Below are 144,179 nucleotides of genomic sequence, written 5' to 3'. Positions count from 1 at the left end.
AGAATTGGAACATGAACTTCACAAAATCATTCACTATGTTTCCGTAATGCTGAAAATGAAATTGTGGGTTGTATTTAGTTTCTGTTATTCTTATGCACACTTTGAGATGAAATACTAAATCCAACATTAAGTCAAAACTGGGATTATATAAAAAATTATGCAAAAAACTCTTCCTGAACAGTTATATTATGCTAAGTTGATGTGACGGAACAAGTTACATAGGTAACAATGAGCCTAGGGAATTATCCAGCATTGTCATTTCAGGATGTTTCTGTAGTTTTCTGCTTATTTTATGTGCAGTAACTCTGATAAAATTATGCTATGCTGGGTGAGAGGGAGTGTATGATCAGGCCACCCAAGATGGCTGTTCTCTTGCCCTCCTCCTCCGTACATGCCCTGTTCGACCAGTACCTGCTTCACCTACACCCTCCTCACAAGACTGACCTTCCTACATACTTGCCCCAGGCCCCAGCTGGTGATTGTTCTAATCTTTAGATCAGAACATCCTCACCTTGAGAGCTTATCAAAGGGGCGGGTGAGGGGAGTGCCCTTCTGCTGGTTTCCCTGGTAACAGATGAGCCAAACTGACGTCATTTCCCCCTACTACTGGTAACCTCCCCCTCCTGCAAAGACTGTGGCCCTTGTGCCACACACAGTGGGGTGTCGCTCAGGACCTTGCTTCAGACATGTAAGATCCCCCCCGCCATCCATTAAACCACTGATGTCTCTGTTGCTGATTCCAGGCTCTTTCTTCAGTCTTGAAGCTGGGCAAGTACAGGGCTTGCAGGCCTGCTTGGAGTGCAGCCTGACAGGGAGTTAGTGGGAATAATTACATATTTCGGTGGTATTGGTTAATTTGGAGATTTGCAACAATCTAAGGACACACCTTTATAAAGGCCAGGGTGCTTTATCATTGATGAGGGAATATGGAGTAATGCCCTAAAATTGTTCAGGGAAGCTTGGGGGCCATACTGAGACATGTTGGGTGCCCCATCCCCATGTCAACCAAAGCAGTTCTGCTTTCATTGGCCTTAGTGAAACGTTGTACATGGTTGCTTCTTTTTTATTTTTAAATTTAAATGCTCACTACTAAAAATACTTGAAAACTACTTATCACCACCACCCCGACTCGCCTCTAAGATTTCACTTGAACTTAAAGACTCTCTGACGTATCAGTTAGTATCCCATTCTGAAGTCCAATTATAGATTTTATGATTATTATTAGTACATGCCTGAGTTAGATACTGTCTTTCAAATTCTTCATTCTGAATTCTTTTAGTTACCAGTTCTTTACACTAGGTAAATTATTGAGTTCCTTTCCTAAGAATTTATTTTTTAATTATAACCCTCTCCCTATTTGCCTCTTAATCTTCAGTTGTTCTTCACTGCTTGACAAATTATGGACAGTCTCTGTATTCTGACATTTAAAGTCCTCAATCACATGGCACCTGAGCTATCTACCACTGCACACCACCACACACCTTGGAGTGCAGCAGTGTTAAAGGGCCAGGGCAAGGTCTCACGCATGCAGGGTTGAATGAAATCTCATAGCAATAATATCAAGCAACCATATCTCTGTTATTGTCTCTGTTAATGCTTCCCGTTATTAGCCCCAAGTAACTAATCTTTTTAAAAAAACTCTAGTTGAGGGAGAAGAAAAATGTTTTATTTTTCTTCTCCCTCAAAAAAAAAATGCTTCTTAAGTTTATGACTAACCTATTTCTTAGTTCTGTATTTCTTCTGTCTTTGAAGAAATAGCCTATTTCCTCCCCATTTAAAAAAAATTTTAAGGATATACAAGCAATATATTTAACATTAAGTCTGATGCATCATTATAAGGTTAATAAATGCTTAATAAAATCACCAGTTTGTTTACTTTCTGAAATCACATAAGGACATAAAAATATAATTCCTTTTTTATGTGTATAAATGTAGTACTTCTGAAAGATGCCAAATGAAGGATTGAAATCCTTCATTTATGACCCAGATAAATAAAATAAAGGAATAAAACACAGAACTCTATCATAGTTATTTAAGCTATTAAGTATTTATGTTGTTAAGTTTTATTTTAGGAATAATTTAGAGGAGGCATTGTTCACATTTACAACCAGGAAATTTTAAATCAAAAGTTTAAAAACCATGTGGTACATTTTAATTTAATATTAACTACAATTACGCAAACAATTAGACTTACCTGTTTTCTGTTTACTTCTATTCCTAGAATACTTCTAATACAGTCTTAGTGACCAATTTTCTAGACATAGCTTGCAGTTTATCAGCTTGCTTCTATTTAGTAATCATTAGAGCATTCAGATGCATTAAATACAAATATGATGTATACCAGACTTTGATAATATATACAATTTATGTGGTGTGTGGTGATTGCCTAGTGACTGTATTTATGCATAATATATCTTTATATATATCATATATAAGTACATATATATTTTAGAAACTATATTATAGAATGAGTGAATGTTATATGTCTTCTATTATAATATATATTTTTCTTTTTCCTTGAATGGCTCTTTTCAGTTTATTGTATGAATCAGCTACTAATCACAGCTAAAAACTAGCATTGCTTTCACATTGCTTGTGTGTATGGGGGAAGTGGCAGAAGGGAGGGAGGTTGCAGGTTCTGGAAGCATACAGAATGGTGAGGAACCTCAGTGGCTGGGTCCAATAGTTTCTTTAGAAACCATAATCCAATCCAGTTCTCTTAGGCTTTGAATTTGCAATTATTGGAGGTTAGTAAATATTGTCTTTTGTTTAACATAGTAACTTCTTTTTCCCATGTTCATGTCCTCCTATGAATGTATTATCATAAAAAGAAATATATAAAAAGAAATAATTTGCTATTGCTGCTTTCTCTGGAGTACCATACCTAGAGTTGCCCATGTGGGAAGCAGCCAATTGCAAATCATCCACTGCTTGGAATCACTGTCTCTTAGAAACCATTGCTTATTTACTCCCTTCCATTTGCATCCTGTTGCCTGTGGCTTGTCTCTCCCATTGAATAGTCACATGGGCCCCTTATTGTGCTTCAGTTTCAGCTGCCCTGAGGGATTATCACATTTTCGAATCTTTAGTTTCACTCAAATCATCCCAAACATAATCTCAAATCTGGTGAAAATCAGTTCTTTTTTTTTTTTTTTAAATAAATTTATTTATTTTTGGCTGCATTGGGTCTTCGTTGCTGCACACGTGCTTTCTGCAGTTGCGGGGGCTACTCTTTGTTGTGGTGTGCGGGCTTCTCATGTTGTGGAGCACAGGCTCTAGGCACACGGGTTTCAGTAGTTGTGGCACGTGGGCTCAGTAGTTGTGGCACGCGGGCTCAGTAGTTGTGGCTCGCAGGCTGTAGAATGCAAGCTCAGTAGTAGTGGCACATGGGCTTAGTTGCTCCACGCCATGTGGGATCTTCCCGGACCAGGGCTCAAACCTGTGTCCCCTGCATTGGCAGGCAGATTCTTGACCACTGTGCCTCCAGGGAAGTCACGAAAATCAGTTCTTAAATGCTGTGCTATTTGTCACAAAATGGAAATGTTTTATTTATGTTACATCATTTTTATTTATTTATTTATTTATTTATTTATTTATTTATTTATGGCTGTGTTGGGTCTTCGTTTCTGTGCAAGGGCTTTCTCTAGTTGTGGTGAGCGGGGGCTACTCTTCATCACGGTGCGCGGGCCTCTCATTGCCGTGGCCTCTCTTGTTGCGGAGCACAGGCTCCAGACGCGCAGGCTCAGTAGTTGTGGGTCACGGGCCTAGTTGCTCCGCGGCATGTGGGATCTTCCCAGACCAGGGCTCGAACCTGTGTCCCCTGCATTGGCAGAAAGATTCTCAACCACTGAGCCACCAGGGAAGCCCTATGTTACATCATTTTATTTACTTTACTTATTCCTCAGTACAACCCTACGAGGAAGGTATTCTTGTTATTCCCATTTTACATATGAAGAAACTGAAGCTTACAGAGGTTAATAATTTGCTGAAGGCCACATGAATAAGAGAAGCTAGGAATCACACCTGCTATATCAACCTTCAGAGGTCAGGCTTTTAAGCAATGCATAATATTTATCCAGCCCTGGAGGTACTGAAAAATCTAATTAAGAGAGAAAGAAACAAAAAATGAGAGCATTTGGAACAAGTTAGTAAACAATTATACCCCATAGCACAAGACTGTTACATGGTAATAACTCGCTTTTCTAGTTCATAATCTGGACTATTATTTTAAAAAATTATGTACACTGGGGAAGTAGAGCACATCTAACTATATCTTAAGAGAAGAAAAGTAACTGTAACCTCTAAATGTGGGTTTCCTCTGTAACTGAATAGCTGAAAGTTACCTTGATGTCAATTAATTAACAATTTATTTTATTTTATTTTAAATTTGTATTTTATTTATTTATTTGGCTGCATTGGGTCTTAGTTGCAGCACACAGGATCTTTGTTGTGTCATGCGGGGTCTTTTGTTGTGGTGCGCGGGCTCTTCTTTGCAGTGCGTGGGCTTCTCTCTAGTTGTGGTGTGCGGGCTCCAGAGCGCACAGGCTCAGTAATTGCGGCATGCGGGCTTAGTTGCCGCATGGCATGTGGGATTTTAGTTCCCTGACCAGGGATTGAACCTGCGTCCCCTGCATTGGAAGGCGGCTTCTTAACCACTGGACCACCAGGGAAGTCCCAATAATTAATTTTAAATGCTACCATGAGTTTGCTCTCCTATATCCACTGAACCTTATTCTCTGTCTCCCCAGGGAATTGCCTTTCTCCTCCTAGTCTCACTGCTTTAGGTACCGCCCATCATTCAGATTAGCACTCATTCTCCTTCAGTTCATTAGAGATCCCATCCATTCAACTCTAATTACTAAGCAGATGATCCTCTATTAGATTCAATGTGACAGTCTTCAAGAGAGAACAAGAGTTGAAGTTACTACTCCTTCCTTAGTTTTTTTCTTCTTTCTCATTCTTTTTATCTTAAGCTGACCCCTGGTAAACTCTATCTCATAGACCTTTGCTATTCTACACTCCAGAGAAGGCTTATCTGGAGAGAAAATCTATGCTCAGTACAAGAGTCCATACTCTTATGCCTTTGGATATCATCTGGCAACTGCATAGTCCACTTTCCTTATTTCCATTCATCCAGTTCCTGAACTTGACTTGGAATGCCTTTTCACTGACCATCTGCAGGTTCTCACCTCAGACTGCTCTTAGGCCATTATATTCTCTGTGATCTGTTTTTCCCCTGAGTCTCTCAGTTTAGTTTTCCTGTGTTTGCCTGGTTACATTTTAAATCAACTGAAAAAGAACCATATTCTGCTTTACTTCTCTTCATAACCCTGCATTGGTTTTCAGATTGTTGAACTTGGATTCTAGCTAATGAGAGATGCTCCAGGGGGAATCACACCTTTAAAGGAAAGTGCTTCTTAATTTTGGTATCAGTTTTATAGTTTTGTATAGGGTTAACCACTGGAGGAAAAAGAGATATTTTGAACCAGTAATCCATTTTTACAAGAGAATTTATTTTATAATTTCCTAGGTAGGCAAAGTTACTTAAATAAAGTTAAGAATTGAAGACTAGACACATCCTGCTTCTCTTTTACTTTAAGGCAAATATCCCAGTTGCTGGATTCATTTTGGCATCACATCTGTGCAATAAGTATTGCATACACTGAACATGAAGTAGGGCATATGCTTAAAACAGGCTTTTTATACTTCAAACTGTAAAATTTGCAGCCAAAATAATGATAGAGAAAACAATGACAGGCATTAGTATCAAGCTTTGCTATTTTAAATATGTATCTACTTAAAATTACTATTCTGAGAAAGACCAATTAAAGTAAAATACAATCAAAAGAAAAGATAGTAGCATCTCTCTTTGAAGTGAAAATAATTCCCTTGGTCCAACTAGGAAGTGCTGATTTGGAAGAATTGGTAGTTTGACACTGTGAAAGAAATAAAATTGTCATGAACAAAGGTGAAAAGGGATTGTATTTGTCAAGAAGAGGCTCCTACTGGATGAACTCTCTGAGGGCTGTGGCATGTCATGTCTTGTCTTGGAGAGTTAATGACTGGTAATGTTGAAGGAATAGGTCTTTTGTCAGATCATTACAGCAGTCCTGGTTACAACTGCCTCAAGTGTAGTGACTGGTTCAAATAAGGGGCCAAAATACTTCATGTGAAACATGACTTAATCCAATCACCTTCTCCTGATTAGGAGAGGGAATCCAAGGCAGTTTTACCTAGAAAGCACTGAGGGTAAGTCCTAGGGCACGAACATAGGAGCTGCTTTTGGTCCTCAGGAAATGAGGGCTGAAGTTTGCTTGGTCTCTGATTCTGCCCATGTAGTACATTGCTACATGTACTACATGTGTAGTACATGTACTACATGTGTAGTACATGTACAATGTGCAATATATTGTTCAGCCTTGCTCTATTATGACTATACTCTCATTGCTTAAGCATTCTGAAAGAATGAGAAGAAAAAATTAAACTGGTAAATTGAATGAGGCTGGATGAAAGGTGTTATTGCTCCTGAATTAAATGAAACATTTTATTGCTCCTTAGAAGAAAAGACAAGATCCCACACAGTTTAGGTAACTCAAGAATATCAGGAAGACACAGGGATGTTGTCCCTTTCCAAGATTACCAGAGGTTAAATTTAATGCCTGGGGATATTGAAGGAGCATTGGTTTTTCTCACCCATACTGCATATCAGATATTGATGTGTATCTAGAGCTTGCTGACTAATGTTAACCTGGGCAGGACACAGAAAGGCTCCTACTGAAAAAGAAACAAACAACCAAGAGACATCATTATGATGAAAAATAAATATACTTTTAAACCACACTTTAACAGTTAACTAAAAAAATATTTTCCTCTGGTTTAAAAAATATCTAAAAAGTTTTAAATGGGACAGTGCCTAGTGCACTACCCAGCTCATGGTAGGTACTCAGCAGATGTTAGTGCTCTTTCATTCCCTTTAGTAAAAAAGAACTAATATCTTCATTTCAGTTATAAAGCAGTTCAATTACAGAGATTTGGAAAATTCTAAAAAAACGTGAAGGAGAAAACAAATCATCTTATAATTCCACTATCGAAAGGTGAACACTTAAAATATTGCTTATTCATTTTCTTACCAACATTCTAAATACTTCACAAACACAAAAATCACCTAGCAAGCTTTTCTTTATGATTCCACCAACAGTAGATTTCAGAGCTAGCAGTGATCCATTCATATGCCTCTACTAGTTAATTATTTCAGGAAGCCATAGCTACAAACTGGTGGATGTCACTTAAACACCTAGATTCATCAGACACTGTATAAGTGGGGGGCATTGTAACAGTTGTTATAAGCTTTAAAAATTTGCCTCCATCTCTGGCAAAAGGAGAGTATCTACTATTGAGCAAACTGTTCCACAGGTAACAGTGATAAAATATGGACAGTATCTCAAAAACAACTATCTAAAGGCATGGGAATATGACCAAAAGTAATAAAAAACAGGAGTGAATCAGAAAAATTAATTGATAAAGTGAATGACACTAAGTGAACTTCCTGTTTTTATGGGGGTTTTGGCCATCTGGTGCCATGCTGGGTGACTAAAAACCAGATAAAAACTTGCAATCTTATAGGCCTAAAGAACTAATGTTCAGTTTGCCTAAAAATTGTGGATAAATAGACAAAGAAGAGCAAAAAGCTAATGGGACAGTAAAGTGGTAAGAATAGAGACAGAATAATAGTTACATTAGATATACATTAGTTAAAAACTCCAGCTAAAAGGTAGAAAATTTCAGAATGGATAATAAAAAAGCAAGACTCAACTACATGTTCTGTAAAAAAAATAATTTACTTTAAATACATGGCTAGGTTGAAAGGAAAAAGATGGAACATTATATAAACCATGCAAACAATCAAAGAAGGCTGAAGTGGCTATGTTAATATCAGATGAAACAGACTTCAAGGCAAAGGAAATTAACAAAGATAGGGATAATTCATAATAACAAAAGGATCAATTCACTAAGAAGACATAATAAAAGACCTTTAAAGCACATGAAGTAAAAATTGACAATTAAGTGAAGAAATAGACAAATCTAATCATGGAATATTTAACACCCCTCTCCCAGCAATTCACAGAACAGCCAGAAAAAAATCAGTAAAGATGTAGATCTGAATACTACCAATTTCCTTGACCTAACTGACACTTATAGAATACTATATACAACGACTGATAGAATATCCATTCTTTTCATGTGCACATGGTATGCTCACTGAAATAGATCATATGCTGAGCATATGATAAAACAAGTCTTAATAAATTTTAAAAGACTGAAGTCTTGAAAAGTATCTTCTGTAATCACAATAAAATTAAATTAAAAATCAATAATAATAAGATATATTTCCCCAAATGCAAATATTTGAAATTCACATTACATGTTTAACTAGACCAGTGGGTTAAAAATGGAAATCGCAATGGAAATTAGAAAATATTTCAAACTGAATGATACTGAAAATATAACATATCAAAATTTATGAGATGCAGCTAAAACAGTGCTGGGAGAAAGTTACAGTTCTAACTGCATAAGTTAGAAAAGAAATTATAAAAGTGGTAACTTAAGTTTCCAAGTTAAAAAGTTAGACAAAGAAAAGCAAAGTAAACTCAAAATAAATGGGAAAAGAGAAATAATAAAAATAAGAACAGGAAGTAATGAAACAGGAAACTACAGAAAAAATTAACAAAGCCCAAAAAACAGCTCTTTGAAAAGATTAATAAAAGTGATAAATTCCTAGCTAGACTGATGAAGACAAAAAAAAAGAGAACACAAGTTATCAGTGTGAAGAATAAAAGAGGGTGTATCAGTACAGATCTTAAAGAATTAAATGGATAATAAGGAAATATGATGAATATCTTTATGCCAATGAATTCAACAATTTATATGACATAGACCAATTCTCTGAAAAATATAACTTACTCGACTGACAAACAATGAAACAGAAAATCTGAATAGCACTTTACTTGAAGAAATTGAATTTTTCACTGAAAAACCTTCTGGCAGAGAAAGCTCTAGGCCCAGATGATTTTATTGGTGAATGCTATCAAACGCTTAAACAAATAACCCTTGTCAGGTACAAACTCTTTTAGGAAATGTACCAGGAGGGAACACTTCCTAAAAAAGTAAAATAAATGGTAGGCATTTTTAAAGTAGAGCAATATAATTCTAAACTGAGAAAGCATTAAACATTTGAGCCTAAAACAAAGAAAGAAAATATCCATCTTAGTCCATTTGAGCTGCTACAACAAAATATCACAAACTGGAGAGCTATAAACAACACAAATTTATTTCTCACAGTTCTGGGGGCTGGGAAATCCAAAATCAAGGTGCCAGGATGGTCACATTCTGATGAAGGCCTTTTTTGGCTCATAGCTGGTGACTTCTCTCTGTGTCCTCACAGAAGAGGGTAAGCAGCTGCGTGGGGTCTCTTTTATAAAAACACTAATCCCATTCATGAGGATTCCACACTCATGACCTAAGCAACCTCCCCAAAACCCCATCTCCTAATACCATCATCTCTCGGCGTTAGAATTTCAACATACGGATTTCGGGGGGACCCGAATATTCAAACCATAGCAGTAACTTTTTCAGTTTACAGGTAAACAGCAGGAAAAGGTATAAGGAGAGTTAGCTGCATGGCTTAATGCTTTATGCTCTTGGTCCATCCATATTGTTGTAAATGACAAGATTTCATTTTTTATATGGTTGAGTAGTATTCCATTGTACAAATATACTACATCTTCTTTATCCATTCATCTATTGATGGGCACTTAGGTTGCTACAATATCTTGGCTATTGTAAATAATGCTCCAAAGAACATTGGGGTGCATGAATCTTTTCTAATTAGTGTTTTTGTTTTCTTCAGAAAAATACCCAGAAGTGGAATCACTAGATCGTATGGTAGTTCCATTTTTAATTTTTTGAGGAATTGCCATAGTGTTTTCCATAGTGGTCATACCAATATATTCCCGCCAATAGTGCATGAGGGTTCCCTTTTCTCCACATCCTTGCCAACGTTTGTTATTTGTTGTCTTTTTGATAATAGCCATTCTCACATGTGTGATGTGATAATTCATTGTGGTTTTGATTTGCATTTCCCTGATGGTTAGTGATGTTGAGCATCTTTTCATGTGTCTGTTGTCCATCTGCATGTCTTCTTTGGAAAAATGTCTACTCAGGTCCTCTGCCCATTTTTGAATTGGGTTGCTTGCTTTTTCGATGTTGAGTTGCATGAATTCTTTGTACATTTTGGATATTAACCCCTTATCAGATGTACTATTTGCAAATATCTTCTCCCATTCAGTAGGCTGCCTTTTTGTTTTGTTGATAGTTTCCTTCTCTGTGCAAATGCTTTTTAGTTTGATGTAGTCCCATTTGTTTTTTGCTTTAATTTCTCTTGCCTGAGAAGACAGATTAAAAAAACATTTTGCTATGCCTGATGTCAAAGAGAACTCTGCCAATGTTTTCTTCTAGAAGTTTTATGGTTTCAAGTCTTATATTTAAGCCTTTAATCTATTTGAGTTTATTTTTGTATATGGTGTGAGAAAGTAGTCCTGTTTGATTCTATTGCATGTAGCTGTCCTGTTTTCCCGACACCATTTATTGAAGAGGCTGTCTTTTCCCATTGTGTATTTGTGCCTCCTTTGTCAAAGATTAACTGATAATAAAAGTGTGGGTTTATTTCAAGGCTCTCTATTCTGTTCCATTGATCGATGGGCCTGTTTTTATGCTAGTACCATACTGCTTTGGTTACTGTAGCTTTGTAGTATAGCTTGAAATCAGGAAGCATAATATCTCCAGTTTTCTTCTTTCTCAAGATTGTTTTGGCTAGTCAGGTCTTTTGTGTTTCCATACAAATTTTAGAATTTTTTGTTCTAGTTCTGTGAAAAATGCCATTGGTATTTTGATAGGGATTGTATTGAATCTGTAGATTGCTGGGGAGTATGGTCATTTTAACAATATTAATTCTTCCAATCTATGAGTATGACACGTCTTTCCATTTGTTTGTGTCATCTTCAGTTTCCTTCATCAATGTCTTTTAGTTTCCAAGTACAAGTCTTTTAGGTCCTTGCTTAGATTTAGCCTAGGTATTTTATTCTTTTTGATGCAGTTGTAAATTGGATTGTTTTCTTAATCTCTCTTTCTGATAATTCATTGTTAGTGTATAGAAATGCAACAGATTTCTGTATATTAATTTTGTATCTTGCAACTTTATTGAATTCATTTATTAGTTCTAATAGTTTTTTGGTGGTATCTTTAGGATTTTCCATATATAGCATCACATCATGTCATCTGCAAACAACGACAGTTTTACTTCCTCTTTTCCAATTTGGATTCCTTTTATTTCTTTATCTTGTCTGATTGCTGTGACTATGACTTCCAATACTATATTGAATAATATGATGAGAGTGGGCATCCTTGTTTGTTCCTTATCTTAGAGAAAATACTTTCAGCTTTTCACTGTTGAGTATGATGTTAGTTGTGGGCTTATCATATATGACCTTTATTATGTGGATGTATGCTCCCTCTATACCCACTTTGTTGAGAGTTTTTATCCTTAATCGATGTTGGACTTTGTCAAAAGTTTTTTCTGCATCTATTAAAATGATCATATGATTTATATGCCTATCCTTTTAAAATCCTTAAAATATAAAATACTTGAAAATATTTAAGTATTTTATTTGCTAAAATAATCATTTGATCACTTCTTGTTTCTTCTCTCAGTTCCTCTCTGTTATACTTTTAAAGACAGATGGTATTGCATAGCTATGGATATTTGGGGGATTTGGACAGGGGGAGGTTGAGTTGAGAAAATCATTTAATTTGGATTTAGGGGAATATATTTAGGTGGTTCACTGTCAATTTGTGAACCGTTAACTTTTCTTCCATAGTGCCCCCAATGTAGGAAAGATCTTAGGAATCCTGCTTCCAACTTTGCTGACTCACTTGGCAAAGCTACAGAGCCTAGGGATGTATCATGATGTAAGTGTGTCCCATGGTACCCAGCACTGGAAGTTATGTAGACAGTGAGGGGGACAGAGGGACCAAGCATGAAAGATACACAGCTAGAATACAATTTGCTTCTATTAGCTTCCAATAATCGGAAATGCAAAATTATAAGAGAAAATGTAGGGGAAAAAGTATTATAGAAGTATCCCAGGCAGTTAATAAAAATATTGTTATTTTCTGGATTCTGTTATGTTTGTGGAACTATCATTTTTTAAAGATTTGTAAAATTTAAAAAATTATATTTTGTTCTGATTTCTTTTCTCATTCTAAATAAACATTCACTTTCTTACCCAATTTTTAAGTTTAGAATTTCAAATTATTTTAAAGAGGATCCCCCAAATTGTATAAGCTTTGGACTGTACAAAAATTGGATCTTCCCCTATTTGAGTTGTAGGAGAAAGTGGGGGAGAAGGGCAGGATCAGGGCAGGATACAGATGCTACTTAATTCTACACTTTAAGAGCAAATATATATAAAATGGAGGTTAAAATTTAAATATATAGGAGCAGAATACAAAATAAGATGTATACTTTCTAAACTACTAAAATAAGAAAAAAATCAAGCTTGATTAGTTCCACAAAAGGCAGAAAAGAAAAAAAAAGTAGTAAATAATATAAATAAAATGGCAGGAATAAATACAGTCACAATAAATATAAGTAACTTGAATCCCCCTAATAAAATAAAGTCTTAATCTAATTGGGCTTTAAAAAAAAAATCCAGTCATATGCTTTTTAAAAGAGTAAAGGAAAATAGACTTTTAAATTATGTTGGAACAAACTCGTATCAGAACCACCTAGAAACTTAATATCAGAATCACCTAGAGAAGTCATTATATTAGAATCAGGGGGTGGACTTTGGGATAAAGGGCTTTCTCTATTCAGGACCCTAGAAAGTTAAGCAGAGTAGTTGGCATATCTGGGCACTGACACTTGTCATTGCTTCTGGAGAAAGAAATAGAGTACAGACGAACAGAATAGAAGGTACATTTATTTCTGCTCTTCACCATTTGCATTTTTGTACCTTTTTACTTATTTATTTTTATTTACTTTTTTTTTTTGCGGTACGCGGGCCTCTCACTTGTGGCCTCTCCTGTTGCGGAGCACAGGCTCCAGACGCGCAGGCCCAGTGGCCATGGCTCATGGGCCCAGCCGTTCCGCGGCATGTGGGATCTTCCTGGACCGGGGCACGAACCCACGTCCCCTGCATCGGCAGGCAGACTCTCAACCACTGCGCCACCAGGGAAGCCCTTTTGTACCTTTTTAAATTTAGTTTCTTCATTAATTTGTTTTGATTTTCTTACCAATTGAATGTATTGTTCACTCAAATAATACATTTAATAGAATAGTTAGGGGAAATCATCACACATTAAGAATTATATGATTTATGACAAAGGTGCAAGTCAGTGGAGGAAAGGATAATCTTTTGAATAAACTGTTCTGGATCAATTGAATATTTATATGGAAAAATTTTAACCTGACCCCTTCCTCACATTATACATAATATTAACTCAAAATAGATCAAAGATCTAATGTAAAGGGTAAAACATTGAAACTTCTAGAAGAAAACATAGGGAAATACCTTCATGACCTTAAGATAGGCAATGTTTTCTTAAATACAAAAGCACAAACCATGAAAAAAGAGACTGATAAAATAGACTTCATTAAATTAAGAACTTTCACTTATCAAAAGACATTTTTAAGAGAATGAGATAACGATACACAGAGTAGGAAAAGAAAAATATAAAACGACTATTGACAAAAAACTTACATCCAAGATATATAAGGCACCATTATAAATCAATAAGACAAAGAACTCAATTTTGTGAAAAACGGGCAAAAGATTTGAATATGTATTTCATAAATCTAGATATCTAAATGATCAACAAGCATATGAAAAAAGATTCAGTATCATTATTTATGAGGGAAATGTAAATTAAAACCATAATCAGGTACCACTACATACTAAAATTTTCAGAATCAGATACTACTACTCTTGTACATTGCTGGTGGAGTGTAAATTGGGACAACTCCTTTGCTCCTACTGTTTCCATCTTCCCTATACCCACCAGCAAATTGTCATCCTGCCAAAAACTTCTTTGCTCATCACAAGGTGATAGATTTTTCTCATACATAGTTTTTCCTTTCCAGCTCAACTGGCAAATATTAAGCACATAATAATAGTTAATTGTATAAATCTGTACCAGCCTCCTTCCTTATCTATTCATCTTACCTTTACTTTTTGTATGTAACTTGGTTCCTTGTTGCAAGACAAAGGGACCTGTGTTTTCTCACTTTTTAGTGGATGGGGTCTCAATCTCTCACATTCAGTTTAATAGGTAAACAGTTTATGCATTGATGAGTGAATTACTGGAGAGAGGATATATGGAGAGCTTCTCAGAAACAGAAAACTTAAAAATTTTGTCTTACTCTCAAGATGCTCAATATATACTAATTACTCTACAAGTAGGGAATGAATTTAGCATGATTATGGTCATAAAAAAGCAAATGACCAGGATATTTAAGGAAGTTGAGTTGCTCTCACATTCTAGGCATGACTCTCCTGTTTTGTCTGTATCATTTTCATTGTATCTCATCATATAGTAATATATTTTCTTTCTTCTATTGTAGATGCCCAGAGCAACAAATCAAAAAAGAAATCCACTTCTTTTTTCTCTTTCTCCTCACAGTCATCACACATTATAATCACTGTTTTCTATGGCCACAGATTTCCCTCTAGCTTCTCTTCAAACGTAACCTGTACTCTTCCAACCTTTTCTCTCCATAGCAGTCCTACAGTCAAATCAGAGTTTTCAGGAGTTAGTGTTACCTCTTGGTCTCAGTGCTTTCAAAATTCACTTTCAGGAAAAATAATTGATAGAGAATTCACTTTTTTCCACAGGTAACTGCTTTAAGGAATTACTGTTTAAAATGCAAACAAATGAATTTCTAATGGTGGAATTTTAAGTTCTGACAAGGTGGTAGAGGACTGGGGGTTGGTTTTTTAGGTTAGTAACCCCTCTAACCTTTCCTCTGTTCCTTATAACTATAACACATAATCTCTTTTCCAGTAAAGCTAGCTCTGTTTTCAACAGACTACAAAGTATAGCTATCTGATCTGCCCTTAGCCCCATGTATCTTTGATCTATTTTCTTTCAGAGGTATCGCCTTCTCAAAAAGCGAGGAGGAACTGGCAAGGAGTTGAAAAGAATTCTTTTTTTTTTCCCTCCCAAACGAAAATGACCTAAGTTGCAAGGACTGGGTGATCTCAGTTTCTCTGGAAAGTACAGTGTTGTTTTTCATGGTTGGTAGTAAACAAAGAACAGAACACATCATTTGCAATACTTACCTAAAACAACCCTTCAGTTTATGACCTATTGTCCAAATTAATGGCAGCTTACAAGAGACCTATCTGTAGGTGGGGACCCTGAATATAATAAAGTGCAAGCATTCACAACTTCTATAAGAAGCATTAGCAGCTAAACAAGATCCAACCATTGCTGCCTTTGCACTAAGCATGAACACTTCCACTGTCAAGTAGGGAGACATCATTTCAACAGTCTATAACATATGGTGTTCAAAAGTTACAAACCTGTAGCTTTAACATTTTAAAGTCAGTGCCTCAAAGTATAGAAGGTCTATAATCCAAAGAGATCAATAGTATTACATATTATGTTAATATCTTGCCATTATTTGAACTACAAGTAGGTAACCAATGCAAAAAACTCAGAGAGATGGTGGGCTCAATTCTTTTTGGTGCGTGAACTGTGCCCTAGTAAAAGACAGCTATAGAACTCTTTGAAATTCTCATTTAAGCACTGCTTTGTCTTTTTGTATAAATAGGAAATTACCAAAGAAACACCAGTGATAAGGGGGTTAATATTAGTATCCTTATACCTAAGCCAAAACTGGACAGCTCAAAAAGATTTATAAGCTCTGCCCTCAGTTTGTGTCTTTTACATAGCTTCTTGTTTTTACATAGACACTTGGAATTTGTTATCTGTAAGAAAAGAATGAACTTATCCAGGGAACTGGTAGCCATGGCCTAAGGAACTAGCATGACAAAATGACTAAACATGTTAATAACAATAATAATAATAATTGCACTTGCCATACATAGCACTTAATGTGTTGGGAATGGCTTTAAGCCCTCAATGTATATTAACTCATTTATTCCCTGCAATACCCTATAAGGTAATTATTATTCCCAATTTACAGAGGACAAATCTAAAGATCAGTGAGGTAAAATCTTTTTAACATTACATAGTTAGGAACTGCCAGAATTTGAACGTAGGCACTCTGGCTCTGAAGCAACATTTATACCCACCTGAGTTCATTCAATTAGTTAATCAGTTATTAAGTCTTTAAACAAATATTTATCAAATATTCAGTATGTTCTTGGGCTCCAGGGCATACATAAATGAGTTAAACTATATATGGTACCTGCTCTTAGAGAATGTATAGCAGTAAACACAAACATTAATCAAATAATTACACAAACAAATGTAAAATTGCAATGTGACAGGTACACAAAGGAGGGAATGTATGATGGGAATGTATGAGAGTCAATCGGAGATTGGGGGAAGTTTTGCTGAAGAACTGACATATGCACTAGATATGAAGGATAGGCAGACTTGAACTAGACAAAGAGGAAAAGGAAGAGATTTCAAGGCAGAGGAAACACCACATACAAATTCTCTGTTGTGAGTAGGAACAGGAAAATTACTAGTAATTGAAGGAAGGCCAGTGACAGGCAATCAAAGAGAGCAAGAGTGAGAAGAGTTCAAGACAACACTCAAAGGGTTGGCAGGACCAGATCGGGCAGGAGTTTGGTAAGCTATGTTAGGTTATGTCTTTGCCTTATGATCTTCTCTGAGTCCTAAAAGGTTTTAAATAAGGGCAGGGATGGTGGTGGAATTACTTGAATAGATTTGTGTTTTAAAAGGATCACTTTAACTTTAATATTGACGGTGGGATGGAAGAGGATCAATGGGTATGACTAGATGAGTGAGAAGATTGTTATAGTGGTCCAGGGTGAGACATGAAGGTAGTCTGGACTGGACTGATGGTGGTGATAAAGAGAAATGGATAGAGCCAAGCTGTAGTACGCAGAAAAATCAATAGGCCTGTCTTGCAAAATTAGCTAAATCAATTTGGTCACGCACAACTATTTTGTTCTTTTTGACAGATAAAAGTAGCCGCCAATTTTTGACATAAGTGAAGGGGGTGGTTCCTCTGACATAGCTTTTTTACTAAGTCACAGTGCAAGCAAGTATTAGACCAAATTCCGTCATATAAACAGACATTTTAAAAAGTAATTAACAAGGAGGCTTACACGCAACAGTTCATACAATCTCTTCTATAAGTTCAATTAAGTTCCAGCTCTCTGTCCTTTTATGTACTATGATGTATTAGCTATCTATTGCTACATAACAAATTACCTCAAAACCTAGTGACTTAAAGTAACAATAAATATTTATTACCTCATAGTTTCTGTAGATTAGGGATAAATCAAATTGGCTGGGTAGTTTTTGTTCGGGGTCTCTCATGAGTCAAGATGTTGGCTGGGGCTGTTGTTACCCAAGGCTTGACTAGGCCTGGAGAATCTACTTCTAAGACGAGTCGCTCACAAAGCTGGCAAGTTAGTTGACTACCAGCAGGAGACCCGAGTTCCTCCCCACATGGATCTCTCCGTAACAGCTTCACAGCATGGTGGCTGACTTCCTCCAGAATAGATAATCCAAGAGAGAAAATGCAGGGTCTGCAATATCTTTTAAGACTTATCCTTGGATGGCCCTGCCTTCATTTCCAGAATATCTTATTCACACAGGTCATCTCTGTTCAGTGTGGGGGAACTACAGAAAGGGATAAATACTAAGAATCATTGGTATTAACGGCATTAAGGATCAGTTTGAAGACTGGCTACCATCTATGACTACAACATGCATGAAAGGTTCACTTAAGGTAGATGCAGTAATGTTTAGAGACAGGATTCAGGCAACCAGAGTCCAATGAAACAATAGCTGGGTACAGGACATTTTAGGGATCAAATATTGGTACCTTTCCTAAAGATACAGATTACGGTGCTTGCTAGATTTTTATACCCTATTCAGCAAAAGTGGAATGTCTAAAATATATTAGCCAATCCATATAACTTGAACACTAATTTCACCAATGAAAACTGATTGCTAATATTTATTATGCTAATTAGCAAAATTCTGGTGTTGGTCAAGATAAGGATGTCTAAAGCACTTGTCGTAGCTTCCTCTGGACTGTGGCCTTATGGCTAAATATCAGCTGACCATACCTGGGAGTGTGAGCTCCTAATTAGGGCAAGTAACAGCACTCATGATGTAGCCTAAATTAACACACATATATATTCCCATATAATATCACAATATCCACGCTCAATTTTTTTTTAAAGTAAATTAGAGACATCATAATGCCATCATGATTTAGAAGATGCAGCCCATGAAAAGAGTAACTATCTTGGCCAATGACAGTTACTGAATGGGACTGCTCATATTAGATAGAGTAACTTACAATGGAAATTACTGAATGGTCATTAGCAAAGCATTTCTGGGATTGGGGCATGTTGCAGAAAACACCTATATTGATTTTCATTTTTTTTTTGCGGTACGCGGGCCTCTCACTGCCGTGGCCTCTCCCGTTGCGGAGCACAGGCTCCGGACACGCAGGCTCAGCGGCCATGGCTCATGGGCCCAGCCGCTCCGTGGCATGTGGGATCTTCCCGGACTGGGGCACGAACCCGTGTCCCCTGCATCGGCAGGCGGACTCTCAACCACTGCGCCACCAGAGAAGCCCTGATTTTCATTTTTGAAGGCAGAGCATTTAAGATTATATTATAGGGTTATTTTGGGAATTACATGAGTTAATAGTTTCAGAGCACTTAAGACGTGCCTGGCACATAGTAAAATTGTCTGTAAATATGATAGTGATGATGGTGGTGGTGATCATCCAACAGACAGATAATGCCTCATCATGATTATCAGGTGTACTGGACACTGGGGTAGATTCCACTGACACCACATTCCTCTTCAGGACTTGTTTGTCCAGCTGCTGGGAATGCTGTGGCTCACAGCTGTCAAGATGTCAGCTCCATCCAGAAATTGCCTTACCCAAGGTCACACCTACTTCCTGGGAGCAGTCTTTATCCAATGACTGATCATTGAGGGGTATACAAGGGCCCAGTACCCTTGTCTCAACTTGGAACACTTCTGAAGGGCCACCCTAGCTTCAGAGCCACCCTTAGGGTAGGGTTGGTTTAGGCTTTGTTATAACTATTTCACAGCCCAGCTTCTCCTCTATCCAATCCTGCATTTCACCACAAGTATTAATTCCAAGACAACCCCCTAATAAGTTTTCCTGCATGCAAATCTCTATCTCAGGGTCTGCTTCCCAGGGAACATGACTAGAAACATCTATGGTTATTTAATGAATTAAAATACTGCATAAACAAATGTATCCTTCTTTACTGGTTGGTAATGATTGACAGGGTGTAAGTTTGAGATATAGGTATATACAATTTAAAATATTGTTCATTTAGATTCAAAATTTGAGATCTTAAGTTGGTGGTAGAGACTAATAGAATAGGTTATTAATTAAAATGCTAATTATATTAAATATTATTGGAAAAGGTGTACCATATAACTATCATCTGACTATGGAAAACACAAAAGGCCACAAAAACCTTTAACATAGGCAAAGTTAGTATACAGATTCTATTTGTCAGGTTAGGCTAGGGAATGCTGCAGTAATAAACTATGCCAAAATTTCAGAGGCTTATCACATAAAAGTTTCTTACTCAGGCAGATCTGCTAAGGTCCAGGAGTTTCTCCAGGGCAGCCCTTCATGTAGTGGCTCAACATTCCAGATTGCTTCCTTCTTCTGGTAACTCCATCTGAATGATACCTCAGGGTTCTTTGTGCCAGGAAAGACAGCATGGTGAATCATGCACAGACTTGTAAATGCTTTGGTCTGGAAGTAGCACATCACCTCGGGTCACTGTTCATTAGTAGAACTAGTTACACAGTGTTGCTTAACTTGTAGAGCTAAGAAATGTAAGCTTTTGCATATCCAGAGAAAAAAAGAGAATTGAAAATATTGAGCATTGGTAATGTTAGCCACAAGAACAGTATTATACTGTCTGAGAGACACTAATATTTTAGTATTTGTAAGGATCAACTTATAAGAGAAATTCACTTTTGGGACAAACTCTGTGTAGATCTTATCCTAGGATAGGAATTAATTTTAAGCTTCTGTGTTTATTATGCTATTTGATTGGACGTAAATTTAGTTCAGTATAAATAGAATCAGCAGCTAAAGTAGAACCTGGCAAGGTGTGGACAATCTCTTAAGTCATATGATAAATAAAATATAGATCACATTTGAGTGAGCTGTGAAAATTTATATAAAAATATTTTCCAGAGGCTTCCTTAAAAATGGGATAGTAAAATTTAAAAATAAGAATAAAATATCAATAAAAGTGAGCTTTACCTGAATTTACTTTCACATTTGACCATTTATTCCTTTAAAGAAAAAGAATAAAATTACTGTTAAGTAAATACACCTCACACCCTATTTCTACAGCACTCTTCAATAAAAAAGTTTCATATGAAAAACCTTCCATATTATTGATTATAAGACAGTCCAAAGCTAAACATAAAAAGTCAATGTAAACAAAAAAGTGAATAATGAAAATTTTCTTGCTTTCCAGAACCTTGAAGATAAATTTAATTTTTTTTTGGTGTATAGTTCTATAAAATTTTACCGCATGTAATAGATTAATGTAGTGATCACCACAATTAGGATATGAAATTATTAATTATTCCACTACCCCAAAGTAACTTCCTCATGTTACCCTTTTATAGTCATACCCTCCCCCCAACCCTAACTCCTTGCACCACTTATTTTTTCTCTATCACTATAATTTTGCCATTTTGAGAATGTTATGTAAATGGAATCATACCATATGTAACTTTTTGAGATTAGTTTCTCATCAACACAGTGGCCTTGAGACCCATGCAAATTGTTGCATGTATCAAATTCGTTCCTTTTTATTGCTGAGTAGTATTTCATGTTATGGATGTACTACAGTTTATTCATTCATCCATTGGAGGGTACTGGGTTGTTTCATTTTTGGCTATCACAGATAAAGCTGATTTGAACATTTATGTACAGATTTTTGAGTGAATGTAAGTTTTCATTTCTCTAGAGTAAATATCCAGTAGATAGATATCTGGGTTTTACGATAAGTATATATTTAACTTTATAAAAAACTACCAACTGTTTTCTAGAGTGGCTGTCCCATTTTACATTTTCCTCAGCAAAGTATGAGAGATACCATTGCTCCGTATCTTGTCAGCACTTGGTATTATCAGTATTTTTTTATTTTAGCCATTCTAATAGGTGTGTAGTGGTATTTCATTGTGGTGTTAATTTGCATTTTCCTAATGGCCAATGATGTTGAACTATAACAAAATCTTACATAAAGTTTTGCATTTTTACAAATACTTTTTTAAACATCTAAATTAATTCTCACAAGTATAGTGTGATGTATTTCAAGTGATAAGAGTCTGATATCAAGTAAATCTGGAAAAATCAGCCAAACGTAATTACACCAATGCAGAATCAAAACAATTTAAAACTCAAAAGGAACATGGAGGTAATTTAGTCAAACTTCCCCATTTTAGAGAACTGTGTCTCAGAAAGGTTAAATGACTTCTCACACAGCTGGAATCATACCAAAAGTCATACTTCTGATGCTTGAATCTCTTCTATGTCCAGTCAAGTAGGTGACAATTTATGCTTGAATTCTTCAAGTGACTGGAAATTCACTCATTCCTTGCCCCATTCCATTAGAAAGTGTTTCCTGACATTGAGCTGAAATGGCCTATAAACAAATAAACAAGTCTGTAAATGTTTTGACATTGAACTGAAATGGCTTACTATAGCTCTTGCCAGTGGGTCTAGTTTCATCCTCTGAGACTTTCCTGAGGAGGTATGGACCCTTTTCCATACGACAGTACTTCAGATACTTGAAGACAGCCATCATGCTCTCACACATATACTCCAGGCCAAACATTCACATTTTCCTCCAATCATTCTTAGATGAGCTTGTTTACCATCCTTCTTGCTTGTATGTAAACCGGTCCTAGGTTTCTTATGGTGAAAAATACCGAACAAAATATTTTTTGTAACACAACCAGAATTATATACATTCTCCAGTTATATGAATTCTCTACAGGAAATAATAAAATTTTCTTTTCCCTTAGTGTATTTCCTTACATCGTTAGACAATATTTGTAAGTGTATTTTTAAAATTTTATGCTGAATACTTTTATTTTTAAATTGCGTTTCTTTTTTGGATGTATTGCAATGCAAATGGCCCAAAACTCAAACCATTTAAGAAGGTTAACAGTGAAAAGTCGTGATCCCTAGACTTCTAGTTGAATAATAATATAATATAATAAATATAATATATATAATGCAATGTAATATAATATTACAGATACCCTCTTTTTAAGCACATAATTCTGATTATACATTCCATCATATGGTTGTACATTTAAAAAAATTATTCATCTTAATTTTTTATTAGTATTATTAAAACTGCTGTTATGGACTGCCTTATGTATATTTTAGATTATTTCTTAAAGTAGACTCCTAGAAGAAAATAGCTGCATTGCATAGTATGACTTATCTTACTATAACATTCCACAGTTACCATTTAATACACATAAAATGTTTATTAATATACACCGGCAGTTTATGCGTCCATTTCACCACACCTCTGCAAGCGTGGAATACTACTATTTATTGATTTTTTTTTCAAATTTGTTCTCCTGATTTGCTTATAATTGAGAATGAATTTTAAAATACGTTTTTATATCTCTATTGGTTATTTGTATTTCCTCCTTAGGGTGTTTAGTCCTTGTTAATTTTTAGAAGATCGATTTGTATGAGCTAGAATATCGGCCCACTCTCAATATTCTTAACAAATATTATTTTGTTCAGCTTATCAAACTCTTAAAGGTGTTTTACATATGCTAATGCCAGTCCATCCCAAACAATTAAATGTAGTTAATTTAAAATTTTTTTTGCTAAATATAAGGCCTTACAATGAACATTTATATTGTAATATATCTTATCTCTTTACAAGTCTGTTTCACCTACCATATTTTAAACTAGTGCAATTCAAGGACGATACCTTAATCATCTTTCTAAAGCTTAACATAGACATTTACAGAGAATAGATGTTCCCTAAATTTATGATATATAAATGCGTGAATAAACTTAAAAATCCCTATTAGTTTGTTGGATTCTGCTTGTATGGTTACAGATTCCCCAAATTTTTTGAATTCTAATTATGGCTATCTAGGATTTAGCCCAGAGTCAACATTAAGCTGTTCTAAGGTTTGCTAAACCCACTACCCTTTCCAACTTCGAATCAGGTAAAAATTTGATAAATATGGGTTTTCTCAAGTCAGTGAAATACAGTGTTGACCCATATAGGGACCGTTATTCTACCCTAAAAACCACTGGAGAGGCTGACTGCCCTCCAGAAGTCAGTACCCGTTGGGTATTAAGTCATTGCCTGAAGGTACTATCATCTAGCCTTTTTTCCTCCCCAATTTACTTGTAAGTAAATGATGAAAAGTGTCAATAATGCCTGTTGGGCACAGATAAATATTGTCTACTGCATTTTATTGGCATACTGGTCTAGTATCCCTGTCAGGAAGAAAATAAAATTAGACAGATTCTGGTTGGTAAACCCATACTGTATTTGATTGATTACTGCTTTCTCTTATAGATGCTCCCAGAGCATCCTTTTAATAATTCCTTTTAGATTCTTGCCTAAGATCAAAGTAGTCCTGGTGGAGGGTTAGAGGTGTAAGGGACTCTCAATTGAATGATTAAAGTCCCAATCAAGTAAAGATTGAAGGGAGGGTTTCCAAATGATATGGATTTCCATTCTATATCACTGGAACCCCTTTAGTTGTCCATGATCTTTTCTCTGTTTCTGAGTGTTTGAGACTGCCAGGGACTAATGAAAAAGTACCTTTTCCTATGGGTAGTTTGGATAGGATTGCAAAAGCTATTGGCATACAGACAGCTGTTACTCCTGCTACAGATCAAGGGAGCGGGGAGTGAAAAGCATTTGTCAGTGAAACAGAAACTGTTTTTGATGATATGAAATACTCTTTGAGGGAACTCTGAATATTAGATTGGCTGCCACATGGCTTTCTGGTTCTGGCAGTGCATGGTAACCCTGTCAGGTGTCTTCTAAACTCTAACAATCTCTGTCAAAGCAAAGACTGTGGGGTCTGTAATTTGCTAACTCCACCCTGGTTCACGTATTTCCTCCAAGGAGTCCCTCAGACCTTCTTCACCCTCCACCATCCATTTCACAATCCCCCATTCCCTCCAACCCAGGGAAGTCTAATCTTGAAATTCTCTTTAAAATCTGTGTATTAACTTCATAGGGCTGCTGTAACAAATTACCACAAACTGGTGGCTTAAAACAACAGAAATGTATTCTCTTACAGTTCTGAGACCAGAAGTCTGAAATTAAGGCGTTAGCAGGGCCGCAGTTTTGGAGGACCTAGGGGAGAATCTGATTTTTGTTTCCCCCAGCGTCTGGTAGAGCTGGTCAGTATTCCTTCACTTGTGGCTGTATTACTCCAATCTTAGCCTCGTTGTCACACTGCCTCCTCTTCTCTGTCTTCTCTTCAGTCCGTCACATAAAGATACTTGTCATTGGATTTATGGCCGAGCAGACAATCTAGGGTGGTTGATCTCTTCACCTCCAGATCCTTAACTTAATTACATTTGCAAAGACCCTTTTTCCAAATAAGGTAACATTCACACATTCCAGGGATTGAGACACAGACATATCTTTTTGGGTGCTACTATTCAACCCACTACATTTTGCTTACGGATACCATTTTTTCCTTCTTCTTTTAAGCTTTAACTCTTGAAGCTTTGGGGAAATTCAAGATACCTCTTCTTTCTTCATCACCTTAGCTTTCAAGACTGCATCTTCACATTGAATACTTTGGAAAATTCAATCTACTCCTTTGTTTCAGTTGCTTTTTTTTTTTCTGGAATTTCCCCTTCCCTGGGCAAATGAATATTACACCAGTGGGAGGAAACATCCCAAATAATTCCAGGTTTTATATTTCCACTTTTCACCTTGAAGGCAGACATTTGCCCATGTTTAGTGTTCTAGCACCTATTCTGTTTCCCATAATTCCTCAAAGATGGGAACAGCTATTCTCAGGTTTCATTTGTACTCCCTGCCCCTCCACCGCCAAAAGCCTGTGATATAAGCCATTCACATCAGATGATGGATTCTAAATTGGAACTGTTAGGTACTTCTTAGAATTCCTTCTTCTATTTGGGAAGAGTATTGTTTCTTGTCACTATTTATACTACTCTTTTGAGTAATATTAATAAGTTCCTATTTACTGAGTCACTACTATGAGCCTGGCTCAGCGTTTTGAATGTGTTACTTCCACTACTCAGAACAATCCTATGAGAAAGATATACTTATCTCCATTTTACAGATGGGGAAAAGGAGACCCAGGGTAATATAACTATTAAGTGTTGAAACAGAGAATTAAATCCAAGTTTGCCTGACCCCACAAATACACATAGTTCTTTCTACTATGTCAAGCTGCTTCTCAAGTTTCCTTTGTAGAGAATGAAGAAAATAATATTTAGGGACTCTGTTTTCTCTCTCAGATCTAACCTTATACCAGCAGCTGTAAGTGGGCTTTTCCCTTCCTTCATCATCTGCCTTTGAAGAGAATTTTAAAAAGCCCGTTCTTTGTTCTCTCAGCATTTTTTACAAGTCTCACCTCATTTGGGAGCTTCAGATTTCTTGACTATGCTTTAAGGCCCATGTTACCTTCTTATAATTATCCTTGGTATGTGGTTGTTTTCTCTCAAGGTTTCTGTCACTTCCAATTAGCCAAGCAATTCCTCCTTGTTGGTCAGAATTAGGTTCCCTAGTTGCTCTGCTGGGACATCAAATCATGAGAAAGGCAAATCAAAAACTTGTCAGATGTTTTGCTTTTAGCCCAATGAAACTTTTAGGAGGTGTCCAGCTATTTGAATTTTCTTTTTTGATTGTTGCATTGCTACATGTATTGACAAATAGTATACTGTAGGGTATTGTGGTATCAATAATGAATTCTTTTATGAATAATTGCATGTGACAGTACATGTTTGGAACCAGTTTTAAACCTCTTAAATAAAACACTCTAAAGCAGTTCCAAGCTTCCCATTGTCTGTGTGTACACCTAGTCATTCTAACACATTCCTGCTTCTCATTCCCCACTCAAGTCTATCACATGGAGAAATATTTTTTATTTCTAGTAAACTAGTTTGTGTATCTCATTTTGAGCATAATCCCAAACCAGAACGTGGAAGATAGGCTGGGGAATATGACCTCTCTGAAGTAAAACATATGTTAGGAAGTCTATGAATTAAGGTCACAAAACAGAGGGCTGTGAATTTCTATGAAAAAAATATTATAACCTAATTTTTGCTAACCTCTAAGTGAAATTTAGCATTTCTTTCAATTGTGAACATAGGCAACAAACCAGTGTTACTGAAGTACCGCTGACTTTTTTACCAATAAAAATCACAAATATTTTCCCATCACATTACTATAGTTGTAGAAATCTCAAGATATAATTAGTGTTCACTACTTTAAAATTATAGATATTATTCGACCCTCTGCTAGATTTTGTTTCTCAACGCATTAATAAAGAAGCACATGTACAGCACACTTTTGTTGAATAACTTGATTACTGTATTTTAGTATAATTGGTTTCATTCATGATCCTATGCATATTTTATGCATTTAAAAACATGATTCTAAAAAGGGCTTTATAGGCTTCACCAGACTGCCAAAGGGATCCGTAGCACAAAAAATGATTAAGAATATCTATTATGGATCTGGCATTGCGTTAAGAGCATGTAGTCTGGTGTCACATTGCTTAGGTTCAAATTCTGCTCTGTCATGGTATGACTTTGGCTACGTTACACATACATTTTGTGCCTCAGATTCTTCATGTGTAAAATGGAGATAATATTATAATACCTACCCAAAAATCTTGCTATGAAGATGAAGTAATATCTGTAAATGGCTTAACACAATGCCAGGCATACAGTATGTTATTTATCTCTACATATACCCAGATGATAAGGGTTTCATTCAAATCCTATTTACATTTATTCTACATACAGATTTTCTTTTTTTTAACCACGTTGTCACTGTCTAAAATTTAAAATTACATTATAAAATATTGGCTATTTGCAAATGGATATTTGTAAAATACATGTGTGATGTAAGGAAGAATTATACAGTGAAGATCCATAGGCCTTCCATCCTGTTAAAGGGAAAAAAGATACTTTAAAAAGGATGAACATATAATTTACTATCCAAACTAGGACACTTTTGAGAGTGAAAGAGAGTGCTATTAGTTATTACACCAGGGATATAGGCAAACCAGGACTGTTCTGACTAAATTAACACATATAATCACACTACTTTTATGTTTCTTGTATTCCCCTGCCTTAGTCCATTCCCTTCTTTCTGCAGCTAGAGAAGATCACTATCTTGATTTTGTGGTTATCATCCTGTTGCTTTATAGATTTGCTTCTTATGTTTGGTCTCTTAAACAAAATATTGTTTACTTTTACTGGTTCTTTAATTTATAGAAGTGAAATCCTACTGTACTGTTCTTTTGTGAATTGCTTTTCTGCTCAGTGTTGTTAGAGATTCATCCATGTCCATGGATTTGTGATTCATTTTTCCCACTGTTGTATTCTACTGTATGAGTATACGTAATATATTTAACCACTCTACTGTTGATAGACAGTTGGGTTGTTTCCAATTTTTACTGTTATGAATAATACTATTAGGAATTTTCTTTCTCATATATCCTGATACACATTTCTCCTGGGCCATAAGAGACATGCAACTTCAAGTTTACTAGATAATGCCAAATTGTTTTCCAAATGGATATATCAGTTTATACTCCAACCAGTAACATATAAGTGTTCTGGTGATATTGTCAGACTTAAAAATTTTTGCTTATGTGGTTGGTGTGAAATGATATTCAGCATGTGGTTGAACATCTCTTCGGGTTTCCTCCTTTATGAATTATGAATTACCTATGAATTACCTATTTATAGGTAATAGGTAATTATGAATTACCTATTTATAGTGTGGTAGTTAAGAGCATTATCTATTTTTAAAAATATTTAAATTGTAGTAATTCTTTACACAATTATTATTACAAGTATTAATCCCTTTGCCAATAATATGGGTTGTAAAGATCTCCCAGTTTGTATCTTGTCTTCTACTCTCCTTATGATGTCTTTTTTCTTTTTTTTACTTTTTATTATGGAAAATTTTAAACATACATTAAAGTATAAAAATATGAGAATAGAATAATGAGCTCTGATTTACCTATCACCCAGCTTCAGGATTATCAACACATAACCAATTCAGCTTCATTTATACTACCACTCACTTTCTCCATCTCTTAGTATTTTAAAGTATATCCCAGACATTATATCATTACCTCTCTAAATATTTCAATATGCATCTCTAAAAAATAGGGATCTTTAAAAATTACTATATAAACACACAAAAAAATTTACAATACTTCCCCAATATCATCAAATATTCAATAAGCATCCAAATTTCCAATCATCTTAAGCGTGTGTGTGTGTTTTAAAGTTTGAATCATGATCCAGATAAAGTCTTGTGGTAGCAGGCCTCCAAAATGGTACCCAATGATTCCTACTCCCTGGTATTTACACGCTTGTGTAATCTCCTATGTGTGATCAACCTGTGGGTCACACATCTGTGTAATGGTATGTCACCTTTTTTTTTAATGTTTTTTTTGATATTCACATTGTTGATAACAAATCATATCAAGCATTTTTTTAAACTTTTAATTTCATATTGGAGTATAGCTGATTAACAATGTTGTGATAGTTTCAGGTGCACAGCAAAGTGACTCAACCCTATATATACATGCACCCATTCTCCCCCAGACTCCCCTCCCATCCAGGCTGCCACATAACATTGAGCAGAGTTCCCTGTGCTATACAGTAGATCCTTGCTGGTTATCCTTTTTATTTTTTTTTCTTTATATATTTTTTGAATTGTTGAATTTTATTTATTTTTTTATACAGCAGGTTCTTATTAGTTTTCCATTTTATACATATTAGTGTATACATGTCAATCCCAATCTCCCAATTCATCCCACCACTACCACCACCCCTGCCACTTTCCCCCCTTTGTGTCCATACATTTGTTCTCTACATCTGTGTCTCTATTTCTGCCCTGCAAACTGGTTCATCTGTACCATTTTTCTAGGTTCCACATATATGTGTTAATATATGCTATTTGTTTATCTCTTTCCGACTTACTTTACTCTGTATGACAGTCTCTAGATCCATCCACGTCTCTACAAATGACCCAATTTCATTCCTTTTTATGGCTGAGTAATATTCCATTGTATATATGTACCACATCTTCTTTATCCGTTCGTCTGTTGATGGGCATTAAGGTTGCTTCCATGTCCTGGCTATTGTAAATAGTGCTGCAATGAACATTGGGGTGCATGTGTTTTTTTGAATTATGGTTTTCTCTGGGTATATGCCCAGTAGTGGGATTGCTGGGTCATATGGTAATTCTACTTTTAGCTTTTTAAGGAACCTCCATACTGTTCTCCATAGTGGCTATATCAATTTACATTCCCATCAACAGTGCAAGAGGGTTCCCTTTACTCCACACCCTCTCCAGCATTTGTTGTTTGTAGACTTTCTGATGATACCCATTCTAACTGGTGTGAGGTGATACCTCATTGTAGTTCTGATTTGCATTTCTCTAATAATTAGTTATGTTGAGCAGCTTCTCATGTGCTTCTTGCCCATCTGTATATCTTCTTTGGAGAAATGTCTATTAGGTCTTCTGCCCATTTTTGGATTGGGTTGTTTTTTTTTTTTTAGTTTTGAGCTGCATGAACTGTTTACATATTTTGGAGATTAATCCTTTGTCCATTGATTTGTTTGCAAATATTTTCTTCCATTCTGAGGGTTGTCTTTTCGTCTTGTTTGTAGTTTCCTTTGCTGTGCAAAAGCTTTTAAGTTTCATTAGGTCTCATTTGTTTATTTTTGTTTTTATTTCCATTTCTCTAGGAGGTGGATCAAAAAAGATCTTGCTGTGATTTATGTCAAACAGTGTTCTTCCTGTGTTAACCTCTAAGAGTTTGATAGTGTCTGGTCTTACATTTAGGTCTCTAATCCATTTTGAGTTTATTTTTGTGTATGGCGTTAGGGAGTGTTCTACTTTCATTCTTTTACATGTAGCTGTCCAGTTTTCCCAGCACCACTTATTGAAGAGACTGTCTTTTCTCCATTGTATATCCTTGCCTCCTTTGTCATAGATTAGTTGACCATATGTGTGTGGGTTTATCTCTGGGCTTTCTATCCTGTTCCATTGATCTATATTTCTGTTTGTGTGCCAGTACAATATTGTCTTGATTACTATGGCTTTGTAGTATAGTCTGAAGTCCAGGAACCTGATTCCTCCATCTCCGTTTTTTTCCCTCAAGACTGCTTTGGCTATTCGGGGTCTTTTGTGTCTCCATAGAAATTTTAAGAGTTTTTGTTCTAGTTCTGTAAAAAATGCCATTGGTAATTTGATAGGGATTGCATTGAATCTGTAGATTGCTTTGGGTAGTATAGTCATTTTCACAATATTGATTCTTCCAATCCAAGAACATAGTATATTTTTTCATCTGTTTGTATCATCTTTAATTTCTTTCATCAGTGTTTTAGAGTTTTCTGCATACAGGTCTTTTGTCTCCCTAGGTAGGGTTATCCCTAGGTATTTTATTCCTTTTGTTGCAGTGGTAAATGGGAGCGTTTTCTTAATTTCTCTTTCAGATTTTTCATCATTAGTGTATAGGAATGGAAGAGATTTCTGTGCATTAATTTTGTATCCTGCAACTTTACCCCATTCATTGATTAGCTCTAGTAGTTTTCTGGTGGTATCTTTAGGATTCTCTATGTATAGTATCATGTCATCTGCAAACAGTGACAGTTTTACTTCTTTTCCAATTTGTATTCCTTTTATTTCTTTTTCTTCTTGGATTGCCGTGGCCAGGACTTTGAAAACTATGTTGAATAATAGTGGTGAGAGTGGACATTCTTGTCTTGTTCCTGATCTTAGAGGAAATGCTTTCAGTTTTTCACCATTGAGAATGATGTTTGCTGTGGGTTTGTCATATATGGCCTTTAGGTAGTTTCCCTCTATGCCCACTTTCTGGAGAGTTTTTATCATAAATCGGTGTTGAATTTTGTCAAAAGCTTTTTCTGCCTCTATTGAGATGATCATATGGTTTTTATTCTTCAATTTGTTAATATGGTGTATCACATTGATTGATATGCATATACTGAAGAATCCTTGCGTCCCTGGGATAAATCCCACTTGATCATGGTGTATGATCCTTTTAATGTGTTGTTGGATTCTGTTTGCTAGTATTTTGTTGAGGAATTTTTTTTTTTTTTTTTTTTGGTACACAGGCCTCTCACTGTTGTGGCCTCTCCCATTGCGGAGCACAGGCTCTGGACACGCAGGCTCAGCGGCCATGGCTCATGGGCCTAGCAGCTCCGTGGCATGTGGGATCTTCCTGGACCGGGGCGCGAACCCGTGTCCCCTGCATCGGCAGGCGGGCTCTCAACCACTGTGCCACCAGGGAAGCCCTTGTTGAGGATATTTGCAACTATATTCATGAGTGATATTGGTCTGTAATTTTCTTTTTTTGTGATATCTTTGTCTGGTTTTAGTATCAGGGTGATGGTGGCCTCATAAAATGAGTTTGGGAGTGTTCCTTCCTCTGCAATTTTTTGGAAGAGTTTGAGAAGGATGGGTGTTAACTCTTCTCTAAATGTTTGATAGAATTCACCTGTGAAGCCATCTGGTCCTGGACTTTTGTTTGTTGGAAGATTTAACATCACAGTTTCAATTTCATTACTTGTGATTGGTCTGTTCTTATTTTCTATTTCTTCCTGGTTCAGTCTTGGTAAGAATTTGTCCATTTCTTCCAGGTTGTCCATTTTATTGGCATAGAGTTGCTTCTAGTAGTCTCTTAGGATGCTTTGTATTTCTGTGGTGTCTGTTGTAACTACTCCTTTTTCACTTCTAATTTTATTGATTTGAGTCCTCTCCCTCTTTTTCTTGATGAGTCTGGCTAATGTTTTATCAATATTGCTTATCGTCTCATAGAACCAGCTTTTAGTTTTATTGATCTTTGCAACTGTTTTCTTTGTTTCTATTTCATTTACATCTGCTCTGATCTTTATGATTTCTTTCATTCTACTAACTTTGGGTTTTGTGTTTTCTTCTTTCTCTGGTTCCTTTAGGTGTAAGTTTAGATTGTTTATTTGAGATTTTTCTTGTTTCTTGAGGTAGGATTGTACTGCTATAAACTTCCCTCTTAGAACTGCTTTTGCTGCATCCCATAGATTTTGGATCGTCGTGTTTTCATTATCATTTCTCTCTAGGTATTTTTTTATTTCCTCTTTGATTTCTTCAGTGATCTCTTCGTTATTTAGCAATGTATTGTTTAGCCTCCATGTGTTTGTGTTTTTTACATTTTTTTCCCTGTAATTGATTTCTAATCTCATAGCATTGTGGTCAGAAAAGATGCTTGATATGATTTCAATTTTCTTAAATTTACTGAGGCTTGATTTGTGACCCAAGATGTGATCTATCCTGGAGAATGTTCCCTGCACACTTGAGAAGAAAGTGTAATCTGCTGTTTTTGCATGGAATGTCCTATAAATATCAATTAAATCTATCTGGTCTATTGTGTCATTTAAAGCTTGTCTTTCCTTATTAATTTTCTGTTTGGATGATCTGTCCATTCATGTAAGTGAGGTGTTAAAGTCCCCCTCTATTATTGTGTTACTCTCGATTTCCTCTTTTAGAGCTGTTAGCATTTGCCTTATGTATTGAGGTGCTCCTATGTTGGGTGCATATATATTTATAATTGTTATATATTCTTCTTGGATTGATCTCTTTATCATTATTTAGTGTCCTTCCTTGTCTCTTGTAACATTCTTTATTTCAAAGTCTATTTTATCTGATTTGAGTATTGCTACTCAAGCTTTCTTTTGATTTCCATTTTCATGGTATATCTTTTTCCATCCCCTCACTTGCAGTGTGTATGTGTCCCTAGGTCTGAAGTGGGTCTCTTGTAGCAGCATATATATGGGTCTTGTTTCTGTGTCCATTCAGTGAGCCTGTGTCTTTTGGTTGGAGCATTTAATCCATTCACATTTAAGGTAATTATTGATATATATATGTTCTTATTACCATTTTCTTAATTGTTTTGGGTATGTTTTTGTAGGTCCTTTTCTTCTCTTGTGTTTCCCACTTAGAGAAGTTCCTTTAGCATCTGTTGTAGCACTGGTTTGGTGGTGCTGAATTCTCTTAGCTTTTGCTTGTCTGTAAAGCTTTTGATTTCACCATCAAATCTGAATGAGATCCTTGCCGGGTAGCATAATCTTGGTTGTAGCTTCTTCCCTTTCATCACTTTAAATATGTCATGCCACTCCTTTCTGGCTTGTAGTGTTTCTGCTGAGACATCAGCTGTTAACTTTATGGGAGTTCCCTTGTATGTTATTTGTCATTTTTCCCTTGCTGCTTTCAATAATTTTTTCTTTATCTTTAATTTTTCCCAATTTGATTACTATATGTCTTGGCGTGTTTCTCCTTGGGTGTATCCTGTATGGGACTCTTTGCTCTTCCTGGACTTGGGTGGCTATTTCGTTTCCCATGTTAGGGAAATTTTCAACTATAATCTCTTCAAATATTTTCTCTGGTCCTTTCTCTCTCTCCTCCTTCTGGGACCCCTATAATGCGAATGTTGTTGCGTTTAACGTTGTCCCAGAGGCCTCTTAGGCTGTCTTCAATTCTTTTCATTCTTTTTTATTTCTTCTGTTCCACAGCAGTGAATTCCACCATTCTGTCTTCTGGGTCACTTATCCGTTCTTCTGCCTCAGTTATTCTGCTATTGATTCCCTCTAGTGTATTTTTCATTTCAGTTATTTTATTGTTCATCTCTGCTTGTTTTTTCTTTAATTCTTCTAGGTCTTTGTTAAATATTTCTTGCATCTTCCCCATCTTTTCCTCCATTCTTTTTCTGAGGTCCTGGATCATCTTCACTGTCATTATTCTGAATTCTTTTTCTGGAAGCTTGCCTATCTCCCCTTCATTTAGTTGTTTTTCTGGGGTTTTATCTTGTTCCTTCATCTGGTATATAGCCCTCTCCCTTTCATCTTGTCTATCTTTCTGTGAATGTGGTTTTTGTTCCACAGGCTGCAGGATTGTAGTTCTTCTTGCTTCTGCTGTCTGCCCTGTGGTGGATGAGGCTATCTCTGGTTATCCTTTTTAAATATAGCAGTGTGTACACGTCAATCCCAAACTTCCTAACTATTACTTCTCTCTACCCTTCATACCCAGGTAACCATAAATCCATTCTCTAAGTCTGTGAGTCTGTTTCTGTTTTGTAAATAAGTTCATTTGTATTTCTTTTCAGATTCTGCACAGAAGCGATATCACATGATATTTCTCTTTATCTATCTGACTTAATTCACTCAGTATGACAATCTCTAGGTCCATCCATGTTGGTGAAAATGGCATTATTTCATTCTTTTGTATGGCTGAGTAATATCCCATTGTATATATATATACCACATCTTCTTTATCCATTCCTCTGTCAATGGACATTTAGGTTGCTTCCATGTCTTGGCTATTGTAAACAGTGCTGCAATGAACACTGGGGTGTATGTGTCCTCTCGGACCATGCTTTTCTCTGGATATACCTGTGATCAACCTGTGGGTCACATATCTGTGTAATGTATGCCACTTTTGAGGGGAGATCAAAAAAGACATAAAAGGCGTGGTAGCTTCTGTCTCTTTCTCTTGGATTACTTGCTTAAGGGGGAGGCAGGCAGCTCTCTGGAGAGGCATATGGTGAGAAACTGAGGTATTGTGCCAGATAGCTAATGAAGAACTGAGGCATCCTGCCAATGTGTATAAGCCATCTTGGAAGTGGATCCTCTAGCACTAGTTATGTCATTAAATTATTGTTGCCCCAGCTGACAGCTTTGACTGTTACTTCACAGGAGACCGTGAGCCAGAACTACTCAGCTAATCTACTCCTCGATTTCTGACCCTCAGATACTGCATGAGTTAGAAATGTTTGTTATTTTAAAAAATATGTTTTGGGGATAGTTATAAAGCAATATAAAACTAATAAAGATTTTGGCACCTGGAAGTGGGGTGCTGACATAACAAAAACCTAAAACTTAAGAGCGACTGGGACTTCCCTGGTGGTCCAGCAGTTAAGACTCGGCGTTTCTACTGTAAGCGGTGTGGGTTCAATCCCTGGTTGGGGGAGCGAAGATCCTGCATGCTGCACAGTGCCGCCAAAAAAAAAAAAAAAAAAAAAAAAGTGCAGTGGGCAGAAGCTGGAAGGACTTGGAGGAGAGTGTTTGTAGATGCATGATAACTTTGAGGAGGCTGCAGATGAGGTCTTACAGATTTAAAGTCTTATTGGAAATTAGAGGAAAGTGGCAATAGTTTAGCAAATTTGTCACCTGCAGTTATGTGCAAAGTAGAGAATATGCCTAATGAACTAACTGGGTGATCTAGTTAAGGCAATGTCCAGCCAGAATAATGTTAAAGATGTCACCTGGTTTCTCATTGTTGCTTATAGTAAAATGTGAGAGGGAAGAGATGTTAAAGCAAGAACTGTTAAACAAAAAGGAAACAGAACTTTTGGGATTTGAAGATTCCCAGTCTCTCTAGGTGACAGATGATGTTAAAATTAGTAAATGGCTCAGAACAAGAACAAATACAGGGACTTCACTGGTGGCGCAGTGGTTAAGAATCTGCCTGCCAATGCAGGGGACAGAGGTTTGAGCCCTGGTCTGGGAAGATCCCACATGCCGCGGAGCAAGTAAGCCCATGCGCCATAACTACTGAGCCTGTGCTCTAGAGCCCACGAGCCACAACTACTGAAGGCCGCACACCTAGAGCCCGTGCTCTGCAACAAGAGAAGCCACTGAAATGAGAAGCCCGTGCACCACAACAAAGAGTAGCCCCCGCTCACCGCAACTAGAGAAAGCCCATGCGTAGCAACAGACACAATGCAGCCAAAAATAAATAAATAAATAAATTTATTTTAAAAAGAAAGAACAAATGCAAAGCACTAACAGGAAAATATGAAGTTGAGGATGTAGTTTTAAAGCCCTTTAAGACCTCAGAAAGCTCTAGCATGGTGCTTCAGAGTATTTTTATTCAGACATAAAGGATGTACCTGATGAAACTTCTCAAGTGATAGGTTCTAAGAATTTTAAGGGTGTGCTGCATCAAAAGCCAATGTAGAGAAGGGTTTATATGGAAGATATTTATGGGTATTGCTTTGTCTAATGGCGTGAACTCAAATAAAATTCAGAGGAGATCCACAAAGTTTATAAAAGAATTATATGAGCAGAATATAATGTTTTAAAAGAGACTTTTAAAAGAGGATTATATTAGTTTGTTGTTTGCCCGCCAGAACTGAAAGGGACAGAGCACCAAATCAAAAGAGGCTTTTGGATATCTAAGCTTCTATAGGCAGAGACAAGTACCTAGCTGTAAATGTGGAAAATGAAGGATGACTCAGTGGGTGGATCCAAGTGACTAAAGTAGAGTTAGACCTGGAGATTTACTCTCAGGCCTTGAATCTTAATGAAGAAACTGCCAACCTGTTCCTAGGTGGATTTCAGAATTTCTGTGAACCTGTGTACCTCATTTCCCTCCTTTTAAACACACATCCATAGTGGTTGCCCTATTTTAAATTAAGTGTGTGGAGGCAGATACTGTGTGTCTTCAGTATACAGCTCTTCAGATCAAGAGGAACTCTATTTAAAGACCTGTTCTTAAGGAAGTACACACACAAGTCCTCATCTACACCTAGAATTGATTTACATTTCTAGACTTTGAGTTAATGCTGTAATGGCATGAAAGTTTGGGGGTGCTCAGGTGGAGGATGAGTATATTTGGCATACTGGAAGAATGTGACTCTTTGGAGGTCAAATTGTGGTAGCCAGGTTCCTGATATTCATGCTTTTGCATAATTTCCTCCCACACTCTTATCAGGGATGATCTGTGGGATTAAGAGAATACAGGACAAGTAATACATCACTTTGTGTAATTTTAGCTTGTCTCTTTCTTGGATCAATTTCTCTGGGGAAGGCCAGGTGCCATGTTGTGAGGACATGCAGGTAGCCCTGTGAATGAACCTCTTGGAGGTGAATCCTCTCTGACCAGGTCAAGTGTTCAGAAGACTGCAGTCCAGCCAATAGCTTGACTGCAAACTCATGAGACCCTGGGCCATGAGACCTAGCTGAACCACACCTGGATTCTGACCCTCAGGAACTGTAAGAGGTAAGTATTTTTAGTTTTAAGCTGTTAAATTAAGTCTTGGGGCAATTTCTTATACAGCAATAAATAACTAATACAAGTTCACACATTACTTCATGTGTCTTTTAGGTGAGTCTCTTTTTAATCTACATTTGTTTCCATTTTCTCTCCCTCCTGCAACATATTTGTTGAAGTTAATTTGTCCCATGATTCCCATAGATGAAAAATTTCTGATTGCACAGCCACTGTGTTTAACACATTCTCTGTATTTCCTAATATCAGGTTCCGTTTTTTTGGCACAAGTTTTTAATAGGTGATGGTGTGTTTATCCATTAAGAGGCATATAAAGTTTCCTTATTTGTCATGTTAGCAGCTGTTGATATACAATGAATAAACCTATTTATTCATTAGGAATCTTAAAATTTTCTAATTTTATCATTCATTCATTTATTAATACATTTATATAAAAAACTTCCCCTCATTTACTTACCTGTGGTACAGTTCATATAGGAAAGACAGGACAAATAATTACCTTTTTAAAAACTGGTTTTCAAAATAATGATTCCAGAACATCCTTCAGTGTTGACCAATTAGATGCTTTTTGTTAGTTTCATTATCATTAAGAACTCATGAATATAAGGACATTTGATAATTTCAGATGTTCCAATCCATTGCATTTGGTATGTCCCAGTTTGTGCTCAAGGGGATTTCAGAATTTCTGTGAACCTGTGTGTCCTTATTGATATTCAAAGTGTTCCATCTTTGGCCAGAGGAATGCTTTTCAGTTGGCTCCTGACTCCATTTGACATGATCCTAGTAGAGCCTATGACAGCTTCCTTGCTAAACTGCACAACAAAATGTTCCAGGCTCGTTGTGTACATTTCCTGTACCGAAATGAAATCAACTATTACTCCAAGGGCTTATGATATCTTTTGAACAGAGATTTAAAAAATGTATTTGAATGTAATTCTTTCTTTTTATAGGTTTTACCTACTATAAGAGCATAAAGATATCTCACTATCTTGTCTTCTGAAGTTTTAATAGGTTTTCCTTTCACATTTAAATCTTTAATTCACCTGGAACTGACTTTTCTGTATGGTGTTAACTAGGGAGGTCCAATTTAATTTTCTTCCATATGGATATCCAGTACCATTTATTGAAATGCTCTTGCTTTTCCCATTGGCCTACAACGTCATCTGTCTTAAATCAATATCCCTCATAAGAGTGAATCCATTTCTAAATCTGTATTTCAGTACAGACATACTTCATTTTATTGTGCTTCACTTTATTGTGCTTCACAGATACTGTGTTTTTTACAAATTGAAAGTTTGTGGCAATGCGGCATTGAGCAAGTCTATTGGCACCATTTTTTCCAAAAGCATTTGCTCACTTCATGTCTCTGTGTCACATTTGGTAATTCTCAAAGTATTTCAAACCCTCCACCAGATAAAAGATTACAACTCACTGAAGGCTCAGATGAAGGTTAGCATTTTTTAGCAATAGATTATTTTTAAATTAAGAAGTGTACTTTTTTTTAGACAATGCTATTTCACACTTAATAGAATACAGTACAGTGTAAACATAACTTTTAAATCACTGGGAAACAAAAAAATTTATGTGACTCATTGTGATATTTCCTTTCTTGCAGTGGTCTGGAACTGAACCCACAATACCTCCAAGGTATGCCTGTGCTCCTTATTCTGAGAACTAGAAAAGCTAGACAAAATATAAAACAAACATCTGAAGGCATCAGAGAGAGCCAATGAGGCAGTAGAAAATCCAGAAGAAGAAAAACCCAGAGTTGTTGAACCCAGCATTTACTATAGCTTTTTTCTGGGGTTACCTGCTGATTCCTGAGAAGAAGATAGCTGAGAAGCTGAACAGACCATCTGACTTACTCAGTGAGTCAAAAAGACAAAAACTGGAGTTCAGAGCCTGCCTTTGTTAACTCTACAGGCTTCAAGTTGAGATCTCAAAGGTCTATACCTTAGGAAAAAGTTTGAACTAGAAGTAGAACTTCCAGTTATCTCAGCCACTGACCAGATTAAGGTGATTTTGGATTACTAGTGCCCAGAGCCCCTGCCAGGAGACATAAATCCTTTCTATCATCATTTTAGACCTCAAAGTATAATTTCATATACCAGTTCTGGCATTCAATCAAAAATAACATCACATAAATTAACAAAAATTTTATAAATAAAAATAATATAATATAAACAAAAAATTCATAAAAGTAAGATAATATGATAAACAACAAACACAACAAAGAAACAAGGACGCTTCAGACAACAGCAGACCCCACAGCTACTAGACACTTTTTTTTTTCTTTTGCGGCACGCGGGCCTCTCACTGTTGTGGCCTCTCCCGATGCGGAGCACAGGCTCCGGACGCGCAGGCTCAGCGGCCATGGCTCACGGGCCCAGCCACTCCACGGCATGTGGGATCTTCCCGGACCGGGGCACGAACCCGCATCCCCTGCATCGGCAGGTGGACTCTCAACCACTGCGCCACCAGGGAAGCCCCTAGACACGAGTTTTAAAGTAGTTATGCTTAATATGTTTGAAAAGATAAAAGATCAGGATGAGACAGATAACTGGATAGCTAACTGGAAACTGTAAACAGAACCAAACAGAAATGCTTGAACTGATAACAACCAAAAACATAACTGAAATAAATGCTTCAACAGATAAGTTTCACAGGAGATTAGAGACTATTAAAGAGAAGAGAGTGAACTGAAAGGTAAGAATTATCCAGAATGAACCATACAGAGACAAATAAATGGAACATAAGGGATAAATTGAAATGACTGAATATTCATTTAAGTGGTGTACCAGGAGAGGAGAGGGCAGAGAGTGGGGCAGAAACAATAACTGATAAGAGCTGAGAACTTTCCAAAACAGAGTAAGACATGAGATCCCAGATGCAAGAAGCATTACAAACCTCAAAAAGAAAACAAATTAAAAAAAAACCAAAGAAAACAATGTTTAGTTACATCATAATAAAACTGCTTCAATTTTACTATGGACATCTTATAAACAGCCAAAGGAAAAAACAGATTAAGGGGGCAAAAATAAAACCAACATTTTTTCTCAAAAAAAAATTGGAAGCCAAAAGCAATGGAATGTATCTTCAGAATGATAAAATACAATAGCTGCTAATTTAGCAAAAATGTTCTTTGAAAATGAAGGTAAAATAAGTAGTTTCAGGATATAAAAACTGAATTTGTTACCAGCAGCCATCTACAAAGGAAATACTGGAGGATGTTCTTCAGGAAGAAGAAACAAGATCCCAGATAGAAGCTTAGAAACTCAAGGAATCATAAAGTACAACAGACAAAGTAAATGTTTGAGTAAATATAAACACACATTAATTGTATAAAAATAATAATGTCTTAAGGAATTAGGAAGTATATATTAAGTAAACACAATATATATAACATGCAGTGGGGCAGTAAATTAAGTTGATGTGTTCTCAGGTCCTTACATTGTCCAGGAAGAGTATAATATAAATTTCTAAATAATACATAACTGTCAAGCTTATGGGGTAGAAGAAATGGATTAAAAATAATCAATCTAAAAGAAGGCAAAAAAGGAGAAACTGAACATAGGAGAGATGGGACAAACAGCAAATACAGTAAGTCCCCTACATATGAACGAGTTCCGTTCCGAGAGCACATTCCTAAGTCCCATTTATTCATTAAATCCAATAAAGTTAGCCTGGGTGCCCAATGAACACAATTGTCTATACATTACTGTACTGTAATAGATTTATAATACTTTTCACACAAATAATACATAAAAAACAAACACAAAAAATAAAGAAAACATTTTTAATCTTACAGTACAGTACCTTGAAAAGTACAGTAGTACAGGGCAGCAGCTGGCATACAGGGGCTGGTATCGAGTGAACAGGCAAGAAGAGTTACTGACTGGAGGAAGGAGAAGAGGTGGGAGATGGTAGAGCTAAAGGATCATTGGCAATAGGAGACAGAGGGCAAGTTGCAATTTCACTCATGCCTGACGTTGATGGCACAGTTCTGGTTCATTGCTAGATTCAATTCTATCGTTTTTTCTCTTGAAAAAACAATCCAGCGATGTCTGGGTAGCTATATAGTACTGTACAGTAAAGTACACAAAAGCACAACCACTTGTAGAGGATGCACACACATGACAATGTAAGCCAGACACGTGAACTAACATGTGACTGGACATGTGAATGCATGGTCGCATCTTTGAAAGTTCACAACTTGAAGGTTTGTATGTAGGGGACTTACTGTAATATGATAGATTTATGTCCATGTATATTAGTAATTGTGTTACATGTGAGTCAACTAAACATTTCAATTACAAAAATATCATTAAAGTAGATTTAAAAAATATATTCTTGCATATAACTCCTCAGGTTAAAATGCTTTTTCCACGACACTTAGAATAAAATCTAAACCCTTTCCTGGCTTTCAATGCAACCATAATTTAACTCTTTCCTACCCCCAAACTTACTCTTCTTGTAGTCACTATGCTCCAACAAGGCAGGCCTTGTTTTCGTTCCCAAAATATTCCAAGATAGTTCATGCCTCAGGGTTTTGCATTTTTGTCCCCTCTGCAAGCAACGGTTTCCCCAATTTCTGCAAAGCTGGATTCTCCTGTCAAATAGCAGTTTAAATAAAAACACTCTTTTAGAAGTTTTCCTTAGTGACCTAATCTAAAATATTCATCTACGTTAATTCTCTGCCTAGCACTATTACTAACATATTTTTCTTGTTTATTTATTTATGGTCTGTTATCACTAAAATGTAGTAGGGACCATGCCTGCTCTATTTATCACAGTTTCCCCAAGTATAGAACAGTGACTAGGACAGAGTAGATACTCAAATACTTAAAGAATGAATAAAGCTAACTTAGGTTTTAAACTTTTCTAACGGTTTTATTGCTCTCGGTGGTGGCTGTTTAAAGACCTTCCTGATACCAAAAGGTATCAAATGATATCAAGATCTCATTTATGTATGTTAGTAATCCTTGAAAATGTGCACTGTATAATTTGTGTAAAATTTGCAGGAGTTTTTCCACCAGTCAGATATGTAGTACAGTCCTAGATATAACTATAATAACAATAGAGAAAAGTTTCAGAGGGAGGCTACTGAACTATCAAAAAGTTACAATACACTTCTGAAGAACATGAGTGTTTGTGTTTTTCCCAAATTAGAAAGGTGAGAGTAATATAGGTGGATGTTACAAAGCATAATTTTTTGGGGGGAAAAAAGCTCCTTTCATCTACTCCTAAGTAAAAAAAAATAAAATAAAAAATTACCCCCTTACAGAAAGGTTGTTTTAGAGTGGTAATTCCAGTAATGATGATTGATATATTTTTGTTACTTCCTTTTTTACTCTTTGTTCTATACTTAGTTTTTTCACGTCAAAGCAATCATACTGGTCACATTTTCCATTAGAAAGACCAGTTTAATGGCTTTTAAAAAATAGCTAGATAATATTCCACTAAGTATATATGATAGAATTTGACCAATCTCTAATTGTTAAAGATTTTTCCTAATTTTTTATGATGATAAGTATTCCTACGGCTAACATTTTTGTCCATAAATTATTTTAAGGGCAGTTTAACTGAAGTGATTTTTATCCACAACATTCCTTTAAATGGTATTTCTCAAGGGGAAGAGGGTGGGCAACACAAGAAGGTCCCAGGCATTTATGTCTAATTAGGAGAACAATATATATTGCGCAGAGGTGGGGGGATTACAATGGCACTGCACAAGAAAGTGTAAGTTATTATATTTACTAAAGTAAGAAAAAGCAGTGGAAATTTATTAGGGGAGCTAATCTGGAAAACATTTTGCAAAGAATATGGAGCTAGACTTCAAAAAAGTGATAGGTTAAAAAAAAAAAAAAGTGATAGGTCTTAATGGTTGAAAACGTTCCAGATAGGTGGAGGTCCTGAAGGATGAGGTAACTATTTGTTAGTGTTCTTAAGTACTAGGGAACAGTTCTCACTCAGGACAACTCATCACAAAGCCTGAATAGTGAGCAACCAAGATTTTTTTAAATCAAAGATTCGACTCCTAACTCCCCTGACAAAAACAACCAAATTTCTTCTTAATCTCCATCATCCACGTCTTTCCCCCCCTTTCATTAGTTTCCCCTTTTTTTGTACCTTTGTCTAAGACTCTCATCTACTTTAAGTAATGGAAATAGGTAAATTCCTCTACTTCAAGGCATGTAACCTTACACAACATTATAATTACTCTGTGGGATTAAAAAAAAGACTGGGAGGTTGCAGCTTTAAAACATGCATTTATTTTAATCTTAAAAAAATTACTTATAACAGATTTTTCACACTGTAACAGAAACATTAAAGGATATTAACCAAGAGTTATTTATCAACTTGCCATATACCAAATAAGGAACATAGAACCCCATGATCTATTTAAAATGATCAGCAGATAATAAACACTGTGATTTCCTTTCGTTTACTCTGGCAGGAATGGATTCCAACCTAATAATTTCAGTCTTACTGCCACATAGGAGATGCTTTGTGAACCTCAATGAGGCTGCCAGGTCTAGGGCAGATGTAAGAACCACAGTGTCAGAAAGGAGAGTAAGACTTAGCAGGATGTGTTGTCACTGACAGACTTATAGCCACTTTCCTTCTCCACTTTTTCTTCCTCAAGGATCGCAGCTGCTTTCCACAGACACACCTGCCGACAGACTCCAATTCCTCTCTCCCAGTTACCATCTGCAGTGCCCTGGGGCTTGTCAATTTCCAACCTTGTTCCATACAGCAGAAGTGGAACGAACCCTCAGCGAAGTTCTGGATTCAACCTCAGCAGGATCTGTTTCACAAAATATTTCCCAGCCCCACTCCACCTCCAGCTGTTTCCAATGTTAGTACTTATGATTCTTACATCTTTTTTTAACTGTCACACTATGCATCTCCCAATAAAATTTAAAGTGAAAACTAATATAGAGTAACTGCCCTACGCATGCTTCTTTTAGATGGCTGGGAACTCTGATTCTCAGGATCTTTCGACCATTTATAGCTTGGGTATCTGTGCTCTTCAGGTACTTTGGTAAGGAAGGTGAAACTTAACATCCCTAACCACCCCTGCCAACCCAATTTTCTTAAGTTCTTCTGAAGCTTCCTAGTTTCCCATTCCAATTCCAGCTTTACGACAAAACTAGACCCTATGGCAAAAAGAGATCCCACAGATGAAATTGCAGATACAGTTGAGACTTAAGCAAGGATCCCTAAATTGTGAGATGAATTTCTGGGTTAAAGGTACTCTGTATATGCACTTCAAGCCTGCCATTAGTACTATGTATAACCAAATAAAAGAGAGAGTTTATAGGTACAGAAAACAACACAACATTTTGAGGGTATATGGGAGTTGTCTTTTGGGAAAAAAAAAACAAAACAGCACATTAGAAGGTATACGGGAGTTTGACTTTTTTCCATCTGATGACATATACTTTTTAATCTAAATGGAAACCGTCCATACTGGAATGTATGGAATGTATTAAATAGGCAGAATTCTCTTGCCGGTTTCTCTGCTCTTGGTAGATGTCCTTCTGGCTTTAGCTGGTACCTGTAATGAAGAAACTTCTCACGAACAAATTCCACTGCCCTGAGGAAGGATAGAGCTGGAAGAGCCACTAAAGCAGGGAGCAGAGACGACAGAGGGACAGGTCTGTAAGGAAAGTCTCCAAGAAAAGGCAGCTAGAAAAACGAGAAGGTAAAAAGAGAAAGGGCGTGGCTGAGCTGAGGCAATTTCAGTGTTGTCTCAGCAAGAGCGGGGCTTAACTGTGGTTTTCTCCCGTAAGAAATCCGCTGGATCTTGAGTCGGCTCCCACCTCATTCACCAACCTTTATCTCTATCACCTTGTAGAGAGAGGGTGCGCTCTTGCCAACACAACACAACCCAACCCACCTCTGGCTCCTCACAGGCGCGACAGTGGCGCGCCTCCCGCCCACCTTCCTACCTGTGCTGCGCCTGCGCCTCCCGCGTGCGCTCTCAAGGTCAGCACCTCCCCCAGCCTCTAACCTAGCGCTCACGGAAGTGGCAATGAAGGACGTCCTGCGTAGCCTCACCTCTGCGTGGCGTGGGGTCGCCGACGTTCAGCAGAGGGGAGGGACTTCCTGTCCCGCTCAGGCTGAACTTCCGGCAGAGCCGGAAGATCTTTTCTCTGGCGGTGTCGAGTGGATCCCGGCTGTAGAGTGGTGAGGGTAGGTCCTGGACGGCCCCGGCGACTCCTGGGCGTCTGGTCCACGACCTGTCCTTGGCGCCATGGTGAGTCTTCCTGTGAGGGCTGGAATAACAACAGTCGGGAGGAAGGGGCCGGGAGGTCAGTCCTGTGAAGGGAGCCGGTCGGGTGCCCAGCTGAGGATGGAGCGGGCGGGAGCAATGGGGTGAGCGGTAGGACAGGACCTACCACCTGCCCCGGGGCGCCGGGGCCCTAGAGGAAGCGGCATCTGTCCTGCCCAACCGCGAGATCTGTTCAGGAGTACGGAATAGGTAGTCAGAATGTTCATGGCCCATTTACTGCGTATGGCCGTGGGCCAGGTGGTCCCAGAGTTGACCTTGCCTGGTTGATGATCTCCTCCCTTTACTCTCAGCTGTAGGGCAGTGGCAAAGAAGTTCAGATCTTATAAATGCCTATAGCCTTTCCAGGTGGACACAGTACATTCCCTTCTTGTAAAGGATTAGCACCTGTCACTTAGAGAAAGGGCAAAGTAAAGAAACGGCAAAGTCAGTTTGTCTTTCAAACTCAGCCCTTGTGGAGTTGGAAAAGGTGTCAAATAAAAAATCTGGACTTAATTAGCAGGGTCTGTATTCGAAAGGAATAGCAAGGGCGTGGACGAGGGAACTATTGGAGTAGGGAGAGTGCCCTGACCATAAGATCTGCTAGAGTCTCAAAGATTAGGAAAAAGAGCTTCTCTTTTATGGGCAGGAGGAAACAAGGCTAGAAAGAACTAGGTGTGGGGAAGGGAGATGACAGGGTAGTACGATTGGACTGTAAATCAGAGAAAGTTTTACCCCCACGCAAACCTGTTCTGAGGAAAAACTGTTGGGGGGTTATATCCTGTTTCAGACTGAGTGTGGGCCAAAGTTCAGGAACCTAGGGGAAGAGATCTTGGAATTTGGGTAATATTTTGTTCCGGTTGCTCTATGGGGACAAGCAGTTCAACTAGTCAGTTTTGAAGCAAAGAATGGGAATTTGCAGGTGCTATGTCTGCCCTTGTTATAGGTAAACAAGGTGGGTGGGTAATTCCTGAGTCTTGCTCACCTAAGTCCTATGGGGACTGTTAGTTCTTTGCAGTAAGCCATTTCCAGATCACAGAAGGGTGGCAATGGGAGGATTTCTTAACCTTTGCTGTTTCCCAATATCACAGGGGTTTGGTAATGTTCAAAATTGTCAGTTACTTGACTATATAAAAGATTTCAAATCCTCATCTGAAGACATTCTGTCTTGGAATTTGGAGTTTGCCATATTTTTTCAGGATCAAATGTTGACATTGTTCAGCTGCTGTGTATGGTGATTGACTTTTGAATGATTTATAGAAACTTAACTGACTGTGAAACAAAAGAATTTCAAAATAATGTGGTTCCTGGTGCTCTCTACCAGCTAACCTCTGACTCTTTCGGGCACCGGTGTGTGTGTGTGTGTGTGTGTGTGTGTGTGTGTGTTTTTCAGACTTTTTTTCAGAATTTTCAGAAAGTTTCTGATTAAGTAAAATCAGACTCTTTCGGGCACCGGTGTGTGTGTGTGTGTGTGTGTGTGTGTGTGTGTGTGTGTGTGTGTGTGTTTCTTTAAACCTCAGTGAATGGTACAATTTGTAATCATTAACAGTTTTTTTTTCCTCCTTTTGTATCAATGAAATTAGACAAAGATAAGGAACAGTAGAACTGGAAGGCACCAAAGATAATAACTACGGTAACCACCTTCCCCCCTCCCCCCACCCCAATTTAATAGAGGGAAAGATCTGACGTCTAGAAATAGGCAGTGATTTACCTAAAGTAGTGATAGTTTGGCACAGTCTGGACTATAACCCAAATCTCCAGTTCTTAAATTTCAGCTTAGTATTTGATATCTTGGTCTGAAAAGTTGAAGATAGGGTGTAATTAAAAACTTTAAATTTACAATTGTCACAAAGAAGCTGAATGTGAACTTGTCAGTATTCTGTAGTAATAGAAGTAGAACCTCTCTCCCCCTGCCAGCTCAAAAAAAGGTAGTTTTGTTTTAAGCTAAGGTAAACTCATGATGTTTATCAAAATGCCACTTAAGAGAATGTCACCTGGAGAATGTCACCAGGAGCCAGATAGTTTACTCTCCATTTTGTTATTGCTTATAGTTCTGAGTTAATTACTAAGCTTGCAGCTTTACCTTCCCCAACTATGAACTTGCATAATGTCTGTATATGCAAGTGTGGTCATTGCCTGGAATCCTTCAAAGGAAAGGGTTTAGCTATTATATGAAGTGAACAAGGGTTGAATTTGTTTAGGATTCAGCTTAGTTGAATTGAGGTCTTGTGCACTGCTTGGTCCTAATGATATAATGAAAAGGGCACAGAAGTCAGGAAACCCAGATTCTGCCCATTATTATATGAATTGGGCAAAATCACTCAACATAGATAAGAATTCCAATTTCCTTCTAGATAAGAGAAGTGGAACTTGATAGGAATTAAAACACCTTTTAACTCTAATATTTATGATTTTGTGACTTCACCCAGGACTTTTTTTCAGAATTTTCAGAAAGTTTCTGATTAAGTAAAATTTAGTCTGATTTCCACTGTCCTGTCCCCCCATCCTCAAGTTTGATTTTCTTTTTTTTAAATCATTCACCTTTTCATTTTTTAATATATCAGGTTGGTAATACTTGGAATCTTTGTCAATATGTTTGGTCAAGTAATTTACTACTGTTTTAAATACAATTATGGAATGGAAAGCAAAGTCTTTTTTATTTTACACCTTGATTTTATTTTTGTTTTAGTCGATATAAACTCATGATCCAGACCAAGAATACTGAGTATTCACTCTTAATTTTTTTGCTTTCATGTTGTGAGAATGGATAGTCCATAGAAAATTTACTAAAGGAATAAAGCTATTATCTTTTTGAAAGTTATAGACCAACTTTAATCAAATAGATCTTTACACCATTTAGGCTGATTTGTGGGAGAAAAGTAGATTAGAGCTAAGTCCTGGAATTGTAGGAATAGCATGGCTTATTTTATCTATGTAACATCCTCTAGTAACTTTTACTGTGGGATTGTGCTGTGGTGTGTTAGTTGTGAAAAAAAGGTTGTGAACCTCTGCCTTAATCAGAGTTAATGAGAAAGTTTTCTTTTTGGGGAATGGGGAGGGCTGTTGGGAAGAGATAATGTGGTATAAGTTACAAGAGAAATACATGTAATGTGTTCAAAGAGTAGTACAGAGAAAAGAAATTAATTCTAATGGGGGGGAGTCATGTAATAGGTGACTTCAACTGAGTTTTGAAAAGTGTATTAGGACACTAGTTCTCAACTTAAGTTCACATAGGATTCACCTGTGATCCTTGATAAAAATGCTTATCTGGTCTCCATTATTGGGGGGGTGGAGTCTGAGAATTTAATTTTTAATGAGTTTTACAGTTAAGACTGAAACTCGTGGTCCTTAAACTCTAATGCAGACATTAGAAACTTTGATGGAGATATTAAGGTTTTTGTGCTGAGTGATAATCAGATGTGTGGTTTGTTGATGTGGTGGATTACTTTAATTGATTTTTGAGTGTTGAACTAGCCTCAAATACCTGGAATAAATTCCAGTTTGTTGTGGTGTATAATTCTTATACACTATTGAATTTGATTTGCTGGTATTTTGTTTAGGCTTTTTGCATGTATGTTCATGACATAGTTTTTGTTTTTCTTGTCTGTAGTTTTTGTTTTTCTTGTAGTTTTTGTTTTTCTTGTAATGCCTTTGCCTGGTTTTGGTAGTAGGGTAATGCTGTCCTCATAGAATGAGTTAGGAAGTATTCCCTCTGCTTCTGTCCTCTGAAAGAGATTGTAGAGACTTGGTATAATTTCTTCCTTAAATGTTTGGTAGAATTCACCAGTCCACCCTACTGGGCCTGGTGCTTTTTGTTTTGGAAGGTTATTAATTATTGGCTCAATTTCTTTAGTAGATATAGGCCTGTTCAGATTGTCTATTTCTTGTGTCAGTTTTGGCAAATTGTATTTTTCAGAAATTGGTTAATTTCATCCAGGTTATAAAATCTGTGGGCATAAACTTGTTCATAGTGCTTCTTTATTATCCTTTTAATGTCCATGGATCTGTAGTGTTATCTCCTCTGTCATTTCTGATATTAGTAATTTGTGTCCTCTCTTTTTTTCTTACTTGGCTTGTCTAGAGGCTTATTGATTTTATTGATCTTTTCAAAGAACCAGCTTTTGGTTTTATTGATTTTTCTCTGTTGGTTTCCTCTTTTCAATTTCATTAAAAATAATTCACATTATTTCTTTGCTTTTGCTTACTTTGGATTTAGTTTGCTCTTTTTCTTGTTTTGTAAGGTGGAGCCTTAGGTGGTTGATTTAAGATCTCTTCTAATATATGCATTCAATGCTGTAAATTTCCCTCTAATCACTGCTTTTGCTGTATCCCATAAAATTTGATTAGTTGTGTTTTCATTTTCATTTAGTTCATAGAAATTAATGTTTTTAATTTCTCTTGAGATTTCCTCTCTGACCCCTGTGTTATTTAGTCTCCATGTATTTTGGGATATTCCAATTATTTTCTGTTACTGATTTCTAGTTTAATCCCATTGTGATCTGAGGGCAGACAATGTATGTTTTCTATCCTTTTAATTTGTTAAATGTTTTATGGCCCAGAATGTGCAGTTTGAAGGATGGATTCTGGTCAGGTTTCATCAGTTTGCCACATAGTGGTGGAGATTTGGGCCTCTTCTCAGTTCTCTGACTTTTCTTCCACTTCTTTACTAATTCTTTCCAAAAGAGGCTTAGTTCAAATAATCGTAGAGACTGTTCTCTTGGTTAGCATTTGGTTGATTCAAGGTTGATTCTTTTTTTTTTTTTTTGTGGTACGCAGGCCTCTCACTGTTGTGGCCTCTCCCGTTGCGGAGCACAGGCTCCGGACGCACAGGCTCAGCGGCCATGGTTCATGGGCCCAGCCGCTCCGTGGCATACGGGATCTTCCCGGACCAGGGCACGAACCCGCGTCCTCTGCATCAGCAGGCAGACTCTCAACTACTGTGCCACCAGGGAAGCCCCAAGGTTGATTCTTAAGACTGGTTTATACTTTGGGCTGTGTCCACTTTTTAGATAATTAATTCGTTTGTTTGCTCTGGGATAGAAGCTTAAAGCAAATACAGTTGATTTTAGAAAATCAGAACATATTCTAAAGTGTTCATTTTTTAAGAGAGAATTTATTATTTTCTTACTATTGTGCCATGGTTTTCCCATGTTACTAAGTCAAGAATGAACACCAACTTGCCCCAAAGGAACTTTGAAGAAATAAACCCGTTTTGTACACTGCCCTCCTACTCTTTCTGTACCACCTACCCTTGAGTTACAGAAAAAAAAAATTTTTTTTAAAGTCCTGGTGAGATGAACATTCTCTTGTTTTTAACTGAAATGATTATGTCTTTTGTTTCACCAAACACTTAAAAATCATGCTCTTACTTCAAAAGTATTTGTTCAATCATTCATTCATTGTCTGTTAAGCAGTATCTGTATGTCATGTACTGTTCTTGGCAACAGAAATATAACTGTTTATGAAACAGAGACATTCTTGTCTTTATGGACCTTATGTTTTATTGAGAGAGTCTGACAATAATCAAATGAGACATAATATTTTTTAGTCACGGTAAATACAATAAGGAAAGGTAGAACAGAGTTAAGGAAATGATTGGGGTGGTTATTTTAGATAGGGCATTCAGGGAAAGCCACAATGAGGAGGTGACATTGAAATAGATTTGAGTTCATATATGTATTCAGCCTGTATACCTGGTATCTTTGAATATGTGTTTATGAACTGCACCCTAAAAAAGTGTTATAGTGTCAGGCACAAAGCTCATAGTTTCTTTAACTATAGTGGGAATCTTTCAATAAAGCCATGTATTATCATCTTTCTTTGCAGTGAACAGAAAAATAATAGAAATGTGTGTTTTAAAATCGTATATTAGTAGATGATATTATATTTTACTGAATAGATTACATTTTTTATGCCACATATTTTTAGTCTTTTAAGTTATTACAGATCTTGGGAGAATATAACTTATTCACTCAAAGTATTCTGATTTTACATTGTATCTTTACTTACATTAAACAGACTTAGTAATTCTTTTGTTAAAGTAAATTAAATATCTTTTGTGTTTTGACCATAAACAAAGATTTAGGAAAACCTGAAATAATTTCACCTTTGATACTTTGATGTTGAAGCTCAGGATTTTAATATCTGACTATAGTGTTTTATTTATTTTTAAAAAATTGTAAGATGTTACAAAAACTGACTGCTCAAACATGCGTATCTTTAAAAATGACTTTGGGAAGAATACAATATATATATGGTATTGAAAGTCTGCTTGAACCAGAACTAGATGACCTCCATAGTTTGTTTCAGGGTTCTGTGATTCTGGATGTGTGATTTTGTGAATATTATTGATGTACTTTTAGTTAAATGTACATTGAGGGAACAAAGGAGGGAATATTCAATTTGTATGGAGTTTAAGAAGGATTTCACAAAGGACTAGGTCTTTAAGGGTAAGTGGAAATATGTCAGGTAGATAAGAAATTGAGTGTTACTTTTCCTCAATAGCAAGAATAGCTGCATTTATTTAAAGTTAATATTTACTACTCTACTTATATAAACTTAACTAAATACTTATAAAGTTATTCAGTCTTGGGTTTTTTTTTTTAACTTCCTACTATTTTGTTTTTTAATCTCCGTATTTTACCTCCTTTTTTTTTTTTAACCTCTGTTTTACAGATGTAGAAATGGAGGCACAGCGACATTAGAGTAATTCATCCAAAATCACATCTATTGGTGGTGGAATTTGACTTCTAAATCAGGCTGTTTGGCCACTGTACTGTTGTGCCAATCTTATTGTTTATCTTTGATAAGTTTTAACTTATGAAAGGATTGAATTTCAAAAACATTTTCCTATAGAAGTAATATTATAATTAGTGATTATATTTCTAGAAAATCCTTCCCAACTTAGTTACTACCTAGTATCACATCTCATGGTATTAGAGAAATTAATTATTACTGTCATGTGTAGCGCTAATGATTGGCATTTCTAACTCAGATGCTAAATACATCTGACACTGCTGCAGTAAGTCACAATAAGGATTCTGTCATATTCCTTTTACCTTAACTGGCACTCCTTCACGCCAAAGCATTAATTTCCCTTAGGCCTGGGGTTGAACTAGTAACACTGATGAAGTGTGGAGCAATTAGAGAACTGGGGATGAGGACCTGTGGTGAATTGGAATTTCTTATCAGCTTAAGCATGTAGTGTGTCACATTTGTTCCAAGCCTGTCTCACAGCCCATTTCTTTTCCTGAGGGCTCTCAGGATTGGCTTGCTCCTTTTCTTTTCACTTGGATTACCTATTGCTTGCAACTAGAACTTTGTTCCCTCCCTGAGTTGCAAAGAAGAATGTGGTCTTGTAGGGTATTTTGCCTTCCCTCCCAGACATTCAGCACACTCAAAAGTTTTTACTGCTAGAAGAATTTGTAAAAGTTATCTCCCCATGTAACTTCTGAGAGACCGTGAACTAATTATCTATCTATCTAGCTAGATATTTATTATAAAGATCCTTTAGGGAAAAAAATAGAAGTGCTAGATGATAATGATGAATCTTTGCAATAAATTCTTGGAAGTAGGTTTGGATTGTGAAGAAGAGATGAGATGGAAATACTAAGGGACATTGGTTAGAGAAAGGGAGACTTTTCTCCAACAGTAGAAATTACTTAGGAAGTAGGAACTTCAACAAGCTCCATATTATAAATATATGATAGTAGACTGCCATCAGTTAATGTCACAAATAAGGCACTGCTAAGGCTATGGCCATTTTTCTTTTTTTTCTTTTTTTTTTTTTTTTTTTTTTTTTTTTGCGGTACGCGGGCCTCTCACCGCTGCGGCCTCTCCCGTTGCGGAGCACAGGCCCCGGACGCGCAGGCCCAGCAGCCATGGCTCACGGACCCAGCCGCTCCGCGGCATGTGGGATCTTCCCGGACTGGGGCATGAACCCGTGTCCCCCGCATCGGCAGGCGGACTCTCAACCACTGCGCCACCAGGGAAGCCGCTTTGCACTCTATTTCTTGTTGGTCTCCCACTTTGCCTTATCAATTTATATCATAAGAAAAATATCTAACGTTTTTTTCAGAGGTTAATCAAATTCTGAAAAACGGCTTTCTATCATCATCTTCAGCAGAAAATGTGGAGCTGCTATTACTGAATATAGTTATGTCAAATTCATGCATTCTACTAAGTTGTAGGTCTAATTAAGATATTTAGGGTGAACCAAGGCATTTTATTGAAGGTTTGTGGTTTTGGGCCTTAGTTTTAAAGTACATTAAATTTCTTATTCTGAATTTGGAAACAATAAAAATTTCTGCTTGTACTTTTTACTCTAAAGAAATTAAATTTTGTGGTGCAAAACATCGATGTTGGCAAACCAGACTAATTCTGTAAACATTTAAATTTGAAAACCATGTCATTTGAGTTCAAATCATAGTTGTTGGTAATTGTGTTTTCCAATTCCCTTTCTGTCAATTTACCTTCTATATATTATGTGTATATAATTCTATTTGTAGTAACAATTTGAACCATATGAAATTGCTGTTTTGTAGGTCAAAACAAATATCTGATTTCATATGGTTCAATCAATATGTCTGTTAAATATCAATAGACTTTATTCATATTCTTTAACTGCTTTCCTACCAAAACCTTTTATTTTCATTTCATTTGTTTAGCAAAGGCCTCCTTATTTTCAGGTCTGTTTACTGTGTCTGTAAGGGCTGGAGCTATGATATAAAACCAGATAAAGGCCATTGATAGCCTGTATAATGAACCGTGGGATTCTAGGGATGGTCTGTGGGGAGGAATTCTCCCTGCCTATTCATGATTGTTGTATGCTTTTATCTGCTTTGGCATTATGTGGAAGAATTTCTCTTCTGGGTGAAATTTAGATAGCCCTCAATTCTATTAAAGAACTTACTGGAAGTAATTGTTTTTAAAAATGCAGCTTGGGTTTGTCAGTCATCTACATGTATAATAAGTTCATCAGACCTTTCTTAAGTTTCTGGACATCCTCTCAGTCACATTGCCAAGATCTTGACCTGGATGTGGTTATTTTTCAGGATCTCTCAAACTTTGTCCACTTTGGTCATTTCTTTGGCTCTCTTGACCAGCTACTTAATTATCCTGCAGATTTAACCTTTAACTCCACATCTTTCATTTCTCTGATGTTGTACCTGAGCTACTGAGTCATGCAGACTTGTAGTTGCTTGGCAATTATTCATTCAATTCTTCCGTTAACTTTTATGTCAAAATTCTCACGACTTGCTGCCCCTCCCCTCTTTTGGTTTACAGATCAACTCCCCACCCCATCATGGTTTTTAGGGAATGATCTGAGGACTTTGAAATGATATGTAATGAGTTTTCCAAAATGACTATATCCAGTGGAAAGCAGGGCATCAAAAGTCTTGACGTCGTTTTTCCTTATCCCACCCCAGCCAAGTTATGTAACCTTTGAAGACCTCAGTTTTTCAATTTAATACGTCTCTATACCTTTTGTGCTTCTGTTCAGTAGAACAAGGTCTCGTAAAGTTTTACTTTCAACTTAGGCCTTCAGTCTCATCTATTTCTGATTCATAAGCAATACCCACAGTTAACTCCTTTTTAGAGTATTTAGCAGCCCCCTTATATTGGTTCCTTCCCTTTTGCCTTAAGTATGTATATTTTCCCCCTTACAAATGTATATTTTTATATGTGAACCTTTTTAGTAACTGTCATATTTCCCTCTTACTGCTTAATTTTTCCAAGGAATAATTATGGCCATTATTCTCATTTTATCTTTACATAATCACTTAAGTTTAATCTTTACCTATTGATACTTTTCTTGCAGAGATAATTATTAACCTCATGCCTAATTCCTTTTTTTTCCTCTAAAAAAATGTTCTTAATTTTGCTCTTGTTTTTGAAGCTGTTTTAGTTTAGGCTTTTATGGTGTTGGTTGGACTATTTCAGCAGATATCTAATCTAGCTCTTTGCTTCCAATTACTTTTACCCTCCCTCCACTTGATTTTTCCACTGTAGTGGCAGAGTTATCCTTCCAAAATATATTTGGTTTAGTTACTTCCAGGCTTAGGATCCTTGACTTATTTCTGAGTACCTGCAGAAGAGTCCATTTTGGGCAACCCATACCAAAATCTAGCTGTGTGGAACTGCTCATTATTTCAGCTCATGCCATTTACATTCTTGGTACAAATAGGTGTATCTGTCTAAAATTGTATTCTTTTCCTGTCTGACATTGGGATACTACTTTAACCTTGTGACATTGGTTTAGATGTCACCTCTGTGAACAAGTCTTTCCCAGTTCTCTAATGTAGATTTAATCACTCCCTTTCTTGGAATGCTCCCATGACACTGGGCACTGACCTCTACCATACCACTTATCACATGTTATTTGTAGGTGGCATGAGGGGTGGTTAACATTTTAAGAGTTTGATAAAATCAACACGTGATGGAAGAAATAAGTTGTCCTCTCACCTTGATCTTAGATGTGGATTGTTTGCAAGACCTAAGGTAGACTAGATTGTAGCCAAATCAATGGTATTTGCATGTCAAAAGATAGAGAAAATTTTAGATAGGTTTTCGCCTAAAGAAATAGGATTGGAAAGTAGTTTTGTCGTTTGAAAGTCTAGAAAAGCAGTTTGAATAGCCAGAATTGGACATACTTATCCAGAACTATTTAGTGTTGGAGTATTTTATACTCTAGAGGGCTGTTTTGTGTATTTCTTCAGACTTCTTTGCTACGTGAACGAAATATCCCTCAATGATGCCTTTTGCTCTGAATCACTACGTTCCAAGCAGCCTGTTTATAATTTGACTTCCAGTGTATCATTAAGACAGTAATGGTGTGGAGTACTTAGTGAACTTGAGCATCTGATTCACTTGATAGCTTATGTTTCACTGTATATTAGTTGTTAGAACTCTTACAAATCTGATTATTGACAGTCTGCCTGATGTAGAATTGGTTGTACCAGAGAAACATGTTCTGTGTGTGTTCTGAATGGCTGAGGATACAGCCAAGGTGGGAGGCCTGTGGTAGGGTTGTTAGTCCACTTCCTTGAGTTCCCTTCAGCCTACAACTTTTCTGTCAGTGGCTTTAGGATTCTGCCAGTCACTGAAACTAAAACATCCTGAAATAACCTTTGAGACATTCCTGTTTTATTCTATAGTTGTTTTCCTTTGTGGTCAGTCACACTCAAAAGTCTGATTGGTTTTCTACTGACCAAGTTTTAGTTTTGTTCTTTCCTTCCTAGTTTCAACTGTTTCTACCTTAGTCTTAGGTTTTCTCTTTAATTGCTCAATATATTGCTGTGTCTAATTTTCATTATATGTTACTTGGATTATTTTATTCTCCTACCCCTGACTGTTTAAAAAGCCTTCCAAGGTGATCTTTATAGATGCCTCAGCTCGATGCCTCCTCTTGGTTTTAAAGACTCTTAACAATCTGAAATTCTGTCTTCATCTGATTTCTCACAATTCTTTGTCATATATTAAAGTCTGCTTTGGTTAAGTTAAGCTTTTTGCTATCCCATGGTTACTCTGTTCACATTTGTCATTTAGCCTGGAAGTCCCTTCCTTGATTTCAGTTTACTCATCCACTCTATGAAACTTCTGTATTCAATTTTTTGAATTTTTGTAACTGTTGTTCATAGTGCTATGCAGTTTTGTGCTCCAACATTGTCTTAATAATATTTGTTGTTACCTAATATGATAATCTTGGATTTTAAGTTCTGTTAAGACAGATTGTTTTGTAGTAGTGTCATTCATTCTTTCAACCCTACTATGTACGTTGAATTATTCTAAATGTCATTGCTCTGAGTATTTGGGTTATAATAGTCAGTGAAACACAGAAGTCCTTTGCCAAGTTTCTAATAATAGCCAGTAAGATATTGGATGTATGTTAGGCAGACAGCCTATATTTGTTAATTAAATTTTTGTTTGCTTTTCTCATTTATAGATATAAATAAATAATTTCTGTAGTGACATAATTTGAACTTATAGATTTTTAACATTGTTTGGCCAAGACCCTAACTCATTTGTCACTATAATATATAGTGATTCTATATAGTTCTTATCACCAATGTAAGAGAGGCTGCACCTCTCCCTCCTGTAGTACTGCTGCTACCTTTAGTGCAGTTCCTCCTTTCATACCTGGGCAGTTGTCTTAGTGCTGCTTGGGTTATCCCTCATCCAGTCTTTACATGCTATCCAGAGCAACTTTTCTTAAATACTGATCTGGTCATATTACTTTTCATGGGTTTCCTTATTGTTTCCAGGCTAAATTCTAAACCTGTAAGTTTTGCGCTTTAGTATCTGGTTTTGGGCTACTGTCATCCTATGGGAAGCAGATATCACTGATGGTTCATCAAGCTGATTCCACTGAGTCTTGACTCATGCTATACTTTCCACAATCCCCTTTCACAGCTTTTTGCCCTCAGTACTCTCTCTCTCTCTTCTCTCTTGCTGTATTCTCATAGAATCCTCTACCTGTTGTCTCATAACTTTGTATTGTAAGGGTCCATTTACTCTGTTAGTGGACTGGTTGCTCATTTATGTCAGGGACTGTACTGTTTCTCCCTATTGTGTGCAGGTGGTTCAGTGCCTGAAGTGTGTTACTTGATAAATGTTCACTGAATGCACTGAAATGACTTAGTGCATTCGGTTGGAAATTAGGGATCTGGGTTCTGGATAAGTCTGTGACCGAGTAGTTCTGTGGTCTTCGCTGTTTGGACCCTGACTTCTTCATTTGTAAATTGTACAGAGATGGTTTGCTTAACTGCTCAGTGTGTGAATTCTAGGTTTTATGTGAATCTAGATTGAAATAACAAAGTTCGCCCCTTCTTTATAGTATAAATCATTTGAGCATCTCTAAGAAGTCTGTTTCAACATGTCTAGCTATCACTAAAATATGTAAAAAGTTAAGAAACCGAAAATAGCAACGTCATTGGGTAACAGCCTCTTTCTTTTTTTTCCCTTCTTACTTATTCAAGGGGGGTGATAATTAAAACCCTTTGGGTGGTGTGAGTCCCAAGTATGTATGCTGATTTGCCTTCTGATGCTAAACAATGTATACTTTGTTTCAGTCTGTTGTTAGCAGCAGAGCTAGTTTAATGAAACAAAACAAAATGTCAACTCCGCTGAGGTTGACATAATATTGTTCCAAGTTTGAATTTTAAAATTGCTGATCCCTGGTCGGGGAGCTAAGATCCCACGTCTTGCGGCCAAAAAACCAAAACATAAAACAGAAGCAATATTGTAACAAATTCAATAAAGACTTTAAAAATGGTCCACATCAAAAAAAAATCTTAAAAAAAAATTGCAAGATGTTTGTTTTTAAGTTTGGGGAGTTTTATTGTCAAGCAAGGTAAAATACTGCTGTTTGATATATTTTATTTCTTGGAGAATTGTTTAATTTTCCTTGGTAAGAATTTTTTTAACCTACCCAGAAACGATTACTAACAAAAATTGAAATGATCATTCTTCTGTAGACTAAAGGCAAACAACTTTTTCTTGCTCTTTATGGCCTCAGGTTAATAGATGTGGAAAGGTTGAAACCTAAGTTGCCCCAGTGTTTCACCCTTCTTGGGTGCTTATGAGCTATTTCATAATTGACTTTCCCCAGTTCCAGTTATCAAGAGAATTGGGGCCTAGGGGCAATAAATCCAGACAGAAACCATCTCTTTGGTCAAGTTATTGTTTTGAGGCCCTAATAAAACCATTAAGGCCACTTGGGTCAATGACCCATATGGTTGTGTGTTTGAGAGTTCAGCCATGATGAACTTTATCGTTTCAGCGCATATCTACCCAGTTTAATAGTTTTTTCTTATGAAATTTGTTTGTTTATGCTTAAATTTACTTAAGCATTATCTTTTTTTTTTTCTTGCGGTACACGGGCCTCTCACTGTTGTGGCCTCTCCCGTTGCGGAGCACAGGCTCCGGACGTGCAGACTCAGCAGCCATGGCTCACGGGCCCAGCCGCTCCGCGGCATGTGGGATCTTCCCGGACCAGGGCACGAACCTGTGTCCCCTGCATCGGCAGGCGGACACTCAACCACTGCGCCACCAGGGAAGCCCCTAAGCATTATCTTTTAATTAAAAATAATGAAAAATATTCAGGAAATTTGGTTTTTAAACATTTCAAAAATTCTGTTTTGTATAAACTTAGACATACATAGACATTTAAATTGGTCAGTGAAGGCAGGTTATTTAAATGGCTTGTTTTTAAATTTCAAATGATTGTGTCTCTTAGTTAATGAATTGAGTTTTTAATATGTTAATCCCTAGCATGAACACTGTAATTGTCAATTGTATAGTAATGTCTCAAAAGTTGATCTAAGTTTAGTATTAATAATATATTAAATTGATAACATATAATTCTATAAAATGGTTGCCATTTTGAAAATATATTCCAAGGACTCTTTTCTAAATATGTATGAAAAGGAATAACTTTGGGGACATATATTCCATATAATTTAAAAATTACTTCTCCAAAAAATTAGGTAGATTCTTGTATTGGGAAAAAAGCAACATATTTTCTTTCAGTACCACATATATAGTCACCTAACAGCTGATTCATTCTTAGAAAGATTTATTGACTTCTATTAGAAAGTTGGAAAAATACTTCTATTATACAATATATTTAACCCAGTATATAGATGAGGTTTTGAGAAAGTATTTTCATTTAAAAAGATGGAAATGGCATAGTAAGGTAAATGAATGGAGTGAAGTTACACTTTTCCATTGAATGTTTTTTAGTCAAACATTAACTACAACATTGAGAATGAGTTTGCCTTTCTTGGGGTTGATCTCTTTAGTTCCTCCTTTGCCTCAATATACCATCAGTCTCTGAATACTTCAACAATATCCTTAGAATGCATTTTTCTTCTGAGTACCAGAGATAAACACAGTAATTTAAAGCGTCATCATTTCTGGTCTGGATCATTGCAGAAGCCTAGTTGCTATTCTTAATTCTAGTCAGTCCAATTTGCTGATTTTTGTTTGTTTTTGCCTTCACATGGTTTACATTCTTCAGTAGTGGGTTTATCAGCAGTTTATGCTTAGTGATTTGGAGTAAGAGGAGAGAGTTTGGCAAGATGCCTCTTTTTCCCAGTTCATCACAGTCCATCATATATATATATCTTCCAGATCAGTCTTTCTGAAATGCCATTTAATACCTGTAACATTTATTAGGTGTGACTAAGATACGATTTCTGCTATTAAGGAGTTTACACTTTAATAAATTGTTGTATATGTTTATGAGAGATTGTGCTAGATGACCTTGAAGATACTGTGATACTATCACATTTCTTTCAAGGCTAGATTGAGGTTCACTTTGTCCACAAAACTTTCCCTGGCTAAAAAATTATCTTTTGCTTTTAAGTCTATAATCTCAAATAGACTAACCTTCTGACCTACTTGCTAATGTATTTCTTGGCCTTGTTCTGCCTGAAAGAGTTCTTTGTAGCGGCATTCATTGTATGGAGATTGCAGAACTTCTATCACAATCTACATAGAAAATAGGATAGTAAATTCAAGTGATAGGAAATGTGAAAGAAAAAAGGTAAAAATGTAACCTTTGATGTTAGGTGAATGTAAAAGTGGTCTGAATCTTAACCCAATTGATAGAATTTAAGGCATTAAAATATCCACAGTGAAACCAGAGTTGAGGCAGGTTTAACAATTTTAAACAGTTGAGGCAGGCTTAACAGGTTTAAACAGTCCTGTTTAAGAGCCATTTTACTTTTTTAAAGAACAGTAAGTACATTTTTGTTCTCTTTTTAAATTAGGCATTTGTTCTTTTACTAATTGATTTGTATGAACTCTATATAATATCTAACAAGTGGATTATCCCTTTGTGATATGATTTACATATACCTTTTCCCAGTTAGTCTTTTGACATTGTTTATATTGTTTCTCTGTGAATAAATTTGATTTGATTTTTCTTAAAATCTCATATTGTTGGAGCAGTTTTAGGTTTGTAGCAGAACTGATCAGAAGGTATAGAGGGTTCCGTATCCCCTGTCCTGGCATGTGCGCAACCTCCCCCACTATCAACATCCCACATCATGATAGTGCATTTGTTACAGTGGTGTACAACCTATTGAACAGTTGATGAAACCTGATGTTTGCAAAATTTTTTTGTGTTCTTTTATCACTTAGGAGACATGTCATTTTTTATGGTATGATTCCATTTATTTTGTTTTTTAAATTTATTTTTTATAGAAGTAACATTGGTTATTTTTTGCAAAGTCTCTTGTATTTTTGAAATTAAAAAAAATTATCCCATAATAGTAGTGATAATAATGACAATAGTACTAATTCATATTGACTGCTTACTCTGTAACAGGCACAATTACTAACCACAGCTTGATTAGTAGGTAGGTTGAATTATTAGCTTCATTTTATAGAAGAGGAAATAGAGGTACAGAATGTTTGAATAACCTGTCCAGAAGGCATGCAGCCAGTAGATGGCAGATTCTGTCCCAGGCAGTTTGGGTCCAGAGTCCATGCTCTTAAACCAGATAAACTATACTACTTTTTAAAAAACATTTTAACATTTTTTAAAATGCACTTGTTTGGCATTGAGGAAGGAATTCAACTTTATTTTTGGACTGCTTAGATAGAGGAAGAGCCAACAAAGAGGAGTATAAAGAAATGGTCATCTAGGTGGGAGTAAAGCAAGGGATTTGGTAGACCTTGTTGGGATTATGCTGAGATTTAAGATAAGGAAGGATAGTTTGGCAAGGTGAAGTGATTGTGATTGTAGGTGTTTTAATGGAATGGGCCGAAGCAGAAGTCAGATGGGAACTGTGTGGGCATATGAGAACATAGAAACAGTGAAAACAAGTCTTTTGCAAAGTGGCTACGTATTTGAAGAAGGGGAGGGCTGTAGAATAAGAGAAAATTATTGGTATTTTTTAGAAAGGTGAAAGGTGTTAAAATGCTGATAGGAAGGATTTAAATAGAGAAGAGATTAAGGAAGATACAGGAGGGAAGCTATTCATTGATTAAGTTTCCTGAAAATCAATGAGAGGATTTGCTCTGAAGCATATTTAGAGGGATTTGCTTTATACTGAAGATGCTCTGTTATGTCTAGAGGGTGTGGAAGAAGGGTGCAGATGCAAGTGATTGTGAGCTTGTCCATGGCAAGTGAGAGTTCTCATTTGATGCTGTTGTTTTTCTCTCTGTGAACTGGAAGATGTTCTCTACTGAGTAGAGAGTTAGAAGTTTGGTGGGGGGGATAAATTAGGAGTTAGGGATTAGCAGATACAAGTTACTATATATAAAATAGGTAAATAACAAGGTCCTATTGTATAGCACAGGGAACTATATTCAATATCTTGAAATAACCTATAATGGAAAAGAATATGAAAAAGAATATACGTGTGTATATATATGTATGTATGTATAACTGAATCACTTTGCTGTGATTGTAAATCAACTATACTTCAATAAAAAGAATTTTTAAAAAAAGTTTGAGGGAAGTTGGAGGTGTGAGGAGATGGGAGAAGGTTTGAATTAGGTATTACGGAGAACAAGAGAGGGATTGATGAGAGCAAACTACGGGCATTTTTGGACCTTGTTGAAGGTCCACCCACTGGAAGTTGGTGATGACAGTATTAATTAAAATTTTTTTTCTAGTGACTTTCAGGCCAGTTCTTCCATCACACTTACTATAGTTAATGCTCTTTAGTCATTCACTACCACCCTAGAATTTAAAAAAATGCACACTGCTTTTAGACCTAGCCAAGGTAGTGTTTTAAGTGTGTTGAATAGAGTAACTTTGGAGAAGGATGAAAAAAACAAAATCACCATTTTTCACTTCATTTTGGTACACTTAAGTAATAGAGAACGTTTCTTAGGAATAGATTTTGAATGTGTAGGCTACTTTAACTTGTAGAGGATTATGAGAGGGGATCATGTATTTTAAATTTAAACATGTGGTCTTGAATACCTAAATGGCAGAATAATATGTATTTTGGTAGTAAATCCATCTTTCTTAAAGTATAATTTTCAAAATGTATAGAAAGCTTTTCAGCAATGTCCTCAAATCTAAATTCGTTCATTGTTAAACTTGTTTGTTTGTTTCTTTACACAGGGTGTGATAGGTATACAGCTGGTTGTTACCATGGTGATGGCCAGTGTCATGCAGAAGATTATACCTCACTATTCTCTTGCTCGATGGCTACTCTGTAATGGCAGGTAAGGCAAGGATAGGCTGATTCTGACTGGCACTTTCAAATCTTTGTTTAGTTTACCAGGCTGATTAACTTCCTAGAAGTTCAGTGCTAATTCCAATTTTCTAAAAACATGAAAAAAGAAAATAATGAGGAAAATCTAGCTTCCTTATTTCTCTTACTTGAGATATTAGTAGTTTATCTGTTTAGTATCAAGGTAATTGGGTCATGGTCAAGAATTTAGTCCCTTCCTTCTCTATCCCTTTCTGTCCATGGCCACTGGAACTATCACATGACTTTTCTAGTTACCTTTAATAAAAGTTGGTCAACAAGAGGAAGAGACTATAAATCGAAGTGCTTAAATATTTTTACCATTGTTGGAAAAAGTGATTCAAAGCACATATCCTATTATTGGTGACTTACTTGAGAGTTTATTATGAGAATTAGGGGCCCTTTTTTTACTGAAAATAATTTTAAACTTTAATTTAGTAAGGAGGCGCTGAAGTTGTTTTGTAGGATTTTAATTTTGTTTACTGCACTTTAAGCTTACTACTGTCCCCTCCTTCTGCAGAGGAGGTAAGTTACCTTGCTGAAATTTGTACAATAAAAGAATAAAATCAAAAGTAAAGAAGTTAAATATAGGAGGTGTAGTGAGGCAAAAGCAGTAAAACTCTGCATACAGAAATACATGCCACAATCTTGTATAATTATGAAAGGTAAATTATAGATTTGGTACCATGACTATAGTTTTACTCCAATTATTTGTCTCTAATAAATAACCAAATTCTATTATTGATTTGTATATTAGTTTTCTTTTGTTTATTAGACCGTTTGAAGTTAGAAAGCAATGGATAGCTATTATCCTCGTAATGATTTCATATATTGCAAGACCAATAATAAGCAATTCTATCCATAAAGCTTAAATTTATTTTCTAGTTTCAAGTATATTCTTCTTCTCTAATGCTTTATACTTTTTCCATATCAGTGTTTAAATAGGAAAATATTATTTAGACTGCTTAAAAAGTTTTTTTGAATACTGATAGGCACACGTGTGTGGAATGTGTGAGAGAACAGCAGTTTAAAAATGTGTATTTTATTAGCAAAGTAAATAATGACTAAAGGTTTAGTAAAGTTAAATAAAAGCTTCATCAAAGCTATTTATAAGTGAAAAAAGTAAATCATCTGTGACTAGTTTTTAACTATGTACGTTTATGTCCTGTGCAATCTTGCTTCCTTTTTTTGCTTAGCAAAAACCCTTTTTCGTAGATCATGAAAGGGTGAACATCTGCTGGGCAAATACCATTAATTCTAAATAAAAGGAGTCTGAATTAATAAACTAAGTAAAATACATATTAAGGTAGCTTGTTTTCTACTAAGAATTGCACATTTCTAGATTTTGTTTATGATGAGTCTCCTGGGAGACTTCCAGGTCTCTTTCGGCTTTAAAGATCTTTGCAGTCATGTGCCTTTTTAGTCTATAGGCAACTTCTACTTTCTCACATAATCTGCATCGCATTTGTTTCTATAAAACTAAAACTTCAGAGCTTGAAAACTGATTCTCTTTGTTAATATTGGAACAATATATTTAAAATCTTTACTCATTTGACAAGTATGTGTCATAAGTATATATATTGCTAATTTTTTTTTTTTATATTGCTAATTTGAAGAGGTGCTCAACCTTCAAAAATAAACGTGAAGTTGATGTTTTTCGTGATCTTGATTTGCTTTTATAAATAGATTAACTTCAGTGGTAATTAATGCTGTCTCTAATTCCAAATCAGGTTCCAAGGATACCAATCAGGATTTTCTAGTAATAGTTACTCTTCTGCTGTAGTTAGTTTCATTTCCTTTCTGTTTTTGTTTGTTTTGCTCTGTGTTCTTAAGATCATCTATTTTTCTTTAATATTAATTCTGAAATTTTTAGGTCATGAAGCTATATTACTCAATGTTGTTGCCTAACTCTGTTGAATAACAATATTGATTTTATCATTTTGGGATAATTATTGTTTTGCCAACCTTTTGTGATATGAAATGATACTGTTTTAATACTAAGAAAATCTAAAATCTCTGCTAAATTGCTTATGTAAAAATATTATTGATCAGAAACGACAGTTTGCATTTTAAACCATATGATGTGGCTGAGTTGAAGGAGAAAGAACTGAGGGCCTTCTGAGATTTATCGGCTCTAAAATACTTGAAGAAATTTAAAGGGAGAGGCTTATGAGGACTTTTAAAATTATGAATAGTGTAGGATGGTTTGGGAGTGACTATATTGAATAGCTATTTAATAGAACTATTCAAGTGAATAGATGTGTAGATACCACGATAGGTTAATCATGGGTATGACAGAAGAAACTTCTTTTTAGTTTCAGTATCTGTCGACTTAATATTTATTCCACTAGTATATCTTCAAATTGTAAGTATTCATATTTTCCTTAAAAGTTATGGCTTCTCTTTTTATCATGTAAATTAGTTTCTGTCCATATCTCTCATCAGCCTCTGTCTCTTTTAGAATGGAAGGTGTGAAGTGGCACCTGTTTGACTTATGTTGACTTAATGAGTAAGCTTGCCAATTTCCTGAAGAAGTCAGTACCTTGAAGGAATTAGCAGTTTTTGCTTATAAGTTAACCTGCTGATTTTTTATGTTAAAAATTGACTAGTTTTCTAGCTCTTGTTAAATAGCATTTATATATTGTAATTAGTATTGTAGATACCTAGTTTTCAAAAAAATAATGCATAGTCTTTAGCCTGGTTTAATTCCATTAATATTACCTTTACAGTGTTATAGAACTTTGTACTGATAAAATTTTTATTTCTGTTATCTCATTTGGATCTCTACACTCTGAACTTGGAAGAAGGAGATGTATTAGGATATGTTATGACCTCAGAAATCTTGGTGTCTGAACTTAATAAAAGTTTCTCACTCAGTTCCTCAGACAGGAATCAGGGTCAAATGGGGGTACCTGAGAGGGGTCAGTCAGGCAGCTCTCTGTGTAGATCCTTCACAAAATGATGATTCAAGGATTCAGCTATCCTTCAGGCGGTTACTTAGGGATTCTAGGCTTCTTCTGTCTTGTGGCTCCTCTGTTCCTTCTGCTGCTTGGAGTCCTTCTATTAGATGCTATGCTGGTTGGCAAGTAGAGAGAGAGTGGGCTATGGATTTTTCAGGAGATTCTAGGGGCCAAGCTTAGAAGTAGATATATCATTTTTGCCCACATTACGTAGTCTGGAGCCCTATGACTGGTTCAGGCCAAAGTGCACAACAGGTTGGGAAATACACTTTTCATTGTACCTAGGAAGTAAAAGCAGGATTGGTAAGTGCCTAGTCCTTCTGTGCTGTAGGTGATATTGTCTCCACTTTTTTTTTTTTTTTTTTTTGCGGTACGCGGGCCTCTCACTGTTGTGGCCTCTCCCGTTGCAGAGTACAGGCTCCAGACGCGCAGGCTCAGCGGCCATGGCTCACGGGCCCAGCCGCTCCACGGCATGTGGGATCTTCCTGGACCGGGGAACAAACCCGTGTCCCCTGCATCGGCAGGCGGACTCTCAACCACTGTGCCACCAGGGAAGCCCATGTCTCCATTTTTACAGATGAGAAAATTTTAGCTTTACTCCTGTTTACATACTGAAAAATGAAACAGATCCAGGCCTTTTACCCTGGAAGTCTGATTCATAGTCTAGTAATTATTTGATTTATGGCTGCTCATCAAATTCCAGACCCTTGTCCTGGAACAGACATACTTGAACCAAGGTTTGAATTTGGTGGAGTTGAACTTTTCTACAACCACTGTGACTTCTGCTGGCAGTTTATAGAGTAATTTATTGAAGGTTTTCTTTTTTCTACCTTTTTTCCCTAGCTGTGCTTAGCCTTCTAGAAGATATCCTCAGGTTATAAGGAGTATATGGTTTCTCTTTACTTACTTACTCTTTACTTATTCTTCTGGCTTCTCTAGGATTACAGTCACCATTTATTCTAAGTTAAAAGGCACATCAGCATTTTTCTGATTACCAAAATCATGCTAAGTGTGAAGAAGAGTTTAAGAAATATCATGTTAAAATTATACCTCTCCTCACCATTTGAGATTAAATTTATTCCACATTACTAAATTATAATTATTTTGTATTGCATTCTTCCAGTTTTTTTAATAGACAAATGTTTTTCTTCTAGAAAATGTTATTAGTTCTCCTTGTTTTACATGCCTTTTTATATAACTATCAGACTGTTGAGGCATTCCTGCTTTAACGAGAATTTAAGTAGCAAAATTTTTCTTGCCATAACCCGTGAGCAAGTATTACTGACCTTGAAAAACTCAGGTGCGAAGAGTCTAGTGCTCTTAGGTTGCTCTACTCTCTCCTTCCTCCCCAAAGGAAAGAAAAATTGTGGAAAGTTGGTTTCTCTTTACCTTTACTGTGAATTGCTTTCCCTAACGCAAGGAGCATTCGTTCTAACCATTGCTCAGGTTGCCCAAAGACGTTAGTTCTTTATCATGTCCAGCATACCACTGATTTGTAGCCAAAGTATTCTCTACTTTCTAATGTAATTAAAGTTCATTTTTGTTTTGAAGTTTGCTTGGCCCCTTTTTCATGGAGAGGTAAGTGATAGGTTACATTCTTTGTACATTTGAATAGTGGGTTTTGCATGAGGAGTAGGATTTTGCTTTTTCTCCCTTATAGCTTCCTTGCTGAACCTGCTTTCCATTTTCCTGATTGTTCAGCTCAAACCTTATGCATTTTTCTCTACCCCTTTATTCCCCTAGGCTCTCACTTTGGTCAGCTACTTCCCTTCATATGTCCCTGACTCAAAATATATTACGGTTGGATTTATTCTGATTTTGTCTCATCCTATATTGGGTAAAGAAGGTGTGAAAACACCCTATTCAATTGCTCTTAACTCTTTTTGCCTGTTGCCTGATCCAAGAATTTGCAAATTCCCTTTGGTGAGAGAAACCTACTATTCAAATGCACAGTAGGTGGGACCTATGACCTAAGGGAAAGGTTTAAACCTTAAGCTACTGCCCTTAAGGAATGCCTGAGTCCTTGCTTTCCTCCCTTAGCTGTCTTAACTTCCAGCTCCAGAATGTCATGATATTCTAGTAAAGTTTCCAATAAATAACAAGAGAATGTATATGTATAATAAATGATATTTTAGTTACTTGTACTGAAAGGTTTTCTAGGTTTTAAGTGGTGTTTGTTTTCCCTTAGTTTTTTTTTTTTTCTCACTTCTAAATTATTATTTAGAGATTTAGAATGGAGACTAAAACTATGTTGTGGCCTATGTTGTGAAAGAGTTTTGTATGATTATTTATGTGTTAAAGTTTTTTTTAGCTTTCTCTCAATACTAAGCTTTTCCATATTTGTTCATGTTCAGATTTTCATTTTAAATTTCTGAAATTGTTACTTCTGAAAAATTTTTAAGTAGTTTGCTTGAAATGACATCGCTGCTTAAATTTTTTTTAAAGAATCTAGGTCAGTACATTCTGTATTTTCTGGTATATGTTTTTTCAGTGCTCTTGAACTGCCTTAGTAAGAAAGGTTGTAGCCTGATATTACTTTATGTAAGAGGTTTATGCAAGAAAATTATTGAAAAATTATTTCAGTGATTTAGTGGAGTATAACACCAAGTTGGCTTTGTTATCTGAGACACTGCTGACAGTCTGAATATAAGTGAAAATAGCCAAAGCATATGTCATAAAACACAATTTAACTTAAATGTAAGAGGTTCAGTTTCGTAGTGAGATTCTATTAATACTTACTGTTTTTAAATTTTTTTCTATTACTAACACAATACATGCCTATGATGTAGAAAAAGATGGTAAATTGATAAAAAGGAAAAATAAGAGGTAGCAAACTATATTACTCTCAGCTAAAGACAATCTCTGTGTAAATTTTGTTGTATTTCCGTCTAATTTTTTCTATTCATATTTTCCCCTCATGGATGTGATTATTTCATGTGTAATTTTACATCATGCTTCTTTTGCTTAACATAAAGCATTTTTCTCTAATTGTGGTTTTGTAACCATTATTTAGCATCGAATCTAAGGCTGATAAACTTTTATATCTGTCTTCTAAGCCCATATTTGAAAGGCCTAGTGCATCAGGGGCAAGCAGATTGCAAGTCATTTTGCTAAGGAAAAGACCAAAAATTGAGACCAGAACTTAAAGTATAGTAGATGGGAATCATATGATATGAAATCAAACTGTGTATGAAGCATTGACTGTTGAAGAAAATTGTGCAACTGTACCTTTAGGTTTTACTTTGAATCCATGTCCTTAGATGGCTACTACATGCTACCTGTCAGTCTTTGTGTGTTCCACTTCTCAGACAGCTTTTTCAACCCAAATCCTCTCTTCATTTATACATGCCTGCCTCAGCCTCACTCTAAGCTCTTGAAACTGGAGCCTGTCGCTCTCATCTTCATGCCATCAAACCCACAACCCTAGTTACACGTGCAGCCTCTCTTTGTTGTTTTTTTTAATGTTTATATATTTTAATTTTGGCCTATGGAGGAGGTATCCTGCTATCAAGACCTAACTCCAGCATTTGTGATCTATATCCCATTCCCTCTAACCTTCACCCTGACTTTTTTTCTTTGGCCCTTTCCTCTCTTCTTTGCCATTAATTGCTTCCTTTCTGTTGGATTATTCCTGTTAGCACACTTTTTTTTTTTTTAAGGTCTCCCATTAAAAATAATAGCAACAACAAATAAGAGTCACAACTCTGCCTCCCTTCCTTCTTAAAAAACAAAGCCCCTCCCATATCTATTCCTTAGTTTTGGGCCTATTTCCCTGTTTTCCATCAACGCTGAATTTGTTACATACTTGTCATGAACTCGATTTTCCCACTTCCTTATTAACTATTTAGCCTTCTAAATAGTTATTTCCCCCTTAGGTGACCTTATTCATGCCTGTGGATTTAAATACCACAATTATGTAATAGCCCCAGGTTATCTGTGAGCTCTTGATTCTAATATACAGTAGCCCTCTTGATATTTTCACTTCATGTCTCATAGGTACTTAAAAACTCAGCATGTTTAAATTCTTGATTTCTTCCTGCTCTACTCCATGTCAGAAAATGTGCCACCATCTTCCTCAAATCAGAAGTGTAAATATTATCCTTCATTCCATCCTTTCTTTCCATTCCTTACCTTACAAGAACTGTTGATTCTGAAATATATTTCCGTGCTATTCTTGCCTTGTTCTAATTCACAGAGCAGTAAAAGAAATCTTAAAATGTAAATCAAGTTATTTCTCTTGCTTTGAAACCATTATTTTAGCATAAAATCTACACTCCGTATGGACCCAAGAGGCTTTGCATGACCTGTTCCCTGTTATCTCTTCAGCCTCCCTCATGTGTTTCTCCTTGTACATGGTGCTACTGCCTCCTTGCCCTTTTGGTTTACTGCATTGTTCTGAGTTGTTTCATGCTTTTGTGCTTTTGGACATACTCTTCTCTGCCTGGAATGCTCTCACACTCCATTCTTATTCTTTAGTTTGCTGGGCAAATGTCATCTCAGAGAGGTTTTGTAACCTAATACCTTAAGGCTTGTCTCTCATTCTCACTAAGTATTTTATTCTTTTGTGTAGTATCCAGTATATGATGTTTGTCTTTTTAAACATTGGTTAAATTCTGCCCCAACTGAAATATAAACATCAAGAAATCAGGGACTTTGGCTTTGTTATGGGTGATTATATCTCCGTTGCCTGGCAGAGTACTTGACCGTAGTGGGCTACATAAATGTCTGATAGATCAATGGGTGGACGGATGAATGGGTAGATGGATAGATAGATGAGTAACAGACTGGAAGTGTCCCTGAGATCACTCAGTACTTTTAGATTCTAGCTTTGAACAGTAATTGTTACTAATGAAGATGACCTGAACATAATAAATGCAGTTCATTTTAGAAAAATGGATTCACAAAATAAGATTAAACAAGTTTGAGAATATTTTAAAAGAAAGTTGGTCCTAGAAAATGTAAGGGTCTTATAATATTTTATTATTACAGGACTCTAAATGTAACTTAAGTTTTCCTATAGTACTAAGAGTCTTTCACTGATAATTATTTCTCAAAGAAATAAACAACTAATTTTAGTCTTTATAAATGAGTTATTGCTTATGTGTTCTCCTAAATGTTATACAGTCAATCCTCATTATTTGTAGATGCTCTACTTGTGATTTGCCTACTTGCTAAAATTTATTTGTAACCCCAAAACCCATACTTGTGGTGCTTTCAAGGTCATTTATAGACATATGCAGAGTGGTAAAAAATTTGAGTGGCCTGTTCCCAGCTGAGGCCCAGGTTCCTAGCTGAGGCCTTCTTGTTGTACCTCTCATATTGTAAACACATATCCTTTTTGTGGTCTATTTAGTGCCATGTTTTTCATCTTTTTGCTTTTTGTTGGTGACTTCGCTGTTTAAAATGGCCCCCACATGTAGTGCTGAAGTGCTTGATATCTAGTGTTCCTAAGCACAAGAAGGCTGTGATGTGCCTTATAGAGAGAATTCACTAGAAATATTCACAGAAATCAGGAAAATACTATACTTACGATTACAGTTATTAGAAAAGCTTTGCTCACGCATGAGTTTTATTACTGTTGGCCATGAATTTAATATTAGTGAATCAACAGTATATATTAAATAAGGTACTTTAAACAGAAACACACATAAAACAAGGGTGGGTATTGATTGATTGATGAAGATGTTGTGACCAGAGGCTCGTGGGAACCTAACCCTGTATTTCCCCTAGGAACAATGGTTCAGTGTTCGCGGCGACTTTATAGAACATAACTACCGCGAATAACAAGAATCGACTGTAAGTTAAAATTCTGGACTTCAATCGAAATTTCAGGAAGTGCCTCCTTACCCGTGTTAAGTATAGTTTAGGGAATGTTGGGTTGGGATATATATATTTTATTTTAAAACCCTTAAACTAAGAGGAAAACTGAATTCATTCATTGATCCTTTTTGAGCACTTACTATATGCCAGTCACTGTACTAGTTTTGAAGTATACAAAAACAAGTAAGTCATAAAATGTTCACTCCAAGAATCTGTCAGCTAGGGGAATATTCCATTTTAACCTAACTGGTCTGATACCAATTGCAAATCAATTTTGACACTAACTACCTGGAGTTAGCACAGATCCCACAGGTTAAAGGCAAAGTCCTCCATAAGAGTGCCCAGGCTTCAGATGCCAGCTGCAATCTTTGGATCCCTGGGCCATACTCTGACAACCAGCTACTGGCTACCAATTAGGGCGTTCCCATGACCCCCTCAGGTTCAATAATTCTGTATAACAACTAGAACTCAGGAAAGTGCAGTGATTACAGTTTTATTATAAAGATTACACATCGGATGGCGTTTGGGAAGGAGCAGTTTCCATGTCCTGTCCCTGTGGAATCAGGGCATGTCACCCTTCAGGCACTTTAGTGTGTTTAACAGCTAGGAAGCTCCTCTGAGCTTCGGTGTCCAGAGATTTTATGGAGTTTCATTACATAGGCATGATTTTTAATCAATGGCCACGTGATTGAACTTAATCTTCAACCCCCTTCCTCTCCTTGGAGGTCAGCTGGATGAGAGTTTCAACTCTAATCATGTGGTTGGTATTTCTGGTGACCTGCCTCCCTTCCAGAAGCTATCTAGAGGTCCCCCCTGAGTCACCACATTAGCATAACAAAGACTCCTTTATCACTCAGAAAATTTCAAGGGCTTTTTAAACTGTGCCAAGAAATGGGGACAATGACCAGGTATATTCTTTATTATACCACAGAGAGACTGCCTTATAAACCATCAAAGGTAAATTAGGAGTTTCCCAGTAGTAGCATAGGTGTTCACAAGCAGAGAGAAGAACATATGCAGAAATGCCAAGGGATGAAAGAATTTGTGGAATAAAGGTCATTTAGTCTAGGTAGAATGTCATGTACAAAAGGAGAATTCTTGAAGGTGAGTCTGGCGAAGCAGACAGTAGTCAGATTGTAAAAGGCTGTGAAAATAGGAGGTCACAAACTCTATATTTGGCCTTGTAATGTGTGTTTTAGCTTTAATGCAAGCATTTAAACGTATACAACGAATATAGACAGAATAATATCATGAATATATAACAAATAAGCTCCTGTGTATTCATCACAATAGCTGGTAGCCAGTTTGTTTCATCTATGCTCCCCTTCATCTCTGCTTCCCCCCAACATTACTTTGTAGCAAATATTATTATTATTTCATTTGTAGATATTTCAGTGTGTATCTCTAAAATATATGAGCTTTTAAAAAATTACTATAATCCCATTATTACAACAAAAAATTTTTAACAATAATTTCTTTACATCATTAAATATCGAGTTATTACTCAAATTGCCAGTTCAGCAGTATTTTTAAAACAGCAAATCAGCGGTAGCACTTTTTAAAAATTGGGGTATTTCACTTAAAAAATCTAGATTTTTGTGGCTGAAAACTTGAAAGATCTATCAATACTAGGTGTCTTGTTTCTTTTTAATAACAGCAGGACCTTGGTCAGAGTCCTTGCCTAACTGCCTTACTCACTGCTTTACTCTGTGAGGAGTCTTGGAAAGGATTTACACAGGCATATATACCTTGATAGGATTTGCATTACGAAAAAATAAAGGTGGGATCAGAATGCCTTTAGTCCAGGGGAAAGGAAGGGGAGGTTTGCCATAGTCAGAGCTAGAGAGGAAGATACGCTGAACTAAGGTCCTTTCAGGGAAGTAGGCAAGTTTAGAATTTTAAGAGTTAAAGAACCAAATTAATGATAATATGTGGAAAGGGCATATTGAAGGTAAAACCCAAATATCAAATTTAGGTGGCCGGCAGAAAGTTCACGTGAGACAGGAAATTGAGAATGACCAGGTGGGGGCTTGGGAAGGAATAACAATGACTTGTTTGGCTGTTTTGACTGGCTGGTGGGGGTAATAAATACAGTCAGTTGTTTTTGGAGCCCTAACTGAAGAGGATTAGCTATAGCCAAGAGTAAAGGGCTTTGTAAATACAGCAATTCACTTGAATCCTTATACACATAAAGTTCGCGAATTCTCCAACTAAATTAAAGGGAGGAAAGAAAGAAAAGGAAAGCAAAGACTACTTTGTAGTTCTGAGGTCATTCAAAGGACTCTCTTTTTAAGACAAGTAACAATTCCTTCTGTGTAATGGGTGGAGAATTCTAATGTGCTTCTGTCAGCTTGCCTGCAGGGTTTGTTAAAGTAAGCCAATTTGATCTTAATATATATTAATACACTGTCAGTTGTAAGAAAAATACCTACAAACAACATTGCAGGGTCTGGCATCTAGTAAGTGCTGGTAAGTGGTTGCTGGATTTGAATTAAACCTTTTAAGACTTAAGCAGTAGTATCTGATTCAGATTAGAGTTTTTCACCTGATATTTCCCTGCAGTGTCTTCACAATTAGGAAACTCAAATATTTGTAGAATAAGTGAATAATTCTGGTGATCCTAATTCTTTATTTAAAAGAATTACTTTTTTCTTAGTTTGCGATGGTATCAACATCCTACAGAAGAAGAATTAAGAATTCTTGCAGGAAAGCAGCAAAAAGGGAAAAGCAGAAAAGATAGGTAAGTTATACTGTCAAGCTTGTAAGGTGTCAAATATTTAATAGAATTTATGTAAATATATTTTGATACTTTGGTTAAAGGAACATTTACAGATTATGCTATAAACAGTTGGTAAATCTGAGATCAAAATTCATGATCTAAAATAATATTGAATCACCCTTTAAGAGCACCCAGTGTGTATTAATCTAATATATAAGCACAAAAGTGACTATTTTACTTAAGAATTGTTAGTGGGGGATTGAATAGGGGAGACCTGTAACCCATGTCTTTACAACTCATTTAAAGATACCAGTTGGTCTGGGTTCTTTTCCAGATTTTGTTACCACTCAGATACTGGGCAAATTCATTTGCTTTTTACCTCTGTTTTCTCATTTTTTAAATAAAAGGGGTGGACAGTATTAACTTCTTAGGTCCCATTAGGCTCTTGAATATTATACTTAAAGTTTCTGAAGAAAACTGCCTGCTAATAAACCTCACTGAATAGACCACAGCAGCCTAATCTGTGAAGTAGAAGGACCAAACATAGTAGCTGTGAAAGATTCTTCCAGCTTTAAAATTTTGTATCCCTATTTATATTGAATTTTCAAGGAAAGTGCATGTTAGTTAGCCTCTCTAAATGGGCCTTAGTTTCCTTAGCTGGGGAGGACTTCTTAGGTTCTGATTCTGTGATCCTAATATATTATAAAATGTCAGTGACAACATGTTGTCACCAAATTCCTCATGTATATCATAAAAATTCTATTAATGTGGGCTAATGGATTTATGGATGCTAAAAAAAATTCTTTGAAGATTAATGATCATTTGACATGAAATTGGAAGTTTGAAAAGACTGTCTTTTCTGATCTTGCTACCATTTTCTTTTTCACTTATCATTACAAATATACCTTGAAGCTCATTGGAATATTAAGTGCAAATCCTCCTTCTCTGTATTCCAGTGGTTATGTTTTTTAATAAAATATTTCTGCCTAATATTATAATTTTCAAAACACTTTTACACAGTCTTATTTAATCCACACAGTAACCCTAAATAGTCACTGTAATTTAATTTATGTTTTACTAATGAGGAAGCTGTTGATCAAAGAAGTTAAATGAGTTGTTCAAGTTCACTTAACTATTAGGAATCAGGATTTTAATCCAGGTCAGTTTTTAGTTTCTGTGTTTCTTTTTAACTATTCCACATTTGCCTTTTCACAGCTACCATAGTCAACATTTGTAAAACTTAGTTATGTAGTACAGTATTTATTCTATAAACACTTAAATTCTTATTATATGCCTTGTCAATAATTTTGTTATTTTTACAATAATTTTTATATGTTGAAAATGCTTTATGTTTACAGAAAGATGCACTAACAACACTATTCTGTTTTAGTAGCAATAATTATTATTTGATTTATTGACATGAATTAAAATTTTTACTGAGGTTTTCCCAGTTTATATTTAATCAAGAACAAATGCGAAATTGTTTCTTGTTACTATAATTATTGTTACTGAAAGTCTATTGCTTTTGATTTATGTTTGATTGTGTTTAAAAATTAAATTTGGAAATAATACACATGCACCTGAAGAATTCTGTTGTTTTCCTCCATCCATGATTCTTAGTAAAAGCAACTCTGAGCTAGCCTTTCACATTTCAGGATTTCTCATGCACATAAGTCTTAATATATTTTTTCAGCTCTGACTTGTTTATATCTACAGGTCTGTTTATGTGTATGTGTGTGTGTACGTGTATAATTTCAAAGTGAAATGCATTTTGTCTTCATTTCCTTTTACTCTTGTGCCTAAGGAAAGAGATGTTAGGGCTGTCTTTAAATCTACAGAAGAGAGAGCAGAAAAAATGGGGTGCAGTGCTAAGCTAGCAGTCAAGGTTTTGCTTCTGTCACTAGTTTAGGTAACTCTTTCATTGGTAATCTGTATATTCTCATAATAATTTACATCCATATTTTGTAGTTCCCCTTTTAAAAACTACTTTTGAGTGCCTTACGTCCTTTTTGATGAAATATTAGAAGTTCTTCTTTTTCGCTGTGAAGTTTATAACCTCATTTGTAGTTAGTTTGATACAAACACTTGAATAACAGTGAGGGTAACTTGTTTTCTGTGTCACTTGTCTGATTTTTATAGGAAATATAATGGTCACATTGAAAGTAAGCCACTAACCATTCCAAAGGATATTGATCTCCATCTAGAAACAAAGTCAGTTACAGAAGTGGATACTTTAGGTAAGGGAAATCTGGGTAAAGTGTTCTGTAAATCTCAGTTTTATATTATGCTAGTGAAAGTACTTTATCTACTGTTGTTAGATTTTTTTGTTTGTTTTCCTAATCATTAAGTCCATTATATAGATTGAAATCTTTCTCAGAGCTTTAGAAGCTCAGAATGACTTCATCTGAATTGAATTTGTCTTTCTATCCACCTAACTTGTAGTAAGCCTTATTTTTCCCATTTTTTAGAAGAGGCTGTCTTACACAAGTTTGTTACACAGTTTTTGTTTATGTTGAGATTACAGTCAGTTTTCAGTATCTCAAATTTTATTCTAAATTGTCATCTATACCAGTTTACTTGTTTTATAGTGTTGCTTGCAGAAATGCATTTGTATGTTTGTATTAAACTACCTGTATTTACAACAGTTCAACTTTATGCTGCACTTAGTGGAAAGGAAAGTGGTTTTAGTATGATGAACTAGATTAGGAATTAGGAATAGAAAACTTTATTCAAGATTTATTTTTACCCATTGGATATCTCTGAATAAGTCATTCAATTTTTTCCCTGTATATCAGCGTTTATAATTGTATAATAACTATAATGACTTTAAATTGAAGATGAAATTTATATGAAATTATCCAGATCCTAGAAGAGAAAGGCATCTAAGGTGATATTGTTTAGAACACTAGTTTTCAAACCTGGCTGAATGTCCGAATCACCTAAGCAGTTCTTTAAAAATAAAGATACCCCCATACCTACCCTTGGAGATTCAGTAAATCTAGACTGGCTTCTGGGAATTTGTATTTTTTAAAATGTTCCACGTGGTTCTGATTTTTTTTGACTAGGTTTGAGAACTAATGGTTTACATGATAAGTGAGGAATTAAAATAACACATTTAAAAAAGTAATTTTGGTAATGTTGTGTAATGTATCATTATGTAATTTGGTCCTTCTTGGGTTAAATGATACCACCTCAGAAAAACCTTAATAGATTCATTTAAGCATCTCATAAAGAATTATTTTGTGATACAAGGTGGCTTCAATACATTTGAAAATCGATTCTACATTTACAAAGATTGTATGTATATATATGGAAAGGGTGTCCTAGAAAATGTCAGTGAGGAACAATATAAATCAGTTGTCTGGTGTCATTCAGACTGTTGAGACTGGTTATGTCATCCTCTTTTTTCTTTTTAAATATTTTTCATGCAAAATTTAAAACATGTAAAAGCACTTGAACTTTCTGATTAGTTGTCCCATTTGTTTTATTAATCCTATATGTGTGCTTACTTGTACAAGAATACTTATACACGTTTCCTGATTTCTAAGACAATTTTTTGTTATTTTTACTAATTAATGTTTATTGAATAGTTATCAGCTAATTAACCGTAATAATAGTTTAAATTGAGTACTTATCAGACATTGTTATAAGTACTTTATTTGTATAAACTTGCCCTCACAGTTCTATGAGGTATGTAACTGTTATTGACTTTTTTTTTTTTAGCTCATTAGATAGAGGAGTTAAATAACTTGACCAGGGTTACACACTGAATGTGGTAGAGCCATTTAGTGAGAATTAGGCTATTTAAATAAACTTAAAAAATTGAAGTTAGGGGTAATATGGTTTCAGCTTATTCAGTATTTTGTTTTACTTTTACAGTTTTGAGAACTAACTGCAAATGGTACTAGTTAAACAACTGGTCACATAACATTAAGATCATTGTAGTTAATCAGAATAACAGAGAGATTTTTATTTATATTTATGTAATCATCCATGATTGCATGCTCTGTGTCTGTGTTTAGGTAAAAGTAGAAGGTTTTCTGCCTGAACTTTAGGGACTCTCAGAAGGTTAGTGCAAACCACTGGGATTGATGAACTCTCAGTTTTTTTGTATTCCAATATTCTATGAGAAGCATGTATATAATTACATTATTGAATACAGAAAGAAGAATATAATACTTGAGTTAAATGGATAGCCAAGAATATATAATTTGTTCTTTTGTTGAATGTATATATTATTGATATCCCAATAACTATCTTATAGTCTCTCAATTTGTATTAGCTCTCTATTGCAAGAACCTCTTAAAGAATGTAAGAACATTTGAATGTCACTTGGCTGTTTGCTGTGAATGAGTTCCCTGAGGGAAGCCTGTGTGAGTGCGGGCAGGCATGGAGAATTGGAACATTTACTTTAACTTTTGTTAATAAAAACTGAAAACTTTTAGTTAAACAGATATTTGTCTGTCTGTTCCATCCATTTCTCTGCTATCCTTCCAGAAAGTTATTTAAAAAGCTCCACTGAGTGACCTTAGAGGGGAGGAGGGAGATCTACAGAGTAGGAATTTGCAACCACTGTAGGGTGTATCTTTCAGAGTGATGTTCAGAAGCTATTAGGTGTAATACAGCAAAAAAGCTAAAGCAGTTAAAATAACTTGAAGGCAAATTAAGTGTTGTTAAATTAAGTTGAAGCAAACAAATAATTTACCCAATTATAAAAGGATTTGGAATTTTTGCTGTCACCTCATAGAAATGTAAGATTGGTTAGTTTGTTTTGATATTTTAAATAAGTCTTATTTTGAGTGGTATTTTATTTTTAAAACATTTTTTCTGTAAATTCTGATTTCAAAATATCCTCAGGTGTTACATTTTACAACTAAAATTTTTCCAAAGCAATGTAGATCATTTTATTATGTGCCAGTGAGAATGTAGGAAATGCTATTTTAGTATGTGATATATTTCCACATTTTTAGGAGGCCTTCTACAAAATGATGTTGATATTTTAGACTGCCCCCTGGCAGAAGTAAACCAGCATATTTGAGAAGAAAAGGGGATTGAATTATACTTACTTTCAGACAATGCTAATTTTAATGTCAGTGAATAGTTTGTTGAAGTAGTATGGCTATATGGAAAATTGACAGGCATTTCATCAGCTTTTCTTGTAGGAGTAGAAGAGAGAATAAAAAGTACATTTATTTAATTTATTATTTTAATCTGCAGTAACTCACAAAATTACTAATCCTCCGTTAGTATGGTTAATAAATGTGACATAATGTTCAACTCTTGCTTCACAGAAATGAATATAAATAAACCTGTAGTATTCTACATCAAGTTGTATTCTAAAGCTAAAATATTATAGCTCAGATTCTTTTAAAAAAATCGTGATTTATAATTTCTGTAGAAGCTGAGTAGTTAAAAAATACCAACTCATTTTTCAATCATTTATTTTTAACAACAATTTAAATAATTTTTGGTAATCATTTCAGGTTTATTTTAATTATTTAACTTATGAGGTATTAAAATTTAGTTTTGGTTGCCAACATTCTTGATCTATTTCCTGCATTTTTAGATTCTCGTATTTGCAAACCTTACATTGCAAATCATCAAACAGAATAAAATCTAACATGTTTGAAGTTAATTATAGATAAATCCTCCTAAGCTGTTTATGAAAGGTTAAGTAAAGCTTTCTTTCTTACACCTTTATTTTTCAGCATTGCATTACTTTCCAGAATATCAGTGGCTGGTGGATTTCACAGTGGCTGCTACAGTTGTGTATCTAATAACTGAAGTCTACTACAATTTTATGAAGCCCACACAGGAAATGAATATCAGCTTAGTCTGGTGCCTGCTTGTTTTGTCTTTTGCAATGTATCCTTCAAAACATCATTAATATTAATTTATGAATTTGTTTTCCTTTTACAGCTAACACCATTAGATCTCGTCTGTGACTTAAAAAGGATTTTAGATCATTAGAGAATTTTTCTTTGTTGAAATCCTCTTTATTTAGTTGAAGAAAATGTTCAAAATAGAGGTAAATAGTTTCAAAAGTGAAATACAAGGAAAGATACCAGTTCTCTGCCTTCCCTTTCCTGTCTGACTCATGTCACAGAGGAGCCACTTTTACCTCTTTTAGGTATTTCTTTTGAGATTTCCTTCCATATGTTTAAATCTTACGTGATAATGGTATTTCTTTAATTTTAGGTATTATTGCATCTTTCTCCCCCTTCCTTTCCTTCTTTTCTTTCCAAATACTAAGGAGACAGCTTTTTACTTAAATCAGTAGTTGGTTTTAGTTATACCTATGAAAATATTATTGATAGTTAAGCATTGTAGTATCATTACCCTCCTTGAACAATTTTCTATTCTTCTTGTATCGAAGCTAAACTCTCCTACAGAATTCTAAACCTCAGTAGTTCAGATACATCATTTCTTTTTTTTTTAAATTGAGGTATAGTAGATCTACAGTATTCTATTAGTTTCAGATGTACAGCATTTTTTACAGGTTATACTCCATTCCTGTGCTATACAGTGTATCCTTATTGCTTATCTATTTTATACATAGTAGTTTGTATTTCTTAATCCCATACCTGTAATTTGCTCCTCCTCCCTTCCTTCTCCCCTTTGGTAACCACTAGTTTTCTATATGTGTGAGTCTGTTTCTGTTTTACATAATACATTCATTGGTTTTTGTTTTTGTTTTTGTTTTTTTTTGGTCATGCTGCTCGACATGCAGGATCTTAGTTCCCCGACCAGGGATCGAACCCACGCCCCCTGCAGTGGAAACTCGGAGTCCTAACCACTGGACCGCCAGGGAATTCCCTTTTTGTATTATTTTTTAGATTCCACATATACGTGATGTCATACAGTATTTGTCTTTCTCTGTCTAACTCATTTCACTAAGCATAATATTCTTTAGGTCCGTCCACAGTGCTGCAAATGTCAGAGTTTCATTCTTTTTTTGACCAAGTAATGCTCCATTTTGTGTGTGTGTATATGTATATGTATGTATATATGTATACTACATCTTCTTTATCCATTTGTCTGTTGATAGGCATTTGGATTGCTTCCATATCTCGGCTACTGTAGATAGTGCTGCTATGAACAGTGGGATGTACTTATCTTTTTGAATTAGTGTCTTTGTTTTTTCTGGATGTATATCCAGGAGTGGAATTACTGGTTCATATGGTAGTTCTAGTTTTTTGAGGAACCTCCATACTGTTTTCCATAGTGGCTGCCAGATAGCATCATTTCTATTCTGTTTTTCCTTGGAAATATCCTAGAGCCCTCAGTTCTCTCAGCTTCCTGTGTATCTGTTATCCTGGGATTTCCTTCACTATCTTCCCAAGAATTCCCTGTGCCCCTTTTTGGATAACATCATCTCCTCTTCTTTGGTTTACTCTCTTGTTTTGGCAGAGTGCATTCTCCTATAGTGTCTTTAGAAAGTGTGGTATATTTTTTATTTTTGGAAATCTTGCATGCCTGAGTTATCTTTATTTTTTTTTCCCCATATTCAGTTTATATTTTGGCTCAGTACAAATTCTAAGAAATTGGATGCCGTCTTGCTCTTGGCATATGCCTCCCCTCCCCCCACTCACATTCACTCTCCAGAAGCTTTTTCTCTTTCACCGGAATCCTTACGGTATTCTGAAACTTCATCATTAATTGTGTTAAGTTCTAGGTTTAGCTTTTTCAGCTGGAAACTCATTTCCTTTAATACTGGGCAATATTTTTGTTATATTTTAAAAAATTTTTTATTGAAATTAAATATTCTCTCTTAAATTTCCACCTGTCCGGAGGCAACTTTTTCTAGCTCCTTTCTGTTTGATGTTTATATCCATATTTCCATATGCATACAAGGCCACTGCCTGATTTTAATTTTAGGCTTTAAATATTGTCATTTCACTCTGGAAAGGAGGACTTAGCACATCTGCCTGGGTTGTCACCTACCATTGATCATTTCCCATTCACCTTATCTTCTGACTATAGTAATGTCATATTTTAAGGAAATATTCATTATTTATGTTATGATCATGTAAATGCTATTCACAGATAAATACTTGCCTTTTCATTTGCATTGTTTTCTTTGTACATATTGTTAATTCAACTGCAAGCTCAGTATGTTCAGAAACATCAGGTGGTATGTCAGTTTCATCTGCCTGGAGAGAGTTCTTTGGGAGCCCTCAGATAGGCCCTGTTCTGGATTGGTTAAGTTTCCCAACTGATACACAGCTATTCCCCTGGAAGCACCAGTTATTATCTTCTTAGGGATTCTCTTTACATGTCTCAGACTGGGACTCTTTTTCTTATATTCCATGTCTGCCTCTTACTTGGTTTACTTTCTCATTTTGGTGGAGCGTATCCTTCAGTATTATCTTCAGAAAGGTTGTGTGGGAAATGCATTTTTTGTGACTTCACGCACCTGCAAATATTTTTACCCTGCCTGAAAATTAATCGATCCTTTGATTGAGAATGCAATTCCAGGTTTTACATCATTCTCTTTATAGTTTTGAAGGCATTATTTTTCTGTCTTTGAAGTTCCATTCTTGCTCTTCAAGGATTCCAGTTGCCTTTCTGATTTCTGATTTTTCATATGTCCAATATTTTCCCCCTCTATGGAATCTTTACTGTTTTTTCTTTGGCTACCTGGTATGTTGAAATTTTATGAAGATATGCCTTCTGTTGAGGATCTGTTTTCATCCATTGTGCTGGGACTTCACCAATCTGGAAACTCATATTCTTGACTTCTAGAAATTTTTCTTGAATTATTTTATTTGTGATTTCCTTTTCTTTATTTTCTGTGTTTCTGAATGCTTATTGTTCAGATATTAGATTTCCTAGACTGGTTCTCTAAGGTGCTTATCTTCTGTCTCTCAAAAAATGTTTATATTTTTATATTTTAATTTTCTAGGAGTTTTTTCCAACCCTTTAATTAAATTTTTGTTTTTAATTTCTGCTATAATTTTTAATTTTCAAGTCTTCTTTTTCTTCTGTTTCTATCCCCCACCCCTCACGGGGTCATACTTTTTAAAAAATATATATATATATATTTATTTATTTATTTTTGGTTGTGTTGGGTCTTCATTGCTGCGTGCGGGCTTTCTCTAGTTGCAGCGAGCAGGGGCTACTCTTCGTTGTGGTGCACGGACTTCTCATTGCAGTGGCTTCTCTTGTTGCAGAGCACAGGCTCTAGGCATGCGGGCTTCAGTAGTTGTGGCATGTGGGCTCAGTAGTTCTGGCTCACGGGCTCTAGAGTTCAGGCTCAGTAGTTGTGGCACATGGGCTTCGTTGCTCCGCGGCATGTGGAATGTTCCTGGACCAGGGCTTTAACCCGTGTCCCCTGCATTGGCAGGCGGATTCTTAACCACTGCACCATCAGGGAAGTCCCATACTTGTTTTAAGATTACATTATCTTCTCATGTATATTTGAGATATTGATAGATTTTGTAAAAGTTTTCCTTCCACCAAGTATCTTTTTGCTCTGAGTTGATTTAGTTTCTTTGGTTTGGTCACTGACTCTCAACCACTGCACCACCAGGGAAGCCCCTCCCCCTTTTTTGTTTCAATCTCTACTGTGTTAAAGATTGTTCTTGAATGTCTTGTGGTCTTTGAGTACCTGTTTATATTCAAGAAGGAGGGGTTAAAAACTGGAAGTTTTGTGCACGTGGCTGGAGCTTGTTGATTGGTAGACTTTTTAGTGGATGATTGAATAGAGACCTGGAAGTATTCTTCGGGAACCTCTAAATATCAGTGTCTGCTGGTTGTTGGGCCTATCGTTTTCTCCAGAGAAGAATTGTCCATTCTCCCATCTGTGGGATCTAAGTCTGACAACCAGTGTTAAGAGAGCTGATTGGGGAAGAAGGCTCTGAGACTCAACATTCATTGTGCAGGCGTTAATTTAACTGCATGTCTGAGTCCTCCCCCTACCATTTGTTTTCAGCTCTTCATTGTCACCCTGAGTTTTACATAATAGCCCCAAGCCCAATCTTCTCTGGTTTAATATCTTTAAAAATTAATTCTTCTGGGTTTTGCCAGAATTGGGGAAAAGTCATCATCAAATCTCTATAATTAGGCAAGACAGAAGATCTGGGAAGTCTAATCACACTAATACAGACATTCAGCCAATCATCTTGTTTTCATACATTTTGCAACCCTACCTTCAGAGGTACCTGCTGTCTCCCAATTCCTGACTTTTGTTTGTATCATGTGTTATGAATTAATTGGCTTTCTTCTCACTGGGTTCCTCACCCTGTAGATCCAGCATAGTAGAGAAAACTGAAACCTAAATCAGTTACTGCTTGTCCATCTATTTCATGTCTTCCAAAATTTGTTGAAAATTTTTTTCTACTGTCATCTCTTTTCCTATTCTTTGTTTGGAGGAGTTTTACTTTCCTTCCTGTGTAGTTTATTTAGTCAGATTTTGGGAGTAAGCAGAATTAATACATATCTTATATCTTTTATTTTCAACCAGAGACTGCTGAACAGTCTTTTAAAGCTGTTAGTGGGGCTTCCCTGGTGGCGCAGTGGTTGAGAGTCCACCTGCCGATGCAGGGGACACGGGTTCGTGCCCCGGTCCGGGAAGATCCCACATGCCGCGGAGCGGCTGGGCCCATGAGCCATGGCCGCTGAGCCTGCGCGTCCGGAGCCTGTGCTCCGCAACAGGAGAGGCCACAACAGTGAGAGGCCCGCATACCGCAAAAAAAAAAAAAAAAAAAAAAGCTGTTAGTGGATACCATTTAAAATACATGATATGATTTGACATTCGACACCACTGTGCTATCTCTCTACTGACTTTTTTGGATTGATTTAGGTATAATTTAGAGTAGAAGAGCCAGAACAAAGCCTTAAGAGTTGATGTCTTCACAAGGTTTATATTGTACTGGGTAGAAATACTGATCATGCGTGTCAGTTGAGAAATATCCCCAGATATTCAGTGTTGTACTTATTCAAGAGCAAATTAAAGAGCAGATTAAATTCAAGTATTTAAAATATTACTATTTAGTTCTATAGTATTAAATATATGAAAATATCAGTCAGAATAAAGACCATCCCTAGACATCGTCATATGAAACACACTAAAAATATTTTAACTTGATAATTAGCACTAGCTGAATGTATGTCTTGCTACTTTTTTCATACTTTGAGTATTTATGTTCTCTGAAATATTGTTTATTATGGAATATTCTCGTTTTTGCTTCATTCTCTTCATGGTTTGTAGCTATGATGTATTTGTGTAGAAACGTGTATCTTGATACCCAGTTTTATTTAATGTGATACAGCCCTTAATACCTACTTACCAGAGAAATTAGAAAAACGTACTTCTTAATAACTACTCAAATTATTGTTTATGTGAATAAATTTTTATCTTTCATTTCACTCAGTAATGCCTAATAATATGAGAGCAGAGGTCCCAAACAGTCTTCAGCACTGAACTGGCTCTGCTTAGTTTTAAGTAGCACACTCGTGAAAGGCACCAAACAATAGCATCCCTGCGGGAATCTAGTAGCTGGCTGTCTCTCCATCCCAGAGAAGACAGAAACTGGTGAAGGGCTTTATAATCCAAGCTATTTTCTGCCAACTTTGACCCTCCACAAAGGGGGTAGAGAAGAAGAAGGAAAGTAGAATTGTGTGTATGATTTTCTTTCGAACTTGTAGCATGTGAGAAAATGACCTGCTGCCTTCAATGGCGTGCAGGAAACCAGAATTAAATGCCAGATATCCAGATGAACACCAAGGAAGAGTCTGTTAATAGCCTATCTTTTATCTTAGTTATAACATATCTGGTATGCCTTTCACACCCTATGAACAGTCTAGGTGCAGTGACCTCTGTCTGGCTTCTCTTTATTTTCTTATTGTATGTGCCTACTTATTAGTCAAACACATGTCTCCATTGATTACATAGGACAATGGCTCCACTTAATTCCAGAGTCACACATACATCAGTTGACTCAGAAATTCTCTGCAGTTGTTACTGATGAAATGTCCTTTGTTAAAGTGGTCCCCAAATTAGACACATATAACGTAAATAATTGGTTCACTTCAAAGTGAGGAAGAAAATGGTTTTATTTTTGTGGTCATTTTTTCCCCCCATCAGTTTTATTTGACATTCTTGTGTCGGACAACAGTTATAATTTTTACATAATCTTGAAAGTTTTAAAAGCACAAGAATGATTTTTTAAAACGTGACACTAAAATCTTGAACCCTGGAACCTAAAACTGACCCATCATCCCTTGTCATCAGCTCTGCTTTCTGCTTCAACTGAGTTGTACATGCATCTAAGCTATGATTCCTGCTTCCAGTCTTACTCCTAAACCCATACAAATTCTCAGCTCTACTCTCTTGCCCATTTGTAATTCTAACCACCTATTTGTCTAAGTCTGTGTGTTCCGGTTCCACTTATGCCAAGTTACATGGTATGTAGAAGGTAAGGGGTAAAGAAAGCCTTATAATGAGGATGGAGAGGTTGTAGTAATTGTCTTTCCTGTATGATGGCCCATAACGTCTTAGAGTCACTGGAGAAATGTCTACTGATTTCCTAATATGAAGCATGTAATTTTCATTTATGAATAAAGAAAAGTAAAAAGGTAAAAATGGTGCTTGCAAAAAATCCAGCGATCCTTTGGTGGAAGTAAAACTTTTAAAAATTAAAATATTCTACAACTGATGGATTTCTTTTAAAAAAGAACCTTTTCTTATGAATAAGCTGTATCGTAGAGTAATATTGAGTCAATTACGTGAATTTGAGTGAGAAGAAAGCTATTCTACAAAGAGTGATAAAGCTTCTCAGTAGTCCTATTATATTTGGTTAAAGGACTGGATCATTAGTCACATTTCCACAGTGCTTGTATTTTACAATGTGGATGGTTTAAGGTACAAAACCCTATTATGTATGTTTTTAAGGCTATGTTTTAAAATTTTAATTTGTCTTGGTTGCCAGACATGCAAATTTTATACAAAGCAAAAAGTTGTGAATGGTTTAAATTGAAATAAATTCTAAGGTTTTCTGTGTTAAATATTCAGTTCTATATGTAGATTTGTAAATTAAAGGTCTACAAATTAAATGCTGTATTTGTTTGCTCTAAGAAATAGACAACTACAGCAAAGTAGTGCAACTTAGTCACCTCTTCTGAATTCCTTAAACGATTCTAAATTACTGTATTCTTTACAAAAATGTTCTGCTTTAGATTAATAAGAAAAACGAAACACTAAACCCTGAAGTGAACTGCATAAGATATCATGTTTCCTAGTGAGAAAGGAACAGATTCAAAGCTATTGAATTTGAGCAAAGGTACTTTTTTTGTCTTGAAAATTTGTACATAGCGTGTTGTGTCAAAACTTGATTCTTTAACAAACTTTTGGAGATCTTCTGTGACATTAGTGCTGTCAGATTATTCACCTTTCAGGTCAGAAACCTAGCGTTACATAGAGAACTTACATGGGAGATAGGACTTTTTCTGTTTATTAATATATAGTTAAGTATGACTTTTTTTTTCTTTTAGCTAGGAAATGATAATTTTCCTTCTGAATCTAAAAATGTAAGTGTAAGTTTGATTGTTTTGCTCTATTTTAATCAGAAGATTAATTAATAGTTTTTTGTTTGTTTGCTTTTATTTTTTAATAAAGCCTTTGTTTTTATGCTTTCAAAAATCTTTGGCCATCATTTCTTTCCATAATCTGGTTAGGTTGAGGCTGGCTGTAAGCTGTTGTGTGGGATGGATTTTAAAGTTGCATAGTAGTTTTTGGCTTATATCTGGGAGGATTTTAACTAAAAGTAATCGAACCTTCACCTCCAAGAAAACATGAAAAAATGTTTTAGTTAAAAATTACCCAAATTTTGTTTTGTTTTTTTAACATTTGACGACAGATCAGATTATTTTGACAAGGATTTTATTTGGTAACTCATAAGAATTACTTTATTGTTTTTAATGTCCATTCTGTAGCAGATTCTTGGTATAGTTTCTAGGTTTCTCTTCAGCAAAGTTTAAGAATGCCAAGTTTAATGTTTTGAGTATTTCATTTGCCTTTTCTTATGGAAAACTAGATGTGTTAGGTTTAATCATTTGAATAGGAAAAAAGTTAGGGTTTTATTTTTTTTGTTAGTGGTCACAAAAACAATATAATTTTTCACATATTAGAAAACTTGCAGTTTACATGGAAATTGCTTAGTTGAGTGGAAACGTGATCTATTTTAAAAAGGTAATTGTACATTTTGTGAAAAATTTTTGAAAAACGTCTGTGAAACCTCTGTGTTTATTCCTTAGGTTACTATACACTAGATATGTATATTGGCAAAAAATTTGGCAACATTTCTTATCAGAATGCGATTTCTTTGTATTTCCTTCTCAAAAGAGTATTTATAAAATATCTTTGAATAATTTCAAGATGTTACAGTGTAGAAGACATTTTCTTAATATGAGAATTGGGTCTTTAAAGCAATGTAAGTATAAATTATGTTAAAACATCGTAGTGCTTTGACACGTATATGTTATTAAAGTTGTTATCCTAGTTGAGGGAAATTTGCCATTTTTAGAACTAAAAATTAAGCCTGCTCACTATTTCAAAGCTCTTATCTCCAGCTCAAAGATAAATATATTTAAAATACTTCCTACCGTGTAAATCTTCCTACCTGTCCTTGATTTTTATTTTCTGTTGTAATTTTTGTATCTATAAATTTTGGGCTAATTCCAGTTGTGAAATACATTGACATTAAATTAGAACATTAAAAATATCAGCCACATGGCAGAAAAAAATATATTCCCTCCCTAACATTCTCTTTATTTCAGGGGTTGAGATTTTATAATATAAAGCAAAATAAGCTAGCACCAAAGCAGGTGGCCCGTTTAGCTAGGACTGAGGGGTTAATTAACAAGGGGGAAAATTATTAAAGGAAAAGAAAATGACTATTTGCATCAATGGTTTTGCATTTATAGTTTTGAATATTTACTAATATATTCTTTATGAAAGTCTAATGTACAGGATGATCTATGAAAGTAATAATAGCAAGATAAAGGTAAGGAGAAGCATTTACTCAAGTGAAGGTACTTGGCCATTATTTCCATTGTCATAAGTAAATAAATGTTATATTTTTACCTAGTACGTGTTTTTTGTTATACATGTACTGATAGAAGCCTAATTTTGGTATTATAATGTTATTTACATTATTGAGTTGTATTTGTGTACAAAAGGGTTAAAAATAACTATATCTAATTTGCTTGGAAATTGTGGACAATTAGTGAAGAAAGATCAGATCAAAGGAAATAGCTCTTAGAGAAATTTTATTTTGAAAGCCATTTCTATAGTATTTCATGTGTAGTTTATTATTTATTTTTCTGTATGAATAACTTATTGTTAATAAGCATACTCCTGGGATTAGAGAATAAAAGGATGTTTCTTCCTTATTTAGAAACAATCTGTTATATAAGTATTCGAGAAATTTGATAAGTATCTCAACCAGAAACTTTGTTAGTCTCTTAGCTAGTACAGAAAGTCTCTATAAGTGATCTCAAAAGAAAGTTACCACAGTTGTTAGTGAGGAACTAAATGTGGCACCATAATGTAGTTATTTCTCCTGTCTCTTTAAAAAAAAAAGCCAGATTTATATTCTGATATGTCTAATGCTAACAAAAGTCTGTCTTCTTTTTAGGAGATTTTTGTTTAGTCTACTACCATGTACTACTGTTTGGGTCTGTTATATATTAATTGAATAAAATACACATTGCTCTAAAAATTTGGTAGGATAAGCAGTTGAGTTTTGAATTGAAACATAATGAAACATCTACAAAATAAAATCCGAGAATAGACTTCAGTTGGTTCAGCAAATCTTTGTGTAACTCTTGGCCAGTTTCTTCTTGACCAGGAATGAACTGTTAAGGGTTGTTGCTGGAAAATACTCAGATTTTTTTCTTATTTTGTAGGGAATGTATAGCTGTTAGAAAAGCTGCCTATTTACTTCTCTATAAAACAGATCAAATACTTGTTGTGTTCTGTCCTGGGTGTATGTATGTCACATCTTTGCCAGTGAAAGACTTAGACTGTATTGAAATCTTAAGGTTTTTATGATCATAGTGTTTAACAAGCATGGGAAGCTTTTCTAACAGTTGGTTAATGTTAATCATCATTAACATTTTACTATTTTAATTCATAGGACATGGAAATAATCTCAGTGCATATGTGTTTTACACTGTGAATTTGTGTGTAGTTTAGGTTCTGTTAAACTCTAGGACATAATGTACTTTCTTCCAGAGTGGGGGTACATTGTAGATCAAGATTTTATTAAAATCTAGATTGAATCTTCTAAAATGTTAACTTTTATTAAATACTATATATACATTGTTTATATAGACAAAAAGTTCTAAAAGTGTTGTATTAAAAACCAAGAGTCCCTTACCTTCTTGCCACTTCTTCTGGTCCTGTTTTAGCTGTTTATTCAGGCTTTAATTTTTTTTTCATATTTCTAAGTATAATGCTTATACTACTGACACTTAATTCATCACTTGTAATAGTTGAGGATTTTTCTTAAACCGTCATCCTCTGTGTTTTCTCTTTTTTATGTTCTTAATATAGTTACTTTACAATTTTTGCTGAAATCAGTGATTTTTAAAAATGTATTTATTTTATTTATTTATCTTGGCTGCATTGGGTCTTCGTTGCTGTTTCTTTCTCTAGTTGCGGCGAGTGGGGGCTACTCTGTTGCGGTGCACGGGCTTCTCGTTGCAGTGGCTTCTCTTATCGCGGAGCACGGGCTCTAGGTGCTCGGGCTTCAGTAATTGTGGCGCACAGGCTCTAGAGCGCAGGCTCTAGAGCACAGGCTCAGTAGTTGTGGCGCACGGGCTTAGTTGCTCCGCGCCATGTGGGATCTTTCCGGGCCAGGGCTCGAACCCATGTCCCCTGCATTGGCAGGCGGATTCTTAACCACTGCGCCACCAGGGAAGCCTTCTGATTATTATACCTATATAAATATTGTTCATATGTGAGCATTATAAAGTATTATATCTTCTTTTGCAGGGTTTTTCATTAATTAATAATTTTTTAAATTTACTTACTTTTCTGTGTTTATTATTCCACTAGCTTTTCAATATAGTTATTTCACAACGTCACTTATAATTTGTATTAGTTCCTCTTCTGTCCCACCCCCCACCCCCATAGAGAAACCCTTCCTAAAGACCTCTGTTCTCTGGCTTTTATCTGAACTGGTTGAACTTTTGGCTTGCTACACAACTGTCATCCTGGGACTTATTTTTGTTGTCATCCTAGGAATTCCCTTTGCCTTTCTCCCAAGTTTAATTTGCCATTTCTAGGAATCAGGGTTTTTCTCTTCCTTGGTTTGTTCAAATGTTTTGGTGGAGCTTTTTGCGCATGTGAGGTAACCAGTTTTAGACTTTGCAGTTTTGAAAGTGTCTTAATTCTCTACTCTCATTTATTTAATTGATATTTTGGTTGAATAGTGAATTCTGGGTTGTCAGTATTTTTCTTCGTAATTTTGCAGACATTGCTCCATTGTCCTCAGTGTCAAAAGTTGCTGTTAAGAAGTACAGTGTCATGATGTTTAATCTTTTGCATATGACTTGTTTTGCTTTTATTTTTCTTTTCAGAAGGATTTTACAGTCTTTATTTGTCTGGTTTTTGAAGGTTTATGATCATGTGCCTTTTTGAGAATCTTTTTTCATTCTTTGTGCTGGGCTTTTGGTAGGCTCTTTTAATTTGGAAACTTCAAGTTTGGAAATTATCTTGTACTATGTCTCTGATAGTTTTTTCCCTTCTGTAATCCTGCCATCCCCTGTTCTGTTTCTCCCTCTCACTTTTGTTAGTCGGATACTGTGCCTCCTGGATTGATCATTTCATCACTCTTTCTGCTTTCTTATATCTGTGTCACTCTATAGTTCAAGGTAGCTTGTATACTTGGCAAGTGAGTTATAGTAGTAAGTGCTGCGAGTTCAAAAGAGGAAGGGAATGGTCTGGGCAGAAGAGGTAAATGGTAAGCTTCGTGAAGGATGTGGAGCTTGAGCTGAGCCTTTGATTAGCTAGAGGGAAGGGAAGAGGGTAGTTCAGGTAATAGTTATAATCCAAGACAGTATAACTGTTACATTTAGGCAACGGTAAATACACTGTTCTGATTTAAGTGGAGGTTTGGGGACTATTGAATGAAAGCTTGAACATATGAGCGTAGCTAGATCATAGTATTACATATCAGAATATTGTTTGTGTGTTTACACTGTGGGTTATGGGAAGGTTTTGTTCCAACATAGAGCTCAATAAGTAGTTGGTTTTAAGATTTATCTACTCTTCAGTATGAATTCAAGATGTAGGCATTATAACCTGGGTTTGGTTGCATCTAATTTTGGTTTTTTTTTTTCCTTTAGTATTGACATATTTTGTAATTTATTTAATAAATCTGTGGTAACAAAATTTGGCAGTAGGTATAATCTTTGAGAAATTTCATTTTGGTCATTTGATATCACTTTTGGCTAAAGGTGTTATTTTGCTTTTTAGTGTAAGTGAAGGAGTTGGAAATTGTATCTTTATAGACGCTAGTATCCATTTTCAGTAAAAATGAAGCAGTGTTTTTCCAACCTGGGCTTGGGGCCCTCAGGCAATGAGAGAGATCATAGCTAAATCTCAAAAGCATTTCATTTGTGGTTTTGGAGTTTTTATGTTTTGTTTTTAAATCTTTCTCCTTTTTCCTTGTTATCTCCTAATATGTAAGCTCTTCGTTAGAATGCCAAGAAAGAGATGCACCTGTAGTGTTTGATAGTAGTAAAATGAACCACTAGCTTTGTTTCTTTTATTTTTAAGTTTCAGAGAAGAGAGAGATGAGTAAGGAGCATGGGATTCAGAATATCCTGGAGAGAAAAGTTTGAGCATCTGTATTCTAGAATCTCATCACCACTCTTAAAACAGTGTTTTGTGTTTCATAAAACTGCATCTTGAGTGTTGAAAGTTAGATGAAGTTTCTTTTAAGACTTGTAAAATTGTTCTTAACTTGCTGTCTTAGAAAACTTGGTACTCTACTTCATTATAAGAAAAGCTACTATTTGCATGGGGAAAAGCTCCAGTAGTCCTCTTTATTTAAAAATCAGATTTTTTTCTTTGTTATTTGCTTTTGTATTGTTTACACTTAACCTGGCTTAACTCTTACTGAAGTGATTAATATCACTTATTAATCATAAATATAATTAGGTTATGCTTTTAAAATTACATAATTTTAAAAATAATTGTATTATAGACTTATAATTCTGTTCTCTCCTATAAGGAGTTCAGAAGATTAACCAGGGAAGTCTTAACTTTGTAGTTTTTCTTTATTAATTGAACTACTAAAAAAATCATTCGTAATGTAAATTTAAACTCCAATGTGTTTATTACTTTGGTTAATTAGAAAACTCTTCCAAGAGCTTAGTTTATGCAAGATGGTTTAGAGTTATGCTTTGTAACCTTTTTTTTTTTTTTTTTTCTACCTGCACACACAGCTGACTCCTCTCAGAGGCATCTTTCATTACAAACAATATATCTTCACCCAGGTTAATGGGATGGGTGTGCGCTGATGGTGGGGCAGGTCCTGCCTTTATCTCCCCTAGCTGGAGCCTGTTGATTACTGTCAGAGTTCTGACCTGGATACATAGTCTTCCCAGTTTTTTTTCCCTGTAAAGTCTTTTTACTTTAATCAACTGTAGACTACCAGTGTCTTTGATGTGAGAGCATAAATGCAAAAAGTCTGAAATAAATGATATTCTTACAGAGAAGGAGGAGAAAATAGTGGTAGGATATATGCAATGATTAAGTTATAGAAAAGTTTAAAAAATTCACATCACATCTTAAAATGACATGGAAACTAAATGTGCTTTGTTAAACCCCCATCAATCATTTTAATTGAAATTGACATCCTATCAATTTGACAGCCCTACTTAAGCTTAATATAACAAAATCATGCCAACTTCTGCAGTGATGTAGTATAGTCTTATTGCTTATAAATGATTTAGTAGTTGTTAGCCAAAATAGGAAGAGGATTGACAACTATGTTTAGGGAAAACTTGAACAATAATGTTAGGTGATTTTAGAAAGAATTTCGAAGGAATAAGACATGGAAATACCACAAAATTCTTCATTACAAAGTAAGAACTGGAGTGTAAATATCACTCTTTAAATTCTTACTATAATTTGCAAAGATTGTTGGTTTTACAGATATATAAGAATTGAGGATTTATTTCCCTTGTTGTAAAATAATTTAGCTTCCCTTTTCCCCTGATGTTCAATATCATAGAAAAACTGACATCTATTATTATGTGGATTAGCTCTTTTACTTCAGTAGAGTTTCAGATATCTGTGTATTGCAGTACTCTATAACCAGAGTGCTGCAGAGTTAAATTGAGCAAGATAACCTTGTGTCAGGGTGCTGAATATTTGGTGGAGGAGATAATGTAAACCAGTGGCATTTCCATGTTTATTAGTTTTAATTTTTACATTAGAGCAGTAATTTGTTAATAAGAACCTACTGCATAGCACAGGGAACTCTATTCAGTACTCTGTAATGACCTATATGGGAATAGAATCTAAAAAAGAGTGGATATATGTATATGTATAACTCACTTTGCTGTACACCTGAAAGTCACACATTGTAAATCAACTATACTCCAATAAAAAACTTAATTAAAAAAGAAGTAATTTGTTCAAATACTTGACTATGTAACCTGAGTTATGGTGAATATAAGAAGACATTCATTTTTATTTTTTTCAACTATATGGATTTTTTTTTAATTTAATTTATTTTTGGCTGTGTTGGGTCTTCGTTGCTGTGCGCGGGCTTTCTCTGGTTGCAGCGAGCGGGGGCTACTCTTCGTTGTGGTGCGCAGGCTTCTCATCGTGGTAGCTTCTCTTGTTGAGGAGGATGGGCTCTAGGCTCGTGGGCTCAGTAGTTGTGGCTTGTGGGCTCTAGAGCACAGGCTCAGTAGTTGTGGCGCATGGGCTTAGTTGCTCCATGGCATGTGGGATCTTCCCGGGCCAGGGCTCGAACCCGTGTCCCCTGCATTGGCAGGCGGATTCTTAACCACTGTGTCACCAGGGAAGCCCCAACTATATGGATTTTTAATTTCCAAATCTCTTAAAAAAGATAGTTCTCTCTAAACGTAATAACAAAGGTATTAATTTTTAAAAAATTTTCATTGGAGTATAGTTGATTTAAGAAGACGTTTAGAATGAAAGTAACATGCCTGGTAAATGTCTTCAGGTGTATGCCTAAGTTCTATAGTATTTCTGGTTATATGGATCCTAAAGCATGTATTTGTTATAGCAAATATGAAAACATGCAGAGGTCTTTTTTTTTTTTTCATGCAGAGGTCTTTTTAATCAAAAAGTTAATAGGGTATCATCTAGCTTTTCATGATCTGGTTTTGTTTGTCTTAAAAGGAAATCAGGTACTTAATTTATAGAATGTAGCATTATAAGTAATATTATAGTAGTCTGTAAAGAAATATATTAAGAAGTTGAAATAAATTCCTAATACAGCAATTTTTAGATTGTACCTTCACCTTGCATGTAGATTGTATTCCGAAATGCTTGGAAATAAAATAATCTTTTTAGAGAAATAATGCTATAAATGGCATCTCCTTTCGGATTAGCCCATGAAAGTTCATTTGATCTATAATTAGCACACAAGACCACATTTTTTCCAAAGAAAATAATTCTATTGCTAGTAAGTAATTAGGAAAATAAATTTTAGCAAGTATTTATCTTGAATCATGGAATTTGAGAAAGAGCAGAGAGGTTTGTATGAAAGGGAGATTAGCTAGAGTGGGATTAATTGAGGTGAGAACAGTGAAAGTCAGGAAGGGGGATGATACTCATTGAAAAATGAGGTGCTTGACTAAAGGAGGTTAATAAAGACACTTCCCATCACACACTTCTGAGGGCCTTGTTGCCCCAGGAATAGGTGGATAAAAATGAGCTATTCTTATACTTCATTTTATTTTTTGACATTTAAAAGAGGGAACTATCTTCTAAATAAGCCTTAAGAAAACAAAGCCTAAGCCGTTATAAAACTTAGAACACTCTTTAAATTTATAACCCTGAGTGGTAAATAATTTGTATTTTTGTTATTACCACTGATAAAAACAGATCTTAGATTAAAACTTTTTCTATATTAGTTTTTTACTTTGAGTATCTTATCCCAGAGAAAGAATTGTTTTTATCTCATTCTTCAAAAGGTCTATTTACTGTTAAAGCATAGAATTAATAGTTTCAGGTTACCTAAACTACCATGTAAAACATTATTTCTATGGCAAAATTTGTTCACTGATTGTTTGAGTACCTACTATGTGCCAGGCACTTCTTTTGGTGCTCTAAGCAGTGCGCAAGAGACAAGAATCCTTGATACGGAGTTTACATTCTAGTAGAGATTTATTTCAAGTTGCATTTGAAAGATGCAAGAAAGTCATCTGTCTGTATTACCTTCATGTTGGCTTACTTAGGGTAGGTGCCCGTAAGCTTTAGAGTAGCTGGGACTCTACATTAATATCCAGTATCCTAGGTAGGATCTTAATAGAGACTGGGTAATAACTGTATTAGCATATTTTAAATAGGCAGCAAAGGACATCTTCCTTTTAAAGAGCAAGGACGAGCGTCCTTATCCTTGCCCATCCATTCCTTAATAAGAATACTTCTGGGCTTCCCTGGTGGCGCAGTGGTTGAGAGTCCACCTGCCGATGCAGGGGACACGGGTTCGTGCCCCGGTCCGGGAAGATCCCACATGCCGCGGAGCGGCTGCACCCGTGAGCCATGGCCGCTGAGCCTGCGCGTCCGGAGCCTGTTGCTCCGCAACGGGAGAGGCCACAACAGTGAGAGGCCCGCGTACCGCAAAAAGAAAAGAATACTTCTGATTGTGAGGATGTTTGAATGAACGATTTACTTCTGTCAAGGCAGCTCTATTTTGAAAATGATTTCATGTGTTGCTGCTAACTACCACATAGCTTAGGTGCTGTATACAGTATCTTAGAGGCAGTATACTAAGTTGTTAGCTGAACATACTCTGGATCCAGACTGCCTAGATTTAAATCCCAACTGCTTCTGATCTAGCTGTGTGATCTTGAGCAAGCTATTTAACCTATCTGTGCCATAGTTTTTTAAAATCTGGCAGAGTAATGATAATAGTTGGCTAATGTAAGGATGAAATGAGTTAATTGGTAATGCTTAGCACTTGGCAAGTACTAAATGACAGCTGCTATTATTTCCTATGCTTGATATATAATCAATGTACAAGTTGCTTTTCTAGATTTTTTTGGCCAAGCACCTTATTTTGTTTGGTGGGTTTATGCTTTCAAGGAGAACAATTTGGTATAATGGAAATCTGGATTATAGCTATGGATCATCCACTGATTTGCTCTTGATTTGATTAATTACTAAGGGGGGAAAGGCTCAGATAAAATAGTCTCTTTAGTACTTTCATATAAAATTTAAATATTTAAAAATAGGTGAGCATGTTGAGCCTTTGGTTGTTTTTGAGTACTCAGCAGGAACTTGTTTAAAGTATTTTGTTTTATCATACTGTGAAATGCTGATCCCAGATGCTTATTTAGTTTTTGTGCCACAGCTTACACATTGGCTATTAGTAATTCTCAAATTTTGAATTAGTGGATGATTTACAGATGATTCCTATGATGTGTGTTTAATTCTAAATATAAACTACTTGACAGATATACACAATAAAAGGTAGTTCCCTAAGATAACTGGTACCTTGGCTTTTCTGAGAACTATTTCATAATAGTTTCACTGAGAACCTATTTCATAAAATTATTGTAATAACCTCCAAGTAAATTTGAGTTAAAGTAGAAATACATTCTTTCCCTAATTACAGCTTAGTATGTGTATGTACACTTTTTATTAATTTAAAAATGTTATAAACTTCACTTAGATTTGCTTTGTTTTTATGTCTTATTTTCTGGAAGACTATTCAGATTTTCATTAGTTTTTCACTTACTTCCAAACGGCACTTTGTAGTTAAGCATGTTATAGCATCAAAATGAATGTTGTAGTCAAATTTTATTGGAGTTCAGGCCCTGTAAAGATGGTTGTGTTTAAGTTCCACAAAGTTATTTGTGGTTTTTCCTGAACTTTTCCTTCTGCAGCAAAGTTCTATTTTCATTAACTACACACTATTTTAAAGTAGAAGATGGTGGTGAAAGATCAGTCTGTGTTACCTTTGGATTTTTTTTCTTTGTGAAAGCAATGGCAGTCTTGATTGTAACAGAAAACTATCTGGAATTTGGACTTGAAACAGGTAAGAATTTCATATCTGTTAAGTTTTTAAAATTAGGTTTGAGGCGTATGTTCTGTAATGTTCTAAATAATTAACTTTTATTATTCTTAAGATCTTTTTTTTGTTTTTTTTTTTAGCTAAGCTTTTGCTACCTTTTTCCAAAAGTGCTGTTCCCTCCCCATTTTTTCCTTAAAGTTAAATAAGTTTCACCAATACTAATGTTAGATAAAGATGCACACAGATAAAAATGCAAATTTTAATGCAAATTTTATGCATACTCATGGAATGTACAAATATCAAAGGGATGTTTTCAAAGACTATTTCTCCTAATAACTAAGTTTTATTGCATTATGACATACTAATTAGCACATGAAAGAGCTATGCTCATTTCAAAATTTAAGATGTTCTGTTTTCTAGCATTTTATTTCCAAAGATTCTGTGTTTTACCCCTATGATAAGAGTAAATTTTTTCCCCCTACAGGGTTTACAAATTTTTCAGACAGTGCGATGCAGTTTCTCGAGAAGCAAGGTTTAGAATCTCAGTAAGTTTTTAATTATTATTTGGATTTAATTTTTTCCATTTTTGGTAAAATAGCATTTACTATAAGTGGTTCTTTGTTTTTAATCAGTGAAAGGAGTTCTTTTTTAAGTAGGACTGTCTCTTTTTAAGCAATATTCTTACTCATGTTTTTTACATTTGTATAAAGTATCTTTTATAGAATTTGAATTTGCTCTTATTTAACTTAATTCCTCTTCTACTAGAGATTAAATGAAATTTATGAATCACATGTTATTTTCTACGTTGAACATGTAGGTTAGATTGTTAAAACTGTGCCTTAAGAGATGTCTGATTTACTTTATACTTCATCAAAATCCTTTATGGATGATTGAATAAGAGCAGTCTTTTTGTAGGAGTTTACTTTGTTTGTATTACTGTTATTATTGTGGTTTGTAAAGTAATTGATTAGAAGAATGGAAATTTCTAGAAAGTTAACTTCAAAAGTTTATCAGCTTTTTTAAAAATTTTATTTTTAGGGGTCCTGTTTCAAAACTTACTTTCAAACTTTTCCTGGCTATTTTCTGTTCGCTCATTGGGGCTTTTTTGACATTTCCTGGATTACGGCTGGCTCAAATGCATCTGGATGCCCTGAATTTGGCAACAGAAAAAATTACACAGTAAGCGGAAAATGTACATAAGCACATGCAGATAAATATATGTTTTTCATCTTAATGAAGGTATATTATTGTAATGAAATCATAAATTATTGTATTGAAAATTAATAATCATTTGATGTCACACTTCTTCCTCTTTCTACTATAAGCAAGCTTCTTTCATTCACTTCTAAATTTTAAGTCCTATGTAAAAAAACCCCACTAAATTATTAAATTTCTCTTTTATCTGTTAAAATGGAAATATCAGTATTTATGTTAGTTCTTTTGAACTCAGAGATGAATGTTTATGATATTGTAATCTCTGCCACTGATCTAAGGATCTATGGAAATTTCTTTAAATCAGAATTTTTAAGTTAAAAATACTTATTTAAATTTCATATAAATAATTTTATTTAAATAATTTAATATTTTTATTTAAAGTATTTTATTTAAAAATGTTTTGAAAGTAAATCTGTATACATAAGGAATGTTTGTTTTCCTTATATTATTGATCTGTTTGCAAGATTATTTTAGTTCGGGATGGCTAATACCGTACAGTGTTAAATATCATAGATTACTATTTTAGCTTTCAAATGGAGAAATCGTATTCGAATCTCTGCATATTGTTCAGAGCCCATTTACTATCTTATTTGTGGTTGTCACAGATTTTTTGTTGTTGTTGGTGTGGACACCTTGGCAGAGTGACAGATTTTTATCTTCATTTCATATCCAGATCCAAATTTCCAAGTCCTCTTTTTGTTTTGCAGTAGAAGCCTAAGTTGAGAATACTCCATTTCGATATATGTATTTATAGTCATTAAGTTTCTCTGAGTAATCATATTTCCTAACATTTCTGCTCTTTAAAAGCCGATATTTAATGATGCTGATTCTCTAGTCTTTTCACATTCTTATGTCTTACCTATGTCATTTTCCTTTATTTTAATTTTGAAAGTTTTTTTGTGTTTTTCCTTACCTCCATTTTTCTTTATTTGCTTTGTGTGTGTATTTATTTATTCTCACCTCCCAGTACACACTCCTTCATCCCTTTTTTCCACTCCTTTTACTCAGCATGCTGTTGGCTACATCCTGCCTTTCTCCCACCATCCGTCTCTCTAATGGCTCCTTTTAAAACAAAACCTGATTCTCCCCCTCCTCTCTCCACACACACTTCAGTCCACTAACCCCAGTGTTATGATTTAAATAAGCTGAAAGAGTGGGTGGAGGGGAGCCCTTCACCAGCTACTGAAACCGCTGTGGGCTGCTCCTTGATACTAGAGTGTTCCCTAGCAACACTGCATACCTAATACTGCTGCTTTCTTCCCCTGCACCCGATGGTTTACCCAGGCTGTGGGATGAAAGAATCACTTTATAAAAACATTTAAAGCATTTAGTGATGGTTTGGGGTTGGGGATGGGGGCACATTCTAGTTTCCTTCTCAGTAAAATGTGGCTTCTTAAGATTTTTCCCTTTGGGAATTTGGAGTTTTATTTTCAGTGTATTGCAAACTCCCCAACCCCACGCCCCGCCACACACACACACACACACACACACACACACACACACACACACACACACACGTGCCCGGATGCAGTGTATTGCAAACTCCCCAACCCCACGCCCCCCCACCACACACACACACACACACACACACACACACACACACACACCTGCCCGGATACAGGGTGTGGGAATCTAGTTTTGTTGTGAGAGCAGCATGACTGGCACAAAGAGCAGCATTCTCTTTACCCTCATGGCCAGGCAGTGGTACTTGTTTTAGTGCCAGAGCTTAGAACCAGAGTGCCACCTCTCCCTGTCAGGTGTTCATGGTTTCCTGATCTGGCCATTTGCTCACAGAAATCACTATCACTTGCACTGTAGTGGTATTTTAAAGTGTGTGTGTGTATGTGTGTGTGTGTGTATTTTAAACCCTCCAGTTTAGCTCCCCCAGCATGGTTGGTAATAAAAGCAGTATATGGTAATAAAATAGTCTGAAGAATTTTGTCTTTCTGAAATAAGGACAGTCTTTACCAGTCATCTATCTCTGTAGGATACAAACTTGGGACAACAATTAACAATGACATTACATCTCACACCTGAAACCTTTTGCTGTATTGGGTATTTTGCCTTGTAGGAGAAATATAAATTTCCTTGGTTTTTATAGGATAGGGAAATTAATTTCAGGTATGTTCATAATGCTTCAGGAAGAAATAAAAATGTGAGTCATTTATGATTTTAACAATGTAATTAAGACCTTTTACATGTTCATTACATATTGAAAGTTTCCTCATTTATAAGTAAGTTGCTGCAGTAGCTTCCGTCTTCCATATGCCTTCTAGTATTATGGACCTTGCTAATCACTGTCTCTTACTTGTAAATAATGAGAATGCACTTTGTTTTAGCTGGACTGAAAAGTATCAAAAGATGACTCCTATACTGAAAATCCATTGGATTCATTGATTGTGCAAAGTTAGAGAATCATTTAAGTACCAGTGTATTAAATCAGGGATACAGTAGGAGATTGTTAAAGAACACTAGAATAGGAGTGAACAGATTTAGATTTTAGTGCTAGATCTCCTTCTAACCTGTAATATTGCCATGAGCAAGTCATTTAACTTTCCTCAATCTGAATGTTCTCTTCTGAACAATTAAAATAATGAGGTATTTTTACAAGGGCTCAAATCAGTGTTAAGTAGTAGTGATAAATATAAAATAATGGTGACAATAGTACCTTAATATAGAATACTGAAAATAAGTTCCTACCTTCATTTTTTAAGTCCCAAGGTTCTGTAGTTTATTAGTGTATTTTGTTTCTGGATTTTTATGTTTATTTCTTACATACTTTCAGAACATTACTTCATATCAACTTCTTGGCACCTTTATTTATGGTTCTGCTCTGGGTAAAACCAATCACCAAAGACTACATTATGAACCCACCATTGGGTAAAGAAAGTGTCCCTTTGTAAGTATGGGTATTTGGGGGCTAATTTTTATTTCATTATATAATCAAAACTTTTCTAAAATGTTATTTACTGTGTTCACATTTTTTAATGATAACATTAGGACACTTTTTAAAACATTAATAGAAATGTTTAAATATATTATAAAATAGAAACTATAGGTCATCATTTTACCTTTTGTGATCTTCATTAATGGTTTTGGATGATTGTTACTCTGCACTAATATTATCTTGTACAGTTGTAAGTTTTTCTGCTTTTTTTAAGACACTACATTTCTCTTACTTTTTTCTTAATTGTGAAAATTATGGAGGAAAAAATGAGTAGTATAAATGGAAATTCATATATTTAGCCCCTTAAGAGTTGTTAACATTTTCCATATTTGCTTCACTGTTTTTTGCTTTGTTTTTGGATGAAGTAGTTTTTCAAGTAAATTAGAGGCATAACATTTTTACCCCTAAGAACTTTAGTATGCATCTCTAAAAAATAAGGATATTTTTCTACATGACAGTATTATCATCATAGCTATTAAAATTAAAAATAAAACCTTAACATTGTTATCAAATATTAGGTCGTATTTCCCCAATTAGACAACTGTATTTTAACAGAAGAAGGTAACATAGAAACAATTTATTAAAAGGCATTAATAACTATACTTGATATGTTAACTCATTAGCCTTATGGAACTATGTTAGAGTAATAAAAAGATTCAGGCAGAGCTGGTTCAAACCCCAGTTCTGATCCTCACTAAAACTGTCACTTGAGGGAGATTATTTTACTTCACTGAACCTCTGTTTCCCCGTCTGGAAAATGAAGATAATAGTATCCACCTCACAAGGTTATCATTGGAATTAAATGAAAGAACACATGTAATGCAACCAGCTGGAAGTAAGTGGTTAATAAATGTTCCTTCCACTGCTTTGCCTCATCAGAATTAAAATAGAAAATCTTGACTAGTCAATGATTCCACAGTATGCATTTTATATTATGTATTTCTTTTAGATCCTGGTACAAATTTGTCTTGAAGTGTAGAATCGGTGATGACCATGATTTTTTTTTTTTAACACCTAATCTTATTGAACTAAGAAAGTATACATTGAAGTCATAACATTTTTTCCCCCACACAAGTAAGCTTTAATGGTAATTTTAACTTGACAGGTTCACTGAGTATTTAAAAGTAATCCAAAGGATTGTAGGGTTCCAGACCAAATCTTAGATAAACTTTTAACCCACATCTTTGATGCTGAAAGCATTCCTAGTCCTTCCTTGAAGTTTGATCATGGAAGTTGGATTTTATACTTCTGTAATTATGTTTTCTGATTTTATATTTGCCTTAGTTTAATTACAAAAACAAGGAAACTAGCATTTGTGACATACACCAGTTATTATGCTAGGTATTGATATTTTACATATTTTATCTCATTCATTCTTATAGTAATTCTCTATTTATGATCTCTGTTCTCATTCCATTTTATAGATGAAATAACAGACTCAGAGGTTAAACAATTTGGCTAAGGTTATTCAGCCAGATCTGGTGTATGTAAAGCATTTAGTAGTTATACCAATATTCATTTCCCCACTTGTAGCCTACAAAACTATGTACAGATTAGTAGTGAATACTATGCTTAAAGGAAGTAGGAAGAAGGAATTTTCCCCTTGGTATGTTAAATTACAGGAAAAATTTTGTTGCACATGAAGACCTAGAGTCCTCTTCCTATAGCTTTATTTCCTTTGTCCCATTCCCTTTCCTGACCTTCATAAATGAAACAGAATTACAGTCATATCTCTGCTCCATTTTATTCTTTTTTTATTTGTCAGATCATTACATTAAGTGATTAGACAGGTGATTTTTAATTTTTGTTTAAACTCCAAAGTCCATGTTAGATTGAGAAAAAATGGCTGCCCGTCATCCCAGGTTCTTCGTCTGTCATGTGGATTAAATGGTTTGTCAAAGGCCTTTATTTGGGGCTTCCCTGGTGGCGCAGTGGTTGAGAGTCCGCCTGCCAATGCAGGGGACGCGGGTTCGTGCCCCGGTCCGGGAAGATCCCACATGCCGCGGAGCGGCTGGGCCCGTGAGCCATGGCCGCTGGGCCTGCGCGTCCGGAGCCTGTGCTCCACGGCGAGAGAGGCCACAGCATTGAGAGGCCCGCGTAACGCAAAAAAAAAAAAAAAGGCCTTTATTTGTAGTCAGAAGCAAAAATGGATAGAATGCAGTTTCAATCTGGAAATATATTTAAACTCATCCACCCTGCTTGGGCATCAAAAAAATAAAATGTGAGCAAGCAGAGTCCATATGTGTGTAACCTTGTGAGAAGAAAACCAGAAGAGAACATATATGGTGAACCCTAGAATGGCTTCAGGAATTTGGAGAAATTTCTTCTGCCTGTTCTTTACCTGTATATTTTGTCCCAGCTCAGACTCTTTCTTGAGATACCCCATCATTTCAACTTACCAAATCCTTATGAAGTTGGTTAAATAATCTGAGTTAGCAGTACTATTTAATTAGGGACTGTTATCTAAATCCTGAACTCCTCATAAACAGAGCAGATATGTTTTGATTCACTGCCTTATACCATTTGCTTCATTTCTGTTATCTGTCTCCCTCAAAGCATGCGTAATAGCTGTCTTCAGAATACTGCCAGTCAAGCCTCCTGGTTGTACCACACCAGGGAGCACAGTATTGTCTGTAAGCCCCTGGAAAGGTTCAAGGCTGTGAATGGTCTTGACTTTTGTGTACTGTCAGTCTCACATGACTGATATCTTAACCTCATTGTTCATTACAGTGTAAATGTATTGATAAAAAGTTATGCCTTGGGCTTCCCTGGTGGCACAGTGGTTGAGAGTCCACCTACCGATGCAGGGGACACGGGTTCGTGCCCCGGTCTGGGAAGATCCCACATGCCACGGAGCAGCTGGGCCCGTGAGCATGGCCACTGAGCCTGCGCGTCCGGAGCCTGTGCTCCGCAACAGGAGAGGCCACAACAGTGAGAGGCCCGCGTACCGCAAAAAAAAAAAAAAAAAAAAAAAAAAAAAAGTTATGCCTTTATGCTTCCTAACCAACAGTACATCTCTATTGGAGCTTTATGTCCATGTTCACTCATGACCTTGTAAAAAGGAAACCAAAGGAGAACATACATAATAAAGCCTTTGTTCCATCCCTATTTTCCCTCCACTTCATAAATAGTTCAAACCAAACTATACACTTTCACATCTTCTCTGCCTTTTCTGTTTCCTGTACTGTTCTTCAACTTTATTTCCACAGGCAACTTCTATATTGTAGTTTTAGTCCCTTTCCTAGGTGCTTACACTGGACAGAAGGAAGGGGTGATAATGGAGCCTATTTTGGAGCAAAGTGTTGTAAGGTTTTTTATCTTTTTCCACTTGGTCTTCTTTATAGCCATCCATACTACCCTCATGGTCTTAAGAATTTGGGGGAGACGCCTATAAATTCCAGATCCTGTCTGGCAGATCACTCCACACATTTCAACAGTCACATATTAAGCGCCTGATGTGTGCTAGAGCTTTGAATAGAGTCAGGCATGGGGTAGGCATTATTTTCAAATTACAATATTATCTTTTATCAAAGCAGAAACTGTGGACCCCAAAAGGACATCAGAATTTACCTCTTCTTTCTAAAGTCCTTTAGGGAACATCTGATTTTGTCAGTATATCAGAATTCTTGATCCCAATCAGGAATTCAGCAGAGTGAAAGATCCTACTCAGGTATTTATATAACCAAACAAAACACTAGCCAGAAATAGATGGGTTGATAACTTGATAGTTCCACAGGCAAGCTCCTCTGGTTTCCTTCCTTCTTTCTCATAGTCTCCAGTTTAAGAGCACCCAACTTCCCTTTTCGTTTTATAGCCATTTTTCCCCCCATGGAGGAGCGTAGTTAGAGAAAAGAATCCCAAGTGTTGCTCTACTTTTTTCTGCTAGATTAATTCGTACTGTTTTATTTCATGATACATTTATCTGTTAAGCAAGTGAAAGTATCATGCAGGTAAGTCTGTGGTAGAGTGGGATACTTTTTATATCTCCATCTGTAGCTAAGTCTAGATTTCCCTATATCTTAAATGATGAACATTAACACATATAACTAGCATGCTAGCATATTTTGGTCTTTGAGAGCACCATATCAACTTTTTGATCTGTAGAATGACAGAAGCTACATTCGATACTCTGCGACTCTGGTTAATAATCCTGCTGTGTGCTTTGCGGTTGGCCATGATGCGTAGTCACCTGCAAGCTTACTTAAACTTAGCCCAGAAATGTGTGGATCAGATGAAGAAAGAAGCAGGGCGAATAAGCACGGTTGAGCTTCAGAAAATGGTAAGTTTTATACTGCAGTCAAAATGAAAAATAGCAAATACTGAGTTGTAAATGACTATAAATAGATGGGATAATCTTAAACTGACATGTCAGAGACTTTGATCTGATTTTGGTGCTAGGTGAAGAAAGGATCTCAATTCCCCTTCTTGCCTTAAATACATTAAGTATCATACAGTTTGGGTTGCAAAGCTGTGGTATATCTACTTTTGGTAAATGGGACTCCCCTAATTGATTTGAAAGACATCACAGTATATTGTATAGCCTTTATGACTTAAAGAGTAGGAAATATTAGTTTTAGTGACTAAATGTATTCCTTTTAACATTATTCCAAGTACTTGAACCTGAAGCATAAAATTTAACTTATTGGGGATTCCAGAGAAGGAAGGTGCTAGGAATCCATCCACCATTATAATGGACTGGACCTATAACCTGATGGTGTCTTTTTGAAGAAATGTGGTGTTGGGTCCTCTGTTTTTTAATCTCGAAATTTCATTGTAAGAAGTGTCTATCAAGATTCAAACAACTTTTTTTATGTCTTACCTTTCATGTATTTTCATACTTTGTAGTTTTACCTCAGTCGAATATAAATGGGGATTAATGTTTTTATTTATGCTCATATATGACTGTTATTGTTATTTAGTTTGATATTTTAGGTGTCTGTCTTTAGAGATTTTAGCATTTTGTTTTGTATGTGAAATAGTAAGTGAATATAAGCAATTTGAATTTTAGTGGTTTTGTTTCTCCAGTTTGTATTAATCACTTAAGAAATATTTTTAAGGAATTTATTTTAATATTTTCACATTTTAAAGAACCTTCGAACTGAGCCTTTCTGAAGTCAGTCTGGTGGCATTTATAATGAAGTACAAATTTATTACCATTTAGCTTTCTTCCCATGAAAGGATTATTCATCTCTTAAGCAATTCAGTTTGACAATTACATGAAAGTTTAATTCATTCATAACATGTCAACCGTGTTAGAAACTTAAGAATGTTGTTGGTTGCAGGTCGCTCGAGTCTTTTATTACCTTTGTGTCATTGCACTGCAGTATGTGGCTCCTCTGGTCATGCTGCTTCACACAACCCTGCTTTTGAAAACTCTAGGTAGGCATACCCTGACAACTGGGAAACTTGTTGCTTTACTTTCTACCTATAGTTAATAATGCTTTTTGTTACCTACAAAGAAATAATCCTCTTAAAATTGTTCTTCTCTTTAAAAATTTTAAGAGGAAACATACGAAATTTTAATCTGTGGAATTTGATTCATTGATTGATCATCTTGATTTTGAAAATTCAGGCCCATATCGTCTTATAATGTTAAAAGAATTGTTTGCTAAAGGTTAATTCTGAGTAACTGGAGTGAGCACTTTTCATCTTAATATTTTATGTTGTAAGAGAGTGATTTAAGATTTTGTTAGTGCATAACATTTAAATTATTGCAAGGTGCTTGTAAATTTATGAATTACAGAATGCTTTGGTGAGTTCTGCTTCAGATAACTTACGTTGATAGAGTAAAAGATTTCTCAGTGGCAGAACAAAGTTCTTCTGTAAGTCTGTTCACTAAGCAATCCAGCCCATCTGTGGTGTTACTCAAGAATCTATTGTTGTATTGATCATTTCTTTGCTTAGGTCAGGCAGTCTGCCAGTGTTGGGGTTTTAGAAGCCAAAGGAACTAAAAGCATTATTGGGTGGGCTTATAGATGCTTTAGTAGAACTGTGATAGATGTAAATGTCCTTCAGGAATCTATGGAACATAAAAGAGTAGCTCAGTTGTAAATTATGTGACTCATATTCTATCCAAAATAGGAAAGTATATGATAAAAATATTTCTGGAAGCTATTAATAATCTCTCACATTGACATCAGAGAGAGTTTCTGAGAAAGAATTTATTCTGATATTCTAGAGGTAGAAAAGATTCTCAGAAGTTACAGAGTCTGTCCCTGTCACTCCATTAGAGGTAGTTGATTCATGGATTATACAAGAAAAAAAACTGTTTTTGTTATTTTACCAGATTTTAGTGCAGTTAATTAAAAGTAAATTAGATTTTAGCTTTTATGTGCACCTTTACTGATAAGGTTAGATTATAATCTGGTCAAGTTAAGTGAATTTTCCCAAGGTGTGTAGAAAGATTATTATTTTACTTTATTTTCAACATTGAATAATTTGTTGTGCCACTAAACTTTTTGTTCTTAATTTCAAATATAAGTTAAATAATTTATTTATTTTTTCTAAATAAGGAGCTTTGGAATTACTTTTCACATTTTATTTGCGTCTTGAATTTTCTAGGTAATCATTCCTGGGGGATTTATCCAGAATCTATCACTACCTTGCCAGTGGATAATAGTCCACCCTCCAATTCTGTTTACTCTGAATTACCATCTGCTGATGGGAAGATGAAGGTAACTGTTACACAAATAACAGTGGCACTGAGCAGCTTAAAAAACATTTTCACTCCTCTGCTTTTTCGAGGACTTCTGTCTTTTCTGACCTGGTGGATTGCTGCTTGTCTCTTTTCTACAAGCCTTTTTGGGCTTTTCTATCACCAGTATCTCACTGTGGCGTGAATCTCAGTTAACAAAAAAGGATATCGAAGTCACTCTGAATTCAGATACTCGTACCTTGAAGGTCTGACAAAAACCAGAAGAAAGCAAATACAAAGGAAGGAAAACCATATCAGAATATCTTGTTTCAAATACTTCCTCTGTATTCTCAGGGTGGATTAATGGTATTAATATTTAAAATTATAGAATAGATTGTTAACTGCTATACTGTGGCGTTGGAATTTTAACTCCTTGTATTAATGGATGTGAGAGAGCTATCTACAAGTGTAATACTTCTGATGACCTTGGTTTACAGAAACCTCCATCAGTCTTTGAAACTTCTCATATGACTCCAGTTATTGATTGGTTGCTCTTAATGGTATTAAGGTACTGTTAATATTCATAATGGCTGCCTATAGAACAATCTTCAAACTGAGCCATGCTTTAGAGGAGGGAAAGGAGCTAAAGTCACTTCTGTTGGTACTATGTGAGTCACTCTTCAAACAGCAACAACAGCAAAATCCAACAGAAAAGAATAGCTACTGTATATTACAGTAAAGAAAGCTGCATAGTAATTTTAAATTTAATGGAGTTGTACATGCTTAATATCTACAAGTACTGCTGCTTGAGAGTAGCAAGAATATTGTTTTAAAATGCATTCTAGCCAACTTGAGGGATCTTTTAAAATAATTGGCTACATGAACATTTGCAGTCTTGCTATTAGGTTTGGACTGCCCATATTTTATTTTATTCTATGATCCTAAATATAGTTCTTTTTAATAGTCTAAAGATATTTATCAATATTGATCAAACTTTTAAAAAATTACTTTGTAATCCTGCTGACTACCTGTATGTATTGTACATATATATTATATATTAAATATATAATATATTGAGATTATAAAAGATGAAAATGTTGGGTTCTTATAATATTTTAAGTTGCTGAATGTATTTTAAAATGTGATTGAATGAGATGTATTTGTATCTAGAAATTTTCTTTCTGGAACGAGATTAAAATACATTTTGAAAATTCATCTGAGCAAGTGATTTATTTGTATTGCCTATGTGTGAGAATACTTCCGATTTTATAAATACTTAGGTGGTTGCTGCCAAATTAAAATTCTTTTTCTGTCATTTAAAAATAATTAGAACCTTTTGACAGATTTACCAGTATTATTTAAACCTATGTTAAATAGGACTTGTTTTAATTTGTAGTGTTTGTATTTTATTTTTTATTTATTTTATTTGTAGTGTTTTTACTTTATAGGGCAGAAATTAAAGTAATTCGAATGAAAAATTCAAATGAAATGGGGGAAAAAAGTAAATTTTGGGGATGCTTTTTTCCATAGGGAATGAATATAAGAGATAAACAGTTTTGTTGGGTTTTTTTTCCAAATGAATAGAATTTACTGGTAAATATTCTTTCATATAACTGTCTTGAGAGGCTATGTATTATGTTTCAGTGCTATTGTCACTATTGAAAGCAATTTTGAAACTCTTCTTTTGGAATTACTTTGAAGACTTGTGGTTCATATTCATTTGAATAATCTCAGTACAGCAAGTTCCTGTCTTTTGGTGTAGGTTAAATATTTTGAAAATAGATGATATTTTAAATAAGACTGAGTGATAAAGTAAATGCTTAAGTTGGATAAAACTCTTTGGTTGAAATGAATTGTGAATATAATATAGAATGATAGTCCATGTGTATTTCCAAAAGCAGCATTCCAAATGTATCTTGAGATATCAGCATCACTAAAATAAGTATCTTATAACAAGATTACAGTGAAGTATGACATTTATTTTGTTTATGAAAGTTCTTACATGTTGGAGTTGCAAAAAATCTCACCTGGTATTTATTACCATTCTTATTAAAAAGCTATACTGTGAAAGTTATAATTAAAGTTATTATTTTGATTTTCAGTGATTGTATAGTGGAGTAATATGGAGGGAAAGGAATAGAATTCATTATTGGATGGAATAACGTATTTTTGAAATACTGTTGATTGACTCTTTAAACTTGAATTCTCCCTAAGTATATTATGAACGTACACAAACTGCTTGTTAACTGAAGTGATGAGTTGGTTTAGGTTTTTTTAGCCTTTTAAAGCAAATTTTGAGAGAATGATAGTTACAACTACTAACTGGTTTATTTAAGCATGTTATGTTTGTACCAAGAATTGTGTTAAGTGCAAAAGGGTTTGTACTTTATGTAAACCAAGTAATATTTTTTAAACTGAGATATAATTGATATATAATGTTGTATTAGTTTTAGGTGTACAACATAATGATTTTTGATACATGTATATGTTGCAAAATGATTGCAAATAATATTTTTGAATACCCCAAATTAGGCCAGTAGAAATCTTTTGTTTTTTATATTGGGCTTTAGTCAGTATAAATGCTTCAGAAGTCAGTTATTTTTATTTTATATTTTTGCCAAGTCAACTAGGAACCTGTAGAATCTTGCTTTTACTATGATCTGTAGAATATTGCTTGACAGCTTGTTGGTTCCAGCCCTCCCCACCCCCGCCCATTGCACTATAAAAATTAGAGCTTATTCTCCTTCCTACTCCCATTGATTTGTCTGAAATGAAAAGCATATAATTTTATCTTAATACCACATGCATTTTGATGATCTTTGGTATTTTCCCCAGAATTTCAGTTGTTATGCATAAATGACCAGTGCATCCATGCAGTGTGGGCTCATTGTCTTACTGTTTCTAATATAAATATCATTGGTAAAATAGTGACATTTCTTCTTGAGTTTTGATTCAGAAGAGATATTCATCTATTAATGGAATTGATAGGTCCAGGAAGCAATAAGTAGAATTCATTATGAAATCTGTAATTGGAACTTCACTGGATAGATTTATTCTTTCAAATGAAAGATTAACTTCTCAGTATTGTAAAGCATGGGGTCTCAACATTCTCTGAATTCATACACACTTTCTGAGCCATCACATAATTGAAAATGGTCTGTCGTGGTATATGGCTCTATTCAGCAAAATAAAACTAAGTGATTTTTGAATGTGGATCATCCTTTGTCTTCACAGAGCTTTAGGTGGCTTAAAGAATCAGATTATGATCCTAGAGCTTGAACTCAGTGTCTCAAATAGTCATACAATCTCATCTTTTAATTCCCATTTGTCACGTTATGTCTATACCCTGAGTTTATAGATGAGCTGGTTATACGCCCTGAAAACTCTGACATGGGCATTAAGGATGATCAAAGAGCTAATGTCAACCTTTCCCTTCTTTTTTAAAATTTTCATTGGAGTATAGTTGATTTACAATGTTGTGTTAGTAACCTTTCCCTTCTTTAAAGTGGTAAACACTTTACTTATTTTGTACCTAAGAAAAAGGAAAACCAGATATAGCCTGTTCATATGATCCTATTTTGTTACCATTGAACTCCTTTTTAGCTACAGAAGATTACATTGGAAGGGCCTATCTTTAATGATTCAGAGAGTTTGTATTTTTCTATCCTATTGTTGTTTTTTTTGTTTTTTTCTTTTTTCCTTTTCCTTATAACTCCCTGTACGTAGCTACTCCCCTCCTTTTTCCCATTTGGCAAAAGGCTACCCATTTTATAAATGAAATAGCAGCACAATTTTCTGGCAAGAATGTTGATCTAAGAATCAGGAAGCATTTCTTCTCATCCCATTTCTTCCTGCAATTAGCTGTTTTTTTGCACTTACTAGGCATTAACTGATACTAATTAAACAAAACTGAATTACCATCACTATTGACCTCAGGTTTATCACATGTAAAATAAAATAAATAGTTTACATTAAATGTACGGCTATACATTTCCAAATCTGATATTTATTTCTGTTTATGTTAGCATGAGAAAAATGAATAGCTGTTTTTGGCTTCTGGAATGGTTACAGATCATGTTAGTTAGAGGACATTTATTTATTGTTAGTTGAGAATGACTTTACAAAGAACATTTCCTCCGGGAGTATTTTGGTTTGTACTCAATTATTTGTTTAATAAATATGTATTGAGTGCCTATAATATTCCAGAAACTGCCCTACATACAGCAGTAAACAACATATCAAAATCCCTGCTCTCCAGGAGCTTAGGGTCTAGTGGGCAAATGCAGGCACTAAACAATGATGAATATGAATCACATGTGGGATAGGTTAGATAGTGATAAGATCTAATAGGCAGGGGATGGGGGGGCATCAGGGAAGGGGGAAAATGAAGTTGGAGGGTAGGGATAAAATTTTAAATGGAGCATTGAGGGAAAGCCTCACTGAGAAGATGATTTCTGAATAATGTTTTGAAGAAAATGAGTACCATCATAGGGTTTCTTCTTATATCACTGTGGTTCGTTGGTCAGCAAAACACCCTGATTACTTGGACTTTGCTAAATGTGAGGTCACTAAAGAAATGTTTTAAGAAATGGACAATATTGTATATTCCCCTTTTCAGTTGGTGCATTGTATAGGAAGGATTATAGCCATTGAATTAAATGCTGCTTGTTTACTAATGAACTAAAATATGCAATAAGTATAATCTCTTGCGTCTCCTTTTTATAGTTTTTCTGTCGAGTGCTTTTTAACTTAATTTGGACATTTTTACATTTTATTTCAGTAGAACTTTTAAAGACTCAAAGGGTTGCAAAAGAGTTGAAGATATGTCCATTTGGCAGACAATATGATATGTATATGGCGGACAGATTTTACCCATAGTTCTTTATCTGTCAGATAATCTGTTACACAAATGTAATTATGCAAAGAGTAGCATAGCTGAGGATGAATTTGGATTAATAACATCTTATCAAAAATTTAAATATATATAGTGCACAGTTTGAATATATTAAGTACCCATTGCTGAAGTATTAAATATGAGGGAGATATATATTTCTAAAATAGTGCTCTATACAAAAATTAGCTTTAAAATCTATTTAGTTTGTTTGGAATGTATTTTCTTTCTGTAATTCTACAGTGAAACAATTTGTACTTATGAATAGGAAATTCCAAAAGACTAATAAACAACTGAAACTATGTTAGTAGGGCTACTTTGAATAAGTAGCAATGATAAGATATAGAAATTATTGTAATAGTGTTTTGTTTACCCTATATGTGTAAGCTCATTCTGTCTTTTCTATTTTTAACAATTCCTTAGAGCGTGAAATGTAATTTTTTTCCACGTATTTAAATTTCCATCATTATAGTCGATGGTCTGTGTACCTGTTTTGGATAAGTGGCTGATGTCTAAAGTTGATAGTCTGTCAACTTGATAGTCTGTCAACTTAATTGTCTGTTGAAACGGAATAGCTACATCAGAGAAAGAATTGAATTATAGAAAAAAAATTTTATTTAAAAAATTTTAATAACAATTTTTAAAATTTAATAGTAAAATCTTAAAAGAGCAACATTGCAACAGTGGGGAAAACAGTCATTTCAACTATTGGCACTAGAGTAATTGGGTATCCACATTTAGAAAAATGAACCTCAATCCCTATCTCATACTACACACAAAAATTAATTCAAGAGGGACCATATTTTTCATTGTAAAAGCTAAAACTATGAAGTTTTATAAGGAAGTTTTTAGAGGAAGTCATAAGAGAATAGTTTGATAATTCTAGGGGTAGGCAAAAGTTTCTTAGGACACAAACAGTTTTAACCAGAAAGTTTATTTTAATGCTGTTGGGGCTGGCCAAAAAGTTTGTTCGGGTTTTCTGTAAGATGTTAATGGAAAAACCGAAACAAATTTTTGGCCAGCCCAAATAAAATTTCAAAGAAATTAAAAGTTTCTGCTCATCAGAAAACCTGTTAAGAAAATAAACATGTCATAGTTTGATAAAATATTTGCAAAATGTGAGACAATGGACTAATGTTCAAGGTAAATGAAGAACGACTAAAAAAAACAAAACAAAGGATGGGCAAGAAATATAGATACTTCACAGTTAACAAAAAAGCACATGGAAAGTGCTTAATCTCTAGCAATTTTAATATGATAGTCCTTATTACAGTTTGCACTGAGTTCATTGAGGTTCTTAGATCACTAGGTTTTTATCTCAGGTCAAGTTAAAGACTGACTAAGTTTTCCATCCTGAGGAAAGAAGTAGAAACACAGTTGCGATGCACTGTTGGATTTTACAATAATTTTTTTGATAGCTTTTTCTGCAGAAGAAAGTGTTGAAAGAAAAGAGTGTTAGATCTTTAAAAGTTTGGATGGTTACATAAAATATTAATAGTACTACCTGGGTCAGCCACAAAAGGCTTTTCAATTATATGATCAGACATATGCAGTAAATTTGATAATAGTTTTCTTTGCCTTTTAAAGTATTGATCCTGCTTGAGAATATTAAAGTTCTTGGCAGAAGTAGTAGATTTCAGTTTTAGCATTTTAATGGAAGACCACTCTCTGGTCTTGTCACTTTACTTGAGAATTTGGAAGTATGGTGTTTGTACTTACTTAACTGGCTTGCAGAACAATAAAAATTTTTTTGTCTGTTATTTAAAAAAAGTTGAATTTGTCCCACAACTCATTGATACCCTGTTCGTTTTTTTCTAGTTCTTTTCCCCCCCCCCCCCGTTTCATTTTGGATAGTTTTTATTGCTATGTCTTGAAGTTCACTACTTTTTTTTTTCTTTTTTTTTTCAGTGTCTAATATGGTATTTAACTCATCCAGTGTATTTTTTATCTCTAGAGGTTCAATTTGGGTCATTTTTATTTTCTCCATGTCTCTCCTTAACATGTTTATACTGTACTTTCTTGAACATATAGAATATATTTATAACAGTTAACTCAGTGTCTGTGTCTACTAATGTCATCTTCTGTATCACTTTGGAACTTGTGCCTGTTGATTGATTTTTCTTCTCATTGTGGTTCATATTTTCTTGCTTGTTTGCATTCCTGAAAATCTTGGACTAGAAGCCAGACACTGAAATTTGCCTTGTTGGGTACTGGATATTTTTGTATTTCTTTAAATATTTCTGAGCTTTGTTCTGGTATGTGGCTAAGTTACTTGGAAACCTAGGAGACAGTTTTGACTCTTTGAGGCTTGCTTTTAAAATGAGAGCAGCTTTTAATTTAGTGTTAATTTTTACCCGTTACTGAGGAAATACTCTTCTGAGTATTCCACCAATGCCCCGTGTGTTGCAAAGTTTTCTCACTTTGGCTGGTGGGAACAGGAACTATCCCTACCCCTCTTTGAGTCCTAAGGATTTTTGTGCCTGTTCCTTTCTGGTGATTCTTCCCCCAACATTGCGTGATTTCCTCAAATGCATCTATTGATCAGAACTCAGCTGAAGATGTAAAGGAACTCTGCCAATCTCTAGAGCTCACTCTCTTTACAGCTCTCCTTTCTGATACTCTTCTATGATTTCTAGTTGCCTCACCGGGTTCTCACAACTCAGGGAGACAACTGGGCTCAGTTTAAGGTTTTGTTTTTTGGGGGTTTTTTGGGGGTTTTTGCCCCCCAGAGCTGTGGCTTGAACGCTTCAGTCAGTAAGCTGGAGTAGAATTCACCTCATAATTTTTTTTTCCCTCAGGAATCACTGTCCTGTGCTCCCTGTTCAGTATCTGAAAACTGTTGTTTCATGTATTTTGTTCAGTTTTTTAGTTCTGTAAAATTAAAAAGTGCATCTGCTCTCTATTAACTTCACCTTGGCTGGAAGTGAAAAGCCCCAGCTTCTAAGTTTTAGTCTTTTACTGGGGACTTTTTCTACCCCACCAAAAGTCTGTTCAGAGACAGCCTTCCATTCATATATTATTTTAAAAGATGTGTCACTTAACATCACTTGTCATTAGGGAAATGCTAATTAAAAAACCACGAGATACCAGAATGTATCCACTGAAATGATTAAAATTTAAAACTCTGACACCACTAAATGGTCACAAGAATATGAAGCAACTGGAACTTTCATATTGATACTTTGTGGTGCAGCCACATTGGAAATGATACAACCACTTTATAAAAAGTTCTGGCAGCGTTTTATAAAACTAAAAACACAGCTACCCAGCAGCCCAGCAATTCTACACTTAAGTGTTTACCCAAGAGAAATAAAAACACACTCACAAAAAAACTTGATAAGAAAATTCATAGCAGCTTTAATCATAATAGCCCCAACTAGAAACAGCCCAGGTATCCATCAATAGTAGAATAGATAAACACATTGGTATATTTGTAAAATGCAATACTACTCAGCAAAGTAATGAGTAGTAATACATGCAAAGTGATTTCCTTACAAAGACTACTGTATGGAAAGGGGAAAAAAGCTAACTTGTCAGTGGAGAAACCAGATAAACATCACCTTAGCCTAGTGATCAAGGTTAGCATCAACAATAAGTTAGTAGTATGTATCCTTAATGTGATGAGAATGGCATGTATACCTCTTGGCATTTCTTCCTAAAATCCCTAACATTAGTCTAATCATGAGAAGACCATCACAAAAATCCCAAATGAGGATTCTTCTGCAAAATACCTAACCATTATGTCTCAGAACTTTCAAGAATATCAAAACCAAGGAAATTTTGAGAAACTGTTAGAGCCAAGAGAAGACTAAAGAGACATAACGAATAAATGAAATGTGGTATCCTAGTTGGTATCCTGGAAAAGAAAAAGGACGTTAGGTAAAAACTAAGAAAATCTGAACAAAGTCTAGACTTTAGGTAATAACACTGTATGGTATTGATTCATTAATTGTGAGAAATGTACCATACTAATGTAAGTTGTTAATAATAGGAGCAACTGGTTATAAGGTATGTAGAGCTCTCTGTACTATCTTTGAAATGTTTCTGTAAATCTAAAATTGCTCTATAATTTAAATGTTTTAAAATACGTAAATATTAGACTCCAGTAATGCCAAGTGGGTAAGCACAGAGCTCGTAGTTGGGTTTCTGAATGTAATGGACGATGTAATCTGTTTTTCATGAAGCTAAGTTGATACAATTTAAAGGACTATTATTTATCTTAAGATTGTTTCTAGAGTTTGAGATGTTAAAATATCTTTTGCTTTGAAATGATACTGATAGCAGATTTGGTCTACTATTATACTACCACAATAAAAAGTTTATTATTCCCTGAAGTAAGAGTCTGAGAGCCATAGACTTTACCAGTTCAGTTCCTGAAAACTCTTACAGAAGTTTGCTCCTCCTCCTGAGTAGAGCAGCCAAAATACTATTGCTTTACGGTGTTTATCTTACATCTACCCCTACATATTTTTAAGAGTCTATATAGGTTTCTGATACTTTCTGGTGCTCTTGAGCAAAGGAAATAAAAGCAGAAGAACCAAATAAAAGCAAAGAGTTCCTGCAACCTCATCTGGCATCCAGCGGTGAAAGGAAATGCCAGGATCTTCCAAAGTTCAGAATCCAAGAAAAGAGCTCTTATCAACTCATCAGTGAGGTAGGAAATGAAGGCCCTAGAGAGTGTGGCATCTCGGGGCAATGGATTCAGAAGGTGAGTGGTAGAAAACTCTCCATAATGAAACCCCAAAAATGTTAATCATGGGTTTTTAGTCTGGGTTTTAGGAGTGAGCTGGGGTTTTTTCCTTCTTAGATTACAAGAGTTAGAAGTTCCACTGACTAATATTTTGAGGTTATCTGAAAATAATTTAAACCTCCATCAACTACTACAACTGCTATTACCTTGTGTGGCAATAGCAAATTAAAAAAGCAAGGAAAGATTTCAGGTGTTCTCATTGATAGTCATACCTCTATAAACTAAGTGTATGCTTTAGTGATGTGTATCCTTCAGTCAGATGTGCATTAGTTTACCCAGCAAACATTTAGTGGTTACTGTTTGCCACTGTAATGTGTGATGTGCAGGTAAATGTGAACAAGACACTCTTTGCCTTGAAGTGGCTCCTAATCTAGTTGAGAGACATGATTGCCATATAGGATGGTAAGTGCTTTGTTAAGGATTAATGTAAGTTTGGTTTTTAGGGAAAACTTCATGAAGGACAAAAGCTGCTTTGAAAGTTGGAGTTTGTGTGGCTAAATTGCTAAATATTAAGAAAATCAAGATGTTAAGAATTATCAATACTCTTAATGTTAAGAGCAATCAAGGCAGAAGCCTCAAACTTAGCAGTTGGCATAATATTGAAAGGAAAAGATATATTCTAGAATCACAGATGGGGATAACAATATGAAATGCTGTTTAAACTATTTTAGAAGTCTGGGAATATGAATTATCAATTTGCTTTGAGCAGAAATGCTTATAAATGAAGAGGAAAGAAGAGATGGTCTATCTCAGAATCCCTCTCCTAAAACTCCTTTTTTCCCCTAATTTATCAATTTTATTTATTTTATTTTTAAATTGAGGTAAATTGGCTTATAACATTATGTAAGTTTCATTTATACAACATTTTATTTCAACTTCTGTATATACTACAGCATGCTCATCACTGAAAGTTTAGTTTCCATCTGCCACCATACAGTGGACCCCCTTTAACCATTTCACTCTCCCCTGACACCCTTTCCCTGCTGGTAATCACTACTCTGTTCTCTGTATCTGTGTTTATTTTTGGTTTTTTTGGTTTGTTTATTTTTTATTATTAGTCCACATATGAGTGAATTAATACAGTGTTTGTCTTACTCTGTCTGACTTGTTTTACTTAGCACAATACCCTCAAGTTTCAGGCATGTTGTCACGAATGGCAAGATTTCATCTTTTCTTATGGTTGAGTAGTACCCCATATTTATATACCACATCTTCTTTATTCACCCATCAATGGGCACTTAGGCTTGTCCATATCTTGGCTGTTGTTAATAACACTGTGATGATCATAGGGGTGTATATATCTTTCAAATTAGTGTTTTTGTATTCTTTGGTTAAAAACCCAGAAGTGGAATAGCTGTATTATACGGTAGTTATAGTCTTAATTTCTTGAGGAATCTCCATACTGTTTTCCATAGTAGCTGCACCAATTTGCATTCCCACCAACAGTGTATGTTGGTTTCCTCTTCTCCACATCCTCTCCAACACTTGTTATTTCTTGCCTTTTTGATAATAGTCATTCTAACTGGTGTGAGGTGGTATATCTCCTTGTGGTTTTGATTTTCATTTCTCTGATGATGATGAACATCTTTTCATGTATGTGTTTGGCCATTTGTATGTCTTCTCTGGAAAAATGTCTCTTCAGATCCTCTGGCCATTTTTTAATTGGGTTGTTTGTTTCTTGTTGTTGAGTTGTATCAGTTCTGTATATATTTTGGATATTAAGCTCTTATCAGATACATGATTTGCAAATATCTTGTCATTCAGTAGGTTGTTTTTCACTTTGTTCATGGTTTCCTTTGCTGTGCCGAACCTTTTTAATTTGATGTAGTCCCATATGTTTATTTTTGCTTTTGTTTCCCTTGTCTGAGGAGACATATCCAAATAGATATTGCTGAGACTGATATCAAAGAGCGTACTGCCTACGTTTTAGTCTAGTATTTTTATGGTTTCAGGTCTTAGACCATTTTGAGTTAATTTTAGTGTGTTGTGTAAGATAGTGGTTTAGTTTCATTCTTTTTTATGTGGCTGTCCAGTTTTTCCATTACCATTTATTGAAGAGACTCTCCTTTCTCCATTGTATCTTCTTTGCTCCTTTGCCCTAAATTAATGGACTGTATATATGTGGGTTTATTTCTGGGCTCTCGATTTTGTTCCATTGATCTGTGTGTCCATCTTTCTGCCAATACCATGCTGTTTTGTTGAAATCAAGGAGTATGATACCTCCAGCTTTGTTCTTTTTTTTTTTTTCTCAGAAAAGGGGTCTTTCAGGGACTTCCCTAGTGGTCCCAGTGGTTAAGACTCCACACTTCCACTGCAGGGGGCGCAGGTTCCATCCCAGGTCGGGGAAGTAAGATTCCCCCGCATGCTGTGCCATGTAGCCAAAAAGAAAAAAAAAAAAAAGGGAAAGAAAAGGAGTCCTGTGGTTCCATATAAATTTTAGGATTTTTGGTTCTATTTCCATGAGAAAAGTCAATAAATCTCTTTATCTTTGTAGTTGCTAATGAGAAAGCAGAAAACACTAAATGTATAGGGCACACATTTGTCCAGAGACAAAGATAATGGAGCCTAGGTTTGGGATTCAGATTAGGGACAGTAGGGAAAGGGATGACTTCTGTCCTGCAGAGGAGAGAGGAGCAATCTAACAGCAGAGTGTCTTTCTACATTCATTGCCAAGGCAAAGGTCATGTAATGGTCTGAAATGAAGACAATTATTTTCTAATAGACAAAATGCAAGTTGTAGCAGCTTGTTTTCCTGTATTTCTTCCAAAGTTAACATTCTCTGCAAAATATGCAGTTGTTTAAGATGGTTGGCTCAAACTCAGACTTCCCCTTGTTACACTGTTCCTGAGGTTGGATGGTGTTGGAGTGTCTGGGACATCCATTAAAGGGGGAGCTGAATTACAGATACGTGTCCTTCAGGTTTAGTGGGGTATGTTTATGTGGCTTTCTGTCACTTCCATGTATAATTATTGCTGGCCATCAAAGTATAGGGCTGACTTCTAGAATATGCCTAACTCCCACTATGCTGACTCATCCAGCATCATGTCATGAGATGGGCCAGAGGTATGTCACCTAATAAAATTATTATGTGATTTTTCTGGATTTTTTGACATTTATGTTATTTTCAAGGTTGTAATAATTGTGATTTGATGTGATTTTTCATTCCCAGTAACTTCACTTTTTAACCTAATTTTTTATACATAATTATGTATTTTTCTTAAAGTCCCCCAAATTGTTTATGCTTCAGGATCCACAAAACCTGAATCTACCCATGTTAAATTCATCTATGGGACTTCAGCTCATTCACTCTTCTGTTATAGTAGTCAATCAATCAAACAACATTAATTTGTCTCTCTGCCTGTTAAAGCACAGAAGTACAAGAAGGTAACATTTTTATTTCACATTTACACATACAAATTTTTAAAAAGTAACTGCCTGGTTGAAGTAGTGTTTTCACCTACTTGAGTTTCAGTTATGTGTAGCCAATTATTCCAAAATGCTGCCTGACTGCCGTATAGTTCCTTCTTTGTTTAATACTGAGAGAGGATGAGAGGTGCAGGAATGGTTCTAGAGATGAGGGCACTTTGTCACCAAGGAGATTAACAGGTCAGAAGGAGGAGACTGAGTACTTAGAAAGCCAAGCCAAGCCATATCCCTAGTTATCGTCAGCGTGGTAGTTATAAATGGAAGCTGTGGACAAAGGAACCTTCCTCACTGGGCAGCTTTTAAAACTAGCTTCCCGGGACCCTAGAAGTTAGACTGGTTTTTAGGAAGCAGCCTCCAGAGACCACGTGGCATGAGGATAACCACTAAAATAATAATTCTGGTAAGCCTCTTGAGAGGTTTGGCAGCTTTCCTAGACTTGATTTTTCTCAGATGAGTGGCAGAATGGTTAAAATATTTGGCATGTGGAGGAAGCTCATTGGATGGGTGAAGGCTGAATGTAAGACTTTAGATTTAGTTGGGTGAGTTTTGAGGCCTATTTTGTAGGTAAGAATATGTAGGTGAAAGGACCTAGGGAAGGAAAGACACATTGATTCCAGTTCCAGCTATACCGCTTCATATGGCCCAGTTTCCTCTTCTGTATTATGAAGATAACAATACCTTCCATGCAGGGTTGTCACGAAAATAAAGTTGAAATAATCAGTGACTGACACATGATCTGAGGTACATGAATGACCTTGACAAGGGAGAGTGCTCAGCAAACTCCTTAAAATTTCATGCAAATGTTTCTGTGTGTGAACATTTTGAGGAGAAAGTAGTTCATAACTTTTGTCAAATTCTCATTTGACAGAAGGAGCTCATTTCTGTTTGAGAATGAGTTGCAAAGGGAAAAGTCTGAAATTCTCTAGAATAGTCATCAAAAAGAAAAGAGCTGGGACAGAAGAGAGTGAGGCTTATAGTGGAGAAAATAATCAAATTGACATTGATTAAAGTAATTCTATATTTGTACTGAGTACTCAGCACTATTCTTAGTTTGTAAATATATTTGGTTCTATGATGAAAAGAGTATAAAATATTTTCTTCTTTTTCATGCCATGATAACATGGCTGATATATTTTCAATGCAAGTAATTTAAAAGAGCATTAGAGTGGGAGTTTAAAAATTAAGGACATAGTCCTGGCCCTACAACTGATAAATGATATGAATTTGAGAAAGTCATTTGCCTCAGTTTCCCCAAGTATAAAATAGTATAGATAAACCACTCCCTAACAATAATGCTTAAAATTTGACTAATAAGTGAAAATATGTTGAATTCCTTTGAGGGCAGGAGCTATTTAAAATCAAGATGTTATAGCATATTTTTCTTTTAAAATTTAATCTACTCTTTACACATTATTATTGTTAAACAATAATCATATCTCAAATTCATTTTAATCATTTATTGAAGAGCTTAAATTATTGGTTTCTACACTTTAAAGTCCTTTGGTATTGATGGTGAACATTGTAAATAATCAGTTTCACTGCATGTCTGGTGATTTTTACACAGCTATATCATACCAGTGATACCTGTTGCCAAAGTCCAAAATTTTCATGCCCCACAGTACACATTTCACCCATCACCCAGCTAATCCTGTACATCATTATATTCTTAGCATAAAGATCACCTTCTTAGGGGGGACCTTCCTTCAGTCTCTACAGTTGAACAGCTTCCTCTCTTGCACTTATAATTACTTGTTGAACTCTTGCTTTCCCTGCCAGACTATAAGCACTAAGTGGCGGGAACTGAGGGTTTTTTTCCTGCTCCTGTATTATTCCTAGGACTTAGCAAATAGCCTGATTTATAACAAACCCTTCAAAAAAGAAAGATTATTATTACTGTTAGTTATTTTGAGACTCTTAAATTTACATCACAGTTTTGAGTACAGAACAAAGGGCATGTTTTGTTTTGTTTTGTTTTTAATTTGCTGAACTATTTCGTAGTAAATTGCTCATAAAATGCCCCCTCACTCACTAATACTTTAGTGTTTCTTTGCCAAAGACATTCTCCTGTATAATAATACAACCATCAAAATCAGGAATTTGATATTGATATGTGACTTCTATCTAAACTTTAGACCACAGTCAGTTTTGCCCCTTGTCCCAATGATGTCCTGTATGTAATCCAGTGCAGAATCATCCACTGAGTTTAGTTGTCATGCCCTTTAGTCTGAAATAGCTCCTTAATCTTTTCTGAGCTTTCATGGCCTTAACCATTTTGAAGATCATTTGCCAGTTAGGTTATATAAGGACCTTCAGTTTGGATTTGTCTGATGTTTCCTTATGAGTAAATTCAGGTTATTCAACTTTGGCAGGATTATGAGAAAAGTGGAGCCTTGCCTATCAGCTGACACATAGTTCCTGATGACTTTCTCTGTAATCCCTTAAGGTGATATCTACCACTGTAAAGATGTTTTTATCCTTTTGTAATTAATAAGTATTTTGTGGAGAGGTACCTTGAAACATTGTAAATATCCTGGTCCTCACCAAACTTATAATTCGTTAATTATTTAAATCATATGGACTCATGTTTATTAAGTGAGCCACTCATTATCTGTTACTTTTTTTTTTTTTTTGCGGTGCACGGGCCTCTCACTGTTGTGGCCTCTCCTGTTGTGGAGCACAGGCTCCGGATGCGCAGGCTCAGCGGCCATGGCTCACGGGCCCAGCCGCTCCATGGCATATGGGATCTTCCCGGACCGGGGCACAAACCCGCGTCCCCTGCATCGGCAGGCGGACTCTCAACCACTGCGCCACCAGGGAAGCCCTCTGTTACATATTTTGATACTCATTGTTCCAGATGTTGCCAGTGAAAGTTTCTTCAAGCTGGCTTCTCTGACCTTTGACACGTCCCCATCATTCTTTGAGCTCCCTTACACTCTGGCGCAGCAAGATATACCAGACTCATACTTTCCCTACTCTGGTATCAATCATTTCTCTAAGAAATCCTGGTTTATTTTGGTGGGGAATGGTATTTAGAAACCATGAGATGAGCATTTAGTTGTGTTTATTGCTTTTGGATTGTCGTCATTCCCAAGCCCTCTCAGTGGACAATGGATAGAGCTATGGAATATAGGAGTATGAGTGCGTGCACACACACAGACACGAAAACGTACATATACACAAATGCAATTATATTTATTTTCATTTATTTTTGATATATACTGACAATGGCAGAGCCCCCTCTTCCCAGCATGGATGTCTGTCTTGCTCAGCCCACCTAATGCTTCGCATTCAAGAAGAGGAGGGGATCAAAGATTACTTTTTAAATGTCTGAATAAAAACTAACTTAAGATGTTATTAACTTTTTTCTCACATTTCTCCAATCTCTTGATGCATTTTATCTTTTTCGAGACTAATCTGCATTTCTCTGGGTATGTGATAGAGTTCTGCTTCATTGGAAGAAGAATATAAGAGTCCATGCTTGATTTCTTTTATCCTAAGTTTTTGCATTTGTTTAGCTCAGTACCTTTGGCAGGAAATGCTTTATTGTAGGATTGTCCACACACTGCAAGATATTTGGTATCCCTGACTCCCCACTCACTATTGCCACTGAAGGTCCCCTGCTAAAAAGAAAAACTTGGGATAACTGAAGAGCAAAAAACAAAGAACTCCTATACGTTTCTAGCTGCCTCCTAGGAAGGCACCCTACCCGTAGTTGAGAACCCCTGGAGCTCTTTGCAACTTGTATAGTAGCTGTTTCCCACTACATTCTTAGGTTCACACTAATTCACATGAAAACTCACTTATACATGGAACAGTTTTACTACATCAGTCTGTTCTACTCAAGTGTGTTAGCCTTGTCAAATCAATGTTATTTTTTGATCCAAAAAAATTACATGCTTTTGGGTTGGTAAATGTTGGCTGTTGATTTTTTGGGGGGTTCGGAGGCCCAAATCCAAACGCTGCTTTGAAAAGGTTTTCTTCTGTTGTTGAAATGTCTCTTAAATTAATTGAAATATGTCAAGTCATAAATACAAAGCTGTCTGAAGCAACTGGGTTATTAGTTTAAATTAAGGCCCCAATACTGTATATATAATATGTGTTATTGGCTTGTTAGCTATATATTTTCATAGCAGTGGTAGATTACTTGGGTTTGGGCAAATCAACTTCTAGTTAAGAGCCAGAGCTATACTCAGCAGGCTTGTAAATAGAGAAGGTTTGAGGGCCCTCTTTCCTTGGTGGCCCAAGCCTGTCATACCTGCTGATGTGCTGAAGGCAGTACTCTTTCCCTGATTAGACAAGGAAGGGTCATGTTCTCTCAGGCTCCACAGGCTGTGGAACAAGTTCATCCCCCTTTCTTACCAGTGGTGTGAACACCAGCTGACCTGCAGTGGGAAGAAGCCAGACCCTTCATCTAGAGATCTGTTTCTTTCCCAGTGTGTCTTAGTTTGGGCTGCTATAACAGAATGCCATAGACTGGGTGGCCATATATAAACAACAGAAATTTATTTCTCATGGTTCTGGAGGCTGGTAGTCTGAGATCAGAATGCCCACATTGTGTTGCAAACAGCTGTCTTTGAGTTGTGTCCTAGCGCACACTTGGGAGGAAAGGGACAAGAGAGATCTCTGGGATCTTTTTTATAAGGGCACTAATCCCATTCATGAGGGTTCCACTCTCAGGACCTAATCACCACCTCCCGAAAGCCCCACCTCCTATCACATTGGGAGTTAGGATTTCTACATAAAATTGGGGAAGGACATAGTCCATTGCACACCAGGACTCAAAAGAATAAAAGCTTGCTTGTGTTTTGCCCTTATGAATTTGAGCTCTTGTTTAGATGAAAAAAAATCTGCTCCTAGTTCCACCAACTATATAAATAAAGGAAGGAAAAATAAGGTTCAACAAATGTTATGTTTGGGAAAAAAAAAAAAGGTCATCTTAGACTTGAGAGTAAGCTCTGTATAAAAACTTGGTGTGATTTAAAAAATTAGTTGGGTACATCTGCTCTGTTTTGGGTAGAACCCGTGGCAGAGATATTTACTGCTTCTCAAATATGTAAGTGCTCTCCCATACTTCCCAGCTCTCTCTGGCAGTTAGGCAGGGCCATGTGACTAGTTCTGCCAACTAGGGTGAGCTAGAGTAGTGAGCAGAAGTGATGTGTCACTGCAACCTCATATTTGTAAGGATATGTTCATTTTAATGCATGCTTTCAAGTGAACTAAATTTGAGTTGTGCTGAAACTGGACATAGAATGTTTCTAAGATAATTTCTAGCTGTCCCAGGAAATGGAAGACATTACACTAGTCTGGTGCAACACCTTCACTTAGAAAGTAATGTGTGGATTTACTTGGTTTGGTAGTGAACAAGTTTGAACCAGGGCTGATATAATCCATTATCTAGAAGGACGTAATCTGAATGGGATCAATTCAATAATTTAAAGACAAAAGCAAACTAGAAAATTGCGTCAACGTGAGTTTTAGTGTTCTTCAGTTGGTGGTTTAAGCCATAGGAAATTTATTTTAACTCAAAAAGAAACTCATACACTATAAAGTGCGTAATCCATTTCCTTTGTCATCCCACCTCTTACTTTCCCTGACAAATGGAGCATGTTATTTCAAGGGCATTCCCCAAAACTTGCATCAACAGTCTTCTTTGTACCTGTGAATTGCCTCTTTCTGTTCATTTAGGATCCTGGACAGATATAATTCTCTCTCTGTCTCTCTTTCTCCCCCCTTAGGGATCTTACCTAAAATTGAATATTTCTTAATCTGAGAACTTCTTAGAATTTTGATTACTTGGTGCTGTTGAAAAATGGAGATTTTTTACATTGTGTCCTTATGACCATTTTTTTTTTCTTTTGGCACTTGGTGAACAACGAAAACAAGGAGAAAAAACATAGAACAATTTCACACCTAAAATTGAAGGAGTTGATTACTGTCATTTTGATGATGTGCCTTTCATAAGCTTGCAATGGTTAAGAAAGACTTTATGGTTTGGAGCATGAGCACTTTAAAGTGATTCAAAATTATTGAAGAGCTACAAATTTTATAAAGTGCTTCAATTTGTTGCTGACTGCAGCTGCAGTGGAACAATTCGGCAGAGCTTTTAGTACTATGCACAGCCTCCAAATGCTCTCATAATCTTCCCAGGTGTAGCTCCTTTACACTTGGGGGCTCTGAGTGTTCCCCCCAGAGATACTGCATTGCTAACAGTAGCAGAGCCTCTGTTCTGGAGACTTGCATGCCACAAAAGAAGAGCTCACACATGGGTGTCATTTTGGCAGTGCTGCAAACTCCAGAGCAGCCTTCTGTTGTTTTATGGCTTTGCCAGAATTATAAACTGTTGGTCTAAAAATCTACTGGAATACTAGTGTCTGAATGGGTGTAGGTATATGTGGAGTGGAAAATAAGTGAGATAAGAGTGGGCAAGGTGGCTGAGACACTGAAAGATGAGAAGATGACCCTTTTAGTCCCTTTGAGACGCATGGAGACTAATGTTTAAATAGTTGGTACTTTTGAGAGAGTAACTTTGTAATAGCAGGTTTTAATGATACTTTTCTGCTTTGCCATTAGCTTACACTATTTTGCTGGACTTTGATTTACATGCTTAGAGCAACAGTAAGCCCTGCTTATGTAAAGTAGGAAAAATAGGCATAATCTTTGAAATTTAAAATGACCAGGTGCTTTAGATGTTGACTTGTAATGTGGGGTTCCGCTAAAGCACGTGTATAATTCTGCCTTTTAAAATGGATTTACACAGCTGAGATGTCCTGAAAAGTACATGACTTCTCCATGTGATGGCTGTAAATGGGACAACATTTAATTTCTTTAGAGCTAGAGTTGTATTGATAGAACTCAGCTAGTTCATTAAGGAGAAGGTAATCTTAAATCGGGACAAAACTAAATGCAGAGAAGTCAGTTCCAAGGCATAACCAGTTCAGCAGTGGGATGGGGGGAGGGTGGCCTTTAGTAGCTCTCTAGTATGTGAGTAGTCGGTAACATTAAGAGTGCTTGAAAAATCTTGGTTACCTCACATAGGTGATTCTTGCCAGAGCTGAGGTGAGAGTCCACATTTTCAAGACTTATCTCACCAGTATGCTTTTTACCACCACACTGTTGATCATTCATTTTATTTAAAAGCATAATGTACCCCTTTTAGGAGAGGACTTAACATGTTAGAATATAGCTTTTTTGAGATGTGCTTTCTCTTATCAGAAAATCAAAATTGATGGTGACTCCCAACTCTGCTCCAGATGGGCCCCAGATAATAAATACCGTTGCAAGTGTGCGCACCCACCCAGCTGAACGTCATAGTCTGTTGTGGGCAGTGCTTGGTTGAGGAATTTCAGCCAGATTCATTTAGTTCTGCCTGATCCACTCTGTTTTATATGATTAACGTGCAAGCACCTGGATATTTGTAAACAAATATTAAAATATCCAGGCATTCTGTTTTCATTAAGAAAATTTAAGAGCTACAAATTGAAACTGCCAAAACTTAGTAAAATAATCAGGAATGAGAGATTTTGTCCTTCTTTCAAAAGCAGACAAAAAACTATAAGGGACATTTGCATATTGAATTAGTAGTATATTTTAATTCAGCCCCAAAGCCAAGCAGATGTGATATGAAGCTCTTTAACCTTGCCTCAAGAATGCGGTTTTATATACCAAGATGATTATGTCTAAATGTCGATTCAGTAACTTTGATCTAAGAAAGAAAATCTGATCTGTATTCAGTGCTTCTTTATGAAACTATTACTTTTGAATTCTGTAAGTCAGGCTTTTGTTTTTTAAGTTAAATATATTGAATGACTACAAACATTTTATAAGCTAGATATTATTTTGACTTAAACCCTTTATTCCATGTAAAGCTCTTCCCTTCTTATTTCTACCTATCAAAATCCTATCCCTCATTTTCTGCTTGATATTGCAATCATCCTGGCTTAAAGCAATCTTTCCCTTCTTTGAATGCCTATTATTGCACTTGCTCAGGTTACCCCTATAACATATATCACACACTGCAGACTCTTATTCCTAATACATCGTAATACATCTAATTTCCCAAAACGGATTGTCAGTTTTAGGATCTCATCTGGACACATAGTTCATTCAGCGTTTACTTGATGCATGTTTATCAGTTGACCACAATGTGCAAGAGCTATGCTAGGCACTGGAGATGCACAAGTGAAAAATAGATGTGACCACAATCCCTGTGGAGCTGATCTGTAAAGTGAATAAGTGAATGAGGGTCAAAGAATGTGTGTCATTTGTAGTATCAAGTAAACTGCTGTGACCATTGTCATGGTACTGGAGTTACTTTTGAGGAAGGATCCAGTATTCTCTGTTTGTTGATAAGCAAACTTACATCTGTCTAGTAATGGAATGCCAACTGTTGGTGTGTATGCTTTTGCTACAAGTAGGATTTTCTAGTTTCTTTAAGTAGCTTTTGAAATATGTGTGGTATAACTAAATTTCAATAAATCCAACATTGTCTTTTCTAGGCTCTTAACACTAACATAGGACCCCCTAGAAATAAACACTTCATATCCATTTTATATTATGAAGCATAAATTTGAAAAAGAAAGAGTTATGTTTGGTCATTTAAATCATCAGAGATTGTGTCTTAGAACTAACTTTCTTTCCAATTTATACTGTAAATTAAACTCGGGTTCATGATTAAATAGAAACTGCCAATAAAAAGCAATAAATCAGGTGTAGTATGAAATAAGTATAAGCAATATAAAAAAGCTTTTAAATTTTTAAACATAAGCTTCTGACTCAGTATGGCAGTTTGACCCTCCTAAAACATTAATAAATTATAGAAAATCATCTTTAAAAGTATAAACTAAAGGACATAAGAGTCTAATAGCAAAAGAGAGATTTTGAAACGTTCTAGAATCTGAAAAACAGATGCAGGAGTGGCAACTGATGTACCAGGAAAGAAGCATCCACTAGCTAGAATATATGCTGAAGTGAATCAGGCAAAAACGGGGCCAGTCTGCCCTGTGGAACCCTGGAAGGCTCAGAACTCAGAAACTGCAGGTGTGAGGGGGGATGGAGGTGAGATGTGTGACTAAAAACAGGCATTTAATTGATTATATATACCATCAAAGCCCCCACCCCAGTGTATAGAGTACAGGAAATTATACCTTTCTCATGCAAATACAATGAAGAGCCTCCACAAGAGAAATTGTCAGAGTGCAGGCAGTGACACCCCAGAACAAGGCCTTTGAATTATGGCAAGAGTGTGTTCTTCAATAAAATGGCCAGCTGCCCAATCACATTTCATTTATTGAACTGCTAGTAAAAAGGATTCTACCAGTGTTCAGAGAGCTACCAGTGAGCCATTTTACTATTTCCTAGTAATAAACAGAAACAAGTATCTAATCATTTGAGAAAAGCCAGCAATATAAGTGACAAAGGCCAAGAAAACCAGTCATTTAAAAAAAAAGAGAAACAGGCAGGGAGATGGCAACATTCTGAAGGAAACAGATAATTCAGGAAGAACAGCCACAAAAAAACCCTTAAAAATTCTAATTCATACCACGGAAAGATTAGAAAACGTAATGCATCCATAAAAGAATAGGATGCTATGAAAAAGAAATTATAGATCAAGTTAGTGTTCTTGCTATTTAAAAATGTGATTATCAAGGCTTCCCTGGTGGCGCAGTGGTTAAGAATCCACCTGCCAATGCAGGGGACACGGGTTCAAGCCCTGGTCAGGGAAGATCCCACATGCCACAGAGCAACTAAGCCCGTGAGCCACAACTACTGAGCCTGTGCTCCAGAGCCCGCGAGCTACAACTCCTGAAGCCCGGCGCCTAGAGCCCGTGCTCTGCAACAAGAGAAACCACTGCAATGAGAAGCCCGTGCACTGCAACTAGAGAAAGCCCACGCACAGCAACGAAGACCCAACGCAGCCAAAAATAAATACATAAAATAAATAATAATAAAAATTTTTTAAAATTCTAAAAATGTGATTATCAGACTAAAAAAAAATCAATTGGTTGAATAATAAAATTAAGTAAATTTAATTTAAAAGAAAGTAAAACAAGTAGAAAAATAAATGGAAAAAATAATGAAAATGTGAGGGAGAAAGAATTAATCTCAAAAACCAACTCCCAACAAATAGGAATTTCAGAAACAGAAAAAGACAATTAGGGCTTCCCTGGTGGCGCAGCGGTTGAGAGTCCGCCTGCCGATGCAGGGGACACGGGTTCGTGCCCCGGTATGGGAAGATCCCACATGCCGTGGAGCGGCTGGGCCCGTGAGCCATGGCCGCTGGGCCTGCACGTCCGGAGCCTGTGCTCCGCAATGGGAGAGGCCACAACAATGAGAGGCCCGCGTACCGCAAAAAAAAAAAAAAAAAGAATGTTCATAAACTTAATTTTATGAATTAAAAAAGCAGAATGTAATGTCATCAATTTTGTTAAGGTAAATACGAAGAATGCTAATTGGGTGGTGAAAGATGGGAGGAGAGCTAAATTGTGAAATCAAAGGATATTGTCTGAGGTTGTATCAAGAAATACAGGTGAAAATGTATTATTTAGAATTTAAAAGGCAAGCAATGTAGAAACTAAAAAATAGTGATGAAACTATATTGGGAAAAGGTGTGGGATAGTAACCTATATTTGCATTTCCCAATGGTAGATGTATAAACATTTAACAATATGGTGGTAATCACTGGCAAAAGAACAACCAGAAAGAGCTTAAAATATTTAAAGTTATTCTTTATGAGGGGCTATAATGGCAGTAGAGAAAGTTAGTAGAGGAGACTGTGGCTTTTCATTTTAAGTCATTCTATACTATTTTTTAAAACCATGCATATGCTTTACTTTGATTAAAAATTTAAAATATTATGGGAATTCCCTGGTGGTCCAGTGGTGAGGACTCGGCACTTTCACTGCCAAGGGCCTGGGTTCAATCCCTGGTCAGGGAACTAAGATCCCACGAGCCCTGCCATATGGCAAAAAAATAAATAAAAAATAAAATAAGTAAGTATTGTATAATTAAATAAATATAATAAAAAAATAAATAAGGCGCAGAGAGAGCTCTTCTTGCAGGAAAATTAATGACCAGATTAAGAAGACTGTCTACTTTCCTTTCAAGCTCCTTCATGCCCTTGCACAAATCTTCCTTATATTTCAGGCCTCTTCCAGATGAGATATTCTTAACACTTCCAAGATAATACTTTTAGTAGGAGCCAGGGAGATTGTTTGCAAATTTATCTCTGACATACAAAGAACATAACTGTTTGGTTTCATGTTAAGTGTAACAGAAGATATTAAGTGTAACATTCTATGAAAATATCAGAATGTTAAAAAACATGGGATATTGTAGAAGTAGCTAGGGGAGCCTAACCTAACTGAATATTGTCATTTCAATTTTCAAAATAGAGCTGCAATTAGGATACAATTCAGTCTTTATGTCTACATAATAATAACTGACATTTATTATATACTCATATCAAGTACTTTGTATCCATTATGTTTATTCATTACAATTCCATGGGCTTAGTATTTTTAATGCCAATTTACAGTTGAAGAAGTGAGCCTCAGAGATAACTGAGCCCAAGGTCTCACAGTCAAAAAATGGGGAGTTAAGGATGTGAATCCAGGGTATTCCCTGGTGGTCCAATGGTTAGGACTCTGAACTTCCACTGCAGGGGGCATGGGTTCAGTCACTGGGGGTAACTAAGATCCCACATGCTGTGGGGAGGATGGGGGGTATAGGATGTGAACCCAGCTCACCTGACTCTCCAGTCCATGCTATGCTGCCTGTCTACCTACCTACCTACCTACCTACCTACCTACCTATCTACCTATTTGCCATTAGCAATATAAGTGTAATCTTTGGATTCTTGGAAGCAAGTACCTGCTCTTTTTCTGAGTATTTATTTAGTTCTCTTGTTTGTATATTTCTTTCAACAAATTATATGAGCATCAATTTAACACTGTTTTGTGTTAGGTACCATCTAATGGTTAAGAGCTCTGTCTCTGTAATCAAACTGCCTCTATTTGAATCTTGGCTCCAGCATAGACCAGTCGTCAGCATCATACGATGCTGAGCAGTAAGTTCCCCGCTCTGGGCTTCAATTTCCTCACCTGTAAAATGGTCATAATAGTCCATATCTCAGAGGTTTTCCTGGGAGATGGAATGAGATAATCCACACAAAGCGCTAAGAGCAGTGCCTGACACTATAACCTCCTGATCTTCCCAAGGAAGTTTAGATTTTACTTACCCCATTTCCATCAGTTGGAAGACTTAAAAAGAATTTTATGATAATGAAGAGCTTAACAATTTTATTTCAGATTTATGATACGTATTTAGTATCTTGTTGTGTTTGTTTTGTATTTTTCATGTAAGAGCACTTATAATAAATGACCCATTATAGGAATCACTAAAAAACTGCCACTTCTCCTATGGTTCCAAGTAGTCAAATAGACATTAGGTATCCTGTATTTTTTTTTTTTTTTTTTGGCTGCGTTGGGTCTTTGTTGCTGCACACGGGCTTTCTCTAGTTGCAGCCAGCGGGGGCTACTCTCTGTTGTGGTGCGTGGGCTTCTCATTGCGGTGGCTTCTCTTGTTGCAGAGCATGGGCTCTGGGCTTGCTGGCTTCAGTAGTTGTGGCACATGGGCTCAGTAGTTGTGGCACATGGGCTTAGTTGCTCTGCAGCATGAGGGATTTTCCCTGACCAGGGCTGAAACCCATGTCCCCTGCAATGGCAGGCAGATTCTTAACCACTGCGCCACCAGGGAAGTCCGTAGCCTGCATATTCATTCATTCATTTACTGATTCACTTATTCTCTGAGCCTTGTGCCAGGTATGCTGATGGAAATAAGGTGAAGACATACCAGCGTTCTACCTCTGTCAACAAAAGGGCAAGCAAAATATGGTGCCCAATTGGTATTTAATCTTCTGTCTTGTGTGAATATGGCTGTGGTAGGAATTAAGATAATGATGTCTGGAATTCTGAATGTGCCTCTGTTAAGTCACTTGTAATCTGTTAACATTTAGCAATTAAATGGTTGTGAACTAGTGCAGCAGATTGGTGCCAAAAATCCTGTCAATGAATAGGAGGATCTTAAGCAGCTTATTGAAATTTAAAAAAAAAAAAAAAAAAAGGTAAAGTTTCAAAAATGGTATTCAGCTTTTATTCTGTGATGAGGAGAAAAATGCCCGTGCTTTAATTGCAAACATGATTTCCTGAAGCATTCCAAGTTTTCCTTGGAGACTTTCAGGGCCAGAGATTGACTATCCCTGTGCCTGCTTGGAAAGAAAAGGGCTTGATAAAAGTGCTATGTCTGCTGGCACAGTTTAATCACTTAATACCTTGTTCCAATTGAAAACATAACCCAACCCCATTCAGATGATGGAGCACCTACACTTGATCTGTCTGTGGCTTGTGCAGTCACTGATATTTCCAAGGGAAGTGTTGTAATGGTTGACATAGAAATTAATTTCATAGACTTGGGGCCAAACTGAAAAAAAAAAAAATTTGTTGGTGTAATTTGCTGCTGATGAGCCCTGAAAATGTTGCTCAGACTAAATAAGCTCATGTCAGTCTGGAAAAATGGTCCTAAATGTGGACTGGATATTGGGAATAGAGGAGGGATGGGGGGAGAGGAGGAAAAGAGCTGAGAAAAAATTCTTTATTGTTGGACAAAAAGAAATTTCAAGGACAGTCTCAGAGACTGTCTGCATAGTTTCTCTGCATAGTTTCTGATTCTCATAATTGCTGAAATAAACTAGCTGTCTTCCAGAGAAAGTTGTAAAATTATCAAAGGTATTAATTCACTAACTTCAATAGCTGGAGGAAAAATTTAAGCTCTTTTTAGGGGCATACAGTTCTTATAGATAACACCATTCCTGACTTCTTCATTTCCACAACTAGATCAGGTGTTATTGTAGAACATTTGGTGCCCTTAAATTACTTTAAAAACCAACCCTTTCGTACATGCAAAGGAAGGCATATGCAAGGATTGCTGGGGTGGTTGTTGTGTTTTTGTTCATAAATGCTTCCAGTATAGATCACTTGTTCTTAAACTTTTTAGAATCATGAATCACTTTGGGAATTTAGTGAAAGTTATACCTCATTTACAGAAGTGTAGATATATGCATAAAGATACAAAATTCTTTATGATCCTTCCTGTACATTCATGGACCCTTAGACTGTTAGGGGTGATGGATCAGGTTAAAAGTTCTCTTAGACAGTTAAAACATAGAGTGTTACATAGAGTAGCAGTTTAAATATAGACTATTTGTATAAAATAGGAAAATATTTATTTTGATATTAATATTGTCCTATAATTTTATATAACTGCAAAATATATTGAAGTAAAATATTTCATAAACTCTACAGTTTTTGAACTGTAGATTATTTAGTTCAATCTCCCAAAATTAACAAAGCCAAGACCCAGTAAGGACAAAAGACTTCATTAAGTTCACCCAGCTAGTTTATAGCAGAGAAAATGCTATATTATATTTTATGCATATAAGTGTATGTGTGTACTAAACTTTCAAAGTGGTATATGAAAAGAGTAGATTTAAAGGACAAATTTAACTTTTTAAAGGGTACCATTACTTGTCAATAATATCTATTCTGATTTCTACCCTAACATATTAGGGCATTAGGTAGCAAAAGGAAGAATTAAATGAAGAAATGCTTGTAACTATATTTATCAAATCAGAAAACCTCATTAGCATAAATATTCTTAATATCTGTATATTTTAAAATGTCACCTATTTCTAATTCAATTATGTAGAAATAGAGTATATTTATTTTTTCAAAGAAATTTTCATGAAGCTTTAAATTCAAGAAAAAAATTTCATCATTACTTTCCAGAGAAGATTATTTGAAAATAGAAATAATTTCTGAATTATTAAATTGATCAATTTGCTAAAAATCAAATGGTTTCAGTTCATGAAACAGATACCAACAAGCAGAACAAATAGGAAATAAATTAGGTGCTATTATGAAGGATTTTAATATTGCAGTAGTTTCATAGCTGTGTATGAGAACCTTCTGTGAAGAATCGCCCGCGGGTGGAGAGGGGCCCTGGCGTCTGCCTCTGCTTTTGTGGTAGTTGGTCTGTGGCTCACACTCTGACAAACCCAGACATTGATCCTCAGCTTGTCCTGTTGAGGCATCGCTGCCTCCTCTGGAACTTCTATTGTTTTGGAAAACAGTGGCACCTCTAAGACAAGAACCGTCCGCATTTCACTCATGTTCTACCCTTAGAAGTTTTGGAAAGGGAATGTTGTTTTGACCTTAAGCTCCTTCCAGAAGACTGGGTTCTGAAGGGTGTTACTACCACGTGATTAATTCCCACTCTGGAGGCCTTCAGCCCTCTGGAGACAGCTGTTGTAGGCTCGTGAGTGCAGGGGCGACCTCCTGCCACTCTGGGCCCAGAGTTAGGCTCAGGGTGCTACTCCTCTCCGCCCCCCACACCCTGCCAGGGCTTTCAGGGTTCAGGTCCTAGACGTTTGGCTTTGAGCACAACTCGCTGCAGAGAACTAGGGCCCGCGTGGCCAAAGGTATAAAAAACTCCGGACCCGTTGCCTGCAGGAAGCACGGGGACTGGCCCTTCGCTTCCTGGAAGTTCTGACAGCTTCGCTTCGGTCCGTTTCCTGACCCGCTCTCTCTGGCTCTCTAAAGCTCTCTGGGGAGAGCTGGGGAGGATAAAACTGCCTCTCAAATCGAAGTTCTGGGAGGGCCAGGTTCGGCGGGGGTGGGGAAGAAGCGCGAGAGTCAGCCACTCCCGCACCTGCCCCTGATCCGGGACCCCCTCCTCCCGCGCAGGCCCGGTGGGAACGCGGGAAATGCGTGGGAAGTGGCACACCCTAGTTCTGCATTCTTGTGTCTGCTAGAGGACATTGCTTTGCGGTCTATTGTTTTGATTTACTTTTTTGATTTCTACTTTTCCTGTTCTGTTTGGAAACATGTACCTGTTTTATTTACCTTCTTTATCCCAACACACCCTCTTTGCCCTTTTTCTGCACCCCTAACGCCCAAGATGTACGCGTGTGTCAGCATCTATCCTGATTTGCCTCGAGTGACCACAGCGCACCGTCTCCGTCGGCCAGCCCTTGACCCCCGGGAGCCCTGGGGTCATATAGCTCGATTCCAGGAGTGGGGTCCCTCCGCTCTGGGCATTACTTCTGGGATTTTTCCGCTCACCACGGATTGGAAGTCAGAGAGCAACCACTACCAAGGGCGCTACAACAGCGAGGAGCCCGGGGAAAGTCTGGGCCAAGACCCAAGCAGATCCTCTCTTTTGGTCTCAGAAAGACTTTTTAGGAACCCTAGTCCCTTTTCTTCATCGGAGCTTTACATTTCGCTTCTGTTATGAATTTCCAAAAGGAAGGCAGGCGATGGGGGAGGGACCATGGAGGAAAAAAGAGCGAACAGGAGACACTGGAATTATATATTTATTTCATATAAAGAAATGATACATATGTAATTTTAGATTTTCTTACGAATTAGAGTGCTGAGGCTATAGAAAACCTATTTTTAACACCCCTTTCTCTCATAACGGCCTTGATTGCTTAAATTGCTTCTAATTGGGTGGCACACGTTACTGGAGACGAAGGACGCATAACAAGCAGCCCTCATTCTTTCGCAGATTTAGATAATGTCTCTGGATGAATATCTTTTCCAATCAGGATAAAACTAGAAAACTCTTAAACTGCCCACAGTTTTCCTAAGGGGTTTGTGCAATAGGGGAGAAATGTCCTGACCATCTCATGATCATGCAAATAGATGGCATTTTACAGAATACACAGCATAATAATGCAGTGCCAACGTTTTCCTCCGGGTTTGGCGTGGCACAAAGAGTAAGCATACTTTTCAGAAACAAAACAAAACAAAATAAAAAGAACAAAACTCAACCTTCTCCTTCTCTTATTTAGCATTTGTAAAAATTTTCAGCAAACTTCTTTAAAACAAAAGTACACCTTAGTTTCTCCCTCCCTCCGCCTTCCCCTTGCCAAAGCCCTGGGCGGCCCTGAGTGCCCCTGGCTCGGCGTGCCAGCCGCGACAGCAGCGAGCAAAGGTCATTACTGCGCAGGCGGGCGCTTTCAGCTTTTTGGGAGAGTCAGCGACTGGCAGATACCCAGGGCAAGGAATTCTTGGACCACTCAGAGGTGTATCCCCAACTTGAGTCCGCTGAGGGCTTAGGGTCCGAGGTGAAGCCTGGTTTGTCTAAGGTGCTCTCTGGCCACTGGTGGGTAGGGCGCCTCAGAGGTGAACAGACGTCTGGAGATGGTGAAGTTGAAATATGGTCAACCGAACAAATCTGACATGGAGACATACATCTCATTATCTCGCCAAGCTGCACTTTCACTTTTTGCATTACCCCCATACAAACAAACAAAATACATAAAAAAGTTATTTGAGGCCAGAGGAAATGTGCCCAGAGGAAGTAGTCCTTTCGCTGTCAACTTTAAAGGCACCGGATTTTCCTTGCAATTCTTTGTTTTTACGAAAAGAAAACCCCAGAATGGCGCGGAGAAGCTCCCTTAGGGCACTTTAAATTGTGTCACAGCAGGGTCCTGGATGAAGCCGGAACACTCCAGAGTAAGGGTACTTGTGGGTCCTTCAAAGGCAAGTCTACCCAGGTCACCTGCCTGGAGGGTAGGGCGTGAGCAGCGTCCCTGCCCCAGCGGGTTGCCTGCTCCTTTCCCGCTGAGCTCACACACAACTTTTCTTTTCCCTTTATGCATCAAAGTGAGAACACCTGGATTTTGGTTTAATCTAAGGTTTATGCTGCATTAAAGGCCCACTACTATACAACTTTACATTCTACATTGGCCCTCAGAGTGAGTTTATCAGCCCCATGAAGAAAGATTTGGGCAGTAAGAAATTCTCAACGGTGGCATTCCCGTTTGGTCCCTGCAAGAGGCATGTGCCTAAACCCTGGCCTTGGTTGGGTCACCAAACACTGTTGAAATTCCCTGGCTGTCTTTAGAAGGTTCTGGATTATACAAGTTGCCCCTCTACTAACCAGTTCCTCGATGGGTTTGAGGTACAGTGTAGAGGAAAACTTCCCAGATTGGAGGCACTGGCAACTCTAAAGGGTCAGGAAAATCCCTCCTATTTAGGAGTTGTCTTTTGGCGGCAGTTTAAAAACTGAGAGGCAACATCAAAACTTGTCCTTTAGAAAGGGTAGCTCTGGTGGTTCGAACCCGATATTTTGGCAGGCAAAGGAGCAATTTCCTGGAAACGAAATTGGCATTCATAGAGGGTCAGGTAAAGCCCAGCACCCCTGGCCACATTTTGGACCCCAGAAGGGCACTTCCCCGTCTCCAGCCTGTTTAGAAAGAGAAAGGAAAAGGAAGAGAGAGAGAGGGGAGAGCGCAAGAGAGAAAGGGAGAAGAGGGGATATTTAGCAAGTTAAGAGGTTAAATATTTGAACAGATTTGTAAATATATAGACAGCTCTTGTTATTTGGAATGTGTAATAATGCCTTTTGTGGTGCTGTCTGGCTGGGAGGCTGCGGAGAGGACAGCTCCCTAGCACTCTCCTCCCAGGGAAATCAACGGCAGAGCTCAGGAGCTCGCAAAACAAAAACAGGGGCTATCCTCCTTTGCGGAAAGGGGATTCTCCTATTCTGTCTTAAAAATAAGAAGGAAAGGAGAATAAAGGAAAAGCAGAATAAATGAAAATGTTTGATTTTTCTTAGGTATGATTTTTCAGGAGCATCCCAGAAAGCCATCTCAGGCTGAAGTAATTTCAAAGTATTGTTTAACCTGATGACATGCTCTAGCTCTGTTATCTATTGTGCATCCACTATTTCTTTGAACCCAACTCTCGTCTGACAAGCGTGTATGTGTGTGTGTGTATTTAGAAAACCTGGGTTCACTAATGGTGCTTCTGTGGCTGAGCAGGGTGGGTTTCTTACGTTTTTCTCGCGTTAGTGTTTTCTGGAAAACTGTACTGAGCGCTGTTGATGGCATCTGTCTTCTGCTTGTGCCCGTGGGCGGAGGACACAGGCTGTGGGTGTGTCCCGCCCACAGTTGCGCGGGCGTGTGCGTGCGCGCGCGCGTGTGTACACGCATTCTCTGGTGTGTGCCTCAAATGGAGCCTTTTTTTGTTGTTGCCTGTGTCTGCGTCCTGTGTATATTAGTATTATGCAAATGGAATCATTCCGCTTGAGTATTTTTTGGAGGGGGAGGGGATGAGCCATTTAAATTCTCATATTTTGTCGGCAGTCTTTCCACTGCATGTGAATTCACTTGGATGCCTTTTCTGAGGTCCGTGTCTGTGTGTGTGTGTGTGTGTGTGTGTGTGTGTGGTGTGCTGGTCAGTGGGTGTATGGGAGAGTGTGTACAACCTGTGAGCACCTTGTGAGTGATGTGCGTTCTCTCCTGTATGTCTCTGCCCCCCTCCATGTTTTGTGTTCTGAGGGTGATTATGTGCATATTTACATACGTGTGCCTATTCCCCTGCCTACATGAATTGTCTGTCTCTATAATCCACCCGTTTCATATATATTCTCTTATCTTTTGGCGAAGTGCCTTTTTTATTCCTTGAGGAATATTTATTGCTGTGATAGTCTGAAATGAAAAGTGGTCTCCCATGAAGGAGATGGAAGAGAAAGGAGTTTTCATCTTTCTTAATAGACGGGGCAGAGCCAGTTGACTGGATCACAGGATTTCTCTGCACTTTCTGCGTGTCTGTGTGTGTGGGGGGTGGGGACACGGATGGGCGGAGGGCTTGTGGGGAGGAGAGAAAAGGAGCCTTTAACTAGAACAAAGATGGGACATCTCGCCCCCTCGCGGCCAGGCTTCATATTGCGCAGACCTGGCCCTCTCCGGCTTTTCTGTAGCCAAATGAATCCTGTAATTTGTCCGTTAAACCATTCAGGAGCCGCCTCTCAGGCCCAACCTCCAGCCCACAGCCAATCACCAGGCTCCATGCAAATCACCTCTTCCGTTCTCCAAACCTGAGTCCACCTCAGCCGCTACTCTTGCCGCCCCGCCCCCGCCTCATTCTTCCCCTCTCCACCCCCTCCCTCCTCCGCTCCCGCCCAGAGCAGCTGCCGGGGAAGAGGGCCGTGCTGGGTGCCTCATGCATATGCAGATGATCTTCCTCCTCCCTCCATCTTCTCCTGCCCCCCAACGCCCTCCTCCCCCAACTCAGTCCCCTCCCCACCTCCCGCCCGCCCCTCCTCTGGTTTCCCTGCCTTGTCCCAGCGCCTAGACGGGCGGTTCTCAGAGCTCTGGTCCCGGGCAGCTGTTTCCCAGAAGGAGGCCTACGAGGGAAAGGGAGGAAAGCACTACCCTTGAAATCCTCTCGAAGGTCAAGTTTGAGACTTGCTGAGCCGGGGCGGGACGAAAGGCGTTGAAAATGCCTCTGCAGGGTCTGCAGGAAGGTTCTGCACGCAGACTGATTTTGAAATGCCTTTCTCCTCCTAAGCACCAGATTAATTTCTGTGAAACACACAATGTACTGGTTATATCCAAAGGCAGAATGATAGATGATTCTG

At 36.2% G+C, this 144,179-nt stretch overlaps 1 protein-coding gene across 1 annotated transcript; it reads left to right on the top strand.

The window, feature by feature from the left end:
* The first annotated feature begins 45,787 nt into the window (after positions 1 to 45,787).
* TMEM161B (transmembrane protein 161B) lies at positions 45,788 to 111,843 on the top strand. Its single transcript, XM_065874324.1, has 12 exons — positions 45,788 to 45,873; positions 63,971 to 64,074; positions 75,537 to 75,620; positions 77,739 to 77,836; positions 81,308 to 81,464; positions 99,705 to 99,856; positions 100,317 to 100,377; positions 100,871 to 101,011; positions 103,833 to 103,946; positions 108,099 to 108,273; positions 109,277 to 109,373; positions 110,556 to 111,843. Exons 1-12 carry the CDS (start codon positions 45,871 to 45,873, stop codon positions 110,831 to 110,833), a joined length of 1,464 nt encoding a protein of 487 aa, XP_065730396.1. The 5' UTR covers positions 45,788 to 45,870; the 3' UTR covers positions 110,834 to 111,843.
* Positions 111,844 to 144,179: the final 32,336 nt, after the last annotated feature.

The sequence above is a fragment of the Phocoena phocoena genome, chromosome 3 (genome assembly GCF_963924675.1).
Source record: "Phocoena phocoena chromosome 3, mPhoPho1.1, whole genome shotgun sequence".
Classification (NCBI taxonomy): domain Eukaryota; kingdom Metazoa; phylum Chordata; class Mammalia; order Artiodactyla; family Phocoenidae; genus Phocoena; species Phocoena phocoena.
The sequence above is the reverse complement of the archived record's forward strand: the minus strand, read 5'-3'. Positions and strand labels throughout refer to the sequence as shown.

Coding starts and splice junctions, on each gene's coding strand:
- TMEM161B (XM_065874324.1), top strand. Junction 81,465..99,704: donor CTTGTTTTGTCTTTTGCAAT/GTATCCTTCAAA, acceptor TTCCTTCTGCAG/CAAAGTTCTATTTTCATTAA. Junction 101,012..103,832: donor GCAACAGAAAAAATTACACA/GTAAGCGGAAAA, acceptor ACATACTTTCAG/AACATTACTTCATATCAACT.